The 103,303-nt window shown below is 44.7% G+C and overlaps 2 protein-coding genes and 2 long non-coding RNA genes across 4 annotated transcripts; 3 read left to right on the top strand and 1 right to left on the bottom strand.

Moving 5' to 3' along the window:
• The first annotated feature begins 3,014 nt into the window (after nt 1-3,014).
• LOC310837897 (uncharacterized protein) lies at nt 3,015-33,247 on the top strand. The gene is made up of 2 exons (XM_083725118.1): nt 3,015-3,138; nt 31,587-33,247. Exons 1-2 carry the CDS (start codon nt 3,039-3,041, stop codon nt 32,432-32,434), a joined length of 948 nt encoding a protein of 315 aa, XP_083581244.1. The 5' UTR covers nt 3,015-3,038; the 3' UTR covers nt 32,435-33,247.
• LOC310838135 lies at nt 32,340-88,464 on the bottom strand. The gene is made up of 4 exons (XR_014560714.1): nt 85,866-88,464; nt 82,354-82,996; nt 81,112-81,743; nt 32,340-32,894 (listed from the first exon to the last, which is right to left on the bottom strand). It is a non-coding gene; the product is annotated as an uncharacterized lncRNA (long non-coding RNA).
• LOC310837373 (uncharacterized protein) lies at nt 39,791-81,329 on the top strand. The gene is made up of 3 exons (XM_083723894.1): nt 39,791-39,882; nt 72,200-72,386; nt 78,845-81,329. Exons 2-3 carry the CDS (start codon nt 72,287-72,289, stop codon nt 80,824-80,826), a joined length of 2,082 nt encoding a protein of 693 aa, XP_083580020.1. The 5' UTR covers nt 39,791-39,882; nt 72,200-72,286; the 3' UTR covers nt 80,827-81,329.
• On the top strand, nt 69,108-72,175 carry LOC310838153. Its single transcript, XR_014560735.1, has 3 exons — nt 69,108-69,813; nt 69,941-70,140; nt 71,083-72,175. It is a non-coding gene; the product is annotated as an uncharacterized lncRNA (long non-coding RNA).
• Nucleotides 88,465-103,303: the final 14,839 nt, after the last annotated feature.

Below are 103,303 nucleotides of genomic sequence, written 5' to 3'. Positions count from 1 at the left end.
CTTATCTTTAGGCACCAGGCCAAAGCATTCCTCTTCTCCCAGGCGTTTGGCTCATTAAACAATCCATGGACTTCACAACTGGCTTTGCGAGGGGGTCCAGGATGAGAAGCCCCCGGATGGGGAGGAGGGAAGGAACGGAGCTGTTTTCTTAAAGGGGGCCTTGAAGGGGGGGGGGAGAAGCTTCCTCCTGCAGGGATCTGGTGCAAAGGGAGTTGCAGGCCAGGAGGCGGGAAAGGGGAGAGGGGTGGGCATTGCTGGCCAGGATCGCCTTAATAATAGTATTAATTTTAATATTTATACCCCAGCCTCAGTGTCCGGCTTCCTTCCTTCCTTAGGCACCAAGTGAAAGCATTGCTCTTCTCCCAGGGGTTTGGCTCATTAAAAAATCTATGGACTTCACAACTGCATTGGGGGGGAGGGTTGTCGCTTTTATTTCTTACAATGCTATGCATCACTGTGTTGTTGTTTTTCTTGTAAGCTGCCCTGTGATCTTTGGAGGAAGGGCAGTATAGAAATGTAAAGAACAGCAGTAAAAATAGGAAACCCTGTTGTGTTCAAGGGGGAGGCTGAGACAGAGTCTCTGACCAGCAATGTATAGCAGGACATGCTTAGGATGGAATATTGTTATTATTATTTTATTATTAATTCATTACTTGCACCCTGTCTATTTCACTGTGTTGCCTCAGCCACTCTGGGCGGCTTCCAACAAAATAACATTAAAACATCAAAAACTTCCCTGTACAGTACCTCAGGTTAAGTACTTAATTCCTTAAGTACCGTATTTTTCCCTCTATAACACGCAGATTTTTTCTCCTAAAAAGGAAGGGGAAATGTCTGTGCGTGTTATAGAGCGAATGTGTGGTCCCTGGAGCCGAAAAATCAGGCAAAAATCAAATCGCCAGGCAAAAATCAAATTGCGGCGCTTCACTGAGAAGGGAAAACTGAAAAAAGGAAGCGGCTGCTTTCCTGCATTCTGCCTCAGGGTCTTACTGCCCACCCTCCTCTGTTTCCTTGCTGTGTTTGCTGAAACGGAACAAAGAGCAGGGAAAGCCCCTCCCCTCCAGGCAAGCTCCGTTGCTGCTGGGGGAGAGGGAGAGAGAGGGGGGAAGGGAGAGAGAGGGGGGGAGGGGGAGGGAGAGAGAGGGGGGGAGGGAGAGAGAGAGAGGGGGAGGGAGGGAGAGAGAGAGAGAGAGAGATGGCTGGCTGGCTGGCTTGGGTGGGGGAAAACTTTTGCCTTTCTTTTCTCCAACCCGTTAAATCCCTCTCCTGCATTCTTAGCCAGCTGCTTCTCTGCACACCCCTCTAATATCCCTTCTTTGTTTTTCCTTCGCTCCCCACTTAAAATGTGGTTACAAAGCATGGATCCACATGGATCCTCAGGATCTTTGCATTGGGTCACCCCAAATTCACCATCAGATCACATAGCATGTCCATGGCTACAGCCTGCACCAAAAAAATCACGCACCCACTGTTGCCTGGGGCTGCAATGGTGCAAAAATGTGGTTAAAAAGCATGGATCCACAGGGATTCTCAGGATCCTTACATTGGGTCACCCCAAATTCACCATCAGATCACACAGCATGTCCATGGCTACAGCCTGCACCAAAAAAATCACGCACCCACTGTTGCCTGGGGCTGCAATGGTGCAAAAACGTGGTTAAAAAGCATGGCTCCACAGGGATTCTCAGGATCTTTGCATTGGGTCACCCCAAATTCACCATCAGATCACATAGCATGTCCATGGCTACAGCCTGCACCAAAAAAATCACGCACCCACTGTTGCCTGGGGCTGCAATGGTGCAAAAACGTGGTTACAAAGCATGGATCCACAGGGATTCTCAGGATCTTTGCATTGGGTCACCCCAAATTCACCATCAGATCACATAGCATGTCCATGGCTACAGCCTGCACCAAAAAAATCACGCACCCACTGTTGCCTGGGGCTGCAATTGTGCAAAAACGTGGTTACAAAGCATGGATCCACAGGAATTCTCAGGATTTTGGCATTGGGTCACCCCAAATTCACCATCAGATCACATGTCTGTGGCCACAGCATGAAGCCCAAAAATGATACATCCACTGTTTCATTCAGAATGTTTTTTCCCTTGTTTTCCTCCTCTAAAAACAATGTGCGTGTTATGGTCAGGTGCGTGTTATAGAGCGAAAAATACGGTACTTAGTCCGTACTTAACCTGAAACTGTTCTTAACCTGAAGCACCACTTTAACTAACTGGGCCCCCTGCTGCTGCCGCGCCGCTGGAGCATGATTTCTGTTCTCATCCTGAAGTAAAGTTCTTAACCTGAAGCTCTATTTCTGGGTTTGCGGAGTCGGTAACCTGAAGCGTATGTAACCTGACGTACCACTGTACAGGGCTGCCATCGGAGGTCTTCCAGTTTGGCCTTTGGTTTTTCAAGAAATGCCCTCTTTAAGAAATCTGCTCTTTAAGGAGCAGTGCTCCAAAGTGCTTATCTTGTGAACTTGCCGTCTAAGTTGTTTACTCCTGACCAAAGCTCCTGTTTCCCAAAAGGACAGGAGGGGGAGCAGAGGAGAAAAGGGATGGGTTTGAAGGCTCTCTCCCCTGATCAACAAGAGCAAAGGGTGTTTGCAGGGCAGGAGGACAGAGGAGGAGGCAGTGAGGGAAGAGGGACGAGTGGGCGGATCCCCCGCCTCTCCCAGGGGGTCCAGATGCAAGCAAGGGGCTTCCTCCTTCTCCATGCAAGGGCCACCCATGTATTCAGAGCAGTCCTTTGCAGATTAACTCTTAGTTCCAAGGGATCTACTCTCAGGCCACTAATGTGCATACCATGCTAGCCTTAGGAAGCGAGGCGGGACAGGCAGGTGAAAGGAATTTGCAAGGGTGTTTGAAAATGGGTGGAGGATCTTGGGAAGGGGGTGTCCAGTTGGGGCTTCTCCAGGGGCAGCAGAATGTCTTGGGCAGGAGAATCCCTGCAGGGTCTCTCAGACTCCCTTGGCTTCTTCTTCTTCCCTCCCTCCCAGGAAGCTGCAACTTGAGACTGAACCTGCAACCCTGGCCAGGATGGAAGGAGGAAGATGGACAGTTGACCTGGTCAGGCTGTCTCCCGCATCCCTCCACAGAACCTCTGAGCATTCCCTCCCAGGACCCTTGGAGAAATCTGGTGAGTTCCAGGAGAGAGGAGATGGGGACAGGGATAGATGGATGGTGGAGGGAGAAAGAGGAAAAGATGGAGAGGAGACAAATGGAAGGAAGTTCCTGACAGGAAGAAGGAACGGGTGAGGCCTTCTCCGAAGCAGCTCTTTGTTTCTTGAATCCCTTTCATCAAGTAGTGGGGGCAGATTTTCTTCCTCCAGGATTTTAAATCTTAGGAGTTACAGTGGTACCTCGGTTCTCAAACTTAATTGTTCCAGAAGTCTTCCAAAACCAAAGCGTTCCTAAACCAAGGTGTGTTTTCCCATAGAAAGTAATGCATTAATCCGTTCCAGACTTTTAAAAACAACCCCTAAAACAGCAATGTAACATGAATTTTACTATCAAACAAGACCATTGATCCATAAATATAAAGCAATAATCAATGTTCTGTACCATAAAATAAATAAGACAGCATTGTAGATGAAAAAAAATAAAATTAATTTTTTTTGTACCTGCACTGATGATAGTCATTGATTAAATGGGGGGCTTTTATCCCTTTCCACAGTCAATCTATAAATCAATCATAAATAAACAAGCCTCAGTCAAAAATGCAAAAGCCACAAAAACACAAAAAATAGGAAAAAACTAAAGCAGCAAATGTCACCTCAGAACACTGCAACCAGGAATGGCTTGAATATTGATGGGGGCGGAGGAGCTTAAATTAGCTGTGCAAGGGAACAAATGGGATGAAATAAGCCTTGATCACGATCGAAACAACTTAAATTAGCTGCTCAAGGGTAAAACGGAATGAAAAAAGCCTTAAATAAGATGGGGGGCACCTAAAGTTACTGCGCAACAGTACAAATGGAAGCTCAGGAGCACGTTCGGTTTCCAAGGCAAACTTCAAAAACAGGAGCACCTATTTCTGGGTTTGCAAATGATGAATCAACAGAAGCATAGTCAATCTATGGACTTCCCTTTTTTTTGAAATATTTGTATTGGTTTTTACAAATACAAGTTTATATATCAGAGACATTTTTCTAATCATTTCATGAGATTCTCTGAATCACATGACTTCGCTCCATCCCTTTCATGAGTCCTTATATTAATTTTTCCAAAACTACATTCAGTAGTACCTCCACTTTGCAAACGGGATCCGTTAAGGAGCCCCAGACAGATTCCGAGTTTTTTGCAAACCAGAGGACCGCTTCTGTACACGCACGCGGCGCAATAGAGTGTTTCTACGCGTGCGAGCGGCGAAACCCGTAAAAATACCAGAGGCTTACGTAACACGGGGTACCACTGTATAGATACATTCTCCACAGTTTTCATTTATCTAAATTGTACATAAACTTATTTACAAGTGATTCCTAAAGTCCTGCTAAATTTTTGATTTGCTTGCAGTAATCACATAGGTAAATTATAAAATTTCCCCATTCTTTTTTAAAGTCCTTGTTTTCTTGATTCCTGAGTCTCGTGGCTAACTTTGCCATTTCGGCAGAGTCCAGCAGTTTGGCTTGCCATTCTTCCCTAGTTGGGATTATTGCATCTTTCCGTCATTGGGATAATAACATCTGGGCAGCTGTTGTCGCATACATATTCTTTCCTGGTCTTTTGCGATCTCAGTACCTGTAATTCCAAATAAATAAGCTTCTACATTCTTAACAAACATTATTTTAAACATTTTTCCCCAATTCATTATATTTGTTGTTGTTGTTTAGCCGTTTAGTCGTGTCCAACTTTTCGTGACCCCATGGACCAGAGCATGCCAGGCACTTCTGTCTTCCACTGCCTCCCGCAGTTTCGTCAAACTCATGCTGGTAGTTTCGTGAACACTATCCAACCATCTCGTCCTCTGTCGTCCCCTTCTCCTTGTGCCCTCCATCTTTCCCAACATTGGGGTCTTTTCCAGGGAGTTTTCTCTTCTCAGGAGGTGGCCAAAGTATTGGAGCCTCAGCTTCACGATCTGTCCTTCCAGTGAGCACTCAGGGCTGATTTCCTTAAGAATGGAGAGGTTTGATCTTCTTTCAGTCCATGGGGCTCTCAAGAGTCTCCTCCAGCACCATAATTTAAAGGCATCAATTCTTCGGTGATCAGCTTTCTTTATGGTCCAGCTTTCACTTCCATACATCACTACTGAGAAAACCATAGCTTTTACTGTACGGAACTGTGAACTTCAGATCTCTTTTCCAAAGCCTCTCCCAATCTGCCATTTGCATGTTATGTCCTAAGTCCCTTTCCCATTCCGTCATAACTGATTTGACATGTTCATCCTTTGTATACCATTCTAGGAGCAAGTTATACATTTTAGACAGAACTTTTTATGTTACTTCCTAAGAGTTCTTTTTGAAATGTGATGTCTCTTAACTAAAACCTTTCTTTTTGTCTATCTTAAAGATATCGTTTAGTTGATGGTACTGTAACCACTCAGTTAAAGCTTCCCTTATCTCTTCAAAATCTTTTTATTTCAGTTGGTTTTCAACTTCAGTTAACAGCTCTCTATAAGTCGGCTGATAACTTCTCATATTCAATTTTTTTTCAGAGATAATACTTCCAAGGGGGAAAGCCACCAGGTGTTTTTTACTCAAGCAAATTTTTATACTTCTCCCATACCCTACAAATTGGTTTTCTTACTATATGATTCCGAAAAGCTCTAAACACCTTGGCTTTTTCCTACCATAAATATGCATGCTATCCATTATTTGTGTCCTTCCAGATCTAAAATACAGTATCTATGTTTTCCATTCCCGGTTCTAGCAGATACAGGATGCTTCATAATAAAGTTTCAAATCCGGCAGGACGAAACCTCCTCTCTCTTAGATCTGTTAATAATTTATTTTTTATACTTGATTTCGTCCCTTGTCAGATAAACCTAGATATATCTTCTTGCCTGTAATGGTTCTAGGGGTTGCTTGTGCGTAAATCGGTGCCACGCTTGGCTGGGTTACCTGGGTGAACCCTTTCTGTCCGGACAGCCACTCACCCGTGACTGTCTCAATCGCTGGCAGAATCCGTCAGTGGACGTTTCTTGAACTTTTTCCAGGAAAGAAGCTCTTTGACGCCTAGTCTCCGCCTACTCTCCCTGCGCGGAATCCTTCTGCGCAGGGAGGGTGTGGGCAGCGGAGGACCCGTGCTCTCCCCGCTGGTCTCCGGCGAGGAGTCATGGAGCCACCTCGCCGATTCCCCCATCTGCCCCCCTTCTCCACTGGTGCTACGCTGATTTCCTTCCCCAGAAGATGGTCTGCCTCTCTCCCTCCTGGGACACTCTCCGGAATCCCTCTGGAGCCCTCCCTCTCCCTCTGGCTTTGATGGCAGTTCCCTGACCTTGCCATTTTTCAAAGCATCCTGCGTTGCCTATTGCCTGGACTGATTGGAATAAAAATAACATTTTTGGCAATACATTCATTTTTATTACTGATATTCTTCCCCAAAATGATAAATTCATTCTTCCCCATATCTCTAAAGCTCTTTTTATTTTTTTCCACTCATTCTTGTAATTGTCTTTAAAAATATTAATATTCTTAGCTGTCAAACAAATACCTCAGTATTTGACTTTGTTATGTATAACTAACTCTGTTTTCTGTTGTAATTCCTTTTGATCTTCCTCCATTGTGTTTTTTTACCAAAAACCTAGTCTTATTCTTGTTTAGTTTAAAGCCTCCAGCCTGCCCGAAGTCCTGTATCTTTTCTACCACCTTCGGTGGAGTATTTTTGGGATCCACTATAATTACAATTACTGTAAAAGCTTTTAATTTATATGCTTTATTTTCTACTGTTATTCCTGTAATTAATTTTCCACTTTTTCTCTCTCGCCAGGGCCTCTAATACCAAAATAAATAATAATGGTGATAGGGGATATCCTTGTCTGTTGGGTATTTTCAGTATGGTAGCGCTGTAGAGAGCTTGCTGGGGAGACCATGCATTAAAAAGGGACTCAAAAATAACTTAAACAAGGTTTTAATAAGAAAAACAAAAACTCCATTTACACTAAGTACATCAACAAACAAACATGACCCAACCACCAACCCATCCCCCAGGGTAATGGGAGAGCTAAGTGCTGCTCCTTATATACTACACCCAAATGCTGACACACCTTAATCAGTACAACTCAGCAGCACCTGCTGTTTCACAGCTGTAAAGCTGGGTCTCGTTATTTTGCTCTGGCCCTTTCTCTGGCCCCTTAAAGACATACACATCGGGTGGAACAATGAATAATAATAATAATAATAATAATAATAATAATAATAATAATTTATTATTTGTACCCCACCCATCTGGCTGGGTTTCCCCAGCCACTCTGGGCGGCTTCCATAAAAACCAAAAATACACTAAAATATCACAGATTAAAAACTTCCCTGAACAGGGCTGCCTTAAGATGTCTTCTGAATGTCAGGTAGTTATTTATCGCTTTGACATCTGATGGGAGGGCGTTCCACAGGGCAGGCGCCACGACCGAGAAGGCCCTCTGCCTGGTTCCCTGTAGCTTTGCTTCTCGCAATGAAGGAACCACCAGAAGGCCCTCAGCGCTGGACCTCAGCGTCCGGGCAGAACGATGGGGGTGGAGACGCTCCTTCAGGTATACTGGGCCAAGGCCGTTTAGGGATTTAAAGGTCAACACCAGCACTTTGAATTGTGCTCGGAAACGTACTGGGAGCCAATGTAGGTCTTTCAAGACCGATGTTATGTGGTCTCGGCGGCCGCCCCCAGTCACCAGTCTAGCTGCCGCATTCTGGATTAGTAGTAGTTTCCGAGTCACCTTCAAAGGTAGCCCCACGTAGAGTGCATTGCAGTAGTCCAAGCGGGAGATAACTAGAGCATGCACCACTCTGGCGAGACAGTCCGCGGGCAGGTAGGGTCTCAGCTGCCCTGGATACAGAATTGACCTGCGCCTCCATGGACAGCTGTGAGTCCAAAATGACTCCCAGGCTGCGCACCTGGTCCTTCAGGGGCACAGTTACCCTATTCAGGACCAGGGAGTCCTCCACACCTGCCCGCCCCCTGTCCCCCAAAAACAGTACTTCTGTCTTGTCAGGATTCAATCTCAATCCATTAGCCACCATCCATCCTCCAACCGCCTCCAGGCACTCACACAGGACCTTCACCGCCTTCACTGGTTCTGATTTGAAAGAGAGGTAGAGCTGGGTATCATCTGCATATTGATGGACACCCAGTCCAAACCCCCTGATGATCTCTCCCAGCAGCTTCATATAGATGTTTAAAAGCATGGGGGAGAGGACAGAACCCTGAGGCACCCCACAAGTGAGGGCCCAGGGGTCTGAACACTCATCCCCCACCACCACTTTCTGAACACGGCCCAGGAGGAAGGAGCGAAACCACTGTATAACAGTGCCCTCAGCTCCCAGCCCCTCTAGACGGTCCAGAAGGATGTTATGGTCGATTGTATCAAAGGCCGCTGAGAGATCCAGCAGAACTAGGAAACAACTCTCACCTTTGTCCCTAGCGCGCCAGAGATCATCAACCAGTGCGACCAAGGCAGTTTCAGTCCCATGATGAGGCCTGAATCCCGATTGGAAGGGATCCAAATGGTCTGCATCCTCCAGGCGTGCCTGGAGTTGTTCAGCAACCACGCGCTCAATCACCTTGCCCAAGAAAGGAAGATTTGAGACTGGGCGATAGTTGGCCATACTGGCCGGGTCTAAAGATGGTTTTTTAAGAAGCAGTTTAATGACCGCCTCTTTCAGCGGATCTGGGAATGTTCCCTCACAGAGGGAAGCATTCACCACCCCGTAGAGCCCATCGCCCAGCCCATCCCGGCTTGCTTGTATTAGCCAGGATGGGCAAGGATCCAGGAGACAGGTGGTTGGTTTCACGCGTCCAAGCAGCCTGTCCACATCCTTGGGGGTAGCGGATTGAAATTGATTCCATGCAACTTGACCAGACAGAGCCCTAGCCCTGCTCCCACGGTGGTGTCTAGCTCCTTACGAATATGAGTGATTTTATCTGCAAAAAACTTTGCAAAATCATTGCAGGAGATCTTGGGGTCTTTACAAGGCCCCGGTGGTAAAGGTGGTTCCGTTAAATTACGAACCACCTGAAAGAGTCTCCTGCTACTATTTTCTGCAGATGCAATAGAGGTGGTGAAGAAAGTCTTCTTCGCCATCGCTATCGCCACTCTAACCTGTGTCCGGTATCGCTAACCTGTATCACTCTAACCTGTGTCCGGTCAGATTCGGAGTGAGTTTTTTGCCACCGACGCTCTAGCCGTCTCAGCGATTGTTTCATCGCCCTCAGCTCCGAAGAAAACCACGGAGCTGTCCAGGCTCCATGCAATCGGAGAGGGCGCTTCGGAGCCAGACAGTCGATAGCCCTGGTTAACTCCGCATTCCAGCGGGCCACCAGGGAATCAGCTGAAAGGCCATCAACATGGGATAAAGCATCCCCTACCACTCTCTGGAAACCATTTGGATCCATTAAGTGGCGGGGGCGGACCATCCGAATTGGTCCCACCTCCCTGCAGAGGGGAAGGGTTGCGGAGAAGTCCAGTTGCACCAGGAAGTGATCTGACCATGGCACTTTTTTTGTTTCACTTTTACTTAGTGTCAGATCACCCACGTCACTAGAGGTGAACACCAGGTCTAAGGCATGTCCATGACTATGAGTTGGGCCAAACCTATTCAGGGACAGCCCCATGGAGGCCATGCTTTCCACGAAGTCCCGAGCAGCCCCTTGTAAGGTCGTGTCGGCATGGATGTTAAAATCTCCTAGGACAACCAAACTAGGTGTCTCCAGGAGAAAATCCGCCACGACCTGAAGCAGCTCAGGGAATCCTTGGTGCAGCGGGGAGGTCGGTACACCAAAAGGAATCCTGTACTGCCCCTATTGCCCAACTTCCAGAACATGCACTCAGAAAACTGGATCTTCCCAGTAGGACGCCTGGTGCAAGCTAGTGACTTCCTAAAAATCACTGCAACCCCCCCTCCCCGCCCACATGACCTGGGTTGCTGTGCATAAGAGAAACCTGGTGGGCAAGCAGCGGCAAGGACAGGCCCATCTGCTTCCTCCAACCAGGTCTCTGTCACTCATGCCAGGTCAAATCCTCCATCCACAATCAGGTCGTGGACGGCAGTGGTTTTAGTCATCATTGACCTGGCATTGCACAGCAACACCTTCAGGTCATGTAGATTTCCCCTGTTGATTCCAGTATCCATCCGGTCAAGGCCAGACCCGGAGGCAGGGATAGTCTTCAAACAACAACTAAACCTGCCTCCTCGGTAATGACATGGTCTGGTCTTAGCGTAACTCCGCCTCCTGCCCATGATCACCGAGATCGGATGTCCCAGTGCTCCCCCCCCCCCCGGTGGAACTTGTCCCAGCCATCGTGTTGGCTGGGGCCCCACTCCCAGGCAGCCCTGATCCCGCCCCTTAAAAACAAAATACAAACTATACAGAACCAATAAAACAACAACAACAACAAAAAGAAACAGAACAATTATACTAAAATTAATCCCCAACTAAATATCCATCCCACCCACCCCCAACAATGGAAAAAAGGAAAAAAAGAAATAAAAATTTAAATTGCCACCGACTGCTTGAGGACATTTTAAAGCACATTAACCACCTGGAACAGGGAAGCAATGGCAGAACACTTCCCACCCTTCCCAAAAAGTTTGTTCCAAATAAGGGCCTGGGCCACGTTCCCTGGGCCAGCTGGAAAAGGCCCTGGAAGGGAGCAGGCCCTGCAATCCTCACCCAGCCAATGGTCCGAGGCCTCACTGCAGCAGGAGTCCCTTTGTAGCTGGGAGAGAGGGCCTGGGCCACGCCCCCTGGGCCAGTTGGAAAAGGCCCTGGAAGGGAGCAGGCCCTGCAGTCCTCACCCAGCCGATGGTCCAAGGCCTCACTGCAGCAGTTGTCCCTTTGTAGCTGGGAGAGAGGGCCTGGGCCATGCCCCCAGGGCCAGTTGGGAAAAGCCCTGGAAGGGAGCAGACCCCGCAGTCCTCACCCAGCCGATGGTCCGAGGCTTCCCCGCAGCAGGAGTCCCTTTATAGCTGGGAGAGAGGGCCTGGGCCACGCCCCCTGGGCCAGTTGGAAAAGGCCCTGGAAGGGAGCAGCCCCTGCAGTCCTCACCCAGCCAATGGTCCCTTTACATTTAAAGAAACCATTCAAACCATTTCTATTGTTATTCCTGTAATTAATTTCTCCACTTTTTCTCTCTCGCCAGGGCCTCTAATACCAAAATAAATAATAATGCTGATAGGGGATATCCTTGTCTTGTCCCCTTCGTTATTTTACACTTTTCTGTTATAACCTTATTAACAATCAGCATAGACTGTTGGTAAAAATAAATTGCATCAATTCCTCTCCCAAATGCTTCCCCAAAATTCATTTTTTCTTTTATCTTTTTCATAAAAGCCCATGAAACATTATCAAAAGCCTTTTCAGCATCTATAAACATTAAGGCCGCTTTTTTCTCATTTCTTACTTACTTTCTTTCTTTTTTTTTGAGATCTTCCTCTTTTTTAAAAAATATAATATTTATTGAGGTTTCAATAAGACAGATAAAACAAAACGACAGAAAAACACACACACAAAACAAGTATACTTTCAGTCCTTATTTTCTTATACCTTATTTCCCACGACTTCCTCTCGCCTCCCCTTCTTGTATTCCAATTCCAAATGTTAGTTCAACAAGTTCTTATCCCCAGTTCTTACCATATTTCATTGTTATGTCAGTCCTTCTTCTTAAACCCTTTTTCCAAGGTCGACCCAGATTCCCTTGCACGAATTTCCCGATTTTATATTAATACCAAACCAAAAAACAAACATAATAAGCAATATCAAAAAACAATATTTATACAGCCTTTGGATTCATCAAACCCCACCCTCCCTTTCCCGGTTTCGATCCCCAAACCAATGTCCATCAGTCCATACACTATCAGCCTGGCGATCTCACATCAGAGGCTTTTAAGTCTCTCTCAGTTCCTCTTTGCCGGTTCTTTGGATAGTCTTTTATATTAAACTCCAAATCTCGGAGGAGCGCACTCCCAAAAAAGTCCACATTTCTTCCGGCCAGACCTCCATGTTTAGACAAATTCATAAATTCAAATGTCCCAAGCGCTCGAACTTCCATCTTAATCAAATTTGTAATCCATAAGTCTTCAGGTCTCCATCTGAATAAGTCTCTCCATTCTTCTTTCTCCAGTTCAAGCCAAATCTTCATCATCCAGTTCTTATTTTCCTTTGCGACCTTCCTGCCAGGCCTCTGGCCTTCTTTCGCCTTCTGCAACATTATAACTCCTCCTTCCTTTCCCTCCAGTTCCTCATGTTTATCTTCCACTTGTTCCACTTTCTCAAATTTGTCAAGTTTCTTTCCCTGCTCAGCTGCAAAGTCTTTTATTTCCGCTACAGGGGCTTTTGGTTCAAAAACAAAGACTTGAGTCAAGTCCCTTCCATTTCCAGTAAAATTATTTACTGTTTCATTCAGTCCCATGACCCCTGAAGCCAAAATATTACTTTGTTCTTGAAGCTTTCCCAAGAGATAAAGAGTCTTGTTCAACTCAGTGAGTATTTTTCCACTTCCAGCCTTTCTTGCAGTGTCCCGAAACCCCCTCTAGAGGGATTATGGATATTTACTATCCTCCTAGTTCCAGTCCCCAAATCAAAATAGCTTATTTTTCGACAGTTTATAACCAAAATGTAACAAATCCAACTGGCAAAGGCAGCAAAAACAATGTTACTTTGTAATCCCCAACTTTGACAGCTAATTTTGACAGCTGTCAAAGTCTTCTGTATCTTTCCAACAGGCTCTCTCGCTGATCACTCCCGGGTCCCGGGGGGTTGCACAGCTCTCAAAATCCACTCTTATCCTCCAGCAAAATTACTTATACTGTCCAATCGTGAAATTAATAACTTTGTTCAGTTACAATAAAAGATATTCTCTCGACCTTAGTTGTTTAGTCCTTGCTTTAAGTTGTCTACAAAACGGGGAGACAGACTTCCTTTTTGTATCTTCCCCAGTCGTACCAAATTAAAAGAAAAAATTTCCTTTTTAAGTCCAATTTCTATATTACTCACGGGTTGTTGCTTTTTAGTCCGAATGTTCTCAGGAAAAAGTCAGCGCTCTCCGTCCATGGCATGCGGCTTCACTCAGCAGGGGAAGCAGAGGACTCTCAGCACCGCGCCGCTCCCGTCCCCCGTTCCGAAGCCTTTAAAAAGGCTCCTTCGCAGGTCGGGGGGCGCAAATGGTGCCCGCCGAGTCACCAAGTCCACAGGCTTCCGCGCCTGTGGTTTTTAAGGGTCCCCGCGTCGCCGGCGCGGCAGAACCTGATCCCTACTGAGCCGATTCCCTCCGGAGCTCGGAGGGAATCCGCCATTAGATGTTGGCCCTAACCCGGAAGTATCTCATTTCTTACTTTCAAATATTCAATAATATCAATTATATTCCTTATATTATCCTTCATCTGACTTCCTGGTAGAAAGCAGGCCTGATTGTGCTGAATTTTTTCTGCTAATATGAGCAATAGTCTAAATGGACTTCTATGGACTTCCATCCTACAGGAGTGATGGCCAACAACTTGGATAGCTTGAAAAAGAGGATTAGACTGAAAGCACAGGAAGGCAGGGGGCTCTTGTACTCAAATCCTGCTTGCTGGTTTTCCACAGACATTTAGTTGGCCACTGTGAGAACAGGATGCTGGACTAGGGGGGCCTTTGCCCACTCGAACAGGCTCTTCTTATGTTCTAATACAGGCATCCCCAAACTTGGCCCTCCAGATGTTTTTGGACTGCAACTCCCAACGTCCCTAGCTAACAGGATCAGTGGTCAGGGATGATGGGAATTGTAGTCCCAAAACATCTGGAGGGCCAAGTTTGGGGATGCCTGTTCTAATATATTGCAATATTTTTACAGTTACATGTGGCACAGAAACACAAAGGTTTTACTTCTTAGTCATAGGAGAGACTGCTATTCAAGCCTGCGATCATTTACTCGCCGGAAAAAGAGAAATACTGTGGTACCTCGGGTTACATACACTTCAGGTTACATACGCTTCAGGTTACAGACTCTTATCACCCAGAAATAGTGCTTCAGGTTAAGAACTTTGCTTCAGGATGAGAACAGAAATCGTTCTCCGGCGGTGAAGGCCCCATTAGCTAAAGTGCTGCTTCAGCTTAAGAACAGTTTCTTTTTTTTTTTTAATAATAATTTTTATTGTTATACATTTTTATTGTTATACATTTTATAAAATTCCATCCAATTTTTCGTTTAAACCCGCCTACAATAAATCTTAGTTATTTTTTTACTTCCTTCAGCGTCTCTGACAATCATCCGTGGTTATACTTTTAATACACATTCCCTTTTTTCGTATTGCCATTTTTCCTCCTTACTCCCATTATTTCTAATAAACAATACTTGTTTTCTTTTTTTTTACAGTGCCTCTTTAAATCCCACTAGCGTTGTATTCACACCACATATATTTTTCAGATAATCCACAAATTTCCCCCAGTCTTCGATGAACTTTTGATCTTTAGTATATCTGATTTTCCCAGTTAATTTATCCAGTTCTGCATAATCTGTCATTTTTAGTCTCCATTCTATCGTCGGTATTTCCTCTTGTTTCCACCTCTGGGCTAACAGGATTCTGGCTGCCGTTACCGTGTACTGGAAAAGCTTACAGTCCTTTCTTCTGATGTCCTTTCCTACCATACCTAAGAGAAAAGCTTCGGGTTTTTTCACAAAAGTATATCTTAACATTTTTTTCAACACGTTATATATCATTTCCCAAAAGCTTTTCACTTTCTTACATTCCCACCACTGATGAAAGAATGTCCCTTCCTTATCTTTACACTTCCAACATTTGTTATCAACCTTATACATCTTTGCTAATTTTACAGGTGTCATATACCATCTATAAAACATTTTCATCACATTCTCCTTCAGTGTAATACAAGCCGTAAATTTTAAATGCTCTTTCCACAGTTTTTCCCAATCTTCAAATTGAATATTATACCCAAAATCCTTTGCCCACTGTTGTATCATTACCGATTTAACCTCTTCATCTTTCGTATTCCATTCCAGCAGTATCTTATACATTTTTGACAAAGTTTTATACTCATTATTTATAATGTCCTTTTGGAAACTTGATTCTTTTTCTACATAACCTTTTTCCTTCAAATCCTTTTTGAATATTTCATTTACCTGGTAATGATGTAGCCAATCATAAACTAAATCTTTAACTTGTTCATATGGCTTCACTTTCCATTTTCCTCCTTCATTAATTATCAGTTCCCCGTAGGTGGCCCATTTATTTCTCATATTAATCTTCTTCACACTTATTACCTCTAATGGGGACAGCCAATGTGGAACTTTTGGTTCCAGTATATTTTTGTATCTCTCCCAAACCTCTATTAATGAACCCCTGAAGATGTGGTTTCCAAATCCTTTATGAACCCTCTTTTTGTCACACCAGAGGTACGCGTGCCACCCAAATCTGTTATCAAATCCTTCAAGATCTAACAATTCATTATTTTCTAACTTTATCCATTCTTTTAACCAACAAAGGCAGGCTGCTTCATAATACAGTCTCATATCTGGCAGGGCGAAGCCTCCTCTTTCTTTTACATCTGTCAATAATTTAAATTTTATTCTAGGCTTCTTCCCCTGCCAGATATACCTTGAGATCACTTTTTGCCATTCTTTAAAAATTCCTATACCCCTTAGTATGGGTATAGTCTGAAATAATAATAACATCTTTGGTAGCACCGTCATTTTTATCGTGGAAATTCTTCCCCAGAATGATAGTTTCATTCTGGCCCACACCTCCAGGTCCTTCTTTATTCCCTTCCAAACCGGGATGTAATTATTTTGGTATAAATCGATATTCTTGGCTGTTACCCAAATTCCCAAATACTTAACTTTTTTCACCACCTCGATCTCTGTTCGATGTTGCATTAATTCAATCATGTTTGAGTCCATATTTTTTACAATCATTTTTGTCTTCCTTTTATTCAGTCTGAATCCTGCCACTGTGCCAAATTTGTCCATCTCCTCCAATACCTCCTCAATGCTTTCTATTGGTTCTTCCATAGTCAGTACCAAATCGTCGGCAAAGGCTTTAACCTTGTACTCATTTTGACCTACTGTTACCCCTTTTATTTTCTTGTTTTGTCTGATTGCATTTAAAAGGACTTCCAGAACCGTTATGAATAACAATGGCGAAAGTGGACAACCTTGTCTTGTTCCTTTAGATATTTTTATATCTTCAGTGATAACATTATTCACTATTAATTTTGCTCTTTGTTCTGTATAGATTGCCTTTATGCCATTGAAGAACTCTTGACCAACCTCCATATGTTCCAAGTTTTTCAACATAAATTCCCAAATTATGTTATCAAAGGCCTTTTCTGCGTCCACAAACATTAGAATCGCTGGTTTATCACACCTATCAGACAGATATTCTATTACATTAATTATATTTCTTATGTTATCTCTCAATTGTCTGCCTGGTAGGAAACCTGCTTGATCTTTTTGGATAATCTTTATTAATATCTTTTTCAATCTCTTCACTAGGATTCCTGCAAAGATCTTATAATCTGTATTCAGAAGTGAGATAGGCCTGTAGTTTTTAACTTGAGTTAAATCAGAGTCTTGTTTTGGGATTAATGTTATATATGCTTCTTTCCACGTTTCTGGAATGTCTCTTTCTTTTAACATATTTTTCATAACAACGGTCAATGGGGTCGTCAGCACCTCTTTCATTTCTTTGTAGTAACTAGATGTAAACCCGTCCGGACCTGGGGCTTTCCCTCTTTTCAATTCCTTTATCGCTTCTTTTACTTCTTCTTTTTCTATTGGGGCATTCAGCTGGTCTTTTTGGTCTGTCGGGATCTTTTGCACCGTTTTCTCTCTTAGATATCTTTCTATTTTCTTCTTGATGTTCCTTTCTTTATTTTTATATAATTGCTTATAAAAGTCCAAGAATCCTTTTCTTATTTCTTTCGGGTCTGTTGTCTCTTCTCCATTTATTTTAATTTTGTTAATTGTATTCTGCTCCTTTCTTTTCTTCAGTTGCCACGCAAGCCATTTTCCTGATTTATTTGCTGATTCAAAGTTTTTCTGTCTTAACCTTTTGATGTTCCACTCTACTTCTTTGTTTATTATCATCGCAAATTGTGTTTGTAAAGTCTTTATTTCCTGCTTTATTTTCAAATTGTTGGGTTTTTTGATCAGTTTTTGCTCATAGTCCGTAATCTGTCTTAAAATTTCTTTTGTCCTTTTTTCCTTATTATTTTTCTTCAGTGCGTACTGTTGAATCAAAAAAACCTCTCATTACTGCTTTGCTTGCATCCCAAACAATACTCATTTTGGTACCTTTATCCACATTGTCCATAAAGTATTCAGATAGGTTCTTTTGCGCTTTTTCGACCGTCTTCTGATTGTCCCACAAATTATCATTCAAACGCCACCTAAATGATCTCTCTTCAAAACCTTTTAACTCCAATTCTATGGGATTGTGGTCTGAGATCACTCTGGCTTGTATTTCAATTTGTTGGATTCTTGGTGTCAGTAATAATAATAATAATAATAATAATAATAATAAATTTTATTTATATCCCGCCCTCCCCAGCCGAAGCCGGGCTCAGGGCGGCTAACAACACTAAAACAGTACAACATTATAAAACATTATAAAAATGAATTAAAATCAAAATTAATGGCAACCATAAACTAAAGTCTTGTAAAGATTGCCAAAGGAGGGAGTCAGGCTGCGCCCTGACCAAAGGCCAGGTGGAACAGCTCTGTCTTGCAGGCCCTGCGGAAAGATGTCAAGTCCTGCAGGGCCCTTGTCTCTTGTGACAGAGCGTTCCACCAGGTTGGAGCCGCAGCCGAAAATGCCCTGGCTCTAGTTGACGCCAGCCTAACCTCTCTGTGGCTTGGGACCTTCAAGGTGTTTTTATTTGAAGACCGTAAGTTCCTCTGCGGGGCATACCAGGAGAGGCGGTCCCGTAGGTACGAGGGCCCTAGGCCGTATAGGGCTTTGAAGGTTAAAACCAGCACCTTAAACCTGATCCTGTACTCCACCGGGAGCCAGTGCAGCTTGTATAGCACCGGATGAATGTGATCTCTAAGCGAAGACCCCGTAAGGAGTCTTGCTGCGGCATTCTGCACCCGCTGGAGTTTCTGGGTCAGTCTCAAGGGCAGCCCCACGTAGAGCGAGTTACAATAATCCAGTCTGGAGGTGACCGTCGCGTGGATCACAGTGGCTAGGTCAGGGCGAGAGAGGTAAGGAGCCAACTGCTTAGCTTGGCGGAGATGAAAAAATGCCGCCTTTGTTATAGCTGCAATCTGCGCCTCCATGGAGAGGGAGGTATCGAAGATTACACCCAAACTCTTAACGGACGGTGCTGGCACTAATTGCACCCCCGCAAGAGATGGGAGTTGCCCCCTCAGTCCCATGTCGTCCCGTCCCAGCCAGAGGACCTCTGTCTTCGAAGGATTTAACTTCAACCGGCTCCCACAAAACCATCCAGCCACAGCCTCCAAGCATCTGATCAGTGTGTCTGGGGCCGAGTCCGGGTGGCCGTCCATCAATAGATAGAGTTGGGCGTCATCAGCATACTGATGGCAGCCCAGCCCAAAACTCCGGACAAGCTGGGCGAGGGGGCGCATAAAGATGTTAAAAAGCATCGGGGAGAGTATTGCACCCTGGGGCACACCACACACCAAAGAGTGGCGGGATGACAATTCCCCCCCAAGCGCCACCCTCTGTCCCCGACCAGAGAGAAACGAGCGCAGCCATTGAAGGACTGTGCCCTGGATCCCCACGTCGGCAAGGCGGTGGTCCAGGAGTTCGTGATGTCGAAGGCTGCTGACAGGTCTAGAAGAATCAGCAGCCCCGACCCGCCTCGATCCAGCTGCCTGCGGAGATCATCTGTTAGGGCGACCAGAGCCGTCTCGGTCCCATGACCAGCGCGGAAGCCGGACTGGAATGGATCCAGAGCTGATGTTTCATCCAGAAACCTACCAAGCTGTTCAGCAACTGCTCTCTCAATCACCTTACCCAGGAATGGAAGATTCGAAACCGGGCGGTAATTGGATAGATCTAAGGGATCTAATGATGTTTTCTTTAAGAGCGGGCGCACCACTGCCTCCTTCAGTTCCCCTGGGAATGTCCCGGTGCCAAGGGACAGATTGATGATATCCCCCAGGGGGGCCCGCACCTCGTCTGGACACGCTCTAATCAGCCAGGACGGGCATGGGTCGAGAGGACAGGTGGTGGGCTTTCCAGCTCGGAGGAGTCTGTCCACATCGGCTGGGGATATCCAGTCAAAGTGGTCTAATACTGAACCCGAGGACAGTCGAGGGGCCTCCAGTTCCTTTATTGTATCCAAATTGGCAGGGAGGTCATGGCGGAGCAACAAGACCTTCTCCGCAAAAAAGCTCGCAAATGCCTCACAGCTGTGTGTCAAATTGTTATTTAAATTTGGCTGTCCTTCAAGGGACGTTAAAGACCGAATTATACTAAATAATTGCGCCGGGCGAGAGCTAGCGGATGCAATGGAGGCCGAGAAGTAGGACTTCTTAGCGGCCTTCACTGCCATCTCATAGGTTTTCATAAAAACCCTATAAGATGTTCTTGAAGCTCCGTCACGGGCACCCCGCCATACTCGCTCTAGCCGTCTGAGGTCCCGCTTCATTTTCCGGAGCTCCTCGGTAAACCAGGGAGCCCGGTTTCTGCGGGGTCGCAGAGGGCGCTTAGGTGCGATCTCATTGATGGCTGCTAGGAGCTGGGTATTCCAGGCCTCAACAAGCTCAGTCAATGAGTCGCCAGGGGGAGAAAGGTCCCGCAAGGCTTGATGGAATCTATCAGGGTCCATCAGCCTCTGCGGGCGAGCCCAAATTGGCTCGCCACCCAAGCAGGGTGGGGGTGGAACGTCAATTCTGGCTTTCAGAGCATAGTGATCAGACCATGGCACCTTCATCGAAGGAAACATGATCACATCTATACCGATGCCAAAGATCAAATCCAGCGTGTGGCCTGCTTGATGTGTGGGGCCCGAAACAAACTGGGAGAGCCCTAGTGTCGCCATGGAAGACACCAGGTCCAGAGCCTGTGAGGAGGGAGTGGCATCAGCATGGATGTTGAAGTCCCCCAATACCAATAGGTTAGGGAACTCCAAGGCCCAGCCGGCCACCGCCTCCAGCAGGCCTGACAGGGTGGCTGCTGGTGCGCTAGGTGGCCGGTACACCAGCCAGACAGCCAAGCTCACCTCGGAGCCCCACACTAGGCCAACACATTCAATGCCGGGGATCGATGGCGATGGTAGAGCCCTGAAAGAACAATCTTCCCGGATTAATAACGCCACCCCTCCCCCCCGGCCCACAGTCCGCGACTGGTGGAGGACAGAGAAACCCGGGGGCGCCATCTCTCGTAAGGTAACAGTATCCCCTTCGCGCACCCAGGTCTCAGTCACACATGCCAGGTCAACCCCCTGCGAGGTGAAGAAATCTCGCAGGGTGGCGGTTTTGTTGCCTATAGACCTGGCATGGCACAACACCAGTGACGGAGGTGAGTAATCCTTGCTCACCCTACCCTCGTCTCTCGGGATGGGGCGCAGATTGGAAGGGGTACGAGCATATCCGTATCTCGATCCCCTTCGCCTATGACATCTGCCCCCACCGCCATACCTCCCTCGCCCCTCCACAGTAGGAATCCCAAGCCTAATATTCGCCTCCATTTACAGAATATAAAAGCAAGCAAACAAAAAACAATTACATGAAAACAAAACCAATCCCCACCCCACTCCACAACCACCCAACCCCAACCCAAAATAAACCAAAGCAAAATAAAAATACATGGATAAAAACCACCGCTTATGGTGGTACAACAAAGCAAAAAATAAAAACAGTTTAAAACATATAAAAACACTTCAAACAACCGCTGCAGCAGCACTAGTGTCCCCAAAGCTGCGGCAGTGGTGAGCGTGGGCCCCGCCCCCTGGCCTGGTGGAGAGTGGGCCTGCAGGGGGAAGAGCCCTCCCCACAAACGCACGGCAAAGCGGCAGGAGCAGTGTTCCGGGCCTCCTTGGAGTCTTTTATGCTGAGGTGGAGTCTGGGGCCCGTCCCCAAGCCCAAGATGGAGAATGGGCTTGCAGGGGGAGCGGTCCTCCCCAAGACTCACCGGCAAAGCGGCAGCAGCAGTGTTCCGGGCCTCCTTGGAGTCTTTTATGCTGAGGTGGAGTATGGGGCCCATCCCCAGGCCCAAGGTGGAGAATGGGCTTGCAGGGGGAGCAGTCCTCCCCAAGACTCACCGGCAAAGTGGCAGCAGTTCGTTCGAAACCCAAATTTGATCTATTCTTGACATTGACTGATTCGGTTCTGAATAATGAGTAAATTGCTTTTCCAAGGGGTGCCTGAGTCTCCAGATATCAATCAAGTTACAGTTCTTCATCATCGTAAAAAAAGTCTTAGGCAATTTCCCTTCTTTATTCTTTGCCTCTCTTAATCTATCCATTTCCAATGATACCACACCATTCATATCTCCCATTATTACAATTTTTTGGTCCATGAACTCAAATAGTTTTTCCTCCAGTGATCTGTAGAAATCAGTCTTATTTCCATTTGGTGCGTAGATCCCGACAATTATTAATTTCTCGCCTTGCCATTTGATTTGTACAGCTATGATTCTCCTTTCTTCATCTTTGAATAGTTGGTGAGATTCAATTTTATTTTTAATATATAGAACAACACCTCTTTTTTTTCCTTTGTCTGAGGATATAAATTCATTCCCTAGTCTTTTGTTGATCAGAATTTTTCTATGTCTTTTTGCCACATGAGTTTCTTGTAAACAAATAACATCAAGATTTTTCTTTTTTAGAAATTGTTCAATTCTGTTTCGTTTCTTCTTATCGTTCATCCCATTAATGTTCCAATTCCAAAATTTCAGCGCCATTTTTCTTCCAATTAAATAAATTTAATTTTTAATTCACAATCTATCTACCTCTTCTTCTTCCTCTTCTTCTTCTTGCGAGCTTTCCCCGTTTTGGTCCTCTTCTTCTCCTATTTCGGACTCTCCCTTCGGTTCTGCTCCTCCCTCTGCTCCCTTGGTCTCTTCCTCTCCCATCTGTAGTTCTTTGTATCTCCTCAAAAACTTTCCTATTTCCTCAGAGCTGGTCAGTCTTATTTTCACGCATTTGTAAAAGAACGAGACGCCTTCGGGGAATTCCCATCTGAAGTCTATCTTATTTTTCTTGAGGGTTTGCACCAGTGGTTTATAAACTTCTCTTCGTTTCAGCAGCCTTATCGGTATATCTTTAAAGATGATTATGTAATTCCCATCTATGTAGAGTCTTTTCTCTCTGTTTCTTTGTAGAATCAAATTTCTCATATCTCTGTCTTTAAATGTAACCAAACAATCGCCTGGAAATTTCTTTGTTTTACTTGTTCTTATTTTCATCCTGAATGCATTTTGTATTGTTTTTGCGACGTATTCCTCTGGCAGCTCCATCCACTGCGCAATTTCCTTCGTTAATTTCTCTTTTATGTTTTCATTCTGTACCTCTGGAACTTGTCTCAGCCTTAGGTTTACTTCCCTCTGTCTCAATTCATTCATAGCGATAGAATCTTTTATGTCCTCTTGTGCTTTATTTAACTCCACCATCTCACTCTTTATCTTCTCCTCTTCCCGCTTCATCTCCTTCATCTCCTGTTTTGTCCTCTTTAGTCCCTCATCCACTTTTTTTGATACCTCTTTGATCTGTCCTTTCAGTTCATTAACTGTCTCATCAATTTTTCTATCCATTTTCCCGATTTTATTATCTACCTGTTCTAATTTTGTCTCCAAATTTTTCTCACTTTGTTTTATTTCTGCGAACATTTTCAATATTTCTGTTCTAAACTCTGTTTCCTGTTTTGAAGCTCTCCTATCCGTAGGAGTCCCCCCCTCTGCCCCCTTTTTCGGCAAGTGAGACATCTTCGTAAATTCCAACTGACCCAGTAATATATGTTATCTCAGTAAACCAAATAGCAAATACAATCAAAATACAAACATACAATTCCAAATAGTCCAAATAATAGTCCAAATAATAAACCAAATAAAAGTCCACAGATCGCTTCCACTGCCGATAAGCAGACACACACAAAAAAAAACAATATCCAATTGTCTGTAAGTGGAGGAGATCCAATTGTTGGTAAATTTATTTATCTTCTTGCCCCCACTCGGGCTAATCCACAGATTGTCAAAGAGGTAAATATATTGTAATCCAATTGGTTATCACAATTGTAATCCAAAGAAAAAGCAGAGTCTCCAAATAAAATTCCAATTGTAATCCCAGTTTTTAATCCAGCCTTAGATATGGGAAAATTTTTATAAATTCCACAAAGAGGAGATTCCGTGGGGAGCAGTTCTTTTTCAAAGTCCTAACATATGCAGTCGACAGGAAAGCAGCAAAAAATTCCAGAAAAACAACTTGTAATATTACATTCCATCCATTAGGGGGGGTCAGAGTTTGGTCTTCGCTTCTACTTTGTGCAATTTACAGTTCGAAGCAAAATCGAAAAAATTCTACAGTTGCAATTCAAATCAAAAAGAGGAGAAAAGAGAGGGAATAATTTAAAAGATTCCAAAATCCGCCAAAAAGACACTAAAGTAAAATCCAAACAGATACTCTGGAAAGTCAATTAAAATGGCGTCACTGGTTCTTCTTTAATATGGAAAGTATGGAAAACGCATTCTTTGGTATAAAAGCTTATTCCTCAGTTACATCTGAGACCTTTGCTTTGTCTCACAGCTCACCTCCGTTCCCCCTTAAAGTTCTCCTTTCCTCTCCTTCTTAAAATAAAGTTACTTTTGTCCTTTAACTTACTTGAAACAGTTTCTAAAAGTTAGGGGGAAACAGAAACAATAACCACTAGCGGCAACTCACTTTCGTTTTCTGGCTCTGCATACCGTTCTGCATCTTTATAGATCCCAAACGATCGCTGAACTCAGAGTCCTCTCGTTAATAATTCGGGACTTCTCTTAGGTTTGTGAACATATTCTTCCAGATTATAAATTCGAGTCCGAATTTCTTAATATTGAGAGCGGAGCGCTGTCTCCCGCAAGCTCGAGGCTTCGCTATTCAACTGCAGCAATGGCTTCCCGATTGCCAGCTGTCCGTTCCGCCGTACTCTTCACCTCCTTTTCGGAGGCTACCTGACGGCCGGACGGGCAGCTAATCGGCACCGCCGGGAACCTGGACCTCTGGACACCCACCAGAGGATTATCGGGAGGTTTTTTAGCCCAAAAAACCTCCCTTTTGGCCGAAATAGCTAGGGTTTCCCTCCGGGGAAAAATCCCTCGCTTGCGTCGGGTTCGTGCTCCACCGGACGTTTTACTTCTTAGTCATAGGAGAGACTGCTATTCAAGCCTGTGATCATTTCCTCCCTGGAAAAAGAGAAATACTGTGGTACCTCGGGTTACATACGCTTCAGGTTACATACGCTTCAGGTTACAGACTCTGCTCACCCAGAAATAGTGCTTCAGGTTAAGAACTTTGCTTCAGGATGAGAACAGAAATCGTTCTCCAGCGGTGAAGGCCCCATTAGCTAAAGTGCTGCTTCAGCTTAAGAACAGTTTCAGGTTAAGTACAGACCTCCAGAACGAATTAAGTACTTAACCCGAGGTACCACTATACAGAGATGTGTCTAAGAAGCCAGTTCCACCATAAATTATAACATAAATGCATTTTATTAAGTGTGAATGGAGTGATCATGTCTCATTCTTGCCATTATCTCATCTGCATTCCTAGAAGTTTGGAACGTAAGAGAGGACAGTGGAGAATGGAGACTGTTAAAATAAGAGACGGTGCATATTGGGATTGACGTTGTCAGGACTGCCGCTAGGTCCCAGCTCACAGAGGACCAACGCCCAGTGGATATTATATACAAAAGTCTTTATTGAAGTTTGGTTTCCATTTCCAAGCTCTGGGCGCGCAGGCCCACGTCTTAGCGCTAGACCGGCTAAGTCCCCTCTGACTCACTGCTCCACCCACACCAGTTTAAGATTCTAGCCCGGCTCCACCTCTTGCGCTGCTCTTTCCTGCGTTGGGTCCTTCTGCCCTCTGGGGTTCCCTCCTTCCTGGACTCCTCTGACGCGGAGCCTCCTGAGTCTTGCCCCTCCCTCCGGCGGGCTTTAGGACCTGGCTCCCTTCCCGGGCTCCCCGCTGTGCCGCGCTCCTGTACATTTGAACTTGGCGCGCGCGCCCAGCCGGTGACTTTCCTTCTGACCGTTTCCCCGCTTCCTGATGTGGGTGTTGCCAAACCTGACTCCTCTCCTCCCTCTGGTGGTGAGGACACTGGTCCCGACTCCTGGGACTCCCCCTCCCCACTGCGCTCTGGTGGAGACGCTGGCCCTGATCTCCAGCTGCTGTTCAGGGACTCCCCGCTGGCCCCTCCCTCTTGAGGTTTCTCCCTTGGAATCTCCCTTGCTCTGGCCACCGGCGCTCCCTTCTGTGAGTCCTCCGATTCGCTAGAGAGGCTTGTGGAATAACTCTGGCCACTGTCACTGCCTGCGCCCCCCTCGTACTCCTCCTCCTCACTCTCCATTTGCTCCCCCTCCTGTGTCTCTCCTTCTGAACCCCTGACATCCATCCCCCCCTCGAAGCCCCCCCTTCCCCCCTCCCCCTCTTCCGGTGCGGGTTCCGGGTGCTCCATTGTTGTAGGGGTGAGTCCAGGATACAGCTCGTCCCCTGAGGCTTGCAACCATCGAGATAAGTCTGGGAAGTCCCCCATGGGCTCGTCGACGACGACCTCCTCCGCTTCCATCTCCTGCGCGGTGTGCTCGAAATCTGAGCTCGACCCCAAATCACCCAAGAGCCCTCCTCCCCCTGTTGCTTGATGGGGGTCCACCTCCCAGGGCCCCTTTGGCATGTCTCTGCGCCAGCCCACTTCGGGTTGGTCCTCCCACCAATAAGATCCCCCCGTGCCAAAACCTGAAAGCGATCCCTCCGGGGAGCTGCCTCCCGGAGCCGAGTCCTCAGCTGACGAGAAACCCCGGAAAGTGCTGGCCGAGAGTGTGGGTGTGAACAAACAATCCTCGAAAAAGCCCGCCGGCATAGGCTTGTGCGGGAAAAGTGTGTGGAATTCTTCCTTGAGCAACTGCTCTTCCACTGCGTAATCCGGCACCCACCTGTTGGCGCTGGCCGGGGTGTCCTCTGTGGCGAGAAGATATTCAATCCCGTCCTCCCCCCACCTTGAGTCTAAAATCTCAGTGGCTTCATTAAGTGGCTCCCCTTTCGGCGACCCCCCTTTTTTGGGCGCTTCCCTGAGCGGGTCTGGCGCCTTCCCCGGTGCTTGAAACCTGTGGGGCTCTCTGTAGGGCGTGAGCACTGATCTATGAAAGACCGGGTGCATTCTGGAACCCTCCGGGAGTGTCAACCGGAAGGCCACTGGGTTGATCTGCGCCTCTACTTGGTAAGGCCCTAGCTGCTTGTGCCCTAGTTTCTTCTTGGCTAACGATCTGGCTGGAACTGCTTGTGCTGCCAACCAGACCCAGTCTCCCACCTGGATGTCCTCCCCAACCCTCCTGTGTCGATCTGCCTGCACTTTGTAAGCCTGTTTTGCCAACTCTAACTGCCTCCTGAGCTGCTCGTGGATCTCCTGCAACTCCGCTGCCACGTCCTCTGCTCCCTGTGGCTCCCCCTCCCGCACTGTGTCCAGACCCGGGAAGGTTCTGGGATGCCTCCCGTAGTTGGCGAAAAATGGTGTCACCCCCGTGGACCCGTGCTTCGTGTTGTTGTAGGCAAACTCGGCCAACGGTAGATAGTCCACCCAGGTCGATGGCTGCTGGTTCGCGTAGCATCTCAGGTACTGCTGCATGATGGCGTTGACCCTTTCCGCCTGCCCGTTAGTTTGCGGGTGTCTCGCCGACGCCAGGCTGACCTTGACGTTCAGGAATCCCATCAGCTTTTGCCAGAAGTTGGAGATGAACTGGCGCCCCCGGTCGGACAAAATAGACCGTGGTAGGCCGTGCACCTTGAACACGTGGTCTATGAACATCTTAGCGGTCTGCTCGGCCGTGGCCACCTTCGCGCACGGAATGAAGTGGGCCATCTTGGTGAACAGGTCCACTACCACGAGCACTGCCGTCTTGCCCCTTGAGCTGGGTAGATCTGTGACAAAGTCCAGGGCCACCCTCTCCCACGGTACGAACGGTGTCTGTAGCGGTTCCAACAGGCCTGCCGGCGGCTGGTGCACAGGCTTAGCCCTTTGGCAGGTGTCGCACCTATTGACATAGTCCGCGACATCCCCCCGCATCTTAGGCCACCAAAAGTCTCTGGCTACTAAGTCCACCGTCTTCTCCTTGCCGAAGTGCCCCGCGCTGGGCGCGTCGTGCAGCTGTTGCAGGACCTTCGCGCGGAGGCTGTCTCCTGGTACGTAGAGGACTCCCTTGCGTAGGAGCAGGCCGTCGCGCACTTGGAATTCGTCGCCCCTCGCCTTGCCACTGCACACCTCCTCCATCTTGGCTCGGGCGAACGAGTCCGTTTGCAGCGCGCGGCGCACCGCGTCCAGGTCCACCGTGGCTGACGCGCATGCCCACGCCTGTGGTGTGAAAATGTGCTTGGCCGCCGCCGGTGCCTCTGCCTCCAGATACTGCGGTTTTCTGGACAGCGCGTCCGCCAAGACGTTGCTGTTTCCTGGGATGTACTCAATTCTGAAGTCGAAATCTGCAAAGAACTCCGCCCAGCGGATGTGTCGCTGGTTCAGGAACCTCGCCGTGCGCCAGTACTCCAAGTTCTTATGGTCTGTGCGGACCTGCACCGTGTGCTTGGCTCCGACGAGGAAGTGCCGCCACGCCTTGAAGGCTGCATGTATGGCCAGCAACTCCCTGTCCCAAATGGTGTAGTTCTGCTCCGCTTTGCTGAGTTTTCTGGAGTAGAAAGCGCACGGCCTCCAGTCCCCCTGGTGGTCTTGCTGCAACAGAACGGCTCCCACGGCCCTGTCTGAGGCGTCCGTCTCCACTCTCATGGGCCTGCTGGGATTTACGTGCAGTAGGTTCTCCTCGGAAGCGAAGAGCTGCTTGAGCTTCTGAAAGGACTGCTCTGCCTGCTCCGTCCAGATGAACCTCTTCTTCTTGGAACTGAGGGTGTCGGTGATGGCCGCTGTCTGCATGGCGAAACCCTTGATGAACTTGCGATAAAAGTTGGCAAAACCGACAAACCTCTGTACTTCCTTCCTATTGCGTGGGCTCTTCCAGTCCAGTACTGCACGTACCTTGGCACCGTCCATAGCCAGTCCCTTGTCGGACAGTTTGTAGCCCAAGAAATCCACCTCCGTCTTGTCGAACTGGCACTTCTCCAGCTTGGCGTACAGCCTGTGCTCCCGCAGCCTCTGCAGAACTTCCCTAACATCTCTCTCGTGAGCCTCCGGCGATTCCGAGAAGATTAGGATGTCATCCAGGAAGCAGACGCACTTCTTGTAGAGGAGACCCGCCAAGACATGATGCATGAAGGCTTGAAAGCAGTGGGAACCATTTTTTAATCCAAAAGGCATAACTCTGTATTCATAAGTGCCCAGCGGCGTAAACATGGTTGTTTTCCACTCGTCGCCTTCCCGTACGCGAATGAGATTGTACGCTCCGCGCAGATCCAACTTGGTAAAGATGCGACCCTTCCTCACCGTCGCCAGCAGGTCATCGATCTTGGGCATAGGGAAGGCTGAGGGCTTGGTCTTAAGGTTCAAGAAGTGGAAATCAACGACCAGCCTCTTTTGGGGCGTGTCCCGCTTCTTTACAAAGAATACAGGGCTGCCCCCTGCCGCCTTGGACTCCCGGATGAATCCCCGCTTCAGGTTGTGATCTATGAACTCCCTGAGCTCTTGCAATTCATCCTCAGACATGGAGTACAGTTTCCCCGTCGGGAGCGTCGCCCCGGGCAGGAGGTCGATCTTGCAGTCGTAGGGTCTGTGGGGAGGCAGCTTATCCGCCTCTTTCTCGCAGAAGACCTCCAAAAACTCCTTGTATTTGTTAGGCACCGCTTGCAACATGCCCAAGTTCAGCTGTGGTCCATCCTCGTGCCCCTCATCTTCCAAGTCCGCCAGGATGCAGTGTTCTGCGCAGTAAGAGGAGCCGAAGGTCAGTTGCCGCTGGTACCAAGCTAATGCCGGGCTGTGCCTATCCAGCCAACTCATTCCCAACACTATGGGCGTGTCTGACAGGCGGGTGACGTTGAAGCTGATGACCTCACGGTGGTTTCCAATGCGCATCACCATTGGCGGCGTCTGCTGTAGCACTTGCCCTCCCAGTAGCTCCCTGCCGTCCACTGTGACGACTTTCAGAGGTACCGCCGCTGGCAGAAGGGCTATGCCATGTTGCTGGATGAACTGCATGTCTATAAAATCTGCATTGCTCCCCTAGTCGATGGTGATGGGAATTTCCACAAGTAGCCCATTGGGGAGCTGAAGGGATGCGGTGAGCTGCACTACTGGTTTGGGTGGGAGGGGGTCGGTGGGCTGTAAGATCCCTGGGGATTGCTTCACTGACTTGTCTGGCTGGCCCCCAGAGACGCCATCTCCAGCCAGACAGTGGAGTTTTCCTGCTGCGACTCCCTCTGCTGAATTGCGTCTGTTACTGTCGCTGCAGCTGCAGTATGCTTGTGAAACCGCTGGGGACACTCTTTTGCCATATGCTGAGCACTGTCGCAGATGTAGCACTTCCTGGTTCCTCTAGGAGGCTTCATCTTGACTGCTCCCGGAGTTAGGGCTCCGACTGTGGAGTGAGCCTTAGCACCACCTATCTCCATCGGCTCCTCTCCCCCTCCCAGCGGAGGCATGGATCGAGCGCGCGCCGCCTCCTTGGGGAAGGGAGGCAGTCCTCTCGCTAGCGTGCGTCCCAAATGCCCTTCCTCCTTGCCCCAAGGGCGTCCTTCCAACCGAACCCCAATGGAGAGTGCCCGTTCCACCACGTCCTTGGTGGTTTGGGGTCTTCCCCCCCTTGCGATCTCGTCTTTCACAGCTCCGCTCAACCCCTCCCAGAACAGGTCTCTGACGGCAGGCGATTCTTTCTCCCAGGCTAGTACATTCACCAATCCGAAAAAACGTGAATGATATTGCCTCACAGTGGCTTTACCTTGTCTTAGTCCGTGAATCTCCCTCCTAGCAATATCCACATCAATCTCAGATAAAAAACACGCATCCATCACTTTAATGAAGGCAGCCGCATTTTGGAGGGCTGGATCCTTGTCTCTCCATAGATTGCGCAGCCACGATTTTGCCTCCCCCCGTAAATGCGAAATAATAAATCCCACTCTCTCTTCCTCATTTTTAAAGTCTTTGTCAAGCAGCTGCAATGCATAAATTACATCTGCTCTGAAGTTAGGATACTCCTGCAGGTCCCCATTGAAGTGAGATACCAGGCTCCCTCCTCTGTTTCCCAGCCCAATCCCTTCTGGTCTGGTGGCCGGTAGCCTCTGTGTACTTAGCACTTCTAACCTGGTTCGCAGATCCTGGCAGGCAGCAGCTGCTTCCTGTTCTTTCTTTCTGGAAGCCGCAATTTCTGCAGTCAACTGCGTCACTGCGTTTTGCAAACTCGCTATCCTCTCTTCGGTAGTCATTTCCCTGTTTTTCGTGAGCTCGCGAAGCACCAATCTTCACCCCTCGCTGCTTTCCCGCACTCCACGAGGTTGCAAAATTCGTGAAAAAAGGAGAGGGGACTTACTGTCAGGACTGCCGCTAGGTCCCAGCTCACAGAGGACCAACGCCCAGTGGATATTATATACAAAAGTCTTTATTGAAGTTTGGTTTCCATTTCCAAGCTCTGGGCGCGCAGGCCCACGTCTTAACGCTAGACCGGCTAAGTCCCCTCTGACTCACTGCTCCACCCACACCAGTTTAAGATTCTAGCCCGGCTCCACCTCTTGCGCTGCTCTTTCCTGCGTTGGGTCCTTCTGCCCTCTGGGGTTCCCTCCTTCCTGGACTCCTCTGACGCGGAGCCTCCTGAGTCTTGCCCCTCCCTCCGGCGGGCTTTAGGACCTGGCTCCCTTCCCGGGCTCCCCGCTGTGCCGCGCTCCTGTACATTTGAACTTGGCGCGCGCGCCCAGCCGGTGACTTTCCTTCTGACCGTTTCCCCGCTTCCTGATGTGGGTGTTGCCAAACCTGACTCCTCTCCTCCCTCTGGTGGTGAGGACACTGGTCCCGACTCCTGGGACTCCCCCTCCCCACTGCGCTCTGGTGGAGACGCTGGCCCTGATCTCCAGCTGCTGTTCAGGGACTCCCCGCTGGCCCCTCCCTCTTGAGGTTTCTCCCTTGGAATCTCCCTTGCTCTGGCCACCGGCGCTCCCTTCTGTGAGTCCTCCGATTCGCTAGAGAGGCTTGTGGAATAACTCTGGCCACTGTCACTGCCTGCGCCCCCCTCGTACTCCTCCTCCTCACTCTCCATTTGCTCCCCCTCCTGTGTCTCTCCTTCTGAACCCCTGACAGACGTGTTTTTTAGTTCCTTGTCTTTCTTGAAAGTCTTAACAGGATTCTCCCCGCCCCCCACTCACAAACAGGTGAGGAAGATGATGGCCAGAATTCTATGGAGTCATCTGTGAAATCATTGGGAAGAACAAAGAAACAGTTTAAATGCCTGGAGTGTGGGATGTGCTTTAGTCACAGTGGAAGACTGAGGACACATCAACGAATTCACATAGAGGAGAAACCATTTAAATGCACTGACTATCAAAAGAGATTCAGGGAAAATAGAACTCTTAGAAAACATCAAGGCACTCACACAGGGGGAAAACCATTTGAATGTACTGAATGTGGAAAGAGCTTCAGTAGAAGTGGAACACTTAGAATACACCAACTAACTCACACGGGGGAGAAACCATTTGAATGTATTGAATGTGGAAAGTTCTTCAGTCGATATGGAACACTTAGAATGCACCAACGAACTCACATTGGGGAGAAACCATTTAAATGTATTGAATGTGGAAAGAGCTTCAGTGAAAGTGGAAACCTTAGAAGACATCAACGAACTCACACGGGGAGAAACCATTTGAATGTATTGAATGCGGAAAGAGCTTCAGTCAAAATGGAATACTTAGAATACACCAACGAACTCACACGGGGGAGAAACCATTTGAATGTATTGAATGTGGAAAGAGCTTCAGTGAAAGTGGAAACCTTAGAAGACATCAACGAACTCAAATGGGGGAGAAACCATTTGAATGTATTGAATGCGGAAAGAGCTTCAGTCAAAATGGAATACTTAGAATACACCAACGAACTCACACGGGGGAGAAACCATTTGAATGTATTGAATGTGGAAAGAGCTTCAGTGAAAGTGGAACACTTAGAATACACCAACGAACTCACACGGGGGAGAAACCATTTAAATGTATTGAATGTGGAATGAGCTTCACTCGAAATGGAACACTTAGAAGACACCAACGAACTCACATGGGGGAGATACCATTTAAATGTATTGAATGTGGAAAGAGCTTCTGTAGAAGTGGAACACTTAGAATACACCAACGAACTCACACAGGGGAAAAACCATTTAAATGTATTGAACGTGGAAAGTGTTTCAGTCAAAACGGAATACTTGGAAAACACCAAAAAACTCACACATGAGAAACCATTTAAATGTACTGAATGTGGAAAGAATGTGGAAAGCTTCAGTCCATATCGACACCTTATAAGACACCAACTTCAGCTGCAGTAGAGCACTTAGAATACACCAACTAACTTATACGGGGAGAAAACCATTCGAAAGTATTCAATGTGGGACGAGCTTCAACAGGGAGGATAAACTTACATTACACTGGCGAACTCCCAAAGGGGAGTAGCTTAAGTCAATATGGAACCTTAGGAAACTTCTGCTAACTCACATGGGGAAAACCAGATTCATGAAATGTGGAAAAAGCTTCAGAGGGAATGGAGACCTTAATATTCATAAGATAATTCACACAGGTGGGAAACCATATAAATGTATGGAGCTTTCCGCTCAGATTTCCCAGATTTCCTGGGAAGTAAAGATGATTGTCAAGACTCTGGATGTACAGAAAATAATTTGTGTTTGTTTTCAATAATAATATTTTTTTTATTTGTACCACGCCCATCTGGCTGGATTTCCCCATCCACTCTGGGTGGCTTCCAACAAAATATTGAAATACAATAGTCCTTCAGATATTAAAAGTTTCCCTAAATGGGGCAGCCTTCAGATGTCCTTTAAAGTCTGGTGGCTGTTTTTTCCTTCAACATCTGGTGGGAAGTTATTCCACAGGGAGGGCACCACTACTGAGAAGGCCCTCTATCTGGTTCCCTGTAACTTTGCTTCTCACAGTGAGGGACCTGCCAGCAGGCTCTTGGTGCTGGACCTCCATGTCCAAGCAGATCGATGGGGGTGGAGAGTCTCCTTCAGGTATACTGGACTGAGGCCATTTAAGGCTTTTAAAGTTAGCACCAACACTTTGATTTGTGCTCAGAAATTCAATGGGAGCCTATCTTGATCTTTCAATACCAGTGTAATGCGGTCTTGGCAGCTGCACCCCATCACCAGTCTAGCTGCCGCATTCTGGATTAATTGTTGTTTCCAGATCACCTTCAAAGGTAGCCCCATGTAGAGCGCATTGCAGTAGTCCAAGCGGGAGATAACTGGAGCATGCACTAGTCTGGCAAGACAGTCTGCGGGCAGATAGGGTCTCAGCCTGCGTACCAGATGGAGCTCGTAAACAGCTGCCCTGGACACGGAATTGACCTGCGCTTCCATTGACAGCTGCGAGTCCAAAATGACTCCCAGGCTGTGCACCTGGTGCTTTAGGGGTACAGTTACCCCATTCAGGACCAGGGAGTCCTCCACACCTGCCTGCCTCCTGTCCCCCCAAAACAGGACACCTGCCTTGTCAGCATTCAACTTTAATATGTTAGCTGCCATCCATCCTCCAACCGCCTCCAGACACTCACACAGGACCTTCACCATCTTCACTGGTTCTGATTTGAAAGAGAGGTGGAGCTGGGTATCCGCATACTGATGAACATCCAGCCCAAACCCCCTGATCTCTCCCAGCGGCTTCATGTATATGTTGAAAAGCATGGGGAGAAGACGGAACCCTGAGGCACCCCGCAAGTGAGAGCTCAGGGGTCTGAACACTCATTCCCCAACACTACTCAACCCCCAACAACACTTTCTGAACACGGCCCAAGAGGAAGGAGCGGAACCACTGTATAACAGTGCCTCTAGCTCCCAGCCCTTCTAGATGGACCAGAAGGATGTTATGGCCGATGGTGTCAAAAGCCTCTGAAAGATCCAGCAGAGCTAGGAAACAGCTCTCACCTTTGTCCCTAGCCTGCCGGAGATCATCGACCGGCGTGCCCAGGTCTGTTTCAGTCCCATGATGAGGCCTGAATCCCAACTGGAAGGGATCCAAATGGTCCACATCTTCAGCAACCACCCACTCAATCACCTTGCCATAGAATGTTACCTTGGGTTAAGTCTACCCACCGTGGAAGAATGGCAGATGCAAGTAATAGACTATATGGAACTGGCTGAAATGACTGGCAGAATCCGAGATCAAGGAGAAGAGCAGGTGGAAGAGGATTGGAAGAAGTTCAAAGCCTATCTACAAAAACATTGTAAAACCTTTGAATATGGAGGACATTGAAAATGAAACGAAGGGGTTCTAGTGATCAAGTTAAATAAGAGTACAAAGGGAGGGCTAAAGGATGAAAATGAATAACGAATGATCCTGCTGAATTAATTATTAAATGGAATACAAGAACGGGAGGCGGGTGGAAGTAAGGAAAATAAGGTTTTGAAGGTTATAATCGGAAAGTGAGTTTTTTTTATGCTAAATTTGCTTTTTTATGTGTTTTTCTTTTTTCTTTTCGTGTGTTTTCTTTTTTTGTAACATCTGTGGATTTTTATGTTGGATTGTTAAATTTTTCTTTTTTCTTTGTTCTTTGTAAAACTCAATAAAATATTATTAAAAAAAATAAAAAATAGAATGTTACCTCGGGTTAATAACTTTGCTTCAGGATGAGAACAGAAATCATACAGCGGCAGCAGGAGGCCCAATTAGCTAAAGTGGTGCTTCAGGTTAAGAACAGTTTCACGTTAAGAACAGACCTCCAGAACGAATTAAGTTCTTAACCTGAGGTACCACTGTAACTGCCTCTTTCAGTGTGTCTGGGAAGGCTCCCTCACAGAGAGAAGCATTCACCACCCCACGGAGCCCATCGCCCAGCCCTTCCCGGGTAACATTTATGAGCCAGGATGGGCAAGGATCAAGGAGACAGGTGGTTGGTTTCACTCGTCCAAGCAGCCTGTCCACATCCTCGGACGTAGCAGATTGGAATTGATCCCACGCAACTTTACTAGACAGGACTCTAGCACTCACCAGCCCCCGCCCTGCTCCCACGGGGGAGTCTGCCTTTCTGAATCTAAGTGACTTTATCTGGAAAAAAACTTTGCAAAATCATTGCAGGAGATCATGTGGCCCGTACCAGGCCCCATTGGAGAGATGGTTGCATTAAATTGCAAACCACCTGAAAGAGTCTCCTGCTGCTGTTTTCTGCAGATGCAAGAGGGGGGTGAAGACGGTTTTATTCAGCTTTGCTATCGCCATTTGGTAGGCTTGACGTTGAGCTCTAACCCGTGTCCGGTCAGATTCAGAATGAGGTTTCTGCCACTGGTGCTCTAGCCGTCTCGTTGCCCTCAGATCCATGGAAAACCACGGGACTGTCCGGGCTCCATGCAATCAGAGAGGGCACTTCAGAACCAGACAGTCAATAGTCCTGGTTAACTCCACATTCCAACGGGCCACCATGGAATCAGCTGAAAGCCCATCAGCATGGGATAAAACATCACCTACCACTCTCTGGAAACCATTTGGATAAATTAAGTGGCAGGGGCGGACCATCCAAATCGGTCCCGCGTCCCTGCAGAGGGGAAGGGTTGTGGAGAAGTCCAGTTGCACCAGGAAGTGATCTGACCATGGTACTTCTTTAGTTTCACTTTTACTTAGTGTCAGGTCACCAACATCCATAGAGGTGAACACCAGGTCTAAGGAATGTCCACGACACTGAGTTGGGCCAAACCTATTCAGGGACAGCTCCATGGAGGCCATGCTTTCCACAAAGTCCCAATCGGCACCTTGTAAAGTTGTGTCAGCGTGAATGTTAAAATCCCCCAGGATAAGCAAACTAGATGTCTCCAGGAGAACATCTGCCACAACCTGAAGCAGCTTGGGCAGGGAATCCTTGGTGCAGTGGGGAGATCGGTACACCAAAAGGAATCCTGTACTGCCCCTATTGTCCAACTTCAAGAACATGCACTCAGAGAACTGGGTCTTCCTGATAGGATGCCTGGTGGAAATTAATGATTTCCTAAAAATCACTGCAACCCACCCGCTCGCCCACATGACTGGGTTGAGAAGAGAACCTGGTGGACAAGCAGCGGCAAGGATAGGTCCATCTGCTTCATCCTACCAAGTCTGTGTTACACATGCCAAGTCAAGTTCTCCATCCAGGATCAAGGCAGGGAATTTAAAAGGTCTATATAAGGGCAGGCACACCTTTGTTTGGGGTCCTCCTCCTTTCTCCTGCATGTGAGGGGAGCACCCTGTTGCAACAGTTTAATAAAGATCAGGCTTACTAGCTGTTCGCTTCTCAATATTCTCTGGTTGGCCTCTGTTATTTTCTCCCACTGATGGAGAACCTGCAAAGGACTCTACAAGGGCTCTTGTGTCCCCCATAAGGGAATGAGGGCAGATTTTGTCTACAACAGGTACCTCTTTATCTACTTGCAGTTTGATGTGCTTTCGAACTGCTAAATTGGCAGGAGCAGAGACAGAGCAACAGGAGCTCACCCCATTGCAGGGATTCGAACTGCCAACCTTCTGATCGGCAAGCCCTAGGCTCTGAGGTTTAACCCACAGCATCAGCCGTGTCCCTTATCTTGCAAAAGCGGGGCTCCAAAGCAGGCACAGTCCAGCTGCGGTAAAGTATGAGTTTATATTCCCGATGCACACGTTCCCTCCCTCGTCTTCCCATTGGTTGGGTGCTGCAAGGTTTTCCTTCCCCCGATTATCAAATAACAGACAAGAGGCTGAGACTTCTCCTTCCTCCTCAGAGTTGCCCCCACTTCCGGCTTCACCAGCAGAGACAAAATTGGGGCTTGAAAAGGAGGGAGGGGAGGGTGGCGGGAAGCGGGGCTGCGTCCTGCGGAGGCGGAGGAGGGGCTTCTTCCTAATTAAGGCTCCTAATTAAGCGCCCTCACTCCCTGCCTCCCGCGCGGGGGCTCCCATTCCCGCCCCCGCTGCCCGGGATTTCGGGTGAGTGCAAAGCCAATGGCGGGGAAGGAGGGAAGGGGCTTTGCGAGGGGGTCCAGGATGAGAAGCCCCGGGACGGGGAGAGGCGGCCCTGCACGAGATCCGGGCGGGGAGAAGAGAAGGGAGGGAAGGGAGCTGTTCTCTTAAAGGGGGCTTGAAGGGGAGGGGGGGAGAAGCTTCCTCCTGCAGGGATCTGGTGCAAAGGGAGTTGCAGGGAAGGAGGCGGGCAAGGGGAGAGGGGTGGGCATTGCTGGCCAGGATCGCCTTAATAGTATAAATTAAATTTAATATTTATACCCCAGCAGAAGACGCCTCGGAAGAGGACCGTATCTTTAGGCAACAGGCGAAAGCCTTTCTCTTCTCCCAGGCGTTTGGCTCATTAAACAATCTATGGACTTCACAACTGAGTTGGGGGGGTGTTGTTTTTATTTCTTACTCTGCTATGCATCTCTGTTTTTCTCTTGTATGCTCCCCTGTGATCCTTGGAGGAAGGGCAGTATAGAAATGTGAAGAATAGCTGTAAAAATAGGAAGCCCTCTTATGTTCAAGGGGGGGGGGGGATTCGGACAAAGTCTCTGATCAGCATGCATAACAGGATGCGCTTAGGTAGGAATAGTAATAAGAATAATAATTCATTACTTGCCCCCTGCCCATCTGACTGTGTTGCTTCAGCTACTCTGGATGGCTTCCAACAAAAACACCCCAAAATTTAAAACATCGAAAACTTTCCTACATAGGGCTGCCAGCAAAAGACTTCCATTTTGTAGAAATGGCCTTTAAAGAAATGCCCTCTTTAAGGAATCTCGTGGTGTAAACGTGTATGTTGTCCTCTAGGAATTCATTGGGAAGAACTTGCCATCTAAGTTGTTTACTCCTGACCAAAGCTCCTGTTTCCAAAAAGGACTGGGGGGGGGGTGTCTCCTCACCACTTTTAACCCCCCCACTCCCACCGCATGGAAGGCAGAGGACGTGTTCATTCACATCCCAGTAAACCATGAAGTGAACCAGGCACTGCAGCTCCTTCCCCTCTCACTGGGCAGCAGAGGAGGAAAGGGATGGGTTTGAAGGCTCTTCCTGGCTCTCTCCTCTGAGGAACAAGAGCAAAGGGTGTTTGCAGGGCAGGAGGGCAGAGGAGGAGGCAGCGAGGGCAGAGGGAGCAGTGGGCGGATCCCCCGCCTCTCCCAGGGGGTCCTGATGCAAGCAAGGGGCTTCCTTCTTCTCCATGCAAGGGCCACCCATGTACTCAGAGCAGTCCTTTGCAGATTAACTCTTAAGTTCCAAGGGATCTACTCTCAGGCCACCAACGTGCATACCATGCCAGCCTTAGGAAGGGAGGAGGGACAGGCAGGTGAAAGAAATTGCCAAAGGTGTTTGAAAATGGGTGGGGGCTCCTGGGAAGGGGTCTTTTTGTATGCAACAACTGCAGTGGGGATGCTGATTGCCAAGGGATACAAAGGAGATAAAATTCCATCAGAAGAGGAGTGGCAAGAAAAAATCCTTCAATATATAGAAGTAGCACAGATGATGGAAAAGATAAGAAATCGATCGACCCAAAAGTTTAAAAGGGAATGGGAGCTCTATAGACAATATTTAAAAGAACAGTGTCCCCTTATAAAAACTTAAAAATGCTTCAAATAACTCTTATAATTGAATAAGGTAGAAAGAATTCAGACAAGATTTAACAAATATAAAGTAATTGAAAAATAGAGGCAAGTAATTAAGAAAATTGCCAACCTAGCAGTTCGAAAGCACATCAAAAGTGCAAGTAGATAAATAGGTATCGCTCTGGCAGGAGGGTAAATGGCGTTTCCATGCACTGCTCTGGTTCGCCAGAAGCGGCTTAGTCATGCTGGCCACATGACCGAGAAGCTGAGTGCGGACAAACGCCGGCTCCCTCGGCCAGTAAAGCGAGATGAGCGCCGCAACCCCAGAGTCATCCGTGACTGGACCTAATGGCCAGGGGTATCTTTACCTAATTAAGAAAATAAATAAGCTATATCAAGGAAGTCGGAAATTGATGGCTGGAATAATTTTGTGCATTCGTGATGTATTGTTCTATTTCTTGTAAGAGATGCATTGTGCTTTTTTCTTTTGTTTCTTTTCCTTTTTATAAGCTTTCGTTGTTGTGTGTTGATTTTAAACCAATAAAATTGAATAAACAAAATAAAAAAGGAAGTGGGGGTGATGAAAGGAATTGCCAAAGGTGTTTGAAAATGGGTGGGGGCTCTTGGGAAGAGGGTGCCCAGTTGGGGCTTCTCCAGGGGCAGCAGAATGTCTTGGGCAGGAGAATCCCTGCAGGGGCTCTCAGACTCCCTTGGCTGATTCTTCTTCTTCCCTCCCTCCCAGGAAGCTGCAACTTGCTCTGGCTTCTCCGCTCCTCAGGAAGCTGAACCTGCAAACCTAGCTGAGACTGAACCTGCAACCCTGGCCAGGATGGAAGGAGGAAGATGGACGGTTGACCTGGTCAGGCTGTCTCCCGCATTCCTCCCCACAACCTCTGAGCATTCCCTCCCAGGACCCTTGGAGAAATCTGGTGAGTTCCAGGGGAGAGGAGATGGGGACAGGGATAGATGGATGGTGGAGGGAGAAAGAGGAAAGGATGGAGAGGAGACAAATGGAAGGAAGTTCCTGACAGGAAGAAGGAAGGGGTGAGGCCTTCTCCGAAGCAGCTCTTTGTTTCTTGAATCCCTTTCATAAAGTACAGTGGTAGCTTGGGTTACATACGCTTCAGGTTACAGACTCCGCTAACCCAAAAATAGTACCTCTGGTTAAGAACTTTGCTTCAGGATGAGAACACAAAACGCGTGGCAGCAGCGGGAGGCCCCATTAGCTAAAGTGGTGCTTCAGGTTAAGAACAGTTTCAGGTTAAGAACGGACCTCCGGAACGAATTGAGTATGTAACCAGAGGTACCACTGTAGTGGGGGCAGATTTTCTTCCTCCAGGATTTTAAATCTTAGGAGTTACAGTGGTACCTTGGTTCTCAAACATAATCGGTTCCAGAAGTCTTCCAAAACCAAAGTGTTCCAAAACCTAGGCGTGCTTTCCCATCGTGGTTTTGGAACCACTGGTACCATTATGGTACTCAAACATAATCGGTTCCAGAAGTCTTCCAAAATTAAAGCGTTCCAAAACCAAGGAGCATAAAATGAAAGCAATAAACAATGTTCTGTACCATAAAATAAATAAGACAGTATTTTAGATGATAGAAATTAAAATTAAAACAAAAAAAGCCACAGTCAAGAATGAAAAAGCCACACAAACAAAAACGCAAAAAATAGGAAAAAACTAAAGCACCAAATGTCACCTCAGAACACTGCAACCAGAAACGGCTTTAATATTGATGGGGGGGGGGGGAGCTTAAATTAGCTGTGCAAGGGAACAAATGGGATGAAAAAAGCCTTGATCACGATGGAGACAACTTAAATTAGCTGCTCAAGGGTAAAACGGAATGAAAAAAAGCCTCAATTAGGATGGGGGGCACTTAAATTTGCTGCGCAACAGTAAAAATGGAAGCTCAGGAGCACGTTCGGTTTCCGGGGCAAACTTCAAAAACAGGAACACCTATTTTTGGGTTTGCAAATGATGAATCAACAGAAGCATAGTCAATCTATGGACTTCCCTTTTTTTGAAATATTTTTATTGGTTTTTACAAATGCAAGTTTATATTAAAGACATTTATGTAATCATTTCATGAGATTCTCTGAATCACATGACTTCACTCTATTCCTTTCATGGGTCCTTATATTACTGTATTTTTCGCTCCATAAGGCACACCGGACCTTAAGACGCTCCTAGTTTTCAGAGGGGGAAAACAGGGAAAAAATATTCTGAATCAAATGTTGTACTGAACTATTTAATAAACTACTAGTATATCAGAGTGAGACTACGAGGGACAGGAACTGTTTGTTTGTTTAGTGTGCAGGCTCAAGGAGCCAGTGGATCAGCTGAGACGGGGCGGATTTGCCTAATTGTTCCCTCTCCCTCATCCTCTGCCCTCCAGTCCCCAGCAGCCTTCCTTTTTTACCTCCAGATTTTCACTGTGCTCGTGGCTCAGAGCTCGAGGTTGGAGTTATTTTTGCTTCTGGTTGCTTAAATTTTATCCTTCCCGATCCTTCCCCTCCTGTGTCCTGCCGTCCCTCTGCAGCCTCATGGCTCCATTCAGGGAGCGGGCGAACCTTCTGCTGGCTACGCACCACTTTTAAAAGTGCCTTCTGGCTTTGAATCACCTGCCTCCCTTTGCTATTTTACTCAAGGTATTTGCCCTGTGCCTGGGGTTTTTCCCCCCATTTAACAGTTTGCAGCCTCTTCCTTCCGTTGCTTGTTTTGAGGTAGGATAGATTTGAGCAAGTGATCAGGACTTGGATTGCAGGGGATTTGCCATTAGCTGTGTAAAAGCACTCCTCCTTGCAGCCTTCTACGGTGTTTGTACACGTGGCTACTGGTATCAGGTTCAGTTTGAGTAATAAGAAGCCCCTGGCAGCAATAGAATGGAGCATAAAAAAGGAGTAGGGGCACTGGGGCCCAGACAATGCTCAAATCTCTCCTGCCTCAAAACAAGCTGCAGAAGGAAAAAGCACGCTCCCACTCCCCTGCCCCTCATCCCATGCCCTCACCAGCTTTTTTTATACTTCCTGGTTTTCACTGCGCTCGTGGCTCTGAGCTCGTGGCTCCTTCCCGATCCAAGCCCTCCTGTGCCCTGCCGTCCCTCTGCAGCCTCATCGCTCGGTTTAGGGAGCTGTAAAGCAAGCAAAGCTAGAGCTGCGCAAAGCGGGACAGAAGCCCTGTAAGTGGCTCCCGCTTTGTTTGACTGACGGGAGCCATGGCTCCGGTCCAGTGCATTCGCTCCATAAGACGCACAGGCATTTCCCCTTTCTTTTTAGAAGGAAAAAAGTGCATCCTATGGAGTGAAAAATATGGTAATTTTTCCAAAACTACATACAGTGGTATCTCCGGCTGCAAACGGGATCCGTTCTGGAGCTCCAGACGAATCCCGAGGTTTTTGCAAACCGGAGGACCGCTTCTACACATGCATGCAGCACAACAGAATGCTTCTACGCGTGCAAGTGGCAAAACCCGGGAAAATACCAGAGGCTTACGTAACATGAGGTACTACTGTATAGATACATTCTCCACAGTCCTCATTTATCTAAATTGTCCATAAACTTATTTACAAATGATTCCTAAAGTCCAGGTAACGTTTTGATTTGCGTGTAGTAATCTCATAGGTAAATTATAAATTTTCCCCATTCTTTTTTAAAGTCCTTGTTTTCTTGATTCCTGAGTCTCGTGGCTAATTTTACCATTTCGGCAGAGTCCAGCAGTTTGGCTTGCTATTCTTCCCTAGTTGGGATTATTGCATCTTTCCTTTTTTTTATAATTTTTATTCATTTTCCAAACAAATTTTATACAATCAACAAATTATTTTGCACTCATTCTTCAATTTTTGACTTCCCTCAGTTTCTCTGTCAATCTTTCGTAAAATTTCTATTTATTGACGCATTTCTAAACATGATATTGCCTTTCCCAACTCCTTTTCCTCTTACTGTCTTTTTTGCAATATTTCTTACTATCTCACAGAGTCTCTTCAAAACCAACAAGCGTTGTCTGTACATCACATATATTTTTCAGATATTCTGTAAATTTCCCCCAGTCCTCGATAAACTTTTGGTCTTTCTCATATCGAATCTTCCCAGTCAATTTGTCCAATTCTGCATATTCAGTCAATTTCCTTCTCCATTCTTCCACTGTTGGAATTTCTTCCTGTTTCCATCTTTGGGCCAGAAGTATCCTTGCGGCAGTCACTGCATATTGAAACAGTTTACAGTCTCTCTTATTAATTTCGTTTCCTACCCTTCCTAATAGAAAGGCCTCTGGTTTTTTAACGAACGTATATTTCAACATCTTTTTCAATTCATTGTATATCATTTCCCAGAAGTCTTTCACCCATTTACACTCCCACCACATATGATAGAAAGTACCTTCTTTTTCTTTACATTTTCAACACATTGCATGTTTTATACATTTTGGCCAGTTTAACTGACATTATATACCATCTGTAGAACATTTTCATTACATTTTCTTTCAACGCAGTACATGCCGTAAATTTTAACCTTTCATTCCATAATTTCATCCAATCATCATACTGTATATTATAACCAAAGTCTCTTGCCCAGTGTATCATTACTGCTTTTACCTCTTCATCTTTTGTATGCCACTACAGCAACATTTTAGACAGATTTTTATACTCATTATTCAATACCTCCACTTGGAATTTTGATTCTTTACCTTCATACCCACACATTTTACAATCTTTTTTAAACATTTCATTAATCTGAAAGTAATGTAACCAGTCGTAAACAGATTCTTTCACCTCTTCATAAGTTTTCATTTTCCATTTCCCCCCTCTCTTGTTACCAATTCTCCATATGTTATCCACCTCCCCCTCATATTAATTTTTTTTCACACTCATCACTTCTAATGCTGAAATCTAATGGGAGAGTCTAGGTTCCAACAAGTTTTTATACCTCTATCAATGATCTTCGGAAGATGTGGTTATCGAAACCTTTGTGAATTTTTTTCTTCTCATACCATAGATAAGCATGCCAACCAAATCTGTTATCAAATCCTTCTAAATCTAACAGCTCTCCATTCTCTAATTTAATCCATTCCTTTATCCAACAGAGGCATGATGCTTCATAATATAATTTCAAATCAGGCAGGGCGAAGCCACCTCTTTCTTTTGCATCTCTTAATATCTTAAACTGAATCCTTGGCTTCTGACCCTGCCAGATATATCTTGAAATTATTTTTTGCCATTCTTTAAAAATTGATGTCCCCTTGATTATCGGCAGTGATTGGAAAAGGAATAACATCTTTGGTAGCACACTCATTTTTATCGTAGATATTCTCCCCCAAAAGGACAATTTCAGTCTTCCCCACACCTCCAAATCCCTTTTTATTTGATTCCACATAGGTAAATAATTGTTTTGAAACAAATCAGTGTTCTTGGGGGTTAACCATATTCCTAAATACTTCACTTTGTTCACCACTTCTATCTCTGTCCTTTGTTGTATTTCCTCAATTAATTCTTGATTCATGTTTTTAGCCATAATTTTCGTCTTTTTTTTTGTCCCCTTCTCCTTTTTGTCCCCTTTCCCAACATTAGGGTCTTTTCCAGGGAGTCTTCTCTTCTCATGAGGTGGCCAAAGTATTGGAGCCTCAGCTTCAGGATCTGTCCTTCCAGTGAGCACTCAGGGCTGATTTCCTTAAAAATGGAGAGGTTTGATCTCCTTGCAGTCCATGGGACTCTCAAGAGTCTCCTCCAGCACCATAGTTCAAAAGCATCAATTCTTCAGCTTTCACTTCCATACATCACTACTGGGAAAACCATAACTTTTACTGTACGGACCTTTGCTGGCAAGGTGATGTCTCTACTTTTTCATTATATACCATTTCCCAAAATGATACTGTTATCTTACATGACCACCACATATAGCAAAAGGTACCCACTTCATCTTTACATTTCCAGCAGATATTTGTGTGGAGTTTGGAACTGACAGGGTTAAAACTCCGTGGTGTCCTGTACCTGGGAGGAGCTTGACGCAGAGAAGTGCGTCACAGTCTGTGTCACTGTTCAGACTTGCTTTCGCTTCTACCATAAATATGCATCCTATCCATTATTTGTGTCCTTCCAGATCTAAAATACAGTACCTGTGTTTTCAAATGTAATCCATTCCCAGTTCTAGTTTCAAACCCAGCAGGGCGAAACCTCCTCTCTCTCTTACATCTGTTAATAATTTATTTTTTATACTTGGTTTCGTCCCTTGTCAAATAAACCTAGATATATCTTCTTGCTATTTTTCAAAGCATCCTGCGTTGCCTATTGCCTGGACTGATTGGAATAAAAATAACATTTTTGGCGATACATTCATTTTTATTACTGATATTCTTCCCCAAAATGATAAATTCATTCTTCCCCATATCTCTAAAGCTCTTTATATTTCTTTCTACTCATTCTTGTAATTGTCTTTAAAAATATTAATATTCTTAGCTGTCAGACAAATCTATCAGTATTTGACTTTTTATGTATAACTAACTCTGTTATCTGTTGTAATTCCTTTTGGTCTTGCTCCATTGTGTTTTTTACCAAAAACCTAGTATTATTCTTGTTTAGTTTAAAGCCTCCGGCCTGCCCGAAGTCCCGTATCTTTTCTACCACATTCGGTGGAGTATTTATGGGATCCTTCACTGTAATTACAAGGTGAACTGTAAAAGCTTTTAATTTATATGCTTTATTTTCTACTGTTATTCCTGTAATTAATTTCTCCACTTTTTCTCTCTCGCCAGGGCCTCTAATACCAAAATAAATAATAATGGTGATAGGGGATATCCTTGTCTTGTCCCCTTCGTTATTTTACACTTTTCTGTTATAACCTTATTAACAATCAGCATAGACTGTTGGTAAAAATAAATTGCATCAATTCCTCTCCCAAATGCTTCCCCAACGTTCATTTTTTCTTTTATCTTTTTCATAAAAGCCCATGAAACATTATCAAAAGCCTTTTCAGCATCTATAAACATTAAGGCCGCTTTTTTTTCCATTTCTTACTTTCAAATATTCAATAATATCAGTTATATTCCTTATATTCTCCTTCATCTGACGTCCTGGTAGACAGCAGGCCTGATTGTGATCCTTTTTTTCTGCTAAAACACCTTTCATTCTATTGTCCAAAATATGATCAATACTCTATTTTTTTATAATAATATTTTATTAGATTTTCACAAGAAAAAAGGTTACAGAAACAACAAAAGAAAATAGACACCAAAAAGAAAAAAAGAAGAAAAAAATACAAAAACCAAAAATTCAGCACAAAAACAAGAAAAACAAGAAAAAGAAAAATCCCTCCTTTCATTTTCTCACCATTCTTTTACTTATTTTCCTGACTTCCTCTCGCCTCCCTCTTTGTATTCCATTTAAAAATCTATTCAGCAAATTCATACCCACTTATCTTACCCTTAATTATGTGTCCCCAAATGATATTACTTCATATTTTCATTTATAATCAAACCATTCTTACAAATTCTTATTTCCCCTTATTACTCAAACCACTTCATTTTTTGCAATAATTTCATTAATTTTATCTTATCTTCAGATCTCTAAAATTTCTAAATTTAAACCATATTTAACTTTTCTGCTAAAGCCAAATACTTCCTTTCCAACATCTCTTAATATTTCATTAGTATTACACTAACTCCATAAATATAAATTTATTACAAAAAACATTTCTCATTCTAGGTTTATCCAATGTCCCTTTTCCTGGTTCCGTATAATGTCAGTCCTTATGTCATTATGTCCTCATCAATACTCTAAATGGAGTATTTTTCTTGCCTTTTAGTTCAAGAATTATTGAGTTGTGGTCCAAAAGCGTTCTTGGTTGTATTTCTGCTTTTTGAATCTATGTAATTCCATCCTACAGGAATGATGGCCAACAACTAGGATAGTGTCAGGGAACTGCCATCGGAGGGACAGGTGGTGGACAGGCTCCAGGAGAATAGGAGAGAATCTGCAGCAGAGGAAGGAACCAGCAGGGGGAGTGCAGGAGTCACAGCGGAGGGGAGGCTCTGGGATACTTCTAGTGAGAATAGCGAAGAGGTAACAAGACCCCCATTAGGAACTCCCACCCTTCGCTGGAAACTGTCACGCAGAGAGTCACGAAGGCGCATGTCCGTCAAACAGCTTTTATGTTGGCGTAAATTCCGTAGACGCCCACTGTCAGATTCTACCAGCGACTGACGGAGTCATGCTTTGGGGGCTCCGTTAGTGCCTCGGTTTGGATGACCAGCCAAACCCCAGAGGGATCAAGCTTTTACGCACAAGCAGCTCACTATCCCATCACAGCAATCTGACAGTCTTTGAAAGCAGCTTGTGCAAGCAGAGGGCATCATGAGCGAACCAGCCGGAACCAGAGGAGCAGGAGCTGGAGCTGGAGCAGGTCCAAGCCTGGAAGAAAGGTACAGGGCGTTGGAGGTCCAGCTGGCGCTGCAAACGGCGAGGCTCGAGGAGAGGAGGGCTCAAGATGCGGATAAAGGGAAAACCACCCCACTTGCCAGACGGGTGCCTGGATTGGTGCAGAAATTTGGGGGGGATCCCAGGAACTATCAAGCCTTTGGGACAGAGATGCAATATGCTCTCAATCTACTGTTTGATGACTTCCCCGATGAGAACTCTAGAGTGGCGTACGTGATTGGCCATCTAGAGGGAGGGGCGAAGGACTGGGTTCGGCCCCTGATGGCAGCCAATAATGAAATCTTAAAGGACACTATGAAGTTTTTTCGCGCCATGGACTTGATGTTTTCCAGCGAGATCGAGCAGGGGGTGGTGCGCAGACAGTTAATGGCGTGTAAACAGGGGAGCCGATCTGTACGTGAGTACTGGACTGAGTTCACCATGCTGATTCATAGACTAGGGTGGGACCTTGCTAGTGAACCTATTCAAATGCTGTTTGAAGAAGGTCTCTCTCCGGCAGTGAAAGATGAACTTTCCCGGGCGCCTAGGGCGGAGTCTATGGATCAGCTGACTAAATCAGCGCTGTCCATAGGAGCACGCCAGGAGGCTAGAGCTATGGAAAAGCGGGAAGGAAAGGGGGAACGTTGGAAGGACTTCCGCATTCCAGAGATTCCGGAGCAGCCTTTCCCGCCAGCAGAGCCGATGGAACTTGGAACAGCGCGCGCGCGCGCAGTTTCAAACACCAGTGAAGGGCGGAAGAAGGAGGGAAAGAGCGGCAAGAGATGCTATCTCTGCCAACAGCCAGGTCACTTTGCCAGAGTCTGTCCGCAAAGGAAGGAATGGCAAGGGATGGCGGGAACTGTTGGGGGGAAGGAGGAAGAAGAAATCACGGAGCAAGTAAAAGCCAACGCCTGGTTGCCAACATCAGGGCACAGCAGCCAGGCCAGGGAGTAGTGAATGTGCCCACGCCGGAACCTCCAAGACCAGCGCTTGTGATAGAGGTGTTGCTGGAACTGGCAAACGGACACCCACTGAAGATAAAAGCGCTATTGGATTCAGGTAGCTCATGTAATTTCATGAGTAAGGAGTTTGCAGCTGAACACCAGATACAGACTATCCCATTAAGTAAGCCTTTGCAGGTTACCACGATTGATGGGAGGGAGCTGTTGGGAGGAGAAGTGAACCAACAAACTGTACCAATGATAATGAGGGTGGCAAGACACACAGAACTGATAGCGTTTAACGTAGCCACCTTGGGAGGAGCTCCTATTATCTTGGGAATGAGCTGGCTGGCACTACACGATCCGCTAGTAGGCTGGCATCAGAGAGTGGTTTCCTTTGGATCAGCACATTGCCTAGAACACTGCAAGGAGGGAGAGGCTCAGGCAGGGGCCAGGGCCACTCTAGCAGGGATGGAAGTGATGGACAAGGGGAGGGTGCCACCACAATACGCTGACTTGATTGACGTATTCAGCGAAAAAGAAGCAGATAAACTGCCCCCGCACAGACCCTTTGACTGTCAAATTAACTTACTCCCAGGAGCACAATTGCCAGTGGGCAAGCTGTATGCAATGTCAGACAGTGAGATGCAGGAGTTAAGGGAGTTCATTGACAAGAACCTCAAGCGAGGTTTCATCAGAGAGTCACGAGCGGTGGGGGGCAGCCCAGTGTTCTTTGTGGACAAAAAAAACACGGGCAAGCCCAGGCTTGTATGTGATTTCAGGGCCCTAAATGCAGTGTCAGAACCAGTGACTTTCCCTATGCCTAGAATTGATGACATTCTAACACGGGTGAGAAAAGGGAAAATTTTTACCAAGCTGGACCTTAGGGGGGCATATAACTTGATACGTGTGAGAAAGGGGGATGAGTGGAAGACCACTATGTTCACCCCCTTGGGGGCTTTTGAGTACCGGGTTATGCCTTTCGGATTACAAGCGGGCTCCGCCTGCTTTCAATCATTCATGAATCACGTCCTGGGGCCACTGCTCTACAAGAACTGCGTAGCGTTCTTAGATGACGTCCTGGTGTACTCAGAGAATGAGGAGCAGCATGTGCGAGATGTAAGAGAGGTACTGAGCAAGCTGCGAGAAAACCGGCTGTGGGTGAAACTGGAGAAGTGTCAGTTTCATACCAGGGAGGTGGAATTCCTGGGGTACCGGTTGTCTGACAAGGGATTGGCCATGGATCCCAGCAAGGTTCAAGCGGTACTGGAATGGAAAACACCAAAGACCAAGAAGGACGTGCAAAGGTTCCTGGGCTTCGGAAACTTCTATAGGAAGTTCATCAAAAACTTTGCCCATTTAACAGCGCCCATCACGGATTGTCTTAGTAGCAAAAAGAAATTTGTTTGGACGGAAGAAGCGCAGCGGGCGTTCGAACGTTTAAAGCAGGCGTTTGCGTCGGAAGAGCAACTTTTGCACGTGGATCTACAACAACCAATGAGAGTGGAGACTGACGCGTCAGACCGAGCGGTGGGGGCCGTTCTTCTCCAGCCGGGAAAAGATACGTCTGAATGGAGACCGTGTGCATTCTTCTCGCGGAAGTTGAACAAATCCGAGAGGAACTACACAGTATACGACCGAGAACTGCTCGCCATTCATGAAGCATTCCGGAAATGGCAGCACTTGCTGATTGGGGCGCAGCACAAGGTTCAAGTCCGAACTGACCACAAAAATCTGGAATACTGGAGAACAGCCCGAGTGCTGAACCAGAGACAAGTGCGATGGGCCCAGGAGTTCTCCAAATTCCACTTTGAGATTCGTTACGTGCCCGGCTCCGAGAACGTGAGGGCGGACGCTCTTTCCAGGAAACCTGAGTACTTAGAGGGGGAGGGAGCGCCTGAGGCAAGGCATGTAATCCCTGAAGACCGCTGGGTGTGTGGGGCGGCATTGGTGGGGCAGAGGGAACTGATAGAGGGTACTGAGAACGATGAATACGCCCAAGAGAAACTCAGAGAGCTCAGGAGGACAGAGGAGAACACAGGGGGGTTTGAAGAAAAGAACGGGGCATTGTATTACAAAGGGGCACTGTACATACCCGATGGGGAACTGAGGGGCAGAGTACTCAAGCAGTTGCATGACAGCCCCACAGCGGGACATTTTGGACAGCACAAAACCATGTGGTTGGTTACCAGGGAGTTTTGGTGGCCCAAGGTGAGGGAGGACGTACGGGAATATGTCAGGGGTTGCGACAGGTGCCAGCGAGCGAAAGGAGAGAGGGTGGCGCCAGCGGGGCTATTACAACCCTTACCCACGCCAGAAAGGCCATGGGAGGCAGTATCCATAGATTTTATGATGGACCTGCCAAAATCCAAAGGCAAAACAGCTGTCATGGTGGTGGTAGATCTATTAACCAAGATGTGTCATTTTATAGCTTGTTCACATGCGGTCACAGCGGAGGAAACCGCCAAGTTGTTTGTAGAACATATTTTTAGGTTGCATGGCGCCCCCTTGAGGGTTTTGAGCGACAGAGGGAAACAATTTACTTCCAGGTTCTGGAGGAAACTTATGAGCTTACTGCACGTAGAACTCAATTTCTCAACTGCCCGGCACCCAGAAACAAATGGGCAAGCGGAAAGGGCAAACGGGATTTTACAACAATACCTGAGGTGTTATGTAAAAGACAGAGAAAATGATTGGGTGGATAAGTTACCTCTAGCAGAATTTGCCTACAACAACGCGGAGAACGTGTCCACAGGGATGAGTCCCTTTCTGGCAAATTATGGGTGTCACCCCCGGGCATTCCCAGGAGAGGGAGGGGAGAGGTGGAGCGTGCCGGCGGCGGAATATTTTTTTGAAGAGATGGAAGCGATCCACCGTCAGCTTCAACTTAACTTAGAGAAAGCCAAGGAAGAATATAAGAAGCAAGCAGACAGAAATAGGAGGGAAGGTGAAACTATAAGGGTGGGAGACCGGGTGTGGTTATCCACCCAAGGACTACCGTTCAAGGGCGGGAGTAAGAAATTGAGACCCAAAAGATTGGGACCCTTTGAGGTCATACAGCAGGTCAACCCAGTAGCATTCAAACTCAGGCTGCCCAGTCACATGAAATTACACCCAGTATTTCACAGGTCATTACTGTCGCCGTACCGAGAGGGACGTGAGTGGGGGGAGCGTGAGAGAGAGGCCACCCAAACGCCCGTGATAGAAGAGAGAGAGCGCGACATGAACGTGGCAGGAATCATTGATTCCAGGTGGAAGGGGAATCAGGTGGAATATCTGGTAGAATGGGAGGGGGAAGTAGAGTCGGAAAACACTTGGGTACCAGCAGAGGTAGTCAATGACGAGGTCTTAATAGAAACATTTCATCAGCGTTTCCCAAGAAAACCGCAACCCGTGGCACGATTTAGAAGGGAACACTTTGGGACCACCGATGAGGAAGGAGAGTTTGAAGGGTTCCCAGAGTCAGGGGTGGGTGAGGAAGCCGACTCCGACGAAGAAGAGGAAGACGGGGAGAGAGACGGTACGCCGTGGCTAGAAGTGTTTGAATCCTCGGACGAGGAGGAGAGTTCCTTCAGGGGCTTTCCGCCCTCACCGCCAGTGGGAGAGGAGGCGGGAGGGGGTGAAGGGGGCCCTGGGGGGGAGGTGGATGTCAGGGAACTGCCATCGGAGGGACAGGTGGTGGACAGGCTCCAGGAGAATAGGAGAGAATCTGCAGCAGAGGAAGGAACCAGCAGGGGGAGTGCAGGAGTCACAGCGGAGGGGAGGCTCTGGGATACTTCTAGTGAGAATAGCGAAGAGGTAACAAGACCCCCATTAGGAACTCCCACCCTTCGCCGGAAACTCACGCAGAGAGTCACGAAGGCGCATGTCCGTCAAACAGCTTTTATGTTGGCGTAAATTCCGTAGACGCCCACTGTCAGATTCTACCAGCGACTGACGGAGTCATGCTTTGGGGGCTCCGTTAGTGCCTCGGTTTGGATGACCAGCCAAACCCCAGAGGGATCAAGCTTTTACGCACAAGCAGCTCACTATCCCATCACAGATAGCTTGAAAAAAGAGGATTAGACTGAAAGCACAGGAAGGCAGAGGGCTCTTGTACTCAGATCCTGCTTGCTGGTTTCCCACAGGCATCTAGTTGGCCACTGTGAGAAGAGGATGCTGGACTAGGTGGGCCTTTGCCCAATCAAGCAGGCTCTTTTTATGTTCTAATACAGGGATCCCCAAACTTGGCCCTCCAGATGTTTTGGGACTACAACTCCCATCATCCCTAGCTAACAGGACCAGTGGTCTGGGATGATGTGAATTGTAGTCCCAAAACATCTGGAGGGCCAAGTTTATAGATTCAAATATATTGCAATATTTTTACAGTTACATGTGGCATAGTGACATGAAAGTTTTATTTCTTAGTCATAGGAGAGACTGTTACTCGATCCAGTGATCATTTCCTCCCTGGGAAAGGAGAAATACAGAGATGTGTCTGCCAATTGCACCATAGATTATAAAATAATGCAGTTTATTAAGTGTGAATGGAGTGATCATGTGTTGTTCTTGCAATTATCTCACCTGCATTCCTAAAACTTTGGAACATAGAGAGGACAATGGAGAAATGAGACAGTGTTAAAATAGGAGAAGGTGCATACTGGGATTGAAATGTGTTCAGTTCCTTTCTTGTCTTTCCTGAAAGTCTTAACAGGATTCTCTTCCCCCTCCCCCACTCCCAAACAGGTGAGGAAGACGATGGCCAGAATTCTATGGAGCCATCTGTGAATTCATTGGGAAGAACAAAGAAACAGTTTAAATGCATGGAATGTGGGGTGTTCTTTAGTCACAGTGGAAGACTGAGGACACATCAACGAATTCACACAGGGGAGAAAGCATTTAAATGTATTGACTATCGAAAGAGATTCAGGGACAATGGAACACTTAGAAAACATCAACGAACTCACACAGGGGATAAACCATTTGAATGTATTGAATGTGGAAAGTGCTTCAGTCAAAATGGAAAACTTAGAAGACATCAACGAACTCACACGGGGGAGAAACCATTTAAATGTATTGAATGTGGAAAGAGCTTCAGTCAAAATGGAACACTTAGAATACACTAACAAACTCACATAGGGGAGACACCATTTAAATGTATTGAATGTGGAAAGTGCTTCAGTCAAAATAGATACCTTAGAAGACATCAACGAACTCACACGGGGGAGAAACCATTTAAATGTATTGAATGTGGAAAGAGCTTCAGTCGAAATGGAACACTTAGAAGACATCAACGAACTCACACAGGGGAGAAACCATTTGAATGTATTGAATGTGGAAAGAGCTTCAGTCGAAATGGAACACTTAGAAAACATCAACGAACTCACACAGGGGATAAACCATTTGAATGTATTGAATGTGGAAAGTGCTTCAGTCAAAATGGAAAACTTAGAAGACATCAACGAACTCACACGGGGGAGAAACCATTTAAATGTATTGAATGTGGAAAGAGCTTCAGTCAAAATGGAACACTTAGAATACACCAACAAACTCACATAGGGGAGAAACCATTTAAATGTATTGAATGTGTAAAAAGCTTCAGTCAAAATGGACACCTTAGGAAATATCAACAAACTCACACGGGAGAAACCATTTAAATGTACTGAATATGGAAAGAGCTTCCATCCATATAAACACCTTATAAGACACCAACTAACACATGGGGAAGAAATGTGGAAGGAGCTGCAGCAAAAGTAGAGCACTTAGAATACACCAACTAACTCATACAGGGGAGAAACCATTGGAACGTATTGAATGTGGGAAGAGCTTCAACAGGAAGGATAAACTTACATTACATTGGCGAACTCCCACAGGGGAGAAGCTTAAGTCAATATGGAACCTTAGGAAACATCCGCTGACTCACATGGGGAAAACCAGATTTATGAAACGTGGAAAGAGCTTCAGAGGAAGACCTTACTATCCATAAGAAAATTCACACAGGCGGGAAACCATATAAATGTATGGAGTTTTCCACTCAGGTTTTAGCAGATTTCTGGGAAGTGAAGATTACTGTCAAGTCTCTGGATGTACAGAAAGGAATTTGGCATTGTTTGTTTTCAATAATAATAATAATAGCAACAATAATAACAATAATATAATTTATGCCACACCGATCTGGCTGGCTTTCCCCTGCTGCACAGCCACTCTGGGTGGCTTCCAACAAAATATTGAAATACAATAGTCCTTCAGATATTAAAAGCTTCCCTAAACAGGGCAGCCTTTAGATGTCTTTTAAAGTCTGGTGGCTGTTTTTTCCTTTGACATCTGGTGGGAGGGTATTCCACAGGGAGGGCACCACTACCGAGAAGGCCTTCTGCCTGGTTCCCTGTAACTTCACTTCTCACAGTGAGGCAACCGCCAGAAGGCTCTTGGTGCTGGACCTCCATGTCCAGGCAGAACGATGGGGGTGGAGACTCTACTTCAGGTATACAGGATCGAGGCCGTTTAGCACTTTAAAGGTCAGCACCAACACTTTGATTTGTGCTCAGAAATGCAATGGGAGCCTATGTTGGTTTTTCAATACCAGTGTTATGTGGTCTTGGCGGCTGCACCCCGTCACTAGTCTAGCTGCTGCATTCTGGATTAGTTGCAGTTTCCGGACCACTTACAAAGGTAGCCCCATGTAGAGCGCATTGCAGTAGTCCAAACAGGAGATATATGGAGCATACACTACTCTGGCAAGACAGTCTGAGGGCAGATAGGGTCTTAGCCTGCGTACCAGATTGAGCTGGTAAACAGCTGCCCTGGACACAGAATTGACCTGTGCTTCCATGGACAGCTGCAAATCCAACATGACCGCCAGGCTGTGCACCTGGTCCTTTGGGGGCACAGTTACCCCATTCAGGACCAGGGAGTTCTCCACACCTGCCTGCCTCCCGTCTCCCAAAAACAGGACATCTACCTTGTCAGCATTCAACTTTAATATGTTAGCTGCCATCCATCCTCCAACCGCCTCCAGACACTCACACAGGACCTTCATCATCTTCACTGGTTCTGATTTGAACCACCACAGGTTATAAAATAATGCAGTTTAGTAAGTGTGAATGGAGTGATCATGTGTTTTTCTTGCCAGTATCTCACCTGCATTCCTAAAAGTTTGGAACATGGAGAGGACAGTGGAGAAAGGAGACAGTGTTAAAATAAGAGAAGGTGCATACTGGGACTGACATGTGTTCAGTTCCTTTCTTGTCTTTCTTGAAAGTCTTAGCAGGATTCTCCCCGCCCTGCCCCAACTCCCAATCAGGTGAGGAAGATGATTGCCAGAATTCTATGGAGCCAACTGTGAATTCATTGGGAAGAAAAAAGAAACAGTTTAAATGCATGGAATGTGGGGTGTGCATTAGTAACAATGGAAGACTGAGGAAACATCAGCGAATTCACATAGAGGAGAAACCATTTAAATGTACTGACAATCGAAAAAGCTTCGGGGAAAATGGAACTCTTAGAAAACACCAAGGAACTCACACAGGAGGAAAACCATTTGAATGTACTGAATGTGGAAAGTGCTTCAGTCGATACGGAACACTTAGAATACACCAACGAACTCACACGGGGGAGAAACCATTTGCATGTATTGAATGTGGAAACAGCTTCAGTCAATATGGAACACTTAGAATACACCAACGAACTCACACGGGGGAGAAACCATTGAAATGTATTGAATGTGGAAAGGGCTTCAGTGAAAGTGGAGCACTTAGAAGACATCTACAAACTCACATAGAGGAGAAACCATTTAAATGTATTGCATGTGGAAAGGGCTTCAGTAAAAGTGAAGACCTTAGAATACACCAAGGAACTCACATGGGGGAGAAACCATTTAAATGTATTGAATGTGGAAAGAGCTTCTGTAGAAGTGGAACACTTAGAAGACATCAACGAACTCACACAGAGGAGAAACAATTTAAATGTATTGAATGTGGAAAGAGCTTCAGTAGAAGTGAACACCTTAGAAGACATCAACTAACTCACACGGGGGAGAAACCATTTCAATGTATTGAATGTGGAAACAATTTCAGTCAAAGTGGAGCACTTAGAATACATCAACTAACTCACACAGAGGAGAAACCATTTAAATGTATTGAATGTGGAAAGAGCTTCAGTTTTAGTGGACACCTTAGAAGACACCAACAAACTCACACGGGGGAGAAACCATTTGCATGTATTGAATGTGGAAAGAGCTTCAGTCAACATGGATACCTTAGAATACATCAGCGAACTCATACAGGGGAGAAACCATTTAAATGTATTGAATGTGGAAAGAGCTTCAGTAGAAGTGGACACCTTAGAATACATCAACGAACTCATACCGGGGAAAAACCATTTAAATGTATGCAGTGTGGAAAGAGCTTCAGTCAAAATGGGATACTTAGAAGACATCTACAAACTCACATAGAGGAGAAACCATTTACCGTATTTTTCCCTCTATAACACGCAGATTTTTTCTCCTAAAAAGTAAGGGGAAATGTCTGTGCGTGTTATTGAGCGAATGTGTGGTCCCTGGACTGGCGCGAATGAAGGCAAAAATCAGGCAAATATCAAATCGTCCGGAGAAGGGAAGCCTTGAAAGAGGAAGCTGCTGCTTTCCTGCATTCTGCCTCAGGGTCTTACTGCCCACCCACTTATGTTTCTTTACTGTGTTTGCTCAAACGGAGCAAGGAGCAGAGAAAACCCCTCCCCTCCAGGCAAGCAGAGGTCCTTCCCTCTAATTCCTCTCCGTGCTCCGGTGCTGCTGCTGCTGCGTCTAGGGACTCGCAGGCAACATGCAGATGGGGGGGGAGAGAGAGCTGGTTGGGGGGGGGACTTTTGCCTTCCTTTCCTCCCTCCGGTAAAACTCCTCTCCTGCATTCTTAGCCAGCTGCTTCTCCGCACACCCCTCTCGGTGTTCCTTGTCCCTTCTATGTTTTTCCTTCCCTCCCCACCTAAAACGTGGTTACAAAGCATGGATCCACATGGATCCTCAGGATCTTTGCATTGGGTCACCCCAAATTCACCATCAGATCAGATAGCACGTCCATGGCTATAGCCTGCACCAAAAAAATCACGCACCCACTGTTGCCTGGGGCTGCAATGGTGCAAAAACGTAGTTACAAAGCACAGATCCACATGGATTCTCAGGATTTTTGCATTGGGCTACCCCAAACTCACCGTCAAATCACATGTCTGTGGCCACAGCATGAAGCACAAAAATGATACATCCACTGTTTCATTCAGAATTTTTTTTCTTGTTTTCCTCAAAAAACTATGTGTGTGTTATGGTCAGGTGCGTGTTATCAAGCGAAAAATACGGTAAGTGTATTGAATGTGGAAAGAGCTTCAGTAAAAGTGGAGACCTTAGCATACACCAGCGAATTCACACGGGGGAGAAACCATTTAAATGTACTGAATGTGGAAAAAGCTTCAACAGGAAGGATAAACTTACATTACATTGGCAAACTCACACAGCGGAGAAGCTTTAGTCAATATGGAACCTTAGGAAACATCCACTAATTTACATGGGGAGGTCTTAATACAGTGGTACCTCGGGTTAAGTACTTAATTCATTCCGGAGGTCTATTCTTAACCTGAAACTGTTCTTAACCTGAAGCACCACTTTAGCTATTCGGGTCTCCTGCTGCTTTCACGCCGCCACCACACGATTTCCATTCTCATCCTGAAGCAAAGTTCTTAACCTGAGGTACTATTTCTGGGTTAGTTAGCACAGTCTGTAACCTGAAGCTTATGTAACCTGAAGTGTATGTAATCCGAGGTACCACTGTATAGTACTTTCTAGAGCAGCCTTTCTCAACCTGTGGGCCCCCAGATGTTGCTGAACTACAACTCCCATCACCCCTAGCTGCAAGGCCAGAGCTCAGGGATGATGGTAGTTGTAGTCCAACAACCTCTGGGGACCCACAGGTTGAGAATTGCTGCTTTAGAGGGTTTTCTGTTGGAATTATTAGATTGTCTGCGAAGGCTCTGACCTTATAGGCCCTTTGTCCAACTTTAATTCCTTCTATTCTATTTTTTTTTATAATATTTTTTATTAGTTTTATAAAATACAGAAAAAAGAATAAAGAACGTATTATAAAAGTAAAAAAGAAAGGTTACAAATTTTTCTTACTCTTTTTTCCAAATCTGTTGGACTTCCCCACGTCCTCCCAACCCTGCATTCTCTGTAATGCATAACGTCTGCAATTTGTTAACTTATTTCAATACTTATTGTATCTTCCTTTTTATCATGTTACCCAATTTCAAATGTATTATAACCCAAATCATGTACATTTTCATTTTAACACAATAAAGTTGTTTCATTATTCTATCTCTGACTCCTTGTACCTTAATTTCCATTTCTTTAATTTAACATTACTGAAGCTAAAATTTCCTAAAAGGTGCGTTTTTTAACATTCATACAACTTATAATGTTTTTCCAAATAGTCTTTAAATTTTCTCCAATCCTCCTCGAATGTTTCTTCTACCAAGTCTCGGATTCTGCCAGTCATTTCGGCCAGTTCCATATAGTCCATCAACTGCGTGTGCCATTCCTCCAGTGTGAGTAAATCTTGTGTCTTCCAATGTTTTGCAATCAGAATCCTTGCTGCTGTAGTAGCATACATAAAAAAAGTTCTGTCCTTCTTAAACACTCTCCGGTCCACCATGCCCAGAAGGAAGGCCTCTGGTTTCTTAGGTAAGGTAAATCTCAGTACCTTTTTTAGTTCATTATGAATCATTTCCCAGAAGGCCTTCACTTTCGGGCAGGTCCACCAGAGGTGAAAGAATGTCCCTTCCGCCTCTTTACATTTCCAGCATTTATTATCAGACAGGTGATATATCTTAGCAAGCTTAACTGGGGTCATGTACCACCGGTATACCATTTTCATAATGTTTTCCTTCAAGGCACTACATGCCGTAAATTTCATTCCGGTGTTCTATAACCTTTCCCAGTCTTCAAACATAATGTTATGCCCCAAATCCTGCGCCCACTTTATCATGGCGGATTTGACTGCCTCATCCTGAGTATTCCATTTAAGCAGCAGGTTATACATTCTCGAAAGTAGTTTGCTTTTTGGTTCTAACAATTCTGTCTCTAGTTTCGATTTTTCCACCTGGAATCCAACCTTCTTATCTACTTTAAAGACCTCTTGAATTTGTGCATAATGCAACCAATCTCGCACCTTGTTTTTTAGTTTTTCCAAGCTCTGCAACCTCCAATTGTCTCCAATCTTTTCAATAATTTCCCCATATTTAGGCCAATTGGCTTCCATATTAGGTCTCTTACGTGCCTTGGCCTCCACCGGTGAGAGCCACCTCGGAGTCTTACTCTCCAATAAGTCTTTATATTTTGTCCAGACCATTAAAATTGCTCTCCTGACAATGTGGTTTTTAAACAATTTGTGCACTTTAACCTTGTCATACCACAAATATGCATGCCACCCAAAAGCATTGTCAAACCCTTCCAGATCTAGGACATCAGTGTTTTCCAGTAAAATCCAATCTTTCAACCAGCAGAAGGCTGCAGCTTCGTAATATAACCTCAAGTCTGGCAGGGCAAATCCCCCTCTTTCTTTCGCATCAGTTAGTATCTTAAACTTTATTCGGGGCTTTTTGCCCTGCCAAACAAACTTAGAAATATCCCTCTGCCACTTTCCAAAGCATTCCACCTTGTCCACGACCTGTAGGGTCTGAAACAAAAATAGCATTTTTGGCAATACATTCATCTTTATAGCTGCTATTCGGCCCAACAAGGAAAGTTTCAATCTTGACCATGTTTCCAAATCTCTTTTGATTTCTAACCAACATTCCTCGTAGTTGTCCTTAAACAGATTCAAATTTTTGGAGGTCAGATACACCCCTAGGTATTTTACTTTTTTAACCACATTTAATTCTGTTTCTTTCACAAACTCATCTGTTTCTGTACTTGTCAAATTTTTTACTATAACCTTAGTTTTTTGCTTGTTCAGCTTAAATCCCGCCACCCGACCAAAGTCCGAAATTAGTTCTAACACTCTTTTAGTACTAGAGACAGGCTCCTGCAATGTTAATACCAGGTCATCTGCAAATGCTTTCAATTTATATTGTTTCACTCCGACCTCAATTCCCTGTACCAACCGGTCCTTTCTAATCATGTTCAATAGCACCTCCAGAACTGAAATAAACAATAGGGGGGATAGGGGGCACCCCTGCCGTGTCCCTTTTTCAATTTTAAACTCCTCTGTCACCACATTGTTTACTATCAATTTCGCTTTTTGTTCTGAATATATTGCTTCTATTCCATTTTCAAACCCCCGCCCCACTCCCATCCCTTCCAAGTTTTTCTTCATAAACATCCAGGAAATATTGTCAAAGGCTTTCTCCGCATCAATAAAAATTAACACCGCTCTAGTGTTTAGTTTTGTTTGTAAAAGTTCCAAAATGTTGATAATGTTTCTTGTGTTGCCAAACAAATGCCTACCAGGGAGAAAGCCAGCCTGGTCTTTATGGATCACTTCATTAAGCACTTTTTTAAACCTACTTGCCAAAATGTCTGCAAAAATTTTGTAATCCACATTTAGGAGTGAGATGGGGCGGTAGTTCTTCAGCTGAGTCTTTTCAGTTTCTAGTTTGGGTATCAATGTGATGAAGGCTTCTTTCCACGTTTCCAGTGCCTTCCTCCCCTTCATAATCTGGTTACAAACCTCCAACAAAGGTTGTATCAAATAGTCCTTCAGAACCTTATAGTATTTGGAGGTAAGTCCATCAGGGCCTGGAGAGTTGCCTAATTGGAGGTTCTGAATGGCGCTTTCAATTTCTTGCTGTGTGATATTACTATTCAGGATTGTTCTCATTTCCTGAGGTATTTTCTGTAATCCATTGGTTTTAAGAAATTGGTCCACCTCCGAATCTTTCTGTGGCCCTTGTGAATAAAGTTCTTTGAAATATCTCTGGAAGCACTTTCTAATTTCCTCGGGTTTCTGAACCATTCTCCCTTCAATCTCTAGATTTGTAACAGTATTAAGTTTTTGTCTCTTTTTCAACTGCCATGCTAGCAGTTTCCCACACTTATTTGCTGATTCAAAGGATCTTTGTTTCATTTGTTTAATTTTCCATTCCACCTCTTGATTTATCAGTTTCAAATATTGTGCTTGGAAAAATTTCACTTCTCTCAGCACCTCCTTCGACTTTGGCCTGGATCTTAGTTTTTTCTCTCCATCTCTTATTTTTTCCAATATCTTCTCCTTCTTTTCATTCCAGAATTTTTTCTTGATCGTATTTTGTTGTATTAGAAACCCTCTCATGACTGCTTTACTTGCGTCCCAGATTATTCTTTTTTCCACAGTGGTATTTAAATTTATCTCAAAATAGTCCTTTAAAGTTTTTTGGGCCTTCTTAACAATCTTCTCGTCCCTTAATAAGGTGTCATTCATTTTCCATCTGAAGGATCCGGTTGTATTTAGTCTCAATTCCATTTTCAAAGCATTATGGTCGGAGCAGGTTTTTGGGCAGATTTCCACCTTTCTAGTCTTGGATGCCAGTCCTCTAGTTATCCATATTTGGTCGATTCGTGTCCATGTCAGATGAGCTTCAGAAAAGAAAGTCCCTTCTTTTCCTAGGGGGTTCTTAACCCTCCATATGTCAATTAAATCCACATTGTCAGTCATTTCAAAAAAAGTTTTAGGTAGTCTGCCATCTTTCGTTATGTTAGCACTTTGCGACTTATCCATATTTACAGACACAACCCCATTCATGTCACCCATCATGATGATGATGTTATAATCTAAGTAATCCAGCATAATCTCATGCAGCTTCCTAAAAAATTCCGATTTTCCTTCATTTGGGGCATATATTCCTAATATCAGAAATTTTTCTCCTTGTGTCTGAATTTCAATTGCCAAAATTCTGCCGTGTTCATCTTTAAATAAGAATTTCGGTGACAGGCTCTCCTTTGCATATATCACCACACCTCTTTTCTTCACTTTGTCCGAAGAGATAAATTCTTGGCCTAGTCTTTTATTAATTAGCACTTTGTCACATGCGTTTCTTGCAGGCAAATAATGTCCAATTGTTCTTTTTTCAAAATATGAAATACTTTTCTTCTTTTTTCCGGAGAATTTCCACCATTTATATTCCAACTAAGAAGCTGCAGCGACATCCTGGTCTAATTGGTGGGTCTACAATGGGGTGTCTAGGCTTCCCTCCGATCCCGGAGGTGGTAATGTTGGTCCAGATCCAGACGGTGTAGGCTTTGGAGATGGTCCCGGTGGTGGTGGAGGCCAAGAAGCTGCGGCTCCTTTCTGGAGGTCCTCCTCGTGGTCGTGTAGGAACTTCTGTTGGTCCTCCGGTGTTTTAATTCTTACTTTCCTTCCTTTGTAGGTAAATGATAGTCCTTGCGGAAACTCCCACCTAAAAGGGATTGTGTTATATCTCAACAATTTGGTCAAATCTGTATAAGTAGTCCTAAGGTCCAAAAGGTGTTTAGGTATATCTCTGTAAATTTCAGCCTTTTTTCCTTCTATCTCCAAGGATTTTTTGAAGTGTAGGCCTAGTATCTTGTCTCTTTCCTCTCTCGATCTCAAAATAACCAAACAGTCTCTGGACTTGTCCTTCTTTATCAATTTTCCCAGTCTAAAGGCAGTCACAATTTTAAAGTCCTTATCTTCCTCTATCCCCCAGAATTTGGAGAACAAAAGTGTTAAAAATCCCTGTAGGTTTCCTTCCTCCAATTCTGGGATAGCCCTTAATCTGAGATTATTTTCCTTCCTTTTCAATTCAACCAATGACAGGTAGGCTTGTTGTTCCCCTACCTGTCTTTTCAGAGGCCTTACTTCCCCCCTAATCTCATCAACCTTTTTGTTCGCCTGTTCTGCTTTTTGACAAGCTTCCGCCGCAAGCTTATAATTTTCAGACGTTGCCCCTTGTAATTTTTCAATTGCCTGAGTATGATGGGAAACTTGCTCAGATAATTTAGTAATAGAGGATGTAGCTTGGTCAATTTTTGATGATTGGTTGTCCACTTTTTGATTTAAAATTCCAAGTTGTTCCAAGATTTGCTTCAGAACTATTTCAGATCCTCCAGTTGCCATATCTTCTGCAACGGGCTCTGCAGCAGGCTCTTCAAATTCCACCTCCTGTGCTGTCAGCACAGTTGGGACGGATGATCTTCGTTGATGAGATAGGGTTGTTTGAACAAGTTGCCCTGGTTTCTTTTCTTTCTCTTTAGCTTTAGCTGCTCTTGTTCTCCCTGTGCCACTCATTCCACACCTGCCTCTGTTCAAGGTCAAATTTTCTTTTGTTTCATAAGTTAGACAAAGTCCAGAGTGTAAACAATTTAACCACAGAGAATCACAATAAAGTACAGTTCCCAGGCCTCTATATCTCCACAATCCTCTAGGTGGGGGTATTTCAAAATTTCAAGGAAGGAGAGAGCTCTTGTCCGCCATTGAAGTTCTTATATTCCCTATGTTAAGTCTTTGATAGTTCCAGAGCACAAAAGGAAGTTTCCACAGGCTTTCTTTGTCTTAAAGAAAAGCCACAAGGTGTCAAGAAGGGTCCCAGCAACAATGTTTAAACGTTAATGTCTCAGTCTATGTATCAGTTAAGCTCCAATAACAGTATCAGCAGTTTGACAGTTCTCCTTTGCACGCTGACAGCCCGATCGCTGGGTTGTCTCTTTTAACTCCACATAGCTCAAAATTAGGAAGAAGGTCCCAAAAATGAAATCCACAACTTTTACACAGATTTCCTGCTTGTCTTTTCGCAACAAAGTCTGTCAAATACACCCTCGTTTTACTTTTACAGTCCCTTTTCAGCGCTTCAGCGCTCTTCTGCGCAATTGCTTTAATCTGGTTAGCAGGATCAGGAGACGGACTTCCTGTTACTCGCCTCCCGTTTTCAGCCGAATTTCAACCAAATTCCCAAATTTTTCGATGTTTAACTCCCCTTACTCACGGGTATGTAGCAGCCAATTTTGATGTTTTCAAGAAGAAAGGTCGGCGCTCATCAGCAGCAGCAGCGCGGCTTTGCATCCACGAAAAGAGCGATGAACTCACAGCGCCGCTCCCCCTTTCGCGTTCCGGAGCCCCTTACGGAGCCCCTTCTTCGTTTCCGGGGGGGCTTTGGGCGCCCGCCGAGTCCCACGGCCGCAGGCTCGCTCTGCCTGCGGTTTTTCTTAATGGGTCTCCGCTTTGCCGTAGCGGACGACCCTTTTTCGCGGAGCCCCTCTTCACCAGGTAAAGAGGACCGCCATTGCTATTTTGCGCCGCCTCCGGAAGTCTAATTCCTTCTATTCTAGGGTCTTCTCTTACTGCTCTCAAAAACACTTCCGGAAGTGTGGTAAAGAGGAGAGGAGAAAGAGGGCAGCCCTGTCTTGTTCCCTTAGAGATATTAAAAGCTTCTGATATTTCACCATTTATAATTAGTCTGACCTTTTGGGAATTATAAATTGCTTTATACCACTACATATTTTCTCACCCAAACTCATCATTTCCAAAGTGTTTTGTATGAATGCCCCCGAAACATGATCCAATGCTTTCTCCGCATTCACCAAGATCAAGGCTGCCTTTTTATCTGGTCTCATTTCTAGGTATTCTGTTGTATCTACTAACAATCTTCCGTTGCTGTAAATTTTTCTTCCGCTCAGGAAGCCTGACTGATCTTTCTTTATTAAGCTTGCCAGGATCTTTTTCAATTTATTGGCCAAAATTTTTTATAATCTGAATTTAGAAGTGAGATTGGTCTATAATTTTTAATTTACTCTAAATTGGATCCATATTTCAGTATCAATGTAATTAGGGCCTCTTGCCATGATTCTGGCACTTGTCCTCCTTCTAAAATTTTGTTCATTATTTTTTCTAACACCAGTAATATGGTCTCTTCAAATTTTTTGTAATTCATTAAAGAAATACCATCTGGACCAGGGACTTTACCATTATTAGAAGTCACAATTCCTTCTTTTATTTCATTAATATTAAAAGGGGCATTTAAGTATTTCTATTCTTTCTCTTATTTTTGCCAGTCTATTGTTTATAAAAAAAAAATAATCCTATTTTTTCGTCAAGTTCTTCCAGCTCACTTCCATTTCTGTTGTTGTTTTGCAGGAGATTTACCGGTAGTTAATGTGAAAGCACAAAAGAACCACAAAGAATCTTGAAGCAGGTTACACATTTATTCCAGTTCAGTCTTTGGTTACTGACATTTCTATCCCACAACCCTATCCACCTAGCAGACTGCCTCTCTCCCCTGGCCCTACAAGCCCATCAGTAAAATTTTCTGCAGAGACACTGGGGATTGTTCCATGACAGTTGTCACTTGCTGACAATGCAGAAGGAGGCCACCTTGGTGCACCCAGAAGATACCAGGTGTTGGTTGTAGTTACGTCTATACAAAGTGCATAGCCTTTGACCCTCCATAAAGAAATGGGGAGGAATGAGGAGCCTGAATAGCTGAACAGAAGGAAATGTACCCTGGTAAGCTTCTGTCGATTCCTGAGGGGGCTTTGTATCATTTAACTTCAAAATGTGGAAAATGTTTGTAGGGCCTCCCCCTCCCCCTGTTGCTTCTGATGAGTGGGGCCCTGGATATCTGCCCCAAACGTTTGCCTTGATGGTAGCAGGATGGGAGAAGTCAAGTGCCCAGAATCAAAAAGGAAAAGTATTTTCTGCATCTTTCTTGATTGAAATGGGTATGTCTGAAACCTCAGACAAAGTTCATGTTGACAGTATCAAAACTGTTATTCATGACCCAGTTAATATATTTATTACTGCTGATATAAAGAGTCTATCCTTCAGAGAAATACAATATAATGTTGTCCAAAACAAACACTTTAACCAGATAAACTTGCCTTCTGGGAGGTGGGGCAAGATGCTGAGGGAATCTATTCTATCGGGGGGGGGGAGGAGTTCAGTGCACCCAGAAGATTCCAGTTGTGGGTTGTAGTTGCATCTATACAAAGTGCATAGCCTTTGCCCCTTCATAAAGAAAGAAATGGGGGGGGGGGAGAGAGAGAAGAGCTGGAATACCTGACCAGAAGGAAAGGTAACCTGGGAACTTCATGTTGATCGACCACCCCAGCTCCCTGACCAGTCCAGGGAGGCAGGTGAGCATTACAGCTAAACCCCGCATTATACTCTCCAGCAGCTATTCCTTCAGCCAGGCTTGTTTTCATTCAGTCTCCAGTGTGTCCATGGGTGGGTGTGTTTTACGTTTCCTTTCCCCCCTTCCTTACAGTCCTGACAAAAATCAAACCTCCATGCCAATGCTTTCAGCCCCAGAAGAGGAGCTCCCCTTGGTGTCAAGGTAGGGGGGGTCCAAGGGATCACCTGGAGCCCTGCCATTCCTTCTGTCGCTGGGCCCTTCCCCTCGTCTCTCTGCCATCCCAGGGCCACTCTTGACTCCCCAGCAGGAGACTGGATCTGTCTGTGATGGTGAGATGTCCTGGCTGGTTGAAGGACCACTTCCTGTTTCCTGGAGCTCCATTCTTCTTTCTCATGCAAGGTGGAGTCATGAAGCAGGTGAAGACTGAGCACACCTAAGGGCGACATGGGGGGGGGTCTGCTTAACCTTTCTCCGACTGCTCCTTTTCTGGATCAAACTCCACAGCTAATCTGTCTAGCTGCTGCTGCTGCTGCTGCTGCTGCTGCTGCTGCTGCTGCTGCTGCTGCTGCTGCTGCATGTCACTGTTCCTGTGTCTCTGGAGTGTTTCTTTGAGGAGAATACAGGACGCTGCAAAAGACATCGTGTGTAATGAGTGTGCAATAAGGTAGACAGAGGCTGAGCCCTCCCTGTAATGCAAACAGGAAGACTTCTGTCCAGGAGATTTCTGTATAAAAAATTCTTTGCTGAGGTAGAAGTGGGGACTAAGTGTTATGTATTGAAGTTCTCACCCTGGCCACCAGGGGTATTGTGTATATAGTTTTCACTCAGGTCCATATCAATTAATTTCGGTGGGAGACCATGGCTTGTTGTTGTTGTTACAATGTTGGCAGCCAGCTGCCTATAAAAGCAGGCCGGTTGAGCTGTTTTAGACCAGTTCAGTTCCAGCTTAGTATAAACAACCACTTGGAGAAATCTCTGTGTCGTCTGCCGTATCCACCCACAATTTAATACTAAGTGAGGCTGGAATAGAACCATGTTTACATGAACATGAGAAGGCAAAATATGCTCTCCGTTTAAATATTTATTAAAATAATTTATTCTGTTACCCAGAAGAGTTATTTTTTGCCGTAAACTACTTCATACATTGTAAGAAGTGGGTCCTGAGACCCTTGATCCACTTCCTTAAAACACCATCTGAACAAAATTGGTGAAGCAGTAAAGAGTTTATTGAGGACTAAAGGTAAAGGTAACGGGACCCCTGACCATTAGGTCTAGTCGTGACCGACTCGGGTTGTGGTGCTCATCTCACTTTACTGGCCGAGGGAGCTGGCGTACAGCTTCTGGTTCATGTGGCCAGCATGACTACGCCGCTTCTTGTGAACCAGCGCAGTGCACGGAAACGCCATTTACCTTCCCGCTGGAGCGGTATGTTATAAAAAAATTTAAGGTCTTATATATATAATAAATGTTCATAAATGTACCAACCAAGCACATATATAGATATGTGGACCACATGTCTAGAGCAGCACAGGAAAAGCAACAACATTCAAATTTCTGTTCTACACCACCTTTTCTGTGATGTAGGTATGATGTTTGTGGGGGTGGTCTTTGGTTACACCCCTTCTGTGATGTATGTATAATGTATGGAGGGGTGGTCTTGAGCTCTAGGGCAGGGAATTTAAATGATCTGTATAAGGGCAGGCATACCTGTTCGGGGTCGTCCTCCTTTCTCCTGCGTGTGCGGGGAGCACCCTGTTGCAACAGTTCAATGAAGATCAGGCTTACTAGCTGCTTTGCTTCTCAATATTCTCTGGTTGGCCTCTGTTATTTTCTCCTACCGATGGAGAACCTGCAAAGGACTCTACAAGGGCAATTGTGTCCCACATAAGGGAATAAGTGCAGATTTTGTTTATAACAGGTACCTATTTATCTTCTTGCAATTTGATGTGCTTTCGAACTGCTAGGTTGGCAGGAGCAGAGACAGAGCAACAGGACTCACCCCTTCGCGGGGATTCGAAGAGCCAACCTTCTGATCGGCAAGCCCTAGGCTCTGAGGTTTAACCCACAGCGCCACCTGCGTCCCTTATTGAGGACAATACGTTCTTGCAAAAGCGGGGGCCCAAAGCAGGCACAGTCCAGCTGGGGCAATGTATGAACCTATATCCCCTCTGCACACGTTCCCACCCTCCTCTCCCCATTGGTTGGGTGCTGCAAGGTTTTCCTTCCCCCAATTATCAAATAACAGACAGGAGGCTGAACGTGGGGAGAAATTTCTCCTTCCTCCTCCGAGTTGCCCCCACTTCCGGCTTCACCAGCAGAGATAATATTGGGGCTTGGAAAGGAGGGAGGGAAGGAGGCGGGAAGCGGGGCTGCGTCGTGCGGAGGAGGGGGCTTCTTCCTAATCGAGCCTCCTAATTAAGCGCCCTCACTCCCTGCCTCCCGCGCGGGGGCTCCCATTCCCGCCCCCGCTGCCCGGGATTTCGGGTGAGTGCAAAGCCAGTGGCGGGGAAGGAGGGAAGGGGCTTTGCGAGGGGGTCCAGGATGAGAAGCCCCCGGACGGGGAGAGGCGGCCCTGCACAAGATCCGGGCGGGGAGAAGGGAGGAAAGGGAGCTGTTTTCTTGAAGGGGAGGGGGGAGAAGCTTCCTCCTGCAGGGATCTGGTACAAAGGGAGTTGCAGGGAAGGAGGCGGGAGAGGGGTGGGCATTGCTGACCAGGATCGCCTTAATAGTATAAATTAAATTTAATATTTATACCCCAGCAGAAGACGCCTCGGAAGAGGACCATATCTTTAGGCAACAGGCGAAAGCCTTTCTCTTCTCCCAGGCGTTTGGCTCATTAAACAATCTATGGACTTCACAACTGAATTGGGGGGGGGGTGTTGTTTTTATTTTTTACTCTGCTATGCATCTCTGTGTTTTTCTCTTGTAAGCTGCCCTGTGATCTTTGGAGGAAGGGCAGTATAGAAATGCGAAGAATAGCTGTAAAAATAGGAAGCCCTCTTGCGTTCAAGGGGGGGGGGACGACAAAGTTTCTGATTAGCATGCATAACAGGATGGGCTTAGGAGGGAATAATACTAATAAGAATAAGAGTAAAATAAAAATAAATAATTCATTGCTTGCCCCCTGCCCATCTGACTGTGTTGCCTCAGCCACTGGGTGATTTCCATCAAAAACATCAAAAAATGTAAAACATCGAAAACTTTCCTGTACAGGGCTGCCATCATAAGACTACTGTTTTGTAGAAATGGCCCGCAAATATAAAGAAATGCCCTCTTTAAGGAATTGTGTGGTGTAAACATGTATGTTGTCCTCTAGGTCCAAACACATAGTAAGAGCAAGCAGTGCTCCAAAGTGCTTCTCTGGTGAACTTGCCATCTAAGTTGTTTACTCCTGACCAAAGCTCCTGTTTCCCAAAAGGACGGGGGGGGGGGGTGTCTCCTCACCACTTTTAACCCCCCCACTCCCACCGCATGGAAGGCAGAAGACATGTTCATTCACAATCCCAGTAAACCATGAAGTGAACCAGGCACTGCAGCTCCTTCCCCTCTCACTGGGCAGCAGAGGAGGAAAGGGATGGGTTTGAAGGCTCTTCCTGGCTCTCTCCCCTGAGCAACAAGAGCAAAGGGTGTTTGTAGGGCAGAACGACAGAGGAGGATGCATTGAGGGCAGAGGGAGCAGATCCCCCGCCTCTCCCAGGGGGTCCAGATGCAAGCAAGGGGCTTCCTTCTTCTCCATGCAAGGGCCACCCATGTACAGTGGTACCTCTGGTTACACACACTTCAGGTTACATACACTTCAGGTAACACACTGCACTAACCAAGAAATAGTGCTTCAGGTTAAGAACTTTGCTTAAGGATAAGAACAGAAATCAGGCTCCCACGGCGCGGAAGCAGCAGGAGGCCCCATTAGCTAAAGTGGTGCTACAGGTCAGTGGCGTAGCGTGGGGGGTGCCAGGGGTGCCGGCCGCACCGGGCGCAACTTGGGTGGGGGGCGCACTCGCACTAGCAGCTCTCTGCCCCTACTAAAATCCACGGGTTAGGGAGCCCGCGCTCGCTCGGCTTGGTGAGGAGGTCGCAGAAGGGGGAGAGCAAAGCCTTCTGCCGCGGGCAAAAAAAGGAGAGGAAGCCGGGCGGGCGGGCGGGGGTCTGGCTGCGCCTGCTGCTGCCGTTGCCGCTGCTGCCGGGCTTTGACAGCTTGGCGAAGCGGAGGGAGAGGTGAGCCGAGCGGAGCCGGGAGTCTGGCGAGGGGGCGGGAAGAGACTTTGCCCCCTTTTTTCCACCTCGCCTGGTCAAAAGGGAGAGCGGAGTCTCCTCAGGGCGCCCTCAGGCAGGGCAGGGCAAGGCAAGGAGAGCGAGGAGGAGAGAAAGGGGAAAGGGGGGGGGAAGCAGCCAGGAAACGCCGCGGTGTGGAGGGGGAATCAATTAAGGAGAGAAAGCGAAAAGCCTTGGAGAAAGGGAAAAAAGGAAAGAAAAGAGGCAGCTCCGGGAGAGCGCGGGGGAAAGAGAAGGCTCGCTGCTGCTGCTTGGGAGAGTAAATTACTGTACTTGCCTTGCCCCGGGTTAGGGGGCGCAAATTACTTGCCTTGCCCCGGGTGCTGATAACCCACGCTACGCCGCTGCTACAGGTTAAGAACAGTTTCAGGTTAAGTACAGACCTCTGAAACAAATTAAGTACTTAAACTGAGGTACCACTGTATTCAGAGCAGTCCTTTGCAGATTAACTCTTAAGTTCCAAGGGATCTACTCTCAGGCCACTAATGTGCATACCATGCCAGCCTTAGGAAGGGAGATGGGACAGGCAGGTGAAAGGAATTGCCAAAGGTGTTTGAAAATGGGCGGGGGCTCTTAGGAAGGGGTCGTTTTCTATGCAACAACTGCAGTGAGGATGCTAATTGCCAAGGGATAGAAAGGAGATAAAATTCCATTAAAAGAGGAGTGACAAGTAAAAATCCTTCAATATATAGAAGTAGCATAGATGATGGAAAAGATAAGAGATCGATCGACCCAAAAGTTTAAAAGGGAATGAGAGATCTATAGACAATATTTAAAAGAACAGTGTCCCCTTATAAAAACTTTAGAATGCTTCAAATAACTCTTGGAATTGAATAAGGTACAAAGAATTCAGACAAGATTCAACAAAGATAAAGTTTATTGAAAAATAGAGGCAAGTAATTGCCGACCTAGCCATTCGAAAGCACGTCAAAAGTGCAAGTAGAAAAATAGGTACCACTCTGGCAGGAGGGCAAATGCGGTTCCATGCACTGCTCTGGTTCGCCAGAAGCGGCTTAGTCATGCTGGTCACATGACCCGGAAGCTGAGTGCAGACAAATGCCAGCTCCCTCAGCCAGTAAAGCGAGATGAGCATTGCAACCCCAGAGTCGCCTGTGACTGGACCTAACGGTCAGGGGTACCTTTACCTAATTAAGAAAATAACTTATATCAAGTTAGTTGGAAGCGGACAGCTGGAATAATGTTGTAAATTCGTGATGTATGGTTCTATTTCTTTTTGTAAGAGATGTACTGTGCTTTTTTGTTTCATTTTCTTCTTTTTCCTTTTTTAAGCTTTCGGGGTGTGTGTGTGTGTGTGTGTGTGTGTGGATTTTAAACTAATAAAGATTGAATAAACAAAACAAAAAAAAAAGAAAGGGAGGTGATGAAAGGAATTGCCAAAGGTGTTTGAAAATGGGTGAAGGCTCTTGGTAAGGGGGTGCCCAATTGGGGCTTCTCCAAGGGCAGCAGAATGCCTTGGGCAGGAGAATCCCTGCAGGGGCTCTCAGACTCCCTTGGCTTCTTCTTCTTCTTCTTCCCTCCCTGCCAGGAAGCTGCAACTTGCTCTGGATTCTGCGCTCCTCAGGAAGCTGAACCTGCAAACCTAGCTGAGACTGAACCTGCAACCCTGGCCAGGATGGAAGGAGGAAGATGGACGGGTGACCTGGTCAGGCTGTCTCCCGCATCCCTCCCCACAACCTCTGAGCATTCCCTCCCAGGACCCTTGGAGAAATCTGGTGAGTTCCAGGGGAGAGGAGATGGGGACAGGGATAGATGGATGGTGGAGGGAGAAAGAGGAAAAGATGGAGAGGAGACAAATGGAAGGAAGGGGTGAGGCCTTCTCCAAAGCAGCTTTTTGTTTCTTGAATCCCTTTCATAAAGTAGTGGGGGCAGATTTTCTTCCTCCAGTATTTTAAATCTTAGGAGTTACAGTGGTACCTAGGTTCTCAAATTTAATCAGTTCTGGCAGTCTTCCAAAACCATAGCGTTCCAAAACCAAGGCATGCTGTCCCGTAGAAAGTAATGCAAAATGGATTAATCCATTCCAGACTTTTAAAAACAACCCCTAAAACAGCAATTTAACATGAATTTTACTATCAAACAAGACCATTGATCCATAAAATGAAAGCATTAATCAATGTTCTGTACCATAAAATAATTAAGACAGTATTGTATATGATAAAAATTAAAATTATTATTTTTTCGTACCTGCATTGATGATAGTCAATGTTTGAATGGGGAGCTTATATCCCTTTCCACAGTCAATCAATCAATCAATCAATCAATCAATCATATAACAAAAACCAAGCCTCAGTCAAAAATGAAAAAGCCACAAAAACTCAAAAAATAGGAAAAAACTAAAGCAGCAAATGTCACCTCAGAACACTGCAATCAGAAACGGCTTTAATGTTGATTGGGGGCGGGGGAGCTTAAATTAGTTGTGCAAGGGAACAAATGGGATGAAAAAAACCTTGATTACGATGGAGACGACTTAAATTAGCTGCTGAAGGGTAAAACGGAATAAAAAAAGCCTTAATTAGGATGGGGGGCACTTAAATTTGCTGCGCAACAGTAAAAATGGAAGCTCAGGAGCACGTTCGGTTTCCGAGGCAAACTTCAAAAACAGGAACACCTATTTTTGGGTGTGCAAATGATGAATCAACAGAAGAATAGTCTATGGACTTCCATTTTTTGAAATATTTTTATTGGTTTTTACAAATACAAGTTTATATCAAAGACATTTATATAATCATTTCATGAGATTCTCTGAAACACATGACTTCGCTCCATCCCTTTCATGGGTCCTTATATTAATTTTTCCAAAACTACATACAGTGGTACCTCCGGTTGCAAGCAGGATCGTTCCGGAGCTCCAGACGGATCCCGAGGTTTTTGCAAACGGGAGGACCGCTTCTGCACACGCACGCGGAGCAATAGAGTGCTTCTATGCGTGCGAGCGGCGAAACCTGTAAAGGTTCCAGAGGGTTATGTAACACGAGGTACCACTGTATAGATACATTCTCCACAGTTTTCATTTATCTAAATTGTCCATAAACTTATTTACAAGTGATTCCTAAAGTCCAGCTAACATTTTGATTTGTGTGCAATAATCTCATAGGTAAATTATAAATTTTCCCCATTCTTTTTTAAAGTCCTTGTTTTCTTGATTCCTGAGTCTCGTGGCTAATTTTGCCATTTTGGCAGAGTCCAGCAGTTTAGCTTGCCAGTCTTCCCTAGTTGGGATTATTGCATCTTTCCATCGTTGGGATAATAACATCTGTGCAGCTGTTGTCGCATACATAGTCTTTCCTGGTCTTTTGGGATCTCAGTACCTGTAATTCCAAATAAATAAGCTTCTAGGTTCTTAACAAATTTTATTTTAAACATTTTTTTTAATTCATTATATACCATTTCCCCAAATGATACTGTTATCTTACATGACCACCACATATGGCAAAAGGTTCCCACTTTTTCTTTACATTTCCAGCAGATATTTGAACTTACTAGGAGTCATATACCACCAGTACATCATTTTCATGTAGTTTTCTTTCAATGAACAGCAAGCTGTGAATTTCAGATTTGTTTTCCAAAGCCTCTCCCAATCTGTCATTTGTATGTTATATCCTAAGTCCCTTTCCCATTTAGTCATAACTGATTTGACCTGTTCATCCTTTGTATACCGTTCTAGGAGCAAGTTATACATTTTAGACAGATCTTTTTATGTTACGTCCTAAGAGTTCTTTTTGAAATTGTGATGTCTCATAATTAAACCTTTCTTTTTGTCTATCTTTAAGATATCGTTTAGTTGATGGTACTGTAACCAGTCAGTTACAGCTTTCCTTATCTCTTCAAAATCTTTTAATTTCAGTTGGTTTTCAGCTTCAGTTAACAGCTCAGTATAAGTCTCCCGATTACTTCTCATATTCAAATTTTTTCAGAGATATTGCTTCCAAGGGAGAAAACCGCCAGGGTGTTTTTTACTCAAGCAAATTTTTATGCTTCTCCCATACCCTACAAATTGATTTTCTTACTAAATGATTCTGAAAAGCTCTATGCACCTTGGCCTTTTCCTACCATAAATATGCATTCTATCCATTATTCGTGTCCTTTCAGATCTAAAAAACAGTATCTCTGTTTTCCAATGTAATCCATTTCCGGTTCTAGCAGATACAGGATGTTTCATAATGAATGAATTAATTTATTACGGTCATAGACCAGAAAAAACAACAGCGATGGTTTACAAGGGGAGTAATGGTGTCAATTAAAAATTGTAAAATTATACATAAAAGCAATACACATATGCGCGCACACACACACACACACACACACGCACTACAATGTATGTATAGACTTAAAAAAGAGGGGGCTTGTCCAGGGGTCAAGTCTTTTACTTTTTTACAGCTAATGCCCTCCGCTTGATCGCAGCCGCAGAAAATTTGGCCACTTTCAGTGTTACTTCTGGGTTTTTATCTCCTAGTAGGATTTTCAGCCGCTGAGATTCAGATCGACCTGGAAATTTCTGAACGATAGGGGAAATAAACAATGACCTGATATCCCCATAGAGGTCGCAGTGTAGCAACACATGTGAAGCCGTTTCCACCTCTTTCAGACCACATGGGCAGACTCGTTCAGCATAGGGTTTGCCCACGTATCTGCCCTTTAGTAAGGCAGATGGCAGTACATCAAATCTGGTAAGGGTAAACGCCCGCCTGTATTTTGCGATTTGTAAATCCAGCAAATATGGTGTTAGATTGAACCCTTTTCCATAATCTTGGGTGGCTGGATATTTATCTGTCTTGCTCATATGGTCCTGAAGCTCTACATCTCCTATTCGCTGGCTCACCATCCTTTTAGCCTTTTCAAAACCTGAGGCTATAAGTTCTTGTGGGGAAAGCCCCAGGCCCTTCAATTTTTCATAGAGCAACAATCTCCATTTAGACTGGAACGGGTCTAATAGAGTCAATGGAGCCACTCCCACTGGGAAAAATATGAGTTTTAGCCAGAAGTGAATCTTCAGGATCCATATCCTAAATAAAGTTTCAAACCCGGCAGGGCAAAACCTCCTCTCTCTCGTACATCTGTTAATAATTTATTTTTAATCCTTGATTTTGTCCCTTGGATAGCTTGAAAAAGAGGATTAGACTGATGTCTGTGCTCTGCCCTCACGGTCCTAGGCAATAATGCTTCTTGATACTAGTTCCTGAAAAGCACAGGAAGGCAGAGGGCTCTTGTACTCAAATCCTGCTTGCTGGTTTCCCACAGGCATTTAGTTGGCCACTGTGAGAAGAGGATGCTGGACTAGGTGGGCCTTTGCCCAATCGAGCAGGCTCTTCTTATGTTCTGATACAGGCATCCCCTAACTTGGCCCTCCAGATGTTTTGGGACTACAACGTCCATCATCCCTAGCTAACAGGAACAGTGGTCAAGGCTGATGGGAATTGTAGTCCCAAAACATCTGGAGGGCCAAGTTTGGGGGTGCCTGTTCTAAGATATTGCAATATTTTTACAGTTACATGTGGCACAGTAACACGAAAGTTTGACTTCTTAGTCATAGGAGAGACTGCTACTTAAGCCTGTGATCCTTTCCTCCCTGGACAAAGAGAAATACAGAGATGTGTCTAAGAAGCCAATTCCACCACAGATTATAAAATAATGCAGTTTATTAAGTGTGAATGGAGTGATCATGTGTTTTTCTTGCTATTATCTCACCTGCATTCCTAACTGAGAGGACAGTGGAGAAAGGAGACAGTGTTAAAATAAGAGAAGGTGCATACTGGGACTGAAATGTGTTCAGTTCCTTTCTTGTCTTTCTTGAAAGTCTCCCCCCCCCCCAATGCATAATCGTAACAAAAATTACAAACATTGAATCCAAAATAATACTATACAAACAAAAAAGAACAGAACATACAAAAAAAAACCACAGAAAAAAACCCAAAAAAAGCAAAGGAAACAAAACAACACTAAACAAAAACGAAAAAGCACACATCTACAGAAAAAAACCATATCATTACGTACATATACACATATTGACTTCCTTCCTTTGTTCTAAGACCTCAGAAATTTTACTCTTACTATATTGTGTCTGATTAGATTACATCCATCTTTGTACTTTTTTTTTAACACCATATTTTCCCCCCTTTAACCCTGTAAAGCATCATTCATTACATACCAATATGCTTACTCCAGAACAATGTTTTTTCATATACTCTTTAGCACAACCCCATTCTTTTAATAATTTCTAGTCCAATTGTCCCCTTATGAATGCTGTGAGTCTTGCCAGATTTATGTATTCACAAAATTTAATTTGCCAATCTTTCATTGATGGAATTTTTCTCCCTTTCCAGCTTTTTGCTATAAGCTGTTGTTGCATAAAAGAATACTTCCCTTTGATTGTTGGGGATATCATTTGTAATTAAACCTAAAAGGAATGCCTCCGGTTTTTTACTGAAAGATATTTTAAACATCTTTTTGAGTTCTTCATAAATTTCGTTCCAGAATTGTTTGATAGGTCGGCATTCCCACCACATGTGAAACATTGTTCCTATTTATTTTTTACATCTCCAACAGGTATTCGATTTTAATTTGTAAATTTTAGCCAGTTTTACCAGAGTTAAGTACCATTGGTACGCCATTTTCATAAAATTTTCTCTTATTGTATAACATGCCGTGAATTTAATATCATATTTCCATAATTTTTCCCATTGGTCCAGCCGAATTACATATCCTATATCACATGCCCATTTGATCAAAACATCTTTTACTTCTTCATCCTTTAATTCCCATTCTAATAATAAATTATACATTTTGGATATATTCTTTTTTGAGTTTTGTAATAATACTTTTTGTAATTTTGATTCTTCTTTTTCAAATCCTATTATTTTATCTTGATTAAATATATGTGCAATTTGGTGATATTGTAACCATGTAGTACAGTATTGGGTCACCTCTTCATATGGTCTCAGTTTTAATTGGCCCTGTTCTTCCTTTAGGAGCTGCTGGTATGTCGCCATTCTTCCTATAGTATTTTTCATTTTAACCGATATAACTTCTAACGGGGAGACCCACCATGGGGTTTTCAGTTCTAACAACCTTCTATGTCTCACCCTGACCTTTTATAATGTCAGGGAGAGGCAAACGGGAAAAGATGAAAGGACAGAAACCAGCAGTTATAGAGAGCCTAAAGAGATTATCAGCAGCTTGTCGTCTGACAGTCAGTCTGACGTAGAGGGGGAGGAGGAGGAGCCGGGGACAAGTCATGCTGTACACAGAGGAAGTAAGGGGAGGAGTTTTCGCAGAATTGCATGCTGGGTGCAGAAAAGGAGGAAGTAACATTAGAGGGAGCAACTGCGCACAAGGGGAAGGAGGTTAATGGAAACGCTGGAGATGTACGTTTGAACTTTGTCAAATAAATCAATTGTTTGGAACTGGCTGGGAGCCCGGAGTCTTATCTATGGCCAGCTGGACAGCACTAAGCCTCTGACATATAATGCATTTCTAATTATGTGGCTTAGAAATTCTTTATGTACTGCCACTTTGTTATAAATTAGATAGGTGTGCCAACCATATCTGTTGTTCCATCCCTCCAAGTCCAAAATGTCACTGTTATCCAATTTGATCCAATCCTTGATCCAAGTAAAGCATGCCGCATCGCAGTATAGTCTCAGGTTTGGGAGTCCGAAACCTCCCCGCTCTTTTATGTCAGTTAATAATTTATGTTTGATCCGTGGCTTTTTGCCTTGCCATATAAACTTTGTTAGGTCCGTTTTCCATTTTTTAAAACAATAATCTTTACATATTATGGGAATCATTTGAAAAGGAACAGGATTTTTGGTAAAATATTCATTTTAATAGCTGAAATTCTACCCCAGAGTGTTAAATTCAATCTTGTCCAAAATTCCCTTTCTCTTTTTGTTTCTTCCCAGTTTTTTTTTATAATTATCTTCAAACAAATTTATATTTTTCATTGTTATTTGTATACCTAAATATTTCACTTTTTTACAATTTGTAATCCAAATTATTCTACCAGTTCCTTTTTCTCTTGATCTCCCATGTTTTTTACCATTAGTTTCATTTTTACTTTATTCAAAGCAAAACCTGAGACCCTTCCAAAGTTTCCCATTTTTTCTAGAGCCTTTGCTATGCTTTCTTGAAAGTCTTAACAGGATTCTCTCCCCCCTCCCCCACTCCCAAACAGGTGAGGAAGATGATGGCCAGAATTCTATGGAGCCATCTGTGAATTCATTGGGAAGAACAAAGAAACAATTTAAATGCATGGAATGTGGGATATCTTTTAGTCACAGTGGAAGACTGAGGACACATCAACAAATTCACATAGAAGAGAAACCATTTAAATGTACTGATTATCGAAAGAGATTCAGGGAAAATGGAACTCTTAGAAAACATCAACAAACTCACACAGTGGATAAACCGTTTGAATGTATTGAATGTGCAAAGTGCTTCAGTCGAAATGGAAAGCTTAGAATACACCAACGAACTCACACGGGGGAGAAACCATTTAATTGTATTGAATGTGGAAAGAGCTTCAGTGAAAGTAGAGCACTAAGAAAACATCAACGAACTCACACGGGGGAGAAACCATTTAAATGTATAGAATGTGGAAAGAGCTTCAGTAGAAGTGAACACCTTAGAATACACCAACGAACTCACACGGGGGAGAAGCCATTTGAATGTATTGAATGTGGAAAGCGCTTCAGTGTAATTGGAAACCTTAGAAATCATCAACGAACTCACACGGGAGAGAAACCATTTGAATGTCTTGAATGTGGAAAGTGCTTCAGTCGATATGGAACACTTAGAATACACCAACTAACTCACACAGGGGAGAAACCATTTAAATGTATTGAATGTGGAAAGTGCTTCAGTCGATATGGAACACTTAGAATGCACCAACGAACTCACACAGGGGATAAACCATTTAAATGTATTGAATGTGGAAAGAGCTTCAGTGAAAGTGGAGCACTAAGAAAACATCAACAAACTCACACGGGGGAGAAACCATTTAAATGTATTGAATGTGGAAAGAGCTTCAGTAGAAGTGAACATCTTAGAATACACCAACGAACTCACACAGGGGAGAAACCATTTAAATGTATTGAATGTGGAAAGAGCTTCAGTCACAATGGACACCTTAGAAGCCATCAACTAACTCACACGGGGGAGAAACCATTTAAATGTACTGAATGTGGAAAGAGCTTCAGTGAAAGTGGAGACCTTAGAGTACACCACCGAACTCACACGGGGGAGAAACCATTTGAATGTACTGAATGTGGAAAGAGCTTCAGTGAAAGTGGAAACCTTAGAAGACACCAACGAACTCACACGGGGGAGAAACCATTTGAATGTATTGAATGTGGAAAGAGCTTCAGTCGAAATGGAACACTTAGAATACACCAACAAACTCACACAGGGGAGACACCATTTAAATGTATTGAATGTGGAAAGAGCTTCAGTCAATATGGACACCTTAGAATACACCAACGAACTCACACAGGAGAGAAACCATTTAAATGTATTGAATGTGGAAAGAGCTTCAGTCAAAATGGACACCTTAGAAGCCATCAAGTAACTCACACGGGGGAGAAACCATTTAAATGTACTGAATGTGGAAAGCGCTTCAGTGTAATTGGAAACCTTAGAAATCATCAACGAACTCACACGCGGGAGAAACCATTTAAATGTATTGAATGTGGAAATAGCTTCAGTCGATATGGAAACCTTAGAATACACCAACGAACTCACACAGGGGAGAAACCATTTAAATGTATTGATTGTGGAAAGAGTTTCAGTGAAAGTGGACACCTTAGAAAACACCAAAAAATTCACACGGGGAGAAACCATTTAAATGTTTTGAATGTGGAAAGTGCTTCAGTCAAAATGGAACACTTAGAATACACCAACGAACTCACACGGGCGAGAAACCATTTAAATGTATTGAATGTGGAAAGAGCATCAGTGAAAGTGGAGAACTTAGAAGACACCAACGAACTCACACAGGGGAGAAACCATTTGAATGTGGAAAATGCTTCAGTCAAAATGGAACACTTGGAAGCCATCAACAAACTCACACAGGGGAGAAACCATTTGAATGGAAAGAGCTTCAGTCAAAATGGACACCTTAGGAACCATCAACAAACTCACACGGGAGAAGCCATTTAAATGTACTGAATGTGGAAAGAATGTGGAAAGAGCTTCAGTCCATATCGACACCTTATAAGACACCAACTAACAATGGGGAAGAAACCATTTTAATGTATGGCATGTGGAAGGAGCTGCAGCAAAAGTAGAGCACTTGGAATACACCAACTAACTCACATAGGGGAGAAACCATTGGAACGTATTGAATGTGGGAAGAGCTTCAACAGGGAGGATAAACTTACACTGGCAAACTCCCAAAGGGGAGAAGCTTAAGTCAATATGGAACCTTAGGAAACATCCGCAAACTCACATAGGGAAAACTAGATTTATGAAACGTGGAAAAAGCTTGAGAGGGAGTGGAGACCTTAATATTCATAAGATAATTCACACAGGCGGGAAACCATATAAATGCATGGAGTTTTCCACTCAAGTTTCCCAGATTTCCTGGGAAGTGAAGATGATTGTCAAGTCTCTGGATGTAAAGAAAAGAATTTCAATAATAATAATAATAATTTTTATTTGTACCACGCCCATCTGGCTGGATTTCCCCCGCCAATCTTGGTGGCTTTCAACAAAATATTGAAATACAATAGTCCTTCAGTTATTAAAAGCTTCCCTAAACAGGACAGCCTTCAGATGACTTTTAAAGTCTGGTGGCTGTTTTTTCCTTTGACATCTGGTGGGAAGGTATTCCACAGGGAGGGCACCACTACCGAGAAGGCCCTCTGCCTGGTTCCCTGTAACTTCGCTTCTCACAGTGAGGGAACCGCTAGAAGGCTCTTGGTACTGGACCTCCATGTCCAGGCAGATCGATGGGGGTGGAGACTCTCCTCCCATCACCAGTCTAGCTGACGCATTCTGGATTAGTTGTTGTTTCCGGATCACCTTCAAAGGTAGCCCCACGTAGAGCACATTGCAGTAGTCCAAGCGGGAGATAACTGGACTCCACCAAGATAAATAACTCTGGGTTTTCCTACTGGCTCCCCCAAGTAAAATCAGTCAAAATCTGTGCCAACTACTTGGTCGAGATCACTGACCCCACCCTTCGGAGAGCTTTTACTATGGCACGGTTTCAAACATTGCCAACTGCCTACCTGACCGGTAGATACACAAAAACCCCAGTAGAACATCGTCTATGTCCTTGCCTTATGAGAATTAAAGAGGACCTTACACATTATTTCCTCTATTGCCCCATTTATTCGGGCTTTAGAGATGCATTGCTGCAAATTATACCCAACTCTATAACCAGTCCTGAAGATAGAGTAAAATTTTTGTTAGTTGATGCAAACCCACGCATTACCCATGTGGTAGCGGTCTTTGTGATGAAGGCCATGAAAGCCAGGGAAAGATTTATGAACGACAATGTAAAGACCCCCCCATCGTCTGTTTGACTCGCTGCTCGTTTTCCCTCCTTTTCTATTTTGTGGGAAGAAGGTTTTGTCGGCATAGTATGTAATGAATTTTAACAATTTTTAACTACTGTAGTGTTGATTTTTGTGCACAGGCATGGTCCTCACAATAAACGAATTTGTTGTTGTTGTTGATAACTGGAGCATGCACTAGTCTGGCAAGACAGTTTTCGGGCAGATAGGGTCTCAGCCTGCGTATCAGATGGAGCTGGTAAACAGCTGCCCTGGACACAGAATTGACCTATGCTTCCATGGACAGCTATGAGTCCAAAATGACTCCCAGTCTGCGCACCTGGTCCTTTACGGGCACAGTTACCCCATTCAGGACCAGGGAGTCCTCCACACCTGCCTGCCTCCTGTCCCCCCAAAACAGGACATCTGCCTTATCAGCATTCAACTTTAGTATGTTAGCTGCCATCCATCCTCCAACCGCCTCCAGACACTCACACAGGACCTTCATCATCTTCACTGGTTCTGATTTGAAAGAGAAATGGAGCTGGGCATCTGCATACTGATGAACACCCAGCCCAAACCCCCTGATCTCTCCCAGCGGCTTCATGTAGAAATCTGAAAAGCATGGGGAGAGGACGGAACCCTGAGGCACCCCACAAGTGAGAGCTCAGGGGTCTGAACACTCAACCCCCAACACCACTTTCTGAACACACCCCAGTGTATAACAGTGCCTCTAGCTCCCAGCCCCTCTAGACGGTCCAGAAGAATGTTATGGCCATTGGTGCCAAAAGCCTCTGAAAGATCCAGCAGAACTAGGAAACTGTTGGTTTCTGCTTCCTTCACTGAGCAGCGAAGTGCTTGTCACAAGACAATGTTTACATTCCACAGTCAAATGCTGTTGGGTTTTCTCACGGGAAAGGAGACTGGATGTGACGTACACTGGTTTCCTGTTTTTCACTGTTCTTTGCAGTTCAGCGTGATTCTCTCCGTGCTTTAGAGGAGAGAGGATGCCTTTCTCTGCTCCGGCAGAAGGAAGATGTTTTTCTGTAAATTACCAGCTTTGAAGTGTAAATAAAGTAATATAGAGCATGTTGGCACGTACTTTTCATCATTCCGCTGTGCACTGGACACTGCTTATCTCCAACATTTGGTTCCGGGCCCAGAAAAACGCAGTGTTTTGAGAATGGACTCCAGAAGTCGGGCTCCTGGCAAAGGAACAAAGGAGCAAAGAATTGGAGTGCCGGCAAAGGATCGGAATGCAGAGGGCCGGATCGGACGATATCTCTGCGCGTCAAGATGATTTGATGAGGTATGTGCTACAGCTCCGGGCAGCCTGCCAGCTTCTAATTAATAGCTTTATGGCTGGACTTTGAACTTTTATAGCCGGTTTTGCCGTGGCACAGGCAAAAGGCTAGAAGGATAAATTTTTCCTATGCTGGGGGAAATCGAAAGTAAAGCAGCTGCAGCAGTGTCGCAGCATGAATTTAAGACAGCAGAGAGAACTTTCACTTTTGAACTTGCCTTTGGAATGCGGTTTGAAGCAGCTGCAGATAAGCAAAGCAGTTAAGCAGAAAGGCACAGGCTCACAGGCAGAGGCTGGAAATTGAAAGTACTTTTGAATTTGCTTTTGGATTGAAGCAGCTGTACACAGACGCAGCTTGTATAAAGCAGCTTGATTTAAAGCAGCAGAGATGACGCAGAAGGCTAATGCCAAAGTCATGATGGCTAGCTGCAGAAGGCTGGATGAGGCAAGTGGGGAATCTGATGCCAATCAGCCACATGCTCAGCTCAGAGTAGCCTGTGATACTGCCATGATTCAAAGGAAGCTGAGCCATGGTTAAATGCCATGAAGGCTGAGCTTGATTCCTTGGAAAGGAACAAAACATGGGATCTTGTTCCAGTAGTTCCAGGAATGAAACTGCTTGGAAGCAAATGGGTCTTCAAAGCGAAGACAGATCAAAATGGCAAGATAGTCAGACACAAAGCCAGATTGGTAGCCAGAGGTTTTGCACAGGTACCAGGTGAAGACTATCACGAGACCTACTCACCCACCGTGAGGTATGAGAGCATTAGGCTTATGCTCAAGCTAGCTGCAGAAGAGAATCTACACATTAGTCACCATGATGTGAATACAGCTTTTCTGTACGGATCTCTAGATGAATCACTTTATATGCTTCCACCTGATGGCGTACAGGTAAAACAGGGATTTGTTTGTGCTCTGAAGAAGTCCCTTTATGGTCTCAAACAAAGTGCATGGTGTTGGCACACAAAACTCACTGAAGTATTGTTTTCTCTAGGTTTTAAGCAAGGGAAAGCTGATCCATGTGTATTTGTCAAAGAGGAGGGGCAAAAGAAACTGTATTGTTTGTTTTATGTTGATGATCTTTTATTCTTTTGGAAGGATGTCACAATGTACAATAATGCCCTAGCTCAATTGAAAGAGCACTTTGACATGAAAGATCTTGGTGAGGTAAATAACTACCTATCTCTGGAAATAGAGAGAGATCAAGATGGTAACATTCTAGTACACCAGTCACGTAAAATTGCTGATGTGTTAAGCAAACTAAACCTGATGGATGCTAACCCTGTAGACACACCGATGACAACAGGTTATCAGGTAGATGACACTGAAGAAGCATTTTCTGATACTACACTGTACAGAAGTGTGCTAGGCAAGCTAAACTTCATTGCCAGATGTTCAAGACCAGACATTGCTGTTAGCTGTAATTTGCTAAGCAGACAAGTCAACAATCCTACTGTTAAGGATTGGAAAGCTCTGAAACGCATAGCGCGGTATTTGAAAGGCACTATGCATTACAGACTGAGATTTAACAATCAGAAGTCTGGTGGTCTTGAGATATTTGCAGATGCAAGTTTTGGAAGTGACACTACAGACAGGAAAAGTACGTCTGGAGTTTGCTATAAGTACAATCAGGGTCTATTTGATTGGTCATGCAAGAAGCAAACAACAGTTAGCTTAAGTACTTGTGAAGCTGAACTGAATGCACTGTCTTATTCACTTAAGGATTGTGAATGGTTGTTACAATTGTGCAAAGACATGAAAATTCCTGTCAAATGTCCAATCCAGGTTTACCAGGACAACAAAGCATGTTTGGCTTTGCTGAATTCTGAAGGTTGTAAGCAAAGCACAAAGCACTTGCAATTGAAGTTGCAACATGCTAGGGAACGTATTCAAAAGGGACTCGTAACGGTGTCCTATATGCCAGGTAATGAAATTCCTGCTGATGTATTGTCCAAGATTGTATCAAGGGATCAACACTGTACCTATGTGCAGAAGTTGGGTTTGTACTGATATTGTACGAACACGCTGCCCAGTGATGTTCACAGAAAGGGGGAGGATGTTGGTTTCTGCTTCCTTCACTGAGCAGCGAAGTGCTTGTCACAAGACAATGTTTACATTCCACAGTCAAATGCTGTTGGGTTTTCTCACGGGAAAGGAGACTGGATGTGACGTACACTGGTTTCCTGTTTTTCACTGTTCTTTGCAGTTCAGCGTGATTCTCTCCGTGCTTTAGAGGAGAGAGGATGCCTTTCTCTGCTCCGGCAGAAGGAAGATGTTTTTCTGTAAATTACCAGCTTTGAAGTGTAAATAAAGTAATATAGAGCATGTTGGCACGTACTTTTCATCATTCCGCTGTGCACTGGACACTGCTTATCTCCAACATAAACAGCTCTCACCTTTGTCCCTAGCCCACCGGGGATCATCAACCAGCGTGCCCAGGTCAGTTTCAGTCCCATGATGAGGCCTGAATCCCAACTGGAATGGATCCAAATGGTCCACATATTCCAGGCGTCCCTGGAGTTGTTCAGCAACCACCCACTCAATCACCTTGCGAAAGAATGGAAGATTTGAGACTGGAAGATTTGAGATAGTTGGCTGTATTGGCTGGGTCTAAAGATTTTTTTTTTTTAAGAAGAAGTTTAATACAGTGGTTCCTCGGGTTACATACGCTTCAGGTTACATACTCCGCTAACCCAGAAATATTATCTCGGGTTAAGAACTTTGCTTCAGGATGAGAACAGAAATCGTACAGGAGGCCCGATTAGCTAAAGTGGTGCTTCAGGTGAAGAACAGTTTCACGTTAAGAACAGACCTCCAGAATGAATTAAGTTCTTAAGCAGAGGTACCACTGTAACTGCCTCTTTCAGTATGTCTGGGAAGGCTCCCTCACAGAGAGAAGCATTCACCACCCCATGGAGCCCATCGCCCAGCCCTTCCCGGCTAGATTTTATGAGCCAGGATGGGCAAGGATCAAGGAGACAGGTGGTTGGTTTCACTCGTCCAAGCAGCCTGTCCACATCCTCGGACGTAACAATTGGCATTGATCCCACGCAACTTTACTAGACAGGACTCTAGCACTCACCAGCCCCTGCCCTGCTCCCATGGGGGAGTCTACCTCTCTGAATCTGCGTGACTTTATCTGCAAAAAAACTTTGCAAAATCATTGCAGGAGATCATGTGGCCCGTACCAGGCTCCATTGGAGAGATGGTTCCATTAAATTGCTAACCACCTGAAAGAGTCTCCTGCTGCTGTTTTCTGCAGGTGCAATAGAGGGGATGAAGGTTTTCTTCACCTTCGCTATCGCCATTTGGTAGGCTCAACATTGAGCTCTAACCCGTGTCTGGCCAGATTCAGAATGAGGTTTCTGCCACTGGTGCTCTAGCATTCTCGTTGCCCTCAGATCCATGGAAAACCACGGGGCTGTCCGGGCTACATGCAATCGGAGAGGGCGCTTCAGAACCAGACAGTCAATAGCCCTGGTTAACTCCACATTCCAACGGGCCACCGGGGAATCAGCTGAAAGGCCATTAGCATGGGATAAAACATCCCCTACCGCTCTCTGGAAACCATTTGGATCCATTGAGTGGCAGGGGCGGACCATCCAAATCGGTCCCATGTCCCTGCAGAGGGGAAGGGTTGTGGAGATGTCCAGTTGCACCAGGAAGTGATCTGACCATGGCACTTCTTTAGATTCGCTTTTACTTAGTGTCAGATCACCAACATCCATAGAGGTGAAGACCAGGTCTAAGGAATGTCTGCGACACTGAGTTGGGCCAACATTACTCAGGGACAGCCCCATAGAGGCCATGCTTTCCACAAAGTCCCAATCGGCCCCTTGTAAGGTTGTGTCGGCGTGAACGTTAATATCCCCCAGGACAACCAATCTAGGTGTCTCCAGGTGAACATCTGCCACAACCTGAAGCAGTTCGGGCAGGGAATTCTTGGTGCTGCGGGGAGATCGGTACATCAAAAGGAATCCTGTACTGCCCTTATTGTCCAACTTCAAGAACATGCGCTCAGAGAACTGGGTCTTCCCAATAGGACGCCTGGTGCAAATTAATGACTTCCTACAAATCACTGCAAACCACCACCCCCTCCCTGCCCACATGACTTAGGTTGCTGTGCGTAAGAGAAACCTGGTGGACAAGCAGCGGCAAGGACAGGTCCATTACTGCATACAAAAATTTTCTTTTGTTTCTTTTGGGATGTCTGTTGTTAATAGGCCCAAAAAAACATTTCTGTTTTTTTGGGGAAAGTATGTCGTAACATTTTATTTAATTCTTCATTAATGGTATCCCAAATTTATTTAATTTTAGGGCACGTCCACCACATATGGGAGAAATTCCCTTCTTTAAGTTTGCACCTCCAACACTTTCCACTGGTGTTTTGGTACATTTTAGCCAATTTTGAGGGCTTAAGATACCATCTGTACATCATTTTTTTAAAAAAAAAATATTTTATTGTATAACATGCTGTAAATCTTATGCCTCTTTTGCATGTTTTCCCATTTTTCTAAATCAATTGTATGACCGAAATCTTGTGCCCATTTGACCATGACAGCTTTAACCCCTTTGTCTTTTCAGTGCCAGTTTAATAATAGTTTATACATTTTGGATAAATACAATTTGGATAAATTTTTATCATCATTTATAATCAATTATTTGTCTATTTCAAATAATTTTGTATCAAATCCATTTACTTTCTTGTCTTCCTCAAAAAGTGCATTTAATTGATGGTATTGAAACCAGCCTATTCCTGCATGTCTTATTGTTTCATTTTTTCCCCCATTTGTAATCTATTACACTGGTCAACAACAAATTTGTTGTCTGCATTTTTTCAGTTGATTTAGGATGAATCTGATGCGCTGAATCCAAAAATCACATTGGTTTTGCTCAACCAGGTCAAGTTTTTGAGCAATGGCCACATGTCTTTTTTTACGTTTTTGTTCACATGCACACTTGTGTGGAGCATTTTAGAAGTTGGTGGGGGTAAAATGCCATGTCGAATAATTGTTTTGATTGGAAATGATTATTTTAATGACAAGAAGTATTCAGGTCTGATAGTTCTGGGTGACAGTGCTCGCATCAGCATCTTCCGCAACAGGCATCAAAAGTACCTCCGTTTTTTTCTCGGAAGAGAAGGACTTGGTGTACTGTGCAGATATTGCACAGCTTCTGCTCAAGCTTGGAGTGCCACAGTACGAACCCAAAGATTGGAGACTGTTCATTGACAGCAGCAAGCGATCACTGAAATTTATTCTGCTACACAATGGCAACCAGTTTGCCTCTATACCCCTGGCTCACTCGAGTACACTGAAGGAGAACTATGAAGCGGTGAAGTATGTGCTGGAGAAAATTGGTTATGATCAGCATAAGTGGTTTATTTGTGTTTACCTGAAGATGGTGAACTTTTTGTTGGGACAACAGTCTGGCTTCACCAAGTACCCATGTTTTCTGTGCATGTGGGATAGTAGGGACCGTGCTCAGCATTACACGAAGAAGGACTGGCCTGTGCGGGAGGAATTGGTGCCTTGCAAAGAAAGGAACATCATCAACGACCCTCTGGTGGACAGAGACAGAATACTCTTACCACCGCTGCACATCAAGCTCAGCTCAATCAAGCAGTTCACCAAGGCTCTGGACAAGGATGGTGACTGCTTCACTTACTTGTGCCAGGCTTTTCCAGGATTGACCATGGAGAAGTTGAAAGTTGGCATCTTTGACGGTCCTCAGATCCGTCAGCTCATCAGAGATCCAGAGTTCGGAACCTCAATGAACGAAGTGGAACTGGAAGCGTGGAAGGCATTTGTTCTGGTAGTGAAGAACTTTCTTGGCAACAATAAGGCCAGAAACTATGCAGAACTTGTCAACAACATGCTGACTGCTTTCAGGAACCTGGTGTGATGGCCTGGGATTCCGATTCAGAGGGTGAATCGGAGAAATCCCAGCTTGCATAGGAGTCCCCGCCTCCAGGGCCGGCTGAACTGGGGCAGGGCCTTGATTCTGAGGTGCCTGCACCTGTGCCGGATCCTCAGGAGCAGACACCAGGTGAATCCATTCTGGCTCCAGAGGTGGTTGAGGACTCAGTTCCTACAGGTGAGTCTCCCCTAAGGCCCAGTAACCCTTCAGCTTCTCCTGAACTGCAGAGGCTCAGGGCAGAGAGGCGAAGGGAACTGGTTTCTCCCAGGAGGAGTGCTCGCCTTAAGGCCAGGAGAGGCAGGTCTCCTGGGGGCCGGGACCGCCCCTGGCCTCAGAGAAGATAAAGGCCAGTCAGCCCGGTCCCAGGTTGCGGGAGCAACATCGTCATTGAGTACCTGCTCCTGTCCGGACCCAGACCTGACCCTCCAGTGTTCCTGTCCCCGCTCGGCTTCCTGCTTTGGACCTTGCCCCGCTCCTTGTGAACTGTTTCCAGGCTCGTGACCCAGGACCGGACTTCGACTACGTCAACGGTAACCTTCCCCCCGGGACCAGCACACCTGGGCTGCAACATGAGCATCAAGATGTACTACTTATTTTCACATACGGACCGGTTTCCTGAGAACCTGGGTTCAAAGAGTGATGAGCAGGGGGAGAGATTCCATCAGGACATGAAAGAGATGGAGACCAGGTATCAGGGTCGCTGGGACACAGTCATGATGGCTGACTACTGTTGGACTCTGAAGAGAGACCTCCCTGCCGCTGAGCATTCCAGGAGTTCCAAGAAATGGAACTTCAAGCCCTTAAGTTTGAAAAATGGTGAAGCAACATGCATTTACGTGCACTTACCTTTATCAATGCCCACCATTCAGTTTACAGTAAACCTGACCTGATGGAGACAAACGGATTCAGCAATGCAAAAATACCCTAAATCAGTTGTAGAAATCTAGACAACAATCAAAAAGTAAAAAATTGTTGCCCAGTGTTATTTACTTCCTCTAAAAGATCTTTATACGTCAACCAATTTGAATCCATATTTTTTCTTTTTACTGCCTCTTCCTCCATTGGTGACAACCACCATGGGGTTTTTGGTTCTAATAATTTTTTGTTCCTTTCCCAAACTTCATATAAGGCTTTCCTAATAATGTGATTTAGAAATCCATTGTGGATTTTTGTTTTATTATAATCTAGGTAGCCGTGCCACCCCACTATATTATCCCAGCCCTCAGTATCCAATAATTTAGTATTCTTCAAGATCATCCATTCCTTAAGCCAGACCAGGCAGGCAGCTTCGTAGTAGATCCTAAAATCTGGCATCCCAAACCCTCCTTTCTTTTTGGTTTCTGCTAATAGTTTAAATTTAATTCTGGTTTTTTTGCCCTGCCAAATGTATTTTGCCAAATACCTGTGCCATTCCTTAAAACAATTTAAGCCATTAAGAACCAGAATTGATTGAAAAGGGAACAGCATTTTTGGTAAAACTACCATCTTGATTGTAGAAATTCATCCCCACAACGTGAGTTTTAATTTACTCCAGATTTCTAAGTCTTTCCTAATTTTGTTCCATACCTTAATATAAATGTCTTTCTGTAAATTAATGTTTTTCATGGTTATCCAAATTCCTAAATACTTTACTCTGTTAGTCATTTTAAGTCCTGTTTCTATTTCTAACTTTACTTTTTCTTGTATATCTGATTTTTTTACCAGGAGTTTTGTTTTTTGTTTTTTAATTTTGAATCGTGATAATTGTCCAAACGCCTTTCTTTTTCCTTTCCTTCCCATTTATTATAATAATTTTTATTGATTTTCTTTCTTACAACAAATATCCATCACCATCACTAAATCTTCCTATATCTCATCATAGTCTTTCAATTTTAACTTTCCTTCTTGTTCTATTAGTAATTCTCTGTATGTTGGCCGTATTCCTTTCATTATTGACATGTTAAGTGATAGTGCTTCAATGGGTGATAGCCACCATGGAGTTTGGGGTTCCAATAATTCTTTGTATTTTCCCCATACCTTTATTAAAAACTTATTATAGTATTGTCGAGTCCTTTGTGTACTTTTTTCCCCCCATACCACAAATATGCATGCCAACCAAATATGCTGTCATGTCCTTCCAGTTCTATTGCCTCTTCTTTCTCCAATTTAATCCAATCCCAAATCCGAGTAAGACAAGCTGCTTCATAGTAAATTTTGAGATCTGGAAGGGAAAAGCCTCCCCTTTCTTTTAAGTCTGAGTTTTGTATTTTATTCTTGGCCTTGTTTTTTCCAATCTTACTACAATCCTACTAGCAGCCTTTTTCAACCTGTGGGGCCCCAGATGTTGCTGAACTACAACTCCCATCACCCCTAGCTAGCATGGCCAGAGCTCAGGGATGATGGGAGTTGTAGTCCAACAACATCTGGGGACCCACAGGTTGAGAACTGCTGCTGTAGAGGGTTTTCTGTTGTAAATATTAGATTGTCTGTGAAGGCTCTTACCTTATAGGCCCTTTGTCCAACTTTAATTCCTTCTATTCTAGGGTCTTCTCTGGTTGCATTCAGATACACTTCCAGAAGTGTGATAAAGAGGAGAGGAGAAAGAGGGCAGCCCTGTCTTGTTCCCTTAGAGATATTTAAAGCTTCTGATGTTTCACCATTTATAATTAGTCTGACCTTTTGGGAATTATAAATCGCTTTTATACCACTACATATTTTCTCACCGAAACTCATCATTTCCAAAGTTTTTTGCATGAATGCCCCCAAAACATTATCCAATGCTTTCTCCGCATCCACCAAGATCAGGGCAGCCTTTTTATCTGGTCTAATTTCTAGGTATTCTATTGTATCTACTAACAATCTTACGTTGCTATAAATTTGTTTCTCCATAGTAAACCTGACTTTATTAATCTTTATTAATCTTTTGTTATGAATCTTGCCAGGATCTTTTTCAATTTATTGGCTATTTTTTTTGCAAATAATTTATAATCTGAATTTAGAAGTGAGATTGGTCTATAATTTTTAATTTACTCTAAATTGGATCCATATTTCAGTATCAATGTAATTAGGGCCTCTTGCCATGATTCTGGCACTTGTCCTCCTAAAATTTTGTTCATTATTTTTTCTAACACCAGTAATATGGTCTCTTCCAATTTTTTGTAATTCATTATAGATATACCATCTGGACCAGGGACTTTACCATTATTAGAAGTCACAATTCCTTCTTTTATTTCATTTATATTAATAGGGGCATTTAAGTATTTCTATTCTTTCTCTTATTTTTGCCAGTCTATTGTTTATTTTTTTTTTAATCCTATTTTTTCGTCAAGTTCTTCCAGCTCACTTCCATTTCTGTTGCTGTTTTGCAGCAGATTTAGTTAATGTGAAAGCACAAAAAACCCCACAAAGAATCTTGAGGCAGGTTACACATTTATTCCAGTTCAGTCTTTGGTTACTGACATTTCTATCCCACAACCCTATCCACCTAGCAGACTGCCTCTGTCCCCTGGCCCTACAAGCCCATTAGTAAATTTTTCTGCAGAGACACTGGGGATTGTTCCATGACAGTTGTCACTTGCTGACAATGCAGAAGGAGGCCACCTTGGTGCACCCAGGAGATACCAGTTGTTGGTTGCAGTTACGTCCATACAAGGTGCATAGCCTTTGACCCTCCATAAAGAAATGGGGAGGAATGAGGAGCCTGAATAGCTGACTAGAAGGAAATGTACCCTGGTAAGCTTCTGTCGATTCTTGAGGGGGCTTTGTATCATTTAACTTCAAAATGTGGAAAATGTTTGTGGGGCCTCCTCCTCCCCCTGTTGCTTCTGATGAGTGGGGCCCTGGATATCTGCCCCAAACGTTTGCCTTGATGGTAGCAGGATGGGAGAAGTCAAGTGCCCAGAATCAAAAAGAAAGTATTTTCTGCATCTTTCTTGATTGAAATGGGTATGTCTGAAACCTCAGATGAAGTTCATGTTGACAGTATCAAAACTGCTATTCATAACCCAGTTAATATATTTATTACTTCTGATATAAAGAATCTATCCTTCAGAGAAATAAGGTGATATTCCATACAATATAATGCCGTCCCAAACAAAAACTTTAACCAGATAAACTTGTTTCTGGGAGGTGGGGCAAGATGCTGAAGGAATCTATTCTATCTGGGGGGTGGGGAGGAACCTCAGTGCACCCAGAAGATTCCAGTTGTGGGTTGTAGTTTCATCTATACAAAGTGCATAGCCTTTGCCCCTCCATAAAGAAAGAAATGGGGGGGGGGAGAGAAGAGCTGGAATAGCTGACCAGAAGGAAAGGTAACCTGGGAACTTCATGTAGATTGACCACTCCAGCTCCCTGACCCCAAGAAAAGACCAGTCCAGGGAGGCAGGTGAGCATTACAGCTAAACCCCACATTATGCTCTCCAGCAGCTATTCCTTCAGACAGGCCTATTTTCATTCAGTCTCCAGTGTGTCCATGGGTGTGTGTGTTTTACGTTTCATTTCCCCCCTTCCTTACAGTCTTGACAAAAATCAAACCTCCACGCCAATGCTTTCAGCCCCAGAAGAAGGGGTCCTCTTGGTGTCAAGGTAGGGGGGTGTTACAGAAAAATTCTGGGTGCGGAGTTACCCTTGCCACCCGGCTCGTCGGACGAAGTCCACGGGTCCTAGCGGAAGAAATGAGCTCAGCCGGAGACAGGAGCAATAAACGGAGATCCAAAGTTTATTGTGCAATAGGTTCAAAATGGAATTGAACCCTGAGAATGGGGCGACATAAACTTTTAAAAGTTCCCTCCAAGTCCCAGAATACAGTGCAACAAACATCATGAATACATTATGGGAAGGTTGGGTTTCACAGATTACATCATGAATATATTACAGAAAGGTGGGGTTACATGGATTAGCATTTTAAGGAAGGGAGGGGGAAATATGCAGAGTAAGAGATATGCATAGATAAACATAGATAAACACTTCCTGAGTACAGGTGATGGCAAGACAATGGCGTAGATATGCATCGTCTGCCTCCTGGCATTGCCCGGAGGAAGGGTTTGGCAGAACGATCCGACAGGATTAGGGTCTTCCTGAGTACATGACTCGCCGCTCTGGGGATCATGGAGGTAGGGGCAGCATCATGGAGTCCAGAGGGAGCCGAGTGAATGACGTCAAGATGGAGAAAATCGGAGCTTTGGTTGATTTTATATCATTTTCCAAAGTTTCGGCACTTTGCCGGTCAAGTGTATATTGAATATCAAAAGCGGAAACAAAATGGATACATTGTAACAAGACTTTGACAGTTTTACAAGGTCGCTGGTTTCGGTTCCATTGTTCTCGCAGCGGGGAGCTGTCAACAGCTTGTCAGGAAGTTAAAGGAGGCGTGCAAGAGCTCCTTGAGCTAGCTCCTGCAGGGGAATGCATGGTCCTGATTGGCTGAGGCACGGCCATTATAGTCAATGGAGAATACAGTTCGATACGGTCTACCCATGTTAAAATAGGGCGAAAGGAAGGCTTAAGAAAGAAGGGCTTATTTCGCCCGTATATAGAATGAAAAGGATATTAGTTTATAAGGCCAAGGGGTATAGTGTGGTGCTTGTGCAACAGTGTGGGGGCTGAGGAGTCACGGCAGAGTTGGGCGCTGTCGAGGTCATCGCCTCGGGCCCCTTCTCAGGAGATGGAGGGGTGAGGAAGGGTACCCCCCCTCCTTCCGTATCAGTCCCCCATTCGGAGATAGATTTGCATTAAAGTTCTGTAAGAACTTGCAAATCTTTTCTCCGCACCCGGAATTTTTCCGTAACAGGAGGGTCCAAGGGAGCATCTGGAGCCCTGCCATTCCTTCTGTCGCTGGACCCTTCCCCTCGTCTCTCTGCCATCCCTCGGCCACTCTTGACTCCCCAGCAGGAGACGGGATCTGTATGTGATGGTGAGATGTCCTGGCTGGTTGAAGGACCACTTCCTGTTTCCTGGAGCTCCTTCCTTCTTTCTCATGCAAGGTGGAGTTATGGAGCAGGTGAAGACTGAGCACACCTAAGGGCGACATGGGGGGGGGGGTTCTGCTTAACCTTTCCCCGTCTGCTCCTTTTCTGGATCAAAATCCCCAGCTAATCTGTCTAGCTCCTGCTGCTGCTGCTGCTGCTGCTGCTGCTGCTGCTGCTGCTGCTGCTGCTGCATGTCACTGTTCCTGTGTCTCTGGAGTGTTTCTTTGAGGAGAATACAGGACGCTGCAAAAGACATTGTGTGTAATGAGTGTGCAATAAGGTAGACAGAGGCTGAGCCCTCCCTGTAATGTAAACAGGGAGACTTCTGCCCAGGAGATTTCTGTATAAAAAATTCTTTGCTGAGGTGGAAGTGGGGACTAAGTGTTATGTATTGAAGTTCTCACCCTGGCCACCAGGGGTATTGTGTGTATAGTTTTCACTCAGGTCCACGTCAGTTAATTTAGGTGGGAAACCCTGGGTTGTTGTTGTTACAATGTTGACAGCCAGCTGCCTATAAAAGCAGGCCGGCTTAGCTGTTTGAGCTCAGTTCAGTTCCAGCTTACTATAAAGAACCACTTGGAGAAATCTCTGTGTTGTCTGCTATGTCCACCCACAATTTAATACTAAGTGAGGCTGGAATAGAACCATGTTTACATGAACATGAGAAGGCAAAATATGTTCTCCATTTAAATATTTATTAAAATAATTTATTCAGTTACACAGAAGTGTTATTAGGCTTTTTTGCTATAAGCTACTTTATACATTGTAAGAAGTGGGTCCAGAGAACCCTGGATCTCCTTCCTTAAAATACCATATGAAGAATATTAGAGAAGCAAATAAAGAGTTTATTGAGGACAATAGGTAAAGGTAAAGGGACCCCTGACCATGAGGTCCTGTTGAGGATGACACTGGGGTTGCGGTGCTCATCTCACTTTACTGGCCGAAGGAGCCGGCGTACAGCTTCCGGGTCATGTGGCCAGCATGACTAAGCCGCTTCTGGCAAACCAGAGCAGCGCACGGAAACACCGTTTACTTTCCTGCTGTAGCGGTAAGTATTAAAAAAAAATTAAAGTCTTATATATAAATATAATGAATGTTCCTAAATGTACCAACCAAGCATGTACATAGATATGTGGACCAGATGTCTGGAGCAGCACAGGAAGACCGCCCTGAAACCATTTTGACTCCCAAACTGACCAAATGTTTTCCCTGCAAGGAGGGAGGGGGTGAAGGAACCTTCCCATTGTCTCAGGAATTGGGTAATCACCATCTCAAAAATGGCCAGACTACCAGGAAAGGCAATCAAATAAGGCATTATCACATAACCTGGCAGCATGAAAAACAACAAAATTCAAATTTCTGTTGTAGACCGCCTTTTCTGTGATGTAGGTATGATGTTTGTGGGGGGTGGTCTTGGGTTACACCTCTTTTGTGATGTATGTATGATGTATGGAGGGGTGGTCTTGAGCTCCAGGGCAGGGAATTTAAATGATCTGTATAAGGGCAGGCACACCTTTGTTCTGGGTCCTCCTCCTTTCTCCTGCGTGTGAGGGGAGCACCCTGTTGCAACAGTTTAATAAAGATCAGGCTTACTAGCTGCTTTGCTTCTCAATATTCTCTGGTTGGCCTCTGTTATTTTCTCCCACTGATGGAGAACCTGCAAAGGACTCTACAAGGGCTCTTGTCTCCCCCATAAGGGAATAAGGACAGATTTTGTTTACAACAGGTGCCTATTTATCTTCTTGCACTTTGTGCTTTCGAATTGCTAGGTTGGCAGGAGCAGAGATACAGCAAAGGGAGCTCACCCCTTCGCGGGGATTCGAACTGCCAAACTTCTGATCGGCAAGCCCTAGGCTCTGGGGTTTAACCCACAGTGCCACCCACGTCCCTTATTGAGGACAATACATTCTTGCAAAAGCGGGGCTCCAAAGCAGGCACAGTCCAGCTGGGGCAAGGAATGAGCTTATATTCCCTATGCACACGTTCCCTCCCTCGTCTCCCCGTTGGTTGGGTGCTGCAAGGGTTTCCTTCCCCCAATTATCAAATAACAGACAAGAGGCTGAACGTGGGGAGAAATTTCTCCTTCCTCCTCCGAGTTTGCCTCCACTTCCGGCTTCACCAGCAGAGATAAAATCGGAGCTTGGAAAGGAGGGAAGGAAGGAGGCGGGAAGCGGGGCTGCGTCTTGCAGAGGAGGTGGCTTCTTCCTAATTAAGGCTCCTAATTAAGCGCCCTCACTTCCTCCCTCCCGCGCGGGGGCTTCCATTCCCGCCCCCGCTGCCCGGGATTTCGGGTGAGTGCAAAGCCAGTGGCGGGGAAGGAGGGAAGGGGCTTTGCGAGGGGGTCCAGGATGAGAAGCCCCCAGACGGGGAGAGGCGGCCCTGCACAAGATCCGGGCGGGGAGAAGGGAGGAAAGGGAGCTGTTTTCTTGAAGGGGAGGGGGGAGAAGCTTCCTCCTGCAGGGATCTGGTGCAAAGGGAGTTGCAGGGAAGGAGGCGGGCAAGGGGAGAGGGGTGGGCATTGCTGGCCAGGATCGCCTTAATAGTATTAATTTAAATTTAATATCTATACTCCAGCAGAAGACCCCTCGGAGGAGGACCTTATCTTTAGGCAACAGGTGAAAGCCTTTCTCTTCTCCCAGGCGTTTGGCTCATTAAGCAGTCTATGGACTTCACAACTGAATTGGGGGGGGGGTGTTGTTTTTATTTTTTACTCTGCTATGCATCTCTGTGTTTTTCTCTTGTATGCTCCCCTGTGATCTTTGGAGGAAGGGCAGTATAGAAATGTGAAGAATAGCTGTAAAAATAGGAAGCCCTCTTGCGTTCAAGGGGGGGGGGGGTTGGGACAAAGTCATTGATCAGCATGCATAACAGGATGGGCTTAAGGAGGGAATAATACTAATAAGAATAAGAGTAAAATAAAAATAAATAATTAATTGCTTGCCCCCTGCCCATCTGACTGTGTTGCCTCAGCCACTGGGCGATTTCCATCAAAAACTCAAAAAATGTAAAACATCGAAAACTTTCCTGTACAGGGCTGCTATCATACGACTACTGTTGTTTTTTTTAAAAAATCTTTTTATTGAGTTTCACTTATCACATACACACAAGAAAAAAAACAAAACAAGTACATTAAAGGCACCAAAACAAAAAGGGAAAAAGAAAGGGTGAAAAATACAGAAAAATAAAAACTAATACATAATACACACTGTCTGACTTCCTTCCCTCCTGATTTCGGGTTTCTAATTTTAAAAGTTTCATTTTTACAGCTGGTATTGGTTATTAGTTTTTACATCGGAAGTTTTATAACAGTCCTGCTATAGTTGGTAGGTTTCTATGATTACCTTCAATATATGTCATAAATTTAATCCAGTCATCATTTAACTTTGTATTCTTTTGGTTTCTAATTCTCTGCGTCATTTTTGCCAATTCAACGAAATTGAATAATTTCGTTTGCCATTCCCTCACCGTTGGTATATTTGTGCTTTTCCAGTTTTGGGCAATTAACATTCTGGCCGCTGCTGTTGAATATTGAAATAAAATTTTATCTTCTTTCCTAATTTCTTCTCCAATAATACCTAGTAAGAAGGCCTCTGTTTTTTTAGGGAATGTGTATCTAAATATTTTTTTTAACTCATTATATATCGTGTCCCAAAATTTCTTTATTTCCTCACATGCCCACCACATATGTATGAAATTGCCCTCTTTTGTTTTACATCTCCAGCAAGCCTTATTTCCATTCTTATATATCCTACTTAGTTTTTCTGGTGTTATATACCATCTATATATCATCTTCTCTAGGTTTTCTCTGATTGCGGCACTCGCCGTAAATTTTATTCCCTCATTCCACAATTTTGTCCATTTTTCATATTCTATGTTATGCCCCAAGTCTATTGCCCATTTAACCATAACTTCTTTAATTTCTTCATCTTTTGTATCCCAATCCAATAATATTTTATACATTTTAGACAATAATTTAGAATTACTTTCAATTATCTCAATCTGAAATTTTGTTTTTTTTTTCATTCATTCCAATTTTTTTATCCTCCGACCATATTGCGTTGATTTGGTGATACTGTAGCCAGCCTGTCATCTTTCCCTTTAGTTCTTCATACGGTCTTAGTTTCCAGCTGTCTTCCGATCTAATCAATAAATCTTCGTAAGTCAATTTTTGCTCCTCCGTGTTTATTTTTTTGTTTATTAGGATGTTTGTTGGGGACAGCCACCAAGGTACTCTCCATTCCAGCAGTTTTTTGTTTTTTTCCCACACTTCATACAGTGGGCCCCTGATAATGTGGCTTGAGAACCCTTTGTGCGCTTTCTCTTTATTTGACCACAGGTAGGCGTGCCAGCCAAACCTGTTGTCTGCCCCTTCCAAATCCAATAGGTCATTATTTTCCAAGGTTATCCAGTCTTTAACCCAGCAGAGACAAGCAGCTTCATAATACAATTTTAGATTGGGAACTGCAAACCCCCCTCTCTCCTTTCGGTCCGTGAGTAGTTTAAATCTAATCCTAGGTCTCTTTCCCTGCCATATGAATCTTGAAAGGGTTTTCTGCCAGTCCTTGAATAGTCTAGGTCCCCTGATTACAGGTATGTTCTGGAATAAGAACAGCATCTTTGGAAGAACATTCATTTTTATTACCTCCATCCTGCCCAGCCACGAGAGGTTAATTCTATTCCAAATGTCTAAGTCTTTTTTAATTTCATTCCATGTTGTCGAGTAATTATCTTCAATTAAATTTATGTTTTTTGGTGTGAGCCATATTCCTAAATATTTTATTTTTTTCCCCACCTTTATTCCATGATTTCTCTCTAATTTTTCATTTTGCTCATTTCCCAGGTTCTTTGTCAACATTTTTGTCTTTAATTTGTTCAATTTGAATCCGGATAGCTTGCCATATTCTTCTAATATCTCCAGCACTTTGCCCATACTTTCTTGCGGTTCTTCCAGGGATAACATCAGGTCGTCCGCATAGGCTTTTAATTTGTACTCCTTCAGTCCTATTTTAATTCCTTGTATTTCCGATGTCGACCTTATTTTATTCGCCAGTACTTCTAATACCATGATGAATAAGAGCGGGGAGAGAGGGCATCCTTGCCTTGTTCCCTTCTCGATTTTGAATGTGTTTGTAAGATTATTGTTTATTACTAATTTGGCAGTTTGGACTGAGTATATTGCCTGTATTCCCTTCAGAAATTCGCCCTCTATTCCTGCCCTCTCCATGGATTTTATTAAAAACGACCAAGAAACATTATCGAATGCCTTTTCGGCATCTATAAACATCAGAGCCGCCGGAACATCATTATTAATCCCCAAATATTCAATTATGTTTATGATATGTCTCACATTATCCTTCATAAACCTGTTCGGCAGGAAACCCGCCTGGTCTTTATGGATTAAATTTGTTAAGCACTTTTTCAATCTGTTTGCCATAATATCCGCATATATTTTATAATCATTGTTTAATAGGGATATTGGCCTATAGTTCTTGATGTTCAGTCTATCTGTATCCGGTTTTGGAATTAACGTTATAAAGGCCTCCCTCCAGGACTCAGGTATTTTTCCTCCTCTTAAGATATTGTTCATGGTCTCGCAAAGTGCTGGTGCCAGTTGATTTCCCAAGACTTTATAGTATTTTGCCGATAAACCATCCGGTCCCGGTGCTTTCCCTGGTTTCATTTTTTTGATCGCATTCTGAATCTCTTCTATTCTTATGGGTCTGTTTAATTGAAGTCTTTCTTCTTCCGTTACAGTCTTTCCTTTACAGTTCTCAAGATACTTTTCTATTTGGATTGGGTCTTCTCCTCCTTTTTTGTATAGCTCCTCATAGAATTTGAGGAAAATTTTTTTGTATCCTTTTTGGGTCTTCTATCAACTCTTCCTCTACTTTTATTTTATTTATCACATTTTGCTTTTGTCTTTTCCTCAGTTGCCAAGCTAGAAGTTTTCCAATTTTATTTGCCGATTCAAAATATCTTTGCCTCATTTGCTTGATTTTCCATTCAATTTCCTGATTCGTCAACATCGAATATTGTGTTTGTAATAATTTTATTAATTGTATACTTTGTTCATCTTTCGGGTTCTCTGTTAGTTTCTTCTCAGACTCCCTTAGCTGTCTAATAATTTCTTCTGTCTTTTGCTGTCTTATTTTCTTCTTGTAACTATTTTGTTGGATGAAGAAACCTCTTAGAACCGCCTTACTAGCATCCCATACCACTTCTAAATTCGTTGCCGTGTTGAGATTCAGATCAAAATACTCTTTTAAAGTGGCTTTGGCTTTTTCCGTAACCTCCTCATTGTCTAATAGATATTCGTTTAACCTCCATCTGAAACCGCCCTGCGTTGCCCCTTTTACTTCCAATGTTATTGAGTTGTGGTCTGAGAGGGTTCTCGGTTGGATTTCACATTTTGAGGCCCTTAAGGTAAGTTCCCTCGAAATCCAAATTTGGTCTATTCTACCCCAACTTTTATGTACCTCTGAGAAAAATGTAAACTGCTTTTCTGTTGGGTGTTTGTGTCTCCATATGTCTATTAAGTCCATGTTTTCTTCCAAATCTTGGAATGATTTTGGTAGCTTCCCTTGTTTTCGTTTTTTCTTTTCTGTTTGTCTGTCAAATTCTAGTGTTGGCACTGCGTTGAAGTCTCCCAATAGTATCGTCCTATTGCTTTCTAGTTTTATTAAAATTTGTTCTAGTTTCTTAAAGAATTCTGGCCTATCTGAGTTTGGGGCATATATATTTACCACATTAATCTTTTCCCCCTAATAACTGATTTGCACCCCTAGTATCCTACCTTCTTCATCTTTGTAGATCAGTTTAGGTTCCCATTTTTCATTGACATATGTTACTACTCCTTTTTTTTTCTCTGCCGTGGAGCTTATAAATTCCGTTCCTAGATTCTTGTTTGACAAGACATGTTTGTGCTTTTTGGCCACATGAGTCTCTTGCATACAAATTACATCCAGTTTTTTCTTTTTCAAGGTATTTACAATTTTATTACTTTTTGTTTTGTCATTCAAACCGTTTACATTCCATGTTAAAATTTTAAGATTCATTCTTGTTTTTATCTACTAATAAGTCAGTAATTTACCGATTTGGGTTTTTACCAGATTCGGGTGGTTTTGCTTTCTGTTTCTTCTTCTTCCTCACCTACTTCCTCCTCTCCTGTCTCACCCCCTTCCCCCTCTCCCACCTCTTCCCCCCCTAGATCCCTCTCACCCCCCTCCCCCCAATCCCTCACCACCTCTCTCCTCCTTCTCTCTACCCCTCCCTCCAAATCTTTCCTCCATCCTCCCAAGATCTTTCTCGTATCTGCGTAAAAATTTACTGACTTCCTGACTTTCGGTAATCTTAAATCTTTTTTCCTTGTAAAAAAAGGAAATCCCTTCTGGGAATTCCCATCTATGTTGTATACCATTCTTTTTCAAGGTGTTGACTAGTTGTTTGTAGCCTTCCCTCTTACGAAGGAGCCTAATCAGTATTTCTTTAAATATGATGATTGGTCTTCCATCAATTACGAGTTTCTTCTGATAGCTTTCTCTCAAAATTATGTTTCTCAGCTCTATCGATTTAAAGATCACTAAGCAATCTCCTGGGATCTTTTTCAATTTATTTTGTTTGGGTCTTATTTTTATTCTGAAAACATTTTCTATTGCTTGTGCAACATCTTCTTCTTTCAAAGTTAACCACTTCGCCAGTTCTTTGATCATTTTTCCTTTGATATCTTCGTTGATTTCTTCCCCCACTCCTCTGAATTTTAAATTTAACTGTTTTTGTTTCATTTCCATCAATGCTAAATTATCCAAGATCTGGTCCTGGCTCTTACCTAGTTCTCCAAAATTCTCCTTTATTTTCTCAGCTTCCTTTCTCTGGTCTCTCATCTCTCTTTGTATTTTTTTATTTGAATCTTCTAGGGACTTTGTGCGAATCGTTAAATCTTTTATCTTATTAGACAGTTCTCCTACCACACC

The sequence above is a fragment of the Podarcis gaigeae genome, assembly GCF_964106915.1.
Source record: "Podarcis gaigeae genome assembly, chromosome: 2".
In the NCBI taxonomy this organism is placed as follows: Eukaryota; Metazoa; Chordata; class Lepidosauria; order Squamata; family Lacertidae; genus Podarcis; species Podarcis gaigeae.
The sequence above is the reverse complement of the archived record's forward strand: the minus strand, read 5'-3'. Positions and strand labels throughout refer to the sequence as shown.

Bases quoted from the DNA above. Each gene is read 5' to 3' on its own strand.
- LOC310837373 (XM_083723894.1), top strand. From the start codon at position 72,287: ATGGAAGGAGGAAGATGGACGGGTGACCTGGTCAGGCTGTCTCCCGCA. The intron at 72,387-78,844 runs GTGAGTTCCAGG...ACTCCCAAACAG, and splicing joins AGGACCCTTGGAGAAATCTG to GTGAGGAAGATGATGGCCAG.
- LOC310837897 (XM_083725118.1), top strand. From the start codon at position 3,039: ATGGAAGGAGGAAGATGGACAGTTGACCTGGTCAGGCTGTCTCCCGCA. The intron at 3,139-31,586 runs GTGAGTTCCAGG...ACTCACAAACAG, and splicing joins AGGACCCTTGGAGAAATCTG to GTGAGGAAGATGATGGCCAG.